The following is a 144,179-nucleotide window of genomic DNA, read 5'->3' as shown; positions in this document are numbered from 1 at the left end:
GACTGTATCATATATATGTAAAAATATGTATTTTACTTAAAGTACAGCTTAAAGTACAGATTTTGGTGTCAGAATTACTTGAGTTTGTGTCCTACGACTTACAAGACGGAGAAATGACTGAATATCTCTACAACTCGATAGAGAGATTTAGTCAGTCATCAAACAACTTCCCACAAAGAAAAGCTGAGCACTGGATGGTGCATTGTACGGAGTATTTAAAGAAAAATTAATACAGATGCTTCACAAATTTTTCCAAAGCATAAAAGTGAAGGGAACACTTCATAACTCATCCTATGAGGCTACTGTTACCTCGCCATCAAAATCAAAGGCATCGGAAGAAAAACACAGACTGATGTAAAAATTCTCAACAAAATACTCGCAAACCAAAGCCAGCAGCATGTAAAAAGGATTGCGACTGCACCCAAGTAAAATTTATCCCAGGAAAGTAAGACTCCATATGAAAATCAGTCAAGGTAAATACCATATTTATAAAACAAAAGAAAAAAACCCACACAATCATTTCAGCTGATGCAGAAAAAGCATTTGACAAAACCCAACACCTGTTCACCATAAAAACAATCAGAAAATTAGGAACAGAAAGCAAATTCCTCAGCATCATAAATAATACTTATGAAAAACCCACAACAGGGGCACCTGGGTGGTTCCGTCAGTTAAGCATCCAACTTCAGCTCAGGTCATGATCTCGCGGTCCGTGAGTTTGAGCCCCACTTCGGGCTCTCTGCTGACAGTTCAGAGCCTGGAGCCTGCTTCCAATTCTGTGTCTGCCCCTCCCCTGCTCATGCTCTGTCTCTCTCTGTCTCTCCATAATAAACAGACGTTAAAAAATGTTTTAAAGAAAACCCCACAGCTAACATTATATTTAATTGTGAACAAAAGTTCCTTTCTTCCTAAGACCAAGAGCAAGACAAGAATGTCCATTATTGCCAGTTCTAGTCACCATTTTAGTGGAGGTTCTAGACACAGTAGTTGGGTAAGAAAAAGAAATGAAAGACATCAATATTGGTAAGGAAGAAATAAACCATCTCTATTTGTGGATGATATGATATTCTCTATGGAATATCCTTAAGAATCCACATATAGGCGCACACACACACACACACACTAGCGTATAAGTAAGTTCAGCAAGGTTGCCAAATATGTCAATATACAAAAATCAATTGTATCGTTGTACACTAGCAATGACCATCTGAAAATGAAATTAAGAAAGCAATTCCATTTGCAATAGCATCAAAAATAATAAAATATGTAACAGAAGAATTGCACAACTTGTATGCTGAAAACTATAGCACACTGATGGAAGAAACGAAAGACCTCAATGAACGGAAAGACACCCTTTCCTGTCCATGGACTGGAAGACTTGATATTGTTAAGATGGTAATACTCCCAAAATCGAGCTGCGGATTCAATGCGATCCCTAAAAAAATTTCAACTGCCTTTTTTACAGAAATGGAAAAGTTTATCCTAAAATTCATAAAGAGTTGCAGGAGACCCAGAATAGCTAAAACAATCTTGAAAAAGAGAAAAGAAAATTGGAAGACTCACACTTTCTAATTTCAAAACTAACTACAAAGATACACCAGTCAGTAAAGTATAATGCTGGCATAAGGATAGACATTCAGATCAAGAGAATGGATTAAGAACCCAGAAATAAACCCATATATCAGTCAATTTCCCTTTTTTTTTTATTTAAAAAAATTTTTTTAACGTTTTATTTATTTTTGAGACAGGGAGAGACAGAGCATGAACAGGGGAGGGTCAGAGAGAGGGCGACACAGAATCGGAAACAGGCTCCAGGCTCTGAGCTCTCAGCACAGAGCCCGACGCGGGGCTCGAACTCACGGACCGTGAGATCATGACCTGAGCCGAAGTCGGCCGCCCAACTGATTGAGCCACCCAGGCGCCCCTATCAGTCAATTTTCAACAAGGATGTCAAGATTATTCAGTGGAAAAATAAATCTTTTCAATAAATGGTGCCAGGATATCTGGATATCCACAGGCAAAGAAATGAACTTGGACCCTATCCCACACCATATAGCGAAATTAAGTCAAAATACATCGACGATCTAAGTATTCTGAATATGAGAGCTTAAACTATAAAAATCCTTAGAAGAAAAACATAGGAGTAAATTTTCATGGCCTTCATGATTAAGCATCAGTTTCTTAAATATGACATTCGAGGGGCGCCTGGGTGGCGCAGTCGGTTAAGCGTCCGACTTCAGCCAGGTCACGATCTCGCGGTCCGGGAGTTCGAGCCCCGCGTCAGGCTCTGGGCTGATGGCTCAGAGCCTGGAGCCTGTTTCCGATTCTGTGTCTCCCCCTCTCTCTGCCCCTCCCCCATTCATGCTCTGTCTCTCTCTGTCCCAAAAATAAATAAACGTTGAAAAAAAATTAAATATATATATATATATGACATTCGAAACATTAGCAACTAAAAAGAAATAGATTAATCAGGCATCATCAAAATTATAAACCTTTGCAGGTCAAAGGTCACTATCAAGAAAGTGAAGAGACAACCCACAAAATGAAGAACATATTTGCAATCATATAAGGTCCTGGTATAAAGACTACATAAAGAATACTTACAACTCAATGATAGAAAGACAGATAACCAAAATTTTAAATAAACATTACAAATCAGATACATAAAGGTCAATAAGCACATGAAAAGATGTTCAACATTGTTAGTCATTAAGAAAACATAAATCAAAACCACAATGAAATACAGCTTCCTATCCACTAGAATAGCTATAATTTTTTTTAAAAAATCCAGAACCTGGGATGTTGCAATTATGAAGATCTTGGAACCCTCATACACTGCGGGTAGAAACGCAAAAAAAAAAAAAAAAAAAAAAAAAAAAAAAAAAAAAAATGGTGCAGAAACTGGAAACAGCTTCACAGTTGCTCAAAATATTAATCTGTTAATATCAATAATAGAGTTACCCTATTGTCCAGCGGGTCTAGTGTTGGTCTATACCCTAGAGAATTAAGAACATAGCTTCACTTAAAAAGCTTGTATATGAATGTTTGTAGCAGCATTATTTATTATAGCCCAACATAGAGGCTAGACCCAAATGTCCAACAAGTGATGAATGGATAAATGTGGTATATCCACACAATGGACTAACATTAGGCCATCAAAAGGAATGGAATATTGACACATACTATAACGTGGATAACCCTTGAAAACATTGTGTTAAGAAATAGAAGCCAGTCATAAAAGACCGCTTATCAGACGATTCCATTTATATGCAATGTTCAAAACAGGCAAATCCATAGAGACAGGAAGTGGATTATTGGTCCCCAGGGAATCACAACATGGCAGACAAGAAGAGACATGGACTGATCACCCCCGTCTTCAAATGCAGGCTTCCGGATTGCAACAGAACCACGCCGCAGAGAGGGAGAAGATTCTATTTTAAAACAAGATTAAAACTTGACTCTTACATGGGCTGCACCTTGAATTACCTAGTTAAAACTGTCTTTTATGACTGAAAATGATATTTTTATTGCCTAAAGGTACAAAAAAAGTTACGAGGGCTACTGGACTCCCCTTGTAGGGACAGAGAAAGAGCCATATACAATGTCTGAAATTACAGCAGAAGACAGAGGTAACGCTGTGTTCGAATTTCGTTTGTTTCGATATATGAGTTACGACTGGATAATGGAAGTTGCTGGGGGGGTGGGGGAAGATTAGAACTGCCACGTAAAGCTAAAGAGCAATATAATAGTATTTGATACAACAAAATTACATACCCCATGATCCGGCTTCATTGCTGTGTGTGTATCGCCAGAACCTCTCCATAAGGGGCGTGTAAGCCACAACTGGAGACTCCCCGAGAGGCTTCCAGCAATTCCTTTCTCCTTTCAGCAAGTGATCTGCCATGTTGTTTTTTACCCATTGCCATGTTAACTGCTCTCGGAAAGCTGAGAACAGGATCGGAGGCAAACGTTGAAACCTCTCTCCCTGGTGTGTCCCTGAAGGTCATCGGTGATGAGCCTGGATTAAGATTCAGAATCCATCTGGGGGCGCCTGGGTGGCCCAGTCCATGAAGCGTCTGACTTCAGCTCAGGTCACGATCTCGCGGTCCATGGGTTCAAGCCCTGAGTCAGGCTCTGTGCTGACAGCTCAGAGCCTGGAGCCTGCTTCCGATTCTGTGTCTCCCTCTCTCTCTGGCCCTCCCCCACTCGTGTTCTGTCTGTCTCTCTCTCAAAAATAAACAAACATTTTTAAAAAATTTTTTTTAACTTCAGAATCCTTCCCAATACCCCCCCTCCTCCAGGAAGTCATTAACAAAGGAACAACCTTGTAGTGCAAGATGACATCTTTTTTTTTTTTTTTGCAATTCCTGGTTTATAATTTTGTTAAGAAGACATACATATATTAAGAATGCAAGGCAGAATAATTATATGGACAATCTGAGAATACCGAGTAGCACTTCTTCCGGGAAGAAGGGCAAGTTTGGCCAAGGCCATAGCAAGAGAGGAAACGGTGTGGGAAAGGATAGCTCAGCCTTCGGTGGCTCTGAAGACAAAAGGCACCGAAAGCAGGAAGAGTTTAGAGCATAAACGAATGGGAACAGTAATTAAGTTGCATGCCAAGATTTGTAAGACGCCTATTAAAGTGGGAATGAATTGAGGTTCCGTGTTCCCTCAGTGGTAAACGCGATCCCTGCTCCGATTTGCCTTTATTTAAAAAAAAAAAAGTTTTTAATGTTTATTTATTACTGAGAGACACAGAGAGAGGGACAGAGCATGAGCAGGGGAGGAGCAGAGAGAGAAGGAGACACAGAAGCCAAAGCAGGCTCCAGACTCCGAGCCGTCAGCACAGAGCCCGGCGTGGGGCTCGAACTCATGGAGTGTGCGATCATGACCGTTCCACGTTTGAACCGTGAAGTAAATAATGGGTTCCCTTCCTTTGCAAACCTGCTGTATGCTCTTCTAATGTAAAGGGAAGACTCGTACCACGACTTTGTTATGAGATATTTTTATATTTTTTACGCCAAACATTGCCATTGCTTTTAAATGAACAGACGGCCGGCATACCGAATTTGCAGAGGGCTATCTTAACCAGGATAATACGTCATTGAGGTTCATCTATCAAATCATTTTCCTGTAAAGTTTCAGAAGGAAAGGGCGGGGGAGAGCTAACCTTGAACTCTCACCACGTAGAAGCGTTCTTACATTATTCACAGACTGTGTTTAAAATACAGTTGGGCTGGGGCCGCGGCTGCTGAGAAACAGCAGTGATTGCCTGCAATCAGATGTTCTAACGCGGTCGACATACAGATCGTGTCCTGGGCACAGCTTCTACCCCCTCTCGCTGGCTGTCCCCCCAGACGGCTGGTCTGCAGCAAACGTTTACAGCTCGAGTAGCAGGAGAGGGTTACAGCCCGTCATCGTCACTCGCAGCCACAAGGGGGCAGCGTTTACATGGACTGTAATAAAGATTCCAAGGGGGAAAAACCAGCCTTCCGTTTCATGTTTGAGCACAAGGAGCTTACTGCAATGTATTTGCCAAATAAAGATGCGCGCAACTGCAACGTAAAATACCGAGTTCCCCTGTTCCCTACAAATTGCTTTACGCTTATTGAAAAACCGTGGATTCCAAGACTATGAGAACTGCAGGGAGCATAGAGAGGTGGAGAGCCCCCCCGCCCCCCCATGTTTGATTGCCTGCATTCTCGGTGCTGGGCACAGTACTCACCAAATCGGGTGGCGGATCAGCGACCGTCCCCCCCCACACACCATTTCAGCCAGGTGTGCCTCTCCCCGAACCCCACAACATTTCAGACCGGGTGACTGAGACGAAGGAACTCCCTCAACAAATATTTATTAAGCATAATTTCTTCCTTTACAAGTGAGGAGATGGTATCCAAGGAGAGAAATGGAATATTCAAAGGAACAGAGCTCCTTGGGGGAGCAGGGTTCTTTACTCCCCTGGCTGATAACAGGTAGAGGTGACCATCACCTTTAGGGACAGAAGGACAGCTATGCAGAGCTCATTGGAAAAAAGAAGAAGAAGAAGAAGAAGAAGAAGAAGAAGAAGAAAGCAGCGTCAGTGAAGGGGCTCTTGGGTGGCTCAGTCCATTAAGCCTCCGACTTCAGCTCAGATCACGATCTCACAGTTCATAGGTTCGAGCCCGGCATCGGGCTCTGTGCTGACAGCTCAGAGCCTGGAGCCTGCTTCGCATTCTGTGCCTCCCTCTCTCTCTGTCCCTCCCCCATTCATGGTCTGTCCCTCAAGAATAAATATACATTAAGAAAAAATCAGTGAAAATAAGAGAGAGAGAGAGAGAGAGATTCAGATACTGTGGAATGTCTAATTTTCAGGAAATCAAGAACCAAAATAAGCCAAAATTCCTGAATACATTATTTTAGTGTAACCTCATTAAAGTTGTTGTCTAACTGAAATTTTCTCTCCAAAACAGTATTACCCTATCATTTCTCATTCTTATTACTTCTTCTTCACTCTATTCTACTTCTCTGACGTTTCTGATGTAGATGATGTTCTCACCCTCTCCTCTGTGGCTCTCAACCTCCTGTGGTTTTTATGTGACCCCTTTTTGGAACGCTGTACAATTTCTTCACCTCTATCTTCAGGGCTACTGATTTTTAATTGATTTAATTGATTCACAAATCAGTTAAAATTGATTTCTAATTTGCTGTCAAACTGACCTATTTGCTTTTGAATTTTAAAGATTACATTGTTGGGGCGCCTGGGTGGCGCAGTCGGTTAAGCGTCCGACTTCAGCCAGGTCACGATCTCGCGGTCCGTGAGTTTGAGCCCCGCGTCGGGCTCTGGGCTGATGGCTCGGAGCCTGGAGTCTGTTTCCGATTCTGTGTGTCCCTCTCTCTCTGCCCCTCGCCCGTTCATGCTCTGTCTCTCTCTGTCCCAAAAATAAATAAAAAAAACGTTGAAAAAAAAATTAAAAAAAAATAAAGATTACATTGTTAACTGCTGTAAATTCTTGTTTCATTTCTACTTATTTTTCAGAGTATCTAGTCTTTTCTTATGGTGTCAATTCCTTCATTTATATCTTGAACCGTTTTTATTGTTGTACATCTTTGTTTTTATTTTTATTCTTTTTTTACTTTTTTACATCTTTAACCATGTTAAATACGCTATATTTATGTTCTTCAGATCGCCGTCATCCTCCTTGAAGTTCTAATGATAAGGTTGTTGCCCCCCTTGTTATGTATTTTTAAAACGGAGATATGAAAATTACTAAGACTTTTTCTGCGAGGACTGAGTTCACTGAAAGTGGTTTCATCCCTGGTGGACCTGATATGATACGCGGAGCCTCTAAAAGAAGGTGGAACATCAGAGGGATGGTGCCCTGCTGGGCTCAGGGGAGGAAGCCAGCAGCCGTACTGGGGATTCTGCAGAAAGGGGCTGCCTCTGCGCTGAGCGTCCGTGGTAAAACCACAAGGGACCGAGTTCTGCCGACACCCGGATGACCTTGGAAGAGGACTGTGAGTTTCAGATAGGAACTGCGGTGCGGCTCATACCTTGACTGCAGCCTGGGGAGACCCTGGACAGAGGACCCAGTCAAGCCGGCCCTGGACTCCTGACCCAATGCGACTGGGCGATAATAAATAGTTGTGTTAAGCCACTAATTTTGTGGACATTTGTTATTCACAGGAGCAAACTCCCACAGTGCTCTGTAATCCGCACGGCGTCTGTAGGGCAACACTCTGCCCTCAATAATAATAAAAGCTCACAACATCTGTTCTGTATTGGTTTCTAACATCTGTTTACATAGTAGCGCCACAGAACTCCTGGGCTGCCCGGGAATGAGACGGCATAATCCCTTTTAATTCCAGAGTGTCAAAAATTACTATTTCGGTACAACAAGCGCTGATTTGATGCTGTGGTTGCATATGTGCAGATAGTCTTATATTGAAAAGGAAACTGGTGTGTTACCAACAGACTTAAGCCGTTTACATTATGTACGCAAGTCGTTTAATCCTCACAAAACCCTGTGAGATGGCCTTGTTGTACTCTTCCCACGGCTCAGATGAGGTCACCAAAGCTCAGAAAGTCTAAATAACTTGACCGGCCACGCAACTAGTAGGTAATAAGGCCAGTATTCCATTACTGGAATGCCTCGGAAGGAGTACCTTCTACGTTATTTGGTTTATTCTATTGATGGTATGCTACAAGAATGGAGACGCCAAACAAGAATCCTTAAAAGACTCTCGGTTTGAGTTGAAAGAACGTCTCAGGGTTCCAGAAGAGGCATTGTGTAGTGAGTTAGAGCGAAGCGTTAAAGTTCACCTGCCTTCCCCTGACTTCCCTGGCTAATGCCTGGACCGTGTTGCACTGGGACAAGACAGGATGGTGGGTCAGCTTAGAGGTAGTTTTTGTTGGCATATTAATGATGAACATCTTTCTTCCTCGGCAGATCTTCCGGAAGCCGAAACAGGCGGATTGTTTTCCGAGAGAACATTCAAGGGTTGTAAGGGTATGGTGATTCCTCTGCTGCATTTGGGTTGTCTTTTTATTCCCCCAAATGCCACACCAAACTATGGATTTCACACAGGAACACGTCCAGTGCAGTACAAGAGTACAAATCCAATCTTAAACCTGCCTTTGAGCGCCCCGCGATAGCATTACACTAACTAGCAGCCTCTGGCCTTATGCAATGGGCAGTGTGCATAGGAGTATATTAAACTCATCAATCAAGGGACAAGAAGGAAAGACATACCTTAAGGAATGTGTTCACGCCCAGCATTGCTGAGACTTTTGCTTCCTCCTTGTCATTTAGTCGATCCTGAATACTCATAGGAAGCATAAGACGGGTCCCCTTGCGAACTTCAGAATTTCAGGAAGCACTGTATCATTAAAATAATTTCAATGATAAGCCAGCAGATCAGTGAAATACCTGTGTATTTTAAATGGTAGTATCATACGGCAATTGCAAATTTTTTCATAATTATTTTCAAAACTGCAAACATTATCCTGTGCATCCCTCACAGCCTACTGTGGTGTCTCCACTTACATTACTCAAAGAGAAATCACAAGACGTGTTGGTTAAAAGAAAGTAAAGTCAGAGTAATTTTGTGCCTTGGGGTTTCATTTAGTTGTCCTAAGTTGGGGGGAGGGGGGGGTTGTATATATTTTGCCCTGAAATAAAATTTAATTGAAAGATTTGACTTCAGGGGTACTTAGGTGGCTCAGTCAGTTGGGCGTCTGACTTCGGCTCAGGTCATGATCTCACAGTTTGTGAGTTCAAGCCCCGCGTCGGGCTCTGTGCCGACAGCTCGGAGCCTGGAGCCTGCTTCGGATTCTGTGTCTCCCTCTCTCTCTGCTCCTCCCCTGCTCATGCTCTGTCTCTCTCTGTCTCAAAAATAAATAAAAACATTTTTAAAATTTTTTAAAAAAGAAAAATTTGACTTCAGTGTTTTGTTTTTTTTTTTTTATTCCTTTAGTTCTAGAAAACTCATGGAATCATCCAGAAGTTTTCTGGAGTCTTGTTGCACTTCCTCATCCAAATCTCCAATACCCCAACCAGGACTTGACCCCCATCAGAGTGGAACACAGGTGGTCTGGTGTTAGACATGTGGGAAATCTTCCTTTAGTTTCTAAACTCTGGGCATAAGTGTCAAACTCAAATAGCTTTCGTTTTATTTAGATATCTGTTCTCAGCAAAAGGAAAACGAAATCCTTAGTGAAAAAGATAACCTTTTTCTCTGATCAGGAGCAAATCCCAACGTGAATGAGTTTCCCAGCATTTTTTAAGAACAGATCTTCATGAAGAGGAGAGGCGAAAACAGTGGAAACCTAAGCGGGAAAAGCAGAAAGGAAAAAGAAAAGGCTGAAGTACAACACAAAGACCTGGATCTGTGAAGCGTGCTGTGTTGGAACTGGAAAGAAGGATGCCACAAAGATCAAAATACTGTGGTGGGGAGCGGAGAAAACGTATGACTAACAGATCAGGTCAAGGGCTCACGTTAGATCAAGAGACTTGCATTGTATCTAATGAGTAATAGCAAGCTGCAAAATAAAGTCCATGGATAGGGAAGATTTGTTTAGAGAGGTTTGTAGAGCGGCCTGGATGATCCAGGAGAGGAAGATGGGTTAGGACACCGCTCTGTGCGCTGCAGACACTAGATTAGATTAAACCATGTCTTTTGTCCTTTTCTTTTTATAATCTCAGCACGGGGCTTAAACCGAATTGGAAATGAAACGGATATTTGTTGAATGGGAGAACGAAAATGAAGAGACAAGGACTGGAGCGATAGCCACTGTAAAGAACAGCTCCATGAGGGGATTCCCTGCCCCAAGCAGCTACTTGGGGCTGGGGACTTACAGAGGACCTATTGCCTTCAACATGTGGCTCCCAAGATCACTGTCAACATCCATCCAGCAGAGGAGGGAAGATTAGGGATAGCAGTCCATGTAGGAAATCTTACAGGCTAGGACAGCATCACCCCCTAAGCCCCATTCTCTTATTAGATTTAGTCATATGTTACATTTAACACCTTCAAAAAATTCTGGGGACTCTAGTCTAGCTGAGGAGCCTGGAGGAAAAGGAAATGGTTTGATGAAAAGATTTTCCCTCTCTGTCGCAGTAGCTAAGGAAGCCAGTATATTTTCCCTATTGGAGATGCTAACGGGGGTTCTTTAGGCTGAAGTAAAGAGACTTCAGCAGAAACTCAAAGCCATGAGAAAAAATGAGGACCGCTGGTAACAGTAACTCCATGGGTAGAGATATAAGCCAGTATTATTGTACTTTTGGTTTGTAAATACTCTCATGTATCTATATGACTTAAAGGGAAAACACAATTGCATAAAACAGTAATAATAAATCTGTCAATGAGCATGCAATACGTAAAGATGTGGTCTGTGACAATGCCAATATAAAGGGGGACAGAAAGAGATGTACAGGAGCAGTTTGCATACAGTTGAAACTAACTCGATTATACGTTGATTCGCATACTACTGAAACTAAGTTGTTACAGGTTTGAGATGATAATTGCAATCCCCAAGGGAGTCACTGAGAATTTAAAAATATACAGAAAAGAAGAAACGAATGAAAACGGTGTACTATAAAAATTTAACTAAATACAAAATGGGTAGTATCGGGGGACCTGAGGAACCACAACAAAAGGGTTTAAGGCATGCAGAAAACAAAGAACTAAATAACAGAAGTAAATCCTTCGTTGCCAGTACTGTATTTCTATGTAGATTAAATAGTCCTTTTGAGAAGACAGAGATGGCCGAATGGATAAAAACAGGAAAAAAAAATAAACAACTTGACTCACGTCTATGCTATCTACCAGACTGTCACTTTGTCGGGGGACAAAGACACAAAGAGATTGAAAATAAAGAATAGACAAAGATATTCCATGTAAATAGTAAAATAAGAGAGCTGGAGTGGGTCTATTATTATCAGAAAAACTAGATCTCATATCAAAAATGTTACTAGAGTCAAAGGACACTGCATATCGATAAAGGGCACAATACATCAAGAAGATACAAAAATTAGAAACATATACATACCTAACAGCTTCAAGATATATAAAGCAAAAATCAACAGATTTGATGGGAGAAATAGTTTTGTGATACTACTTGGAGACTTCAATACCCCACTTTTAATAATATATAGAACCACCAGACAGAAGATGAATAATGAAACAGAATTTGAAAAGCACTATAGACGATTTGGACCCAAAAGACACATCAGAAAATTTCACCCAACAAGAGCAGAACACACATTTTCCTCAAGTGTACATGGAACATTCTCCAAGATAGACCATATGTTAGGCTACAAAACAAGTTTTAATAAATGTAGAAAATTGAAATCATACAAAGTTTCTTTTCTGACCGTGATGGAATAAAAGTAGATCAATAACAGAAGGGGAACTGAAAAACTCACAAATATGGGGAAACTTAAAAATATACTCTTGGGGCGCCTGGGTGGCACAGTCGGTTAAGCGTCCGCCTTCAACCAGGTCACGATCTCGCGGTCCGTGAGTTCGAGCCCCGCGTCAGGCTCTGGGCTGATGGCTCAGAGCCTGGAGCCTGTTTCCGATTCTGTGTCTCCTCTGCCCCTCCCCCGTTCATGCTCTGTCTCTCTCTGTCCCAAAAATAAATAAACGTTGAAAAAAAAAAATTAAAAAAAAAAAAAAACATACTCTTAAACAACATTAGGTCAGAGATGAAATCACAAGGAAAATTAGAAAACACTGTACCTTGAGATGATGGAAAACGAAACCTCAAATTACCAAACCTCCTCAAGAAGAAATGGAAAATCCAGGGTGCCTGGGTGGCTCAATTGGTTGAGTGTCCTACTTCAGCTGGGGTCACGATCTTGCAGTTCATGAGTTCAAGTCCCGCGTCAGACTCTGTGCTGACAGCTCAGAGCCTGGAGCCTGCTTCAGATTCTGTGTCTCCCCTCTCTGCCCCTCCCCCATTCATTCTCCCCCCCCTTCTCTCTCTCTCTCTCAAATAAATAAAACATTAAAAAAAATTTTTTTTAAAGGAAGAAGAAATAGAAAATCTGAGTAGACCTAAAATGGGTAAAGAGAATTAATCCATGAGCAAAAACTTCCTTAACAAAGAAAAGTCCAGGGCTGGATGACTCCACTAGTGAATTCTACCGAGTATTTTTTTTTTAAATTAACACCAATCCTTCTGAAGTTATTTCAAAAATAGAAGTATTAGCACATCCCAACTCATGTTATCAGTCCAGTACTAGCCTGATAGTGATGTCAGTCAAAGATACTGCAAGAAAACTACAGCCCCATATCCCTTACGGTGCAAAAATCCCCAACATAATATCAACAAACTTAATTCAACAGACTATTAAAATAATTAGACACCATGACCCAGCGAAATTTATCTCAGTGATGCAAAGGTCATTCAACATATGAAGTCAGTAAATTTAATACACTTCATTGATAAAATGAAAGAAAAACCCCACTTGATCGTTTCAGTTGATGCAGGAAGAGCATTTCACAAAACTCCACACTCTTCCATGACAACAAATAAATAAATAATAAACAAACAAACAAACTAGAAATTTAACTCCTCAATATGATAACGGTCATGTGAAAAACCCACAGCTAATGTTCTCAATGGCAAAACACCGAAGGCTTTTCCCCTGAGATCAAATATAAGCCCAGGATGCCTGCTTTCACCAAATCTACATAACACGGCACTGGAAGTTCTAGCCAGAGTAATTATAAAAGAAAGAGAAATAAAAGATATCCAAATTGGAGAAGAAGTCCATCTTATATGTAGAAAACTCTGAAGAATCCACACTCAAAAAAAAAAAACTGGTAGGCCTAACAAACGAATTCATCAACGTTGCAGAATATTAGGCCTACACTCAACTGATTTAGTTGTTTTTCTATGCACAGCAATCTGAAAATAAATTAAGAAAGTAGTTGCGCGTACAACAGCATGAAAACAAAATATTTAGAAATAAATTTAACCAAAGGGGGCACATCTTGTATACTGAAAACTATAAATCGTTGCTGAAAGAATTAAAGAAGACCTAAATAAATGAAAAGACATCCCCTGTTCATGAAATGGAAGGATTAATATTGTTAAGATGAGAATGTTACATAAATAATCTACAAATGCAATGCAAATCCTACCAAAATCTCAACAAACATTTTTGCAGATGTGGAGAAACACATAAAATTCATAATAGAGTTTGAAGAGACCCTGAAAAGTCAAAACAATATGTGAAGGACGAACATAGTTGGGGGACACACACTTCCTGCTTTCAAAACTTACTGCAATGCTACATTAATCAAAATAGTGTGGTGATGAAATAAGGATAGACCTATAGACCAACAGAACAGAATTGAGAATCCAGAAATAAATCTTTATAACTATGGCCAACCGGTTTTTGGCAACAACACCAAAATCTTACAGAAGAATACTTTTCAACCAATGGTGCAGAGACAACTGGATTTCCACATGTCAAAGAATAAAGTTGGACCCTTACTTTATACCTCTTACAAAAATTAACTCAATTTGGACAAGAACCTAGATTGGGGGGCAAAAAAAACTATAAAATTTTTAGCAGAGAATGGGCAAATCTTCATGAGCTTGGATTTGACACTAATTTCTTAAATGTGACATGATAAGCACAAGCAATGACAACAACAAAGATAAATTGGACTTCATTAAAATTAAAACATTGTCCATCGAAGGACATCATCAAGAGAGTGAAAAGACAATTCGCAGAATGGGAGAAAAGATTGGTAAACTGCACATCTGATAAGAGGTTAATGTCCAGAAAAGGAAAAAAAAAAAAAAGACTGGAATAGGCATTTCTCCAAAGAAGTTACACAAAGGACCGATAAACACGTTAAAGTCATTAGTCATTAGGGAAATGCAAAGCAACACCACAGTGGATATTAGCTCACACCTCCTAGGATGGCTATAAGCCAAAAAAGGGAAAATTGTGTTGGTGAGGATGTGGAAAATATGTAACACTTGCTGCTGTGGATATCGGTTTGGCAGTTCCTAAAACAATTAAACATAGAATTATTATATGACTCAGCAGTGTACTCGTAGATATATAACCAAAGAACTGCAAAAAGAGCTCATATTTGTTTGCAAATGTTCATAGCTGCATTATTCACAGTAGACAAAATATTCAAATAACACAGGTACCCATCAATAGATAGATGTAAAAACAAAATGTGGTATATATATTATATATATTTATATATATTATAATATATAATATATAACATACATTATATTATATAATATATTTTATAATATATAATATATAATATACATTATATTATATAATATATTTTATAATATATAATATACATTATATTATATAATATATTTTATAATATATAATATATAATATACATTATATTGTATATAACATTATATATAATATACATTATAATAGATATTATATTATATACAAATATATATAAACCATAAAATATTCAAGCCTAAGAAAGAATGAAGTTCTAATACATGCAACAACATGTAAGAATCTTGAAAACATTATGCTAATTGAAATAAGCCAGACACAAAAGGATAAATAGTGTATGATTCCCCTTAATTAGGCAAATTCATGAAAAAGAATGTAGATCAGAGGTTACCAGGGTCTGCAGAAAGGAGAGAATGGGGAATTAATGAGTACAGAATTTTTTTTATTTTGGGAGGGGGAGTTGATAAAAGTGTTCTGTAAATAGATTGTGGTGATCGTTATATAACATTATAAATGCACTTAATGCCACTTAATTATACACTTCAAATGGTTAAAATGGTAAAATTTATGTGTGTTCTGCTATAATGAAAAAAAATAAAGCTACACAAAACTCAAATCTGTATTTGCTATTATTAAATTCACCAGTCAAAATAACCGTGTAAGATTGTTGTAGCTGCTAACACCTACTCACTATGGTTCAGTGATAAACAGTTCACGGACCAGCACCATTTTGTGGACCACTTTAAGAAGCACTGATCTGGAGCAAGACATGTCACCTTAAGAAGCCTCAGTTTCCTCCTCTATAAACAGGGAATAATTGCATTGCCTACTTTCTCTGGTTTTGTGTGACGGAATTAGATAATACATGGAAATTACTCAGCCTGGCACACTAATTTTTGATTCCTACACATCGCATTCTACATTTGAAATCGTTGATATGTGTGTTTTATGAATTCTTAAAAATTTTTTAGCTCAAAACTTTATCCATTCTTTATTAATATTTGACTATCCTCTGCATTCTATTTCTAGTTAGTGTATGCTATACTGCAGGGCATTTAATTTTTATGTATTCGATCTCTGTGCGGACTGCCTATTTATTAAGAGCGGGGATTGTGGGGCGCCCGAGTGGCTCAATCGGTTAAGCATCCGACTTGGGCTCAGGTCATGATCTCGACGTTTGTGGGTTCCAGCCCCGCGTCAGGCTCTGTGCTGCCAGCTCGGAGCCGGGAACCTGCTTCGGATTCTGTGTCTCCCTCTCTCTCTGCCCCTCCTCCGTTCGTGGTCTGTCCGGCTCTCTCTCTCAAAAATAAAATAAACATTTAAAAAATGTTTAAAAATAAATAAACAGCAGGGATCGTGCTGTGTCAGGACGGTCACCTTCAAAAACGCTTCACAGTCTGTAACCCTACCTTCCCATTTGCACACTACCGCGCTGCAGACGATCTCTTCTACTGAAGAGACACAAAACAAGCTTGTGTGATCTAACTGTCACCTCGATTTGGGTTGGTTGTTGCATTCCTACAACACTTCAGTATTATTTAAATTGTGGCATTAAAGAGCGGTCATTTAGAAGGTGAGTCATCCATGCAAACATTCCTGGAGCATACTACAAGCAAGCGTCCTTTGTTCCCATTCCTCCATAGCAGAGAACGTTAAACGACCTACATTCAACTTCCCACCAGTGAAATGAAGCATGTCACAGCCCTCAGCATGACTCCTGGAGAATCCCACAGGCCACAGCAAAGCCAAACCCAGGCACATCGCTGTGTGGTTTGAAAGTTTTCTATTCATGGAGACTGAAGCATAAGACTAAATTCTATATAAGGGTAGGGGTGGGTGGGTGGGGGGGAACCAAAACACTAAACCAAAAAAAAATAAAAATAAAGAACCCCCAAATAAAAAACAAGGCCTCTTTTGATTTCATCTCTCCCCATTGACATTCCAACCTCGTGCCTCACAAAAAATAAACTAAAATAAGTATAACGACAATAATAACTCGTTCATGGACCCTGGAAAAGTCTGTTTCAGGGAATGACAGGGATGTACGTATGGCATGTAGACAGCATACGAATTACACGCTGAATGATTCGTGAAATTGATTACAGACATTATTTCGTTAATGAAAACCTAAATGAACTGTCCTTAAGGACAAATCAACAAACATCTTCCTTTAGTCCTCAGGTGGAAGAGAGATGAGGTAAGGTGCCACCTTCTAAATTTTTAAATGCTTGGGAATCAGAGAGAAGGCAAATTTCCTCTTTGACTGTTATACGTGCTACCTAAATGTAAATGGGAAAATAATTCAGTGGGTTTCCAAAAGTACCTTCATTAAGGTCAGGCTACAGAAGGAAAGTTTTAGCCCAAAGTGATCATTTCCAAAAATGGAATAGAAGTATCTATGTGTTCTGCATAGATGTGCATGCAGAGCACCCAGTGGCTGGGGGGGGGGGGGGGCAGATACTATGAACTGTCTCTCCCTTAACTATTACATCTTATCTACACCTCCCTGCACTCATAGACTTCTCAGTCATTCACTAGTAATAGCATTCGAGCTGAGTATACCGGTGGCCAAAGGGAAGTATCTGAGTCCCATGAATAAAACAACACAGAATATCATTATTCCACTCTTCTCTTTACCTTAAAGTGTACTCACTTTTATTCAAAGTAATATCATAGCCCCTTTATTTTGCTGATCCCTAAAACAGACATAAAAACAACAACAGCAACAACAAAAGCTACACTTTTTCATTTTCTCACTTTTTCCCCCAGTTCGCACAAATTTTAATATTTGATTATCACTGGCTTTCCTTACAACATGCTTTATCTTCCTAGGTACCAGGCGCAGGGACAATTAAATATAAAATAAAGGGGCGCCTGGGTGGCTCAGTCGGTTGAGCATCCGACTTTGGCTCAGGTCACGATCTTGCGATCAGTGAGTTCGAGCCCCGTGTCAGGCTCTGTGCTGACAGCAGCCTGGAGCCTGCTTCGCATTCTGTGCCTCCCTCTCTCTCTCTGTCCCTCCCCTGCTCATTCCCTCTCTCTCTCTCTCTCTCTCTCTCTCTGTCAAAAATAAATAAACATTAAAAAAATTAAATTAATAAATAAATATATATAAAATAAAAATATGCTGTAAAATATTCAATGACTAATATTGCCTCAGAATTCTGATTCTACAAATATTCTGGGCAAAGCTGGATGTAGGATCTGGAAAAGACACATTTCTAGTTTAAAAGATCAAGGAGGTCAACCAAATGTGTTATAGCTACATATAGTGCATAAAACTTTAAAGACTTCAGCTGTTTCAGGCTTTCCTTTTCTACTTTAGGAAGGGGGGGTGGGGAATCCTAGTCTTTGCCATTCGTTAATTTCAGACCAAAAACGTAATGAAGTTTTAGAAATACACAGGAGAAGCTGCATAAACAAGACTGACAAATAAAAATTAGGAACAAAAACAGAAAACAAAAACCTGCTGTGTTTCAGGACACATAACAATCACGTATTGAGACTTCGTCAGCATTTCATCTTCTCGCTTGCCTGAAGATTGAAAGAAAACTGTCCCTGCTGTATTCCTGCTCTATTTCTGCTCGCGAAGGGCCATGCACTGACCCTCCTCACCGACCAGCTGCACCAAGAAGCCGACTGAGATGTTACTCCCAACGTTGCCACTTGATGCCCCGTGTCTTCCAGCTCGTGCAACTTCTTTGTCCATATAGAAGTATTGTATTATTCATATAGATGCATTTTTAAATTTCCATAGCTTATGATGTTGTGACATCTTACATTTTGCTGCGGGGAAGAGACTGCCCTCCCAGAGCTAGCCAATTCCTAGAGAGAGCAAAGGGCCAGGCTAACAGCTTTACCTCTCACACGTACACTCACCAAGCCCAGTCCATTCGTCCATTTCCTTCATCTAATACACACCAAATCAATATATCCCCTGCCCTAGATCACCCCAGGGCCAGTTATCAGGCAACCAGAGACCACCCCTATAGCCCAAAGCATGCCACGATTATTCAAATAGCCAGTCCTAAACTGTTCACTCTGCCCTGCCTCGCCTTTCCTACAGAAACCCCCCAGAAAAGGCTCTGGCCTACGCTTTCTCCTCCCTCCTGCTTCTGGTCCCCACCAGAACTCAGAGCTTCCCCTGTGGCCCTGGGTGGTGTGGCATGCCCCCTTCTCCCAAGAAATGGAAGTAATAAATTCTTCTTTCAGCGTCATTGACCTCTCTGTAGCTTAACCCGGTCACTTCTATAAATGAAAATCCTGTGGGTACAAAGGAGACAAGTATCATAAGTGAAGCCTATGCAAACATATTATTCTTCTGGGCTCTCTTACTTCAGCATTTGCTGGGAGACAAGCCACACACTAAAATTAACTAGTAAAGGACAAATATATATGCAGATTTGTTAAGAAAAAAATGAGAGTCTGTTAGCTTTGCTTTGCACTTGGCCTTCGGAAAACACTTCATTAGCCATCAATTTTATTTCAAGGGCCTAGCCCTAAAAATTGCCTGATAAGATGGCTTTCAAAGTGAAAATCTATAGCTTCCCAGGGAAATCATTGCAATCGCCAGCTGTTTGGGATTATGCTGTGTCGGGTGGTTTCTGCATGCTTTCTGATTAGAGTGCAGTATAGACCTTGATGACCCATGATGTGAGAACCAGGGTTTAATGGAAAGCTGAGCTTTAAATCATTCACATTCTTTAAGCTTTTGTGTAAGACATAGCAGGCCCTCTGCTGGCGGCAACAATTGATTGTTCTGTCCTGTAGAACGCATCCTCACCCAACACAGATATTGTCTATGGCAGTGGTTCATAACCTTCACTGTGCAACAGAACCTTCTACGGGGGTTTCTAGAAATATCGATGTCCATACTCCTTTGCAAGATGTTTGGTTTTAGTGTTGAGGGCTCAAATATTGAGATATTCAAAAACACCATTGGGTGAGTTTACTGCTCCATCAGAATGGAGAATACTCATTTGTATTGTATCATCCTCCAGTCTCGAGGGCCTGCAAGAATATTATAAAATCTGAAACTCTAGCCCCAGTTAGCTAGATGGATTTCAAAGGAGCAGCGCTTCTATAAAAGAGCAGAAACTTTTATAAAAGAAAAAAAAAATCCCAAGAAAAAGCAGGGCGGTTTAGCAGCCGGAGCATTTGAGTAACATTTGGAAAAGTTGGCCCATAGTTAGATCTACCTGCTAACTGACTCTGAGTAAATCACAGCCATCATCCATCTGCCTAAATTCACTTGTTAGTCTAGTTTGGGGAGCTTCCAAATGATCACGGAGCTTCAAAGTAAATGAGATTGAGTATAAAAAAAAAGTGTAGATGGAATTGAATCAATTAAGGGAGAGTTAACTTTAGTTACTGGCCAAGTAGTTTGGTATTCCATTAAAATAGTGTGTTTAGACTCAGAGAAAACACACTGGGCAAATCCATTTGTGCTTATGGAAAAAAACAGAGATACTCCTGATACATAACTGCATCTTCCTTCATTTACAAGTCTTCAGATCTTTGTATGGGCTCCTTGATCCCACAGAGGGCTGTCAGCGAAGCTGTTTGGCGTGAACCATGGCGAAGGATGTTCTGACCATTCTAGCTTTTGTTTTAAATAGAATATAGTTGAAATGCTTTGGAATTCGTTTGTTTGTTTGTGTTTCTTGGTAAGAAAGAGGGTGACTTCATAGACGGTAAATGTGTTGTTTTCTTTCTGTTTCTAGACAGATTATTTGACTTCTTCAGTCCACTAGCATCACTTCTTTAGCCTCCGTGTTTTGGTTTGTTTGCTGGGAAAACTCCTCATCGAACAGCATCTGGAAATTGGACAAACTGATGATCTTTCTTTAGATGATTAGTGAAACTGCTAACTAAAACCCAACAGTGCAGTTGTGGAGTCGCAATGTTCATTATGTTTCATGCAAACCCTTGAGTAGGTATCCTATATCATTCTTCACTGTGTTCGAATGGCATTTTATGGTTCTGATATGAAGTTCCTGCGTTATCTAAGGGGAAAGAGCCAAATTCACGAGGTGAAGAGATTGAATCTTCATCAGCAATGAAACTTCCGTGTGGACTGCCTCTATATCTCTCCTCTCCATTAACAAAACAACCAGGAATGACAATAAATAAATGGATTGGGGGTAGTCTCCAGGGGATCTGTCTTTAAGTCAAATCATGACCCCTTTTCTGAACATCTTTAGAGAGAGTAATTTTCGTCTAACGCGAATGGTTTAAGTATAACCCAACTCAAGGTCAGAAATGTAGGTGAGCCGACACCTCAGATCTGTGCTCTCTTAGCTTATGTTATCTCTTCTACATATTTGCATATTCTGACTTGAAGCTGTTTGCTCAAGAAGGAGAAATTACTCAAACTACAACCACCCGTGACTTTTTTTTATTAAAAATTTTTTTTAACGTTTATTTACTTTTGAGAGAGAGAGTACGAGTCGGGGGAGGGAAGAGAGAGAGAGAGAGAGACAGAATCTGAAGCAGGCTCCAGGCTCCGAGCTGTCAGCACAGAGCCTGATGCGCGGCTTGAACCCACAAACCGCGAGATCGTGACCTGAGCCCAAGTTGGACGCTTTACCTCCTGAGCCACCCAGGCGCCCCCACCCATCATTTTTTAATCACACGTGTGACATGGAAGTTGTGGCTCAAAGTTTTTAGTTACAACTCCAAGAGGTTAGTTCTTGCTCTCCTTACATTTAGCTCTTATTACCAAGCTATTAGAGGATGAATGGGATTTTTTTTAAGACAGATGAGAGGGGCGCCTGGGTGGCGCAGTCGGTTAAGCGTCCGACTTCAGCCAGGTCACGATCTCGCGGTCCGTGAGTTCGAGCCCCGCGTCAGGCTCTGGGCTGATGGCTCGGAGCCTGGAGCCTGTTTCCGATTCTGTGTCTCCCTCTCTCTCTGCCCCTCCCCCGTTCATGCTCTGTCTCTCTCTGTCCCAAAAATAAATTAAAAAAAAAAAAAAGTTGAAAAAAAAAAAGACAGATGAGAGAAGTTTGTGTATAGAAATCTAAGACTCTTGGGAATTGTCTGGTCTGATTCCATCAATGCCTCTTAAATATTAATAATTTTGAGATTAATTTCTAAATAAAAATGTATCTTAAAACATCAAATTCTAAGTAGGGAAAAATAAGGAAGAAAACCAGTTAGCTGGTTATAAAAAATAGCTAATATTTATTGAGCACTTACTTTATACCTAGACCTGAGTTAGGAGCTTAAGAAAAATTATCTCACTTAATGAAAGCTACAAAGAGTGATTTTTTTTTTTTTTTTTGCTTTTTAATTGTTAAGATTAAAGTATTTAATCTTGCTTTCTTCTGCATTGACCTGTTATATACAGCACCTTAACTGGGTTGAAAATCAAAGTTTTCTTTTTCTGTTATGTTTTATTTCTTTATTTATTTTGAGAGAAAGCACACCCACAAGAGCGGGGGAGGGGCAGAAGGGGGGAGAGAGAGAGAGAGAGAGAGAGAGCACCCAGAGTGGAGTGCTTGACAGGGGTTTGGATCCCTGCACCCTGAGATCATGACTTGAGCCGAAATCAAGAGTCGGATGCTTCACCAACTGAGCCATCCAGATGCCCCCAAAATTTACTTTTTAAAGTCTTCATTATCTATGAGTTGTTATAAACTAGCGTCAATATGTTTCATCAATTCTCTTGCATTAACCTGCATCAATCTCAACGCTTCCCTAGGTGAGACACACATTGTTCAATTCTTTCATTTCTATTTGCTGGAGCAACTTTTAACTTCATCACATATTCCCTTTCTTGGTCCGTCTTTGCCTTTTATTCCTATGTATGTGTTATTCATATGACACTTTTTGTGATACACACGCACACACACACACACACACACACACACATACATATCTATATCTATCTCTATCTCTCTCTCTATATATATATATAGTTGACCTAGAGAAACACAGAAAGAACCAAATTTAGAACTCTTTGTGGAAGACCTATTCCTCCTGAGGGAAACTGGCCCTTTCCAATTTGATTAGTTCCTTCTTAGCTTACTTGTGAAAGCATCTTTTTCTAAAACTTTTAACCTTCCGTACAATGGAATACACAGACTAAGCTTTGAGTTAAAAAATTGAGCCATGAGCAAAATTTGTTATTAGGTGTCTGCTACATAGCTAGCTGGTTTGATCTGGAAGAAAATAATGGAAAATGTGTAGGGAAAAGATAATTCTAGACTATTCTGAACATAGAGGCAAGGAGGACTTAAACCTTCTGGTTCAGTTCAGCCATACGGTCATAAGTGAGTAGCAATTTAAACAAGAACGAGAGAGACTGCGTTTCCTTCCAGAAGGTTCTAGAGGGAGAGATAGGGAAGAGGCTAGAACAGAAGCCGTTGAGAAACGACAAGAACCATTGGGGGGGAAAAAAAACACATAATTTTTGCAAAACAATCTTTTTTCTTTCCAGGGTTTTGGCGCCTGTCTGACAATCTTCCGGTTTCATCCTACTATTGAAGTGCTTGTTCTCGCATGGACCCGCATTATAATTAGGCAAATGCAACGTACTCAGAAGCAAAAACCATCATTTCCTCTGTGTTCGCCAACAGCATCATTTGCAGAAAATGTCAACTTAGTTAAGTGACACGGATCGTGTTAATTGAGTTAGACAGAGGAAGGTTGACCGGCACAATTTTACCAAACAAACAGCGCAGCAATGTCAATTCGTCAAATATAACATTCATAACTAGGTTCCTAAAGTAAAGCACTTTATAATATTTGAAACAGAATACCACAATAGCAAAGAAATCCATGGTGGCTTGATTAAAAAAAAAATTTTTTTAAAGGCTTTTCATTCAAAGCGTGGGCCAGAGACCAGCCACAGCCACTCTGGTGTCACCTGAGAGCTTCTTAGCAATGCAGACCTCCTGGATTCAAATTTGCATTTTCACGGATGCCCAGATGTTTCTCACGCGTGCCAGAGGGAGGGGATTTAGAATTCTTCACCTACTGCATGGAGTGAAAGGCACGGAGGGATAAAGAACTCTGGGGCGCCTGGGTGGCGCAGTCGGTTAAGCGTCCGACTTCAGCCACGTCACGATCTCGCGGTCCGTGGGTTCGAGCCCCGCGTCGGGCTCTGGGCTGATGATGGCTCAGAGCCTGGAGCCTGTTTCCGATTCTGTGTCTCCCTCTCTCTCTGCCCCTCCCCCGTTCATGCTCTGTCTCTCTCTGTCCCAAAAATAAAAAAAATAAACTTTGAAAAAAAAATTAAAAAAAAAAAAAAAGAACTCCTCTCTGACACCCCTTCTCCTTTCACATTGTTGATCTCTTGGCGGCGCCCGGGGGGCTCAGTCGGGTAAGCTTCTGACTTCAGGTCAGGTCACGATCTCACGGTTTGTGAGTTCGAGTCCCGCATCCGGCTCCCTGATGTCGGCTCAGAGCCCGCTTCGGCTCTGCTGCGCTCCCCCTCTGCCCCTCCCCCACTGCCCCCTTTTCTCTCTCTCTCTCTCTCTCTCTCTCTCTCTCTCTCTCTCTCTTTCAAATGAATAAACACTTCAAAAAATTGTTGATCATCTACCTATGAGATATCGTCCCTCAGCAGCTTGAAGACCCCCCCCCAAAACTTAACTACTAATAGTCTAGTGTTGGCCAGAAGCATTCCCAGCAACATAAAGTCAATTAACACATATCTTGTATGTGTATTATATACTGTATTCTTATCATAAAGTAAGCTAGAGAAAAGAAAATGTTATTAGGAATAGCATAAGGAAAATGCATTGACTGCACTGTACCGTATTTATCAGGAAAAAAAAAAAAAAAACCACGTATATAAATGCACTCGTGCAATTCAAATCTGTGTTGTTCCAGGGTCAACTGTAGTTGTTTCTGTCTTTTTCCCTTCGGCTTCTTTAATATTTTTTGAAAACGTTTATTCATTTTGGGGCGCCTGGCTGGCTCAGTCGGTTAAGTGGCCGACTCTTGGTTTCCGCTCCGGTCATGATCTCACCGTTGGTGAGTTCGAACCCCACATGGGGCTCCACGCTGACAGTGCAGAGCCTACTTGGGATTCTCTCTCTCTCCCTCTCTCTCTCTCTCTCTCTCTCTGTTTCTCCACTTCTTGCACACTCCATCTGTCTCTCTGTCTTTACAAAGAAATAAAATTAAAATCAAGTTTAAAAAAATGCTTTTTGAGAGAAAGATAGACAGTGAGCAGGGGAGGGGCAGAGAGAGAGGGAGACAGAATCCATGTGATCAGTGAAGAGTGGTCAGTGAAGAGTCCGACACAGGACTTGAACTCATGAACTGTGAGGTCACGACCTGAGCCAAAACCAAGGGTTGAACCCTTATCCAACGGAGCCACCCGGGCGCCCCTATTTTTTTTTTAATCATACTGTAGTTTCACCATATTCTGAATATGTACATTTTCAAATCATAAGACTGCTTGTGTTTCTTGAATCTAAGGATTTTTCCCAGTAATTTTTGAAAATTATTTATTTGTCATTCTATCTTCAAATGTATTATTCTCCTCAATCGTTTTGAATCTGTTCTCCCATATCTTTATTTACACGCATATTCTTCCTTTATGTTTCCAACTTTTCTGTCTCATTTTTATCCTAATAAATCCCGGGCTCTATTTTGGGTAATTTTATCAACTGCATAGCCTAATTAATATTAATAAGTCTATTTAAAAAATTTTTTTAATGTTTATTTCTGAGACAGAGAGAGACAGAGCGTGAGGCGGGGAGGGACAGAGAGAGAGGGAGACACAGAATCGGAAGCAGGCTCCAGGCTCTTGTCTGTCTTGGGGGTTTGGAGAGAGAGGTTGGAGGAGTAAATGCCTGATGTGGCTGGTTACCGATTCCGGGACTTTGCACTGCCCTGGTATTACTCTGTGCACAACAGCCTTGTGCTTCATCGATAATTCTGTCCGGAAGGGCCGAAGCAATGATTGCTCCAGGACAACTCAGGAAGAGGCCAGAGTATTGTTTAAAGCTTTCTTCCAATTTTTCCTCTCACGCTGCCCCTGGCAAGCCTATGCCCAGGATATAGCTGCTGTTCTACACACGAATCCTAACTGACCTGAGCCTTTTTCTTTTCTTTAATTCCGCAAATACTCTTCCCTTCTCTTCCTCCCTCCCTCCCTTCCTTCCTTCCTCCCTTCCTTCCTTTTTCTTTTTCTTTCTTTCTTTCTTTCTTTCTTTCTTTCTTTCTTTCCTTCTTCTCTTCAGTTTTGACTTTGGAGGAAAGAGCCAGCAGCCCATGTTTATTTGAGATCTTGATAGAAATCAAGAAATCTATAATCTAGTTTATTGCTTTTCATTTCTGGCACCTGGGTATTTCCCTTGACATCCCCCCACACACACACACCTTGCAGATATACATTAAAAGTTATTGCATGTTATTCAACATTGTACAGGCTTTAAGACATGAGGGTTTGGGAATTGGCATAGTCTTAGAAATTACTGGAACCAAAAGTCACTTTAATCTTTTCAAATCTTTGATATACATCTTTACGTATTTGATTTGGCTACTCTTCCTTAATGCTTTGCCAGGTTTTACATGAGATAATTTGAAAGTCAACATTGCTTGGGTAATATATACGTTTTGCAATAAAGCCTTTGAGAATTGACATAAACAGGAATGTGGCGAAGTAAAGAACCTTTGTCCCAACACGCTGAGGGCATAAACGGTTGTCTTTTTTGGTTTTGTTTTGTTTTGTTTTTTGTTTTTAAGAGGCAGTGATATAATTATGATTAAGAGTGTGAGCTTCAAAGTCAGGATTTCAAGTTGGATCACATGCAGCCTCAGCCGTTTATTAACTACATACACTTGAGTTAGGTTCTTAATTTCCCTAGGCTTTGCTTTGTGCAGCTGTAAAAGTGGTTAATAATTGTACCCACCGCATGCACTGATGTGAGGCTTACATTCCGTAATAGGCATTCAGCACAGGGCTGATATATAGTAAGTATCTAATTAAAAACCATCACTATTTTTGCTATCTTTATTAAGTTTTTCTGGCCTAGATATATTGGAAAAGGTAAATCGAGGGGGTGGACAACTACTTTTTCTTTTCCCTATAAAACCTCATCTACTTTCTTGCGCTGCATTACCGGACTGTTATTAAAATGCAAACTCTCAGTTTCCTCTTTGAGCCTAATAGGTCTTCATTATTATTTATTTGAAGCTTCTACAATATGTAGTAACTTACATGAGCCGGAAGGACTGGAGAGCTATTTAAATAGACTGCATTTAGTTCGTCTAATAATGATTTGGAATTAAAATACCTATCTTCCTGGTCTAGCGATTCCCCCTAGATATCTCACAGGTTTTATCTCGGAATTGAAAGAAACAACGTACGTGAATTGTGACCGAAATTGTGAAAGAATGTAAAAATATTAGTTACTGCTAGTCTAACATCTACGTTAAATAACATTATAAACTATATAGAATTATGTCTCTGCTATTTATGTACATACACATATATATTTTATGCTTAAAGCAACACATATTTCCTGACAATTGTAAAAGGCAGAAATCTAAAATCGGTTTCCCGGGGCTAAAAATCTAAATATACGTTTAAATATACTTTAGATTTAAGACAGAGATTCATGTATTGCTGAACGAGGATGAGTGCGAACAATTAACCTTGTTTAGTGATTGGTCGGTTTTTTGTTAATGTTTTTGCATTTTGTCTTTAGAGATTTGTCAAACATCACGTGACAAATCCGTAAGTCATTTATTTCGATTTCTAAGAAGGTTTAGAGATTTTCACTCTGGGCATAGAACAGAAACTAGGTTCACATTCCTGCCTTACACAACAAAAAATCTGGATAAAATGTATGAAAACAATACTTTTCAGGCATTGACCAATGGGGAGCTCAGGACAGTGGCCCCAAAAGAAAGGAAACAAACAAAGTAAATCCTACATTCCTCTATGTTTTCTGCCTGTGGATCCTGGCACTGGGGGGTTGTGAAGCAGGAACAGGGTCAGGCCAGGGTGAGGCAAATGATTGCATCAACGACTGGGCACAAACTCAAGGAGGCACTAAGTGACAGCAATTTGCAGAGTCCCAAAGTAAAGGGGACAGTGCGGAAACCGGTTCCAAGTATCTGCATGGTCTCTTTTGATGACTAAGTTTCTCATGTGTAGTGTGAGTGTCCAAGGAAGTGAGAAAGGAAACGTTAATGATGTACAGGGTGCTGAGATCCCTGGGTTCCAACCAGCCAGTATAAAGCAAGCTCACTGACCAGCTAGAACACGCAGACATGACCAGAGACATGTCAGTACAGTAAAACCTCGGATTGAGAGTAACTTGTTCTATGGGGGTTCCACAAGAGGAGCAAACACTTGGAGTCAATTTGTACTTGATAACCGAGCCACGTCTTGCAATACAAGTCTCGTAGGAGACGCCCAACGTCACATGATCACAACTGAGACAATGGTTCTTGAAATTCTCTTTGATATGCAAGTGCTGTGGATTCCAAGCATGTTTCAGGAATGAGTTAGGCTGGGAAACCATAGCTTTACTGTGCTTAGTTTTAAAGACCATTCCAAGCTGAGCCAACAAAGTTGCAGAATGAGTTTCAAAGGGATCAGCCTCATCTGCAACCAAATTAACTCCCCGTCAGAGCAAAACGTCGGTCTTTGAAGGAAGGTAGCAAGACTAGACATGCAACAACCTAATATTAATAGTAATAATATGCATCCTATTAAAACCACTAGTCATGTGAAGAAACAGGAAGATGTAATGTGTAAGGAGGAGAAAATTCAGCGATGGAATTGGACCAAGAATGACAGCGATGATGGAATCACTGAAAAAGGTGTTTAAAAAACTATTCAAAATATACTGAGATCCTTAGAGGGAAACATTGAAATAATGAAGAAAGAAAGATAACTTTCACTAAATTTAAAATAACTGAAATCAAACAGGCAATGTTTTTTGACTACACCAGATTCAAATTATCATTATGGACTTAATGGAGTAATATGTACTCATCCTTACAAGCCAAACGATACAGAAATGTACACGAAAATGAATGGCCCCAACCATCCCACGTGTATGCCCAACCCTCTCTCCCTGATCGTCAGCACCAAACCTTGAGAAAAACAACGTAAAGTACTCGCTACGTATTCTGCCGCACCCCCTCTTCGTTCACTTAAACACATCCAAACATCCATTTATATTAAAAAGGGTTTTTTACCCTTTGCTTCCCCAAATGGGATCATATTCCCTATAACGTAGAATACCGACATATGGATATAATACACACATATTCTGTATAACTTGTTTTTCACTGAGCAACATATTTTGAACATGTGTTTAAATGAACACCAAGCAATCCAAGTTATAATTTGTAAACGCGCTATAGTTTTCCAGAGACTGGATAGGTCCCAATTTATTCAAGCGGCCCGGTGTTGACAGACATTTAGATATTTTTTTTTAATGCTTATTTTATTTTTGAGTGGGAGAGAACGAACAGAGCAGGGGCAGAGAGAGAGGGGGAGGCAGAGGGTCCAAAGTAGGCTCTGTGCTGTCCGTGCGGAGTCTGACGCAGGACTCCAACCCATGAACCGCCAGACGGTGACCTGAGCCGAAATTAAGTCAGTTGCTTAAACAACGGAGCCACCCAGGCGCCCTAGATTTTGTTTTAATTTGTGCTATTACGAAGGATGCCCAAATAGTGCCAAGTTCGTAGCACACGCTCAACAAGTTTCTGGGTTTTTTTTTTTTTTAATTTTTTTTAATGTTTATTTATTTTTAAGAGAGACAGAGTGTGAGTGGGGGACGGGCAGAGAGAGAGGGAATGTGAAGCAGCCTCCAGGCTCTGAGCTGTCAGCACAGAGCCTGACGCAGGGCTTGAACTCGGGACCTACGAGAGTGTGACCTGAGCCGAAGTCGGAGGCTTAACCAACTGAGCCACCTAGGTGCCCCTGGTTTTTTTTGTTGTTGTTGTTTTTCAGTTTGTTTTGAGGAGTGGGGCAGAAAGAGAGGGAGAGATAGAATCCCAAGTAGGTTCCGCACTGCCAGTGCAGAGCCTGACACAGGGCTCGAACTCACCAACTGCGAGATCATGACATGAGCCAAAATCAAGAGTTGGAGGCTTAACCACCTGAGCCATCCAGGAGCCCCTCAGTAAGTATTTGTAAATCAAGGAGTAAATGCTGGTATAAACATCCTTGCACTTAATTCATAAGAAAACAAGCACTTAGGGGCGCTTGGGCAGCTCAGTCGGTTAAGTATCTGACTTCGGCTCAGGTCATGATCTCACAGTTCATGAGTTAAAGAGCCCGAGTGGGGCTCTGTGCTGACAGCTCGGAGCCTGGAGCCTGCTTCGGATTCTGTGACTCCCTCTCTCTGTCCCTCCCCCGCTCACACTCGGTCTCTCTCTCTCTCTCTCTCTCTCAAAAATAAATAAAACACTAAAAAAAAAAAAAAAAAAAAAGAGTACCTAAAACACTGTATCTTTTCCACTCCATTCTACCAGAGTTTCACTTAACCAAGTCATAAGTATTTCCGTGAAAATAGTGATTTTATTTCAGTTTTTAAAAACAGCACCAAATTATATGTGGAATGTCAACGCTTAGAGAGAAGAAAAGGCATGAGCTGGCTGAATCAGAGAACTCCACCTTCCGCAGCAACTCCAGAGATATCTCTACGTACTTCTATAGAAGAGAATTTGAAGCACGGTACTCTGTGACTCAGTTGACCCACATTCCTCTTACCCTCGGCACTTCCCTCCCCCAAACACAACCAAACGTTGTACTTGGCGTTTTTCCAAAATGACTTCTATGGAATAACAAGGTGAAGTGTTCTACTTTTTTTCCTGAATTCTCACTCAGATGTAAATATTTACGTGGTATTTCTGGGGTGCCCACATTCTATCCTCCCATGTTAGAAATTAGTAGCAACACTGCATAAGAACGCAGACATTGTGAGTCTCATATGGAACAAACTTGTCAGTCTAAAAGCGCACACAATCTAAAAATATATGTGTCTCTATTTGTACATATTTAACATAGCTTTGCAGTAACTTGTGTTCAATCTGATGAGTATGAAAACATCTCCTTAACCCAGTTGTTAGAGATGAATCCCCTTTACTTGCTCAGTTCCAAGCCTCTGGCAGGTTCCATGAAATTAGATAGAACCTGCACATTTTGCATCTCTAAAGTGTGCTTATCATTAGCTATCATACAAACTCCAACTACCAAAACGACTGTGGCTCCAAAAAGCAAAAACAAAACCAAAAAACGTATTTACCTGGCCCTTTTTCTCACTCAGCAGGGTACATAAAACAAGAATTCTCATGGGAAACCCATACAAGGAATCATTTGTTAATAGTTATAGTTAGATAGGTGTATTCCCCGAGAAGATATTTGGGAAGTTTCTTTCCATTTCTGTCACAAAATCTAAGCTTCAGGAGTAAGAATATCTATAACCATTACATGAATTTTGACTTTAGATGGAAATTTAGATTCTAACAATGTGGAAGATTATAATTGCATTCTAAAGATCTATCACTAGGGGGCGCCTGGGTGGCTCAGTAAGTTAAGCCTTTGGCTCTTGATTTTGACTCAGGTCATGATCTCCTGGTTGGTGAGTTCGAGCCCCGGGTTGGGCTCTGCACCGACAGCACGGAGCCTGCTTGGGATTCGCTGTCTCCTTCTCTCTCTCTGCTCCTCCCTTGTTTGTGCTTTCTCTCTCAAAAGAAATAAATAAACTTAAAAAAAAATCCGTAACTGAAATAAGGTGATATGTTGTTGTGGCTGTTTTCCCTACCATTTCCTTACTAACAGAATCAAATGTTATAAACTATTTCTTTGCTAATGCCCTAGAAAAGTAAGGATGACAGATAATTGATGTTTCTTTGACGAAAGTAACGCCAAGTATTTCAAGGAGAGCAAAACGCGACGTGTAAACTATCACACTTCCTGTCAAAGCTGTATTGTCCTAAGCTGTGATCCCTCAGAGCAGGGACTATGTCTTGCTCATTTTTATATCCTCAGCCACTGACACAGACCTACTGTGTGTAAGTGTTCAATAACCATTTGGTCAAATCCATTTACTTTATTGAAAGGATGACTTTCTCTTCTGACCTGTGTTCATATTAACGGACAAGGTGCAACTTCACAATTAAATCATGGTCGATACTTTAAACGTATTAGACACATTTACAAAGTTGCAGTATACAATAATTATAGCTTTATTACTTGGTAACAATGGTAACAGTCACATCATTGTCCTTTCCTGTCACTGAGTCATCTTTTCATGCTATCATCAATGCCTCGGTCATTATAGAATGTTGGTGCCCCAGGACTCTATGCAATATGTCTGACAACAGATGTGTTTGCTCTAGAGGAGAGTCCGCACATTTTGTCCGTGGGAGTGGAAAGTTGATGGAGATAGTAATTTGTGGACTGGTGAACTCTCCTTCCTGCTATAAAAGAATTTGAAAGAATCAAGTGAGTTGGCTTTGAGTCTATCCTAGGATAGAATTAGGAACTTTTGCTTTTGAAATGACTTGAGCTGTCCAAGGGGTTGTCAGGATCTCAGAAACTTTGCGGCTGAAGGAATGACTGCGGCCTGCAAGAGGTCAAGGGCCTGAGTTAGTGAGGGGCTGCAATAAAGACCCCCTATTCCTATGCTAAGCACCGTGGTTAGGGTCACATGCCTTTCAAAGGACCACAGGGCTTAGTGAAAAAGCATCTAGGGAAGTTCAGAAGCTGTTCCTATTTACTAGATGCTATAGAGTCATATGACCTGAGATGCTGTGGAGCCCAGGATGAGAGCAATAAGACATTCCTTAGATCGTTATGATCATGGTGGAGTTCCAGAGTTGGATTTGCTATGAGCTCTTTTTTTTTTTAATTCTTTAATTTTTTTTTTTTTTTCTGAGAGACACAGCATGAGCAGGGGAGAGGGGGCAGAGACAGAGGGAGACACAGAATCCGAAGCAGGCTCCAGGCTCTGAGCTGTCAGCACAGAGCCCGACGCGGGGCTCGAACTCACGAACCTGCAAGATCACCACCTGAGCTGAAATTGGAGGCTTAACCGACTGAGACACCCAGGCGCCCCACGGCACGAGCTTTTAAAACAAAGCAATGTAATCTCTGCATTTACACCCAGATATGAGTATTCCCTGATTTCTTTTCAGTATGGCTTTATCAGGAAAAACCTTTAAAAAAATATGCTAGAAATATCTGGTAATCAAACATATAATGATGCCCTTCTCGCAGTGGTCCTGAGACACTGCGACATAGTTAGTTCTTCAGTGGCTAGGCAAATTGAATAAAAGACATACAATCCCTGTTCCCCTCGAAGTTTATGAGCAGAATCTTTGTGTGCACACTGTCAATCATGTAGACACGCCGAATACAACAGTCGCCATGACGCCACCACAGCTCTGGTCCTATTATATCACTAAATTTAATTACTGGTTAAAGATAAAAGATCTCATGGGGCACCTGGGGGGCCCAGTCAGTTAGGCATCTGACTGTTGATTTCGGCTCAGGTCATGATCTCGCGGTTCATGAGTTCGAGCCCCAGGACAGAGTGTGGAGCCTGTTTGGGATTCTCTGTCTCCCTCTCTCTCTCTTCCCCTCTCCTGCTCACATGCTCCCTCTGTCTCTCTCTCTCCCTCTCTCTCTTGCTCTCTCTCTCTCCCTCAAAATAAATACACTTTAAAATAAAAGATCTCATGTAAGGCAGGGTTTTTGTACTCTTAGAAGCCATTCTCTTCTCCCCCACAATGTTAAAAAGAGATTCCACTATTTTCATTCCTTCCTTCCTTCCTTCCTTCCTTCCTTCCTTCCTTCCTTCATTCTTTCAACAAATATCGAGCACTGATTACTATGTGTAAGCACTATTTTCTGTGATGGGGATATAGCAATAAAAATGACTGTCCTTAGAGAACTTCCATTCTAGTACACAAGTACCTATAATATGTATATAACAAATAAACATTTAATATAATGTCAGAGATAAGTGATATGAAAAAACATATAGCAGAGTAAGGAAATAGAAATTGATGTGGGAACAACAGCGAGGGGTGCTATTTAAAGTTTGCTTATTATTTATTTATTTGTTTGTTTGTTTTTGAGAGAGAGAGAGAGAGTACAAGCAGGGGAAGGGCAGAGAGAGGGGAGAGAGAACGAATCCCAAGCAGGCTCTGGACTGACAGTAGACAGGGCTCGAACTCATGAACCACAAGACAGTGACCTGAGCCGAAATCCGGTGCTTAATTGACTGAGCCACCCTGGCACCCCAGGAGATGCTATTTAAGATAGGATGAGCATTGAAAGCTTCTCGACACAGCACCTGAGTACAAATGTGAACTCGGTGGGGGCGCAAGGCGCGAGAGGATCTGCCCAAAGAGCATTATCCCCAGCAGAGTGAACAGCACCTGGAAAACCTTTCGGAACAAAATAAGCATGACTCATGTGAGCAATGCTTAGGAGACATGGGGTCTGGAATGCACTAGGTAAAAAGAAGCATATAGGAGGTAAGTGCAGAGTCAGGGAGGGCCCCAATCACGCCGGTCTTACGGGTCAAAGCGTAATTTTGGATTTAATTGAGTGAAGTAAGGAGTCACGTGGACACCATATTATAGGTAAATAAGAATGGAAGTAGGGAGACTAGCTATTTACACCATATATTTTTATATATATATTATATATTATATATTTATAATTATTATAATATATATAATATATATAATAATATAAATATAAATTATATAATATATTATATACTATATAATATATAATATATTATATACTATATATTATATAATATATATTTTATATCTATTATATAATATATATTTTATATATATTTTATATATATTTTATATATATTTTATATATATATATTTTATATATATTTTATATATATATTTTATATATATTATATATATATATATATATATATATATATATAATGTTGGAATATATTTAGAAAACCAAGATGGCAGAACTTGCTAGTGGGTTACAGGTGGAAGATGATGGTAAGGGAAGAATCAAGAATAAGTACTAAGTTTCTGGCGTGTACAACTGGATGAATAGAGATGACATTGACTGAAGACCCAGGAAGAAGCTGGTTATGGGGGACAAAAGAGTTCTACTTTGGAAGAGTTGCCTATTAGAGGGTATGTCAAGTAGGCAGATAGGTAGACACGTGAAAGCTGGTGGGGAGGTCAGGGAATTTAAACCCATGAGCTCGGAGGACGACACCCAGGGCCTGAGTGGAGAACTTAAAAAATGAACGCAACCGAAAGCAGGACAGTAGGCTGCGTCCCTGTCGAGAGGGCAAAAGAAGCCACGAGTGGGGGGGAAGAATACAAGACAAATGCAGTGCCCTGGAAGAAGTTGTTTCGAGGGGAAGGGGTTGTTCGGCCGTCTCAACAGCTGCTTGTCGAGAAAACCCAGGTTTGTGAGATTCGTCACAGTAAGTACTAATACTTAACACTGGTTTTGCTGAAGTTGTGGGTTCAAAGACGGATTGGAATAAGTTGAGGAGAAAATAAGGTGGTGGGGTCAACTCTTTCAAAGTGTTTTACTACAGACATGGACTGGTAAAAACTGCGATTCTTAGAGGGATATTAAGAGCCCCGGATGGGTTGTGTTTGTTTTACTTTATTAAGAAGAAAGCAATTACAGCATATTGGCATATTGACAAGATGACTCCAACAGAGAATAGAATTACTGACTGTACAGGAGAGAGATGACCTTGAAAAATGAGAAAAGATGGTATCCTCTGGGTAAGTTTGGGGACCGGCAGCAAAAGAGAGTCTATTGACCGCATCAGGAATGCAGGCGGTCCTGTGTTCAGGTCCCAGTGGGATAGCAGCTTGGATGACAAGGACGCGTGGACGTCCTCTTCAGAATCCTTCTCGTTTGTAACCGAAACAAGGACGAAGGCCACAGACAGGGAATGATGGTAGGGAAGGGGGCTTCTAGAAGTCTGAGGAAAGAGGAAGTTAGGAAATAGTTGTCTCATACAGCGAGAAAGTAAGTTGACTTCAGAAATGCCTTATTCTCTATCTCTGCAGCCTCTCTCAAAACCCCAAAATAATAAGAAACACTAGTGAGATCATTGCATTTTTCGCTTTATTCGGAAAGTGTCGTGGCGGCCCGACCAACAACTTTTCTCCAGCTCTTCTTCCTCTGGAGTCCTGAGCTTGCCTCCCGCTATGGAGGCTGAAGTTGTAGAAACTTCCCGATTTCCTTTTCAGGTGAGGGTTTGCCTGTGACCCTGTTCTGGCCAAGGAGACCTGGGGAGAAATGCATTTTGGGGGTAGGGTGATAGGATCATTCTTTGAAATGTTTTTCTTCCTTGATGAGAGTGAGATGCCCACAAAAGAAACCCTGCTGATGGCTTCTAGGCTTTGAGTTGGGATGAGTTGGGGGAGTGGGGGGGTGTCTGTGGTGCCGTGATGCCCACCTTATACAGTGCTGAGTGGAATCTCAGACAGGCGCCCTCGGGCCAACCTCGCACTCTGCCTTGCTAACCTGCTGAAAACCCGGCCCTGGGATTTTGGTTGCTTTCGTTTTGTTAATGAACCTCTATTGTTAAAGTCACTTTTAATTCAGTGTTCTTTCTCGTGAAAGCAAAGTATCCCAACTGACACAAACTTGGACTTGGATGCAGTCAGGAACCCATGTCCCAACCGAGGACACTCAGAACATACAATAGGCCGGTCTCACAATTATATTCATTCTTTGAAGATGAGTAAAGAGAGTAAATCAAATGGGTTAAACACTTTGAATTCTTCCGCATTATATGACTACAAGGTCTAATTTACCCTGTTAGGGGAATTGTTAGGATTCTATCTTTAAATGTCACAGTATATCATACGAAGTCTAACATAAACATAGTAAATTAACTCAGCTTTCGAATATATACAACCTATAGCTGAAAAACAATGATTTGAACAGAGGAGAGATATATGTCTAACAGACCCCAGTCTAAACTACCTTAAGTTATAACAGATTTAATACGGAAATTATTATTGCTGTTGAAATGATTATTACCAGCAATGGCCAGGCTAAGAAGATCTAAAATTAGAGAAATATAGTGATGGAGACCTAGTCGAATGAATATAGTGACAGTGTTGAGTGCCATTAAAGAAAAATTGTATTTTTCTATAATCCTTTCCGGTTCTTCTGCTGTGAGCGGATGGCCATTGTCAGAATACAGGGATCTTTGTGGATTTACGGGAGGTCGGTATTTGTCCGTGCCTATAAGCCTCTCATTGTAGATTTGTAAAAATAAATAAATAAATAAATAAATAAATAAATAAATAAATAAAATAAATAAAATGGTATGGACTGTGGGAAGGGGGATTAGGAAACTTTGTACAAAGGAAACTTGAACTGGTATAAGACAGGTTTTCTAGCACAATGACGACCATCTCAGCCTTCCTGAGTTTCTGATGATGAGCTGAACGTTTTACTTCCGAACATAGTGTGATCTTCGGGATGCCTTTTACAATCTGAAAAAAAAAAAATGCCTTGTTTCTTACATTTAAAGATAAACAGCTTTTAAAAAGAAGCACTTCCTGCGTTGAAAGTGTTATAAAGCCCCTTTCGATCTCAAAAGGAATTGCCAGAAGAGGTTGAGAAGAAAACAGTGCCCTTTATGGTAATCCGCTTTCGTGTCATGAGTTCGATCCCGTCAGCAATTGAGTACTTGATAGCTCTATTTGTTGGAAATGTGGCAGAGAGAATTCATGTAAATTCTGTTTGTGTAAATTGTTGTTTCTCCTGCTATCAGCTTATTACCTGATATTTTGTGTACTTGATCTTTACATAGTATCCCATTGATGTCAAAAATTACATAAACTGAATGAGAAAGGAACACCTCTAAGTGTTTTCTAAGAAACGGACTTAGCCTAAAAACACCTGCCCAGAACAATCAACAGCAACTTCTGTACAATCAGCATTAACGTTAACAGTCGTACCTGGTTCAGACTGTTCTTTTTCTGCATTTGTATTTCCCAGATTAAATCACAGAGAACTTGATTGGTTGAGACAGTTGAGGAATGCCTCTCAAAAGGATTTTTTCCTAACACGGCTTGGGATATACATTTGTTTGTGTGGGCTAATTAGGAGAACCGTGAAAGTTTTAAAGGTTACATTGTGAACATTCAAAACTAGAACAGCCTGTAGTTCTGTACCTCATTTCCTGAAGCAGCAACACTTTATAGGGATACAAGGAAAGGTACACAATTAAACATGTTCCTTCTGCATTGATGATGCAAGACCACAGACAACCTGACCACATAAACATTTAGGTGGATAAATGTCTAACATAAAACTACAGACGTGGCCATACATGTCAAATTACTTGGAATCTTTATCTTTTAACCCATTTCATTTCTTAGAATTATCATATTTGGAAAACACATTTGGTAAAACCTTGCACTGTGAGTACTTGTTCTATGAGTACGCCACGAGATAAGCAAAGCCTTCTAATAAATTTTAACTTGATAAACCAACGATGTCTTGCAATACGAGTAGTATGTGACACTGAATGCCACATGATCACGACTCAGCCAATGGTTCTTCTCTTCCTCTTTCCCTGTGGGGTTGTGGGTGATCGGCTCCCACGCTCGAATGCCCAGTCTCAGGCCAAGGCGTTTGGCAGAAATCAGTGAGTTTTCAGTATGTTGGAAGGTGCCCACAACTGACACGAGGGTATTTTTTGTCACTTGAAAGCACCTGTGGACAGTCCTTTGCCTTTCCAGACAAGAGTGAGCTCGGGAATGCTTTGCGTCATTCTAGGTCAGGCTGCCTGCCGATATAGACCCTTTCCTCTGCTGCCTTATTGCCACTTACATTAAATACAGGATATGACAAGAGTTTATTAAGACTGTACTGCAGTCAACATCCGTGCGAGCATATACAATGGCCCCCGTGCAGAAAAAAGGTTCCGTTGAGCCAATAGATAGCAGTGACTCTGTGATAGTGAAGGTCGTCCTACACGATGACCCTCCTCTCTCTTGTTTCCCTCACACCAGCCACGAAGGCTTTCAAGGGTGAGCGCAGGTTAATTTGGGTTTTTTTTTTTATACTTTGTGTTTTCTTTATTATTCTATATTACATTACACTATTGTAATCATCTTTATATGAATATTTTTGGGTTGTGGAGAAAATCATCTGAGTTTCCATTATTTTTTTATGGGGAAATTCACTTTGATATCCAAGGACTTTGGATTACACGCATGTTTCTGGAACGAAGTATGCTCACAAAGCAAGGATTTACTCTATTTAACAATAAGTGAAGTAAATGACATTTGTGTGTGTTTCCTAAATTTTTTCCAATAAATATGTATTGCTTTTATAAATACAAAGCTATATTTTACAGTGGAGGTTTGCCATATGAATATTTTACATAGTACCCCTTTCTCCCATTGTTTGGAACAACCTATGTCACTAATTGAAGTGAGACATAACTTCTAATACTGCGAATGGAAAAGAGACCAACAAAGTGAAAATGAGGTCTAAGAACAACACAGGACAAAGCTGCTGATGATCTTGTGATATTTGTATTTCTTAAGCTATTAAATCAGCCCTGGAAGTTTCTGAGCTTACGTTTGTGTGGGCAGAGGTAAACCAGAAAGCTGAGTTGCGTTATTTCCTTGGAAGGTTCCTGGACAAAGTTCCTTCTCGATATTTGTCAGCTACTGTTTTCACCACACTTTCTTTAAATTTTTAAATCGACTTTATTGATTTATTACACTCACTTCAAATGTATAAATACAAAAACAACGATATGACATACCCCCGTGTAACCACAGCCAGACTCAAGATTTAGGATATGTTACCCCCCAAATTTTCCCATGATCCTTTGCATTCAACTTCCCTCCCTAACTACTGCCCCCCGGCATCTCCTGATGGACTTTCTATATTTAGACTTTCATTTTGCCTGTTCTAAAATAATATGTAAATAGAATCCTACAACACACGCTTTTTGAGTCTGATTTCTTTTGTTCAACTAATTTTTTGAAATTTATCTCCATTGTTGCATGTAACTGACAGTTCATTATATTTTATTGCTGCGTAGTAATCTATGGTGCAGCTGTCCAGCAGTTTCTGCTATGAATTCACATCCGATATACCTATCAGTTGTTTCCACTTTGAAGCTATTATGAATAACATTCCTACACAATTTTTGTGTGGGCATACTTTGATGTCATTTGTGTAAATATGAACATCTAAGAGACCATTTGTTCAGTGGTATGGTGAGATATGTTTAATTTCATAAGAAATGACCGTATAGTTTTCCAAAGTAATCGTAACACGTACATTCCCTCTGATAAAGGACTGCCCAGTTGTGCCACATTCCTGCTAAGACGTAACATTTTGGTTTTAATTGTAGCAATTATGATTGGTGACATGCTGGTATTTCACCGTGTTTTAATTTCCATCCAAAATATTAATATATTCCTCCCTTTTAGTCTGCTCAAATGGTGAATTGTGTTGGTTATTTTCAAATGGTAAGCCAACTTTATATCCTGGAGATAAACTCTATTGATGATTTATTCTCTTTTGTTTACATATTCTTGGATTCCATTTGTTAGCATCTTGTTAAAGATTTTTACATCCTTAGACTGCAGTGTCTTTGTCTAGTTTTGCAATTAAGACAAATCGGGTCTCAAAGAATGAGTGGAGAGGCGGTCAAAACTCCTGTCGTACGTGAAACAGTTTGTGCAGGATTAGTACCATTCACAAACGAAACCTGGGTTGTTCTTTGAATATTTTCAACTAAGAAATCAAAATTGTCCTAGATATAAGATTATTCAGATTTTCTAATTTTCCTTTTCTGAATTTTGGTCAATAGGTGTATTGGAATTCCTTCCTTTCATCTAAGCTATCGAATTTAGCGGCACATAATTGCTCATAACACCGTACTATGCTTTTAATGTTTGCAAGTTTGCAGTGATTAGATGTCTGATATTGCTACTTTCTGTCTCCTTTCTTGCTTGCTTTATTAGTCTAACCAGAAATGTATCAGTTTCATTGAGCTTTTAAAATAACCAGCTTTTTGTTTCATTAGTGTTCTCTCTTGTTTGCCCGTTTTCTATTACGATTGATTTTAGACATTATTATTTCTTGGCTTCTCCTTTAGGGGATTTAAATTGTTCTTCTTTTTCTTTCTACCTTATGTCATTGATTTGAGATCCTTTGTCTTTTTTTTTTTAAGTTTATTTATTCATTTTGAAGAGAGAGAGAGAGAGAACACAAGCAGGGGAGGGGCAGAGAGAAGGAGAGACAGAATCCCAAGCAGGCTCCGAGCCATTAGCATAGAGCCGGTGCAGGGCTCAAAATCACAAGTTGTGAGATCATGACCTGAGCTGAGATCAAAAGTCAGAGGCTCAACCGACTGCACCACCCAGGAGCTGCTTTTTTTTTCTTTTCTAATATAATCACTTAAAGCTATTAATTTTCTGCCTTAGTTGCATCAAATAAATGTTGACCTGTTGTTTTTTTTTACCATTCAGTTCAAAATATTTTCTATTTTTATGTCTCCAATATTTCTGTTCCTTTCTTGCTTTCTTCTCCTGCCATCCCGTTTCATGTGTGCTACAGCTTTTGTAGCTGTCCCACAGTCCTTGGGTGTTCTGTTCTGCTTCCCACCCCCCCCCCCCCACGTTTATTTATGTTTGAGAGAGAGAGAGAGAGAGAGCGAGAGCGAGCATAAGAACAAGTCAGGGAGGGGCAGAGAGAGAGGGAGACAGAGAATCTGAAGAGGGCTCTGGGCTGACAGCAGTGAGCCCGATGCAGGGTTCAAACCCGTGAACCATGAGATCATGGCCAGAGCCAAAGTTGGACACTTAACCGACTGAGCCTCGCGGGCACTCCTGTCTGTTTACTTGTTTAAGTCTTTGTTTTCTTTGCATTTTAGTCTTCAGGGATTCTATTGATACATCCATCAGCTCGGAGATTCTTTCCTCAGCTGTGTTCAGTCTACAAATGGGCCCGTCAAAGACATTCATCATTTCTATTATAGTGTCTTTATCTTGTGTATTTCTTTTTGGTTCTCTCTTAGGATTTCCATCTCTCTGCTTATATTGCCTATGTGTTCTTACATGCTGTCTACTGTATCCATTAGATCCCTTAGCATATTAATCATACTTGTTTTAAATTCCCGGTGTGATAATTCCAACATCTCTGCTATGTCTCGTTCCAATGCTTGCTCTGTCTTTTCAAATTGTGTTTTTGGCCTTTTGGTAAATACACCGATTTTTTTTTTCCCTTGACAGCCAGATGTGATGTGCTGAATAAAAGGTACTTCTATAAATAATTCTTTAGTAATTTGGTGGTAGGGTGTGGAGTTGGAGAAGCGATTTATAGTCCTGTGATTAGGTTTCAATATTTAGGGCATGTACGTCTCTGGACTGTGAAGTTCACAAATGTTTCTCAGTTCACCTACACACACACACACCCTGCCCTAACTGGAACAGGGTGGCTACAGCAGGCTGGAGTTGGGTATTTCCATTCTCCAGAACAGAAAGCACTCCCCAATCTTTCCATGCTCACCGTGATCCTGGATTCATGGCCCCATTCAGCTAGCTCTATGGGGCATTCTCCAACCCATGTATGTTGTTCTACATTACAACAATCCATACTTGCAACTTAACCCTTTTCGGCTATTTATACAAAATACACTCATACAGGTCCGTATGTGGTCATTAGAATGCGTTGATCGTTTGGCAAAAACACGGGAGATAGATTATACTGAGCCAAACCAGATAACATCAAGTTTCACGTTAGTCATTCTTCTTTTGAGGAGCTCTTCAGCGTCCCTATCACTGAGATAGTGGTATTTAGTGTCAAGATATTTCACTGGCTCTTCTCTCGTCCTTGCCCTCTGATCTCTCTCTTTTATCCCTTTCCTACATTTCTCCTGGCCCTCCCAGTTTCCCCCCCAGAGACACCAAATTCTTACCTTCTGTTAGGTGCAGTAATTCACCTCTCAAGCCCTCCCAAACACTACACAGGGCCACCTAATCAAGCTTAGCAAGTCTGGAAAAACTAGCCGATCTCCATTGAAGAAAAGCAAGTCCTCCTTGTAAAGCACTTGGGAATATTCTTTTTTCCTCTCCATTACATCTTAATTAACCTCTCCACGGTATTTAATATTTTCACTGCTTCCTCCCTGAGATGTTTTCCTTGCACGTAACTCTCCCTCCTTATTTCCAGCCTCTTTCCTTATCTAGTTTCCCATTTCATAAGCTCTTATTGTTGGGTACATTTTTAACAAGTTGTTTCTAACCCGGTTCCATACTCTAGAGCAGCTTTGCCCAATAGAAATATAATGCCAGCCACACATAGAATTTTACATTTTCTAGTAGCCAAGTATAAAAGGTAAAAATAGGCAGATGACATTAGTTTTAGTAATACATATTATTTAATCCACTATATCCGAAGTATTATCATTCATCGTCTAGTCAAAATGAAAGTTATTCGTGACTATATTTTAGGTTTTTTGAAGAAAATCCTCAAAATTTAGTGTGTATTTGTAAAGAAAAAAAAACACTCCTCCTAAGTGTCTACTCTCAATACTCTGCTGCAAAACTATTCCACTTCTGACACCAAATGTGTGAGTTTCCCACACGTCAAACAATTCTGCGGCATCAGCTGGGTGCCCTATAATTTAACTCCATTTTGACACTATCCACCTAGAGATAGCATCCGATTCCATAGGTTAAGGGCTCAGTCCCACAGGACCGCCCCTCCCCACTTCAGACCCCAATCCTGAGTCCAGTTTGTCACCTGTGCTTCTGACCAATTAGCTGTAAATCAGAGGTTCCCACAATCCCCTCCTTGGATTTGATTAATTTGTTAGAGCAGCTCACAGAATTCAGGAAGACATTTAGTTGCTAGATTACCAGGTTATCGTAAAGGGCTTTCACTGAGGGATGCTCAGATGGAAGAGATTCATAGAACAAGGTGTGTGGGAAGGGCTGTGGAGTTGTTCTCTAGGTGTGCACTTCCCCAGCACCTCCGTGTATTTATCAACCTGGAAGGCCTCTGAAATCTATCCTTTTGAGTTTTTTTTGGAGTCTTCATTTTGTTGACATGACTGATTACATACATCAGTGGTTTCTGGTGACCAGCCAACTTCTAGCCCCTCTCCCAGACTTCAGTAGGACTGAAAACTCCAACCCTCTAATCATGGTTGGTTTCCCTGACGACCAGCTCCCATCCTCAGGGGCTTTCCAGAAGCCACCTCATTAGCATAAATTCAGGTGTGGTGGAAAGGAGCTTCTCATGAATAACAACTTCACCTTTTCCCTTCTAGAATTTTTTCAGGACCTAGAAAAAAAGATTCCCCTATAGCTCTCGTCACTTAGAAAATTACAAAGGTTTTGGGAGCCACGTGTCAGGAAAGCTAGACTTATTATAAGTCTAGCTTATAATAAAAGCTAGACTTTTAGTATAAGTCAATATCACAGTCTTTTATATAACACCTCTCAACTCACATGCTACATTTCATCAAAACATTTTATCTGTCTTTAAATTTCATAAAATTTGCAGTGAAGAACGTAGATGTAGAACCTCAAAATGTGCCAAACATACTTGAGTTTTCCAATAAAATTAAATGGGTGCCAAAATCATTGTTGTTTCCTATTTCCATCCACGTTGGCAAAACTGGTTCATCATATTTACAGAATGGATTTGACTTTGAAACAGAAGCATAACAACTGCCCCAGTTTAGTAAATTCCCCCAGTAATGACAGAAAATTCTAAAGAGACTTGCATAAGCTTTAAAAGTAGCTCTACATCTACCAATATCAACAAAGCAGTCTTCAAACTCTTCCTGTAGCCCTTGTAGTCAATTTAGAGAACTCTGTCAATTATAATTAAAATCATCTGCATGTTACGTTGTCTTAAAAATTCTGTTAAAGCATTAGTTTGGTTTGTATTATAGAAAGTTTCCATTTCAACATAAATTCTCCTAGCTACATAAGCTTCCCCTTCCTTAGGGCTTCAAATTTAGCTCATTCATATATAGTGGGATATCGGAAAATGTAAAGCACACTGAAATATTTGGCTATTTAGCAAGCATTTCCTTTGTGGTTACTATACCCTTGAAATATGGCTCATGCAACTGAGGAAAGGAATTTTTAATGTTAGTTAATTTAAATTTTAATTTATATCTTAAAACTGCAGCTGTGTTAAATACTTGTCCATTAAACACAACTTTATTGTCTTGATAAAACTATGTTTGGCAACATGTAAGACATCACTATTCTAGTACAGTCTGCACATTGGGCGTAGTGTCCATTTCTGGCCACTGTCGAAGGATTATTGCAGTTTGAATGATTTTTTTCCGTGAGCTGATATAATACTGTGATGTGTTTATTTGAATATTTTATGCACGGAGCGTACGTTATGGTATACCTATGTAAATCAAGATTTGTAATTAAATTGAAGTAATTACTATTTGCAGTGTAGAGAATTAAATCTTCTTCTAGTTTGTTTATTTATCTCCTAACCCACTTGACCATGAGCTCTTTGGGCTGCAGAGAGCTCGATATTTTTCTGCTCTACACTTCTAGTGCCTAGCAGTACCCACGGTACAGGATAAGTGCTCAATTAACATTTGGTGATTGCATAGAATCAGGACCCTTCCCTGTACCTTTTTCCTCCTACACCCTCCTCTGGCCTACCATGCAGCATTGCAGCATGCTGTAGATGCCTAGATGTGTTCTTGATGCAATGTATCTAGAGGAGGAGGCGAACTTTAATAATAAGGCAATGTTTGAAAGAGATCCTCCATACTTCATGTTCTCAGTATGGGTCTCAAACCTTGAGACTTCAACTATTCAGAATGCTACCCTTTAAAAGATCAGAAAGGTTGGTATTAACTCCAAGCTTTATACCTTTTGCTGAGAAGATCTGTGCTTACGCCCTAAAATCAACACGAGGCACGCTTTACTTGTCACGATTAGAGGCAGTGAGAGGTCAGACAGACCCGGTGTTCGACCCCATCTCCTCTACATCATAGCGTTGCAATCGCAGGTAACCTACTTCTTCTCTCCAAACCTTAATTTACTCACCAGTAAAATGTCAAGGATATTCGTTGTCATCTCCCGAGGTCATTGTGGAGAGCAAGAAGCATGCAAAACACTTAGCACAATGCCTGTCTGGTAAGGCCTCAATAAACCTTAGCAAGTTTTATTATGAATATTTTGAGGAATAAGCAAAGTGTATCTGCTGGGCTACTTGATTGCTAGCAACTGATTGTAAGATCCCGATTAACTTAAGAAAGAAAAACAGGGTCAGAGGAGAAGGGGGTGGGCTAACTGGAAGATTATAAAACAGCAGAGAACAGGAAAAAAAAAGACGAAACGAAGAAAAAAATAGGAAACAGGGCAGCTCTGAGAACTGACATTTCATAAATAAAATGCAATCTCTTCAAGGTGCCGTGATTAGAATGGTTCAGCAGTAACGATTATTCTGTCCCGTGCCACTAGGTCAGATATTCAAATTCTAAGTCTTAGAATAGAATTCGACTTAGAATTCTATTCTAAAATAGAGAATCTGATTAGCTTCACATGGGATTTGTGCCAACCTCTCGACATGTGGGATGGGGGTAACAAGCCTCTTGAATGACAGGTCCTCCCAGTTTATTTTCAGGGGAATGTGGCTTATCTGTCGGAGTGAAATTGGAGTGCTGCTCTCAAAAGGAGGAGTGAGGAATGCTTTGCAAGTAAAAACAGTAGGTGTCCCCTATGCATACTTTTATGTTAAACTGTACATTACACGGTATTTGTATAAGATATGGATAAGTTTGTGTTATTGTCTGTTTCCTTCTTGTGAAACAGAAGTCAAACAGGTGGAGAAGCTGCCTGTCAAGGGTGTGGTCCTAGGAAAAGGATTCTTAGAATAGTCGAGCTGGGAGGCATGGTGCACCCAGAGCAATCTACAACATTCGAGCCTGTAGGGAAATCTGAATTATGGTGGAGAGAGAGTCAAGGTCCTAGATGGGAAGGACCTTCCCTAGATGGGAAGACCTGGCCATTGAATTCTAACGAACAACATGAAACAGGAAAATGAGCAAAAATTAGAGACTGTGAAAATAAAAAGCAAGATGAATTTGGTTTGAAAAAGTTAAAGCGTCCAGTTAGGAATTAAGTCCATGACTAGGAACAAGGTGAAACGTTTCCTGTTTTTTCTGTGCCCAGAGTATTCCCGGCGGTCAAGATAAGATGCTTCAAGGGATCATGTGAAAAGATTCTACGGGCTAGAGAGATATTATCTTCTGTGGCTCCAAAGAGAAGAACTGGGCCAACTCTTAACCAGACAAAACTGCTGAGTTGTTTCTGTCCTTGTCTTGATCAGATTCTCTGTATCTTTCATCGTGAATTTCTCCATTATCTTTGAACTGCTTTTTTTCCAAATGCAGTCAGTAGACCTGTGATGATCTGTGACAACATTTTTACTGATTTAATTTTTTTTACATTTATTTATTTTTGATAGACAGAGACAGGGCACAAGTGGGGGAAGAGCAGAGAGGCAGGGAGGCACAGAATCCGAAGCAGCTCCAGGTTCCAAGCTGTCAGCACAGAGCCCGACGCGGGCCTCCAATTCACAAACCACAAGATCGTGACCTGAGCCGAAGTCGGACGCTTAACCGACTGAGCCACCCAGGCGCCCCCATTTTTACCGATTTTAGTCAAATAAAAAAAAATAGAGAGAAAAAGAAAAATTAAAATACTGCAATAAGGTTTTCACAAAACTAAGTTTCTTCAACTTAAAGGACTCTTTTATTCTAAAATTATAACCTTCTCACACATTTTGACATTAAAATATCCTTTCTTTTATGAAATAATGGTGAAAATAAATTGCAGTTTTTAAAACTATTTTTCTTGGCACAATAAATACTAGCAACTCTATATTGGTTTCCCCTTTTTTCTTTTTTTTTTTCATGTTGGTGTATGAAATACAAAATCTGAGAAATATAGTTCTTAGGGTTTCTAGGTCTGCCTCCATTCACTGCCCACATAGTTCTGCATGGGGAAAGGTTGCTTCTGGCGGTCCCCATCAGTGGTGAGGAGAAGGGGTGGCCCTAAGTTCAAGTCCTGCTTCTCTACTTTCTCCCCTCTGACCTGGGGCAAGTTATTCGGTTTTATCCATAAGATAGCAATAATAATTGGACCAATTCCATAATGTTTTTGGTGGAGTGCTCAGTAGATGGCAGTTCTAATCATGATCTATTTATGCTACTAATTTCAAGTAATTTTTTTGCCTTTCAATTTACAATTACTCAGAGTTTAGGCTTTAAGGACCGGGGACTTTCAACTAAATTGTTTTTTTAAGTTTATTTATTTATTTTGAGAGAGAGGCAACAAACAAGCAGGGGAGGGGCGGGGGGGGGTGGGGAGGGGAGAGGGAATCCCAAGCAGGTTCTACACAGTCAGCACACAGGCCAACTCAGGCTCAGACTCACAAACTGCAAGATCATGACCTGACCCGGAACCAAGAGTCAGACGTTCAATGCACTGAGCCACCCAGGTGCCCCTCAACTTAATTTTTACGTCTCAAAATACTGTCCAAATCATGAGGGGCTAGAATTTCAAAAGCTGTGCTCCTTCAGTGTTGTATGAAGTCTGCAAGGCGCTGGTTCCTCAAGAATAGGGTCTCTGTATTTGACAAGGGTCTGGCTTTCCCCAGGCTGTCCTGGGTCATACCCTTGCGGGCTCTTTGGCAGGAGGTGGCCTTTAGCAGGAAGTATGACATGAACGACGTTTCCTTCCTCTTCACTGGGGCATCAGTTACAAGTCCTTTGATTCTTGTGGTGTTAAATCAGCTCACATATCATCCATGGTTATAGCAATTCTCTCCCATTAAGACTCAGCTAACAAGCTATTCCTATTTCACCTTATTATGATCCTTCTGCTTGTTGGCAGAAATCAACCAAGATTGGGAAGAAGAGGAGGCAAGCCTGAGGGGTCACTTAATTGAGAAAAGGCTCCTCCTTGAAGTGCTCCCAGCATACCCATGGGGATGGCAGGAAGAATCTATAATCGGTTTGAGGTTAACCTTTGTATAACAGGTGAAGTTTAGGTCGGGGTTAACTTTTTAAATTAAAAAAAGGTTTTTGTTGAGTGTTGTGTGTAAGTGATGAATCACTGAATTCAGCTCTGGAAACTAATATTGTACCGCATGTTAACTAATTAGAATTTAAATTTAAAAATTAGCTTTGTATTTATTTTTAGATACGCATGTATAATTCTCTCACACAGCTTGCTGAAAAGACTATTCTTTTTTTAAGTTTATTTATTTTGAGAGAGAGAGAGAGAGCGCGCACACATGTGAGTGTGCATGCGGGGGAGGGACAGGGAGAGAGGGAGAGACAGAATCCCATGCAGGCTCGGTGCTCAGCATGGAGCCTGACATGGGGCTCAAACCCAGGAGATCATGACCTGAGCCAAAATCAAAAGCTGGGTGCTTAACAGACAGAGTCCCCCGGGCGCCCTGAAAAGATTATTCTTCCACTGAATTGTTTTCCCATTATTTTAAGCAAACAAAACAAAACCGAAGAATTAGTTGATGATACTTGCATGTGACTATTTCTGGATTCCCTGTTCTGTTCCGTGGATCTATGTCTGTATCCCTTCGCCAATACCTTATGACCATATTGTTCCGATCACTGCCAAGTGTTGAAATCGAAATCATTCTTTCCACTTCTTTTTTTCAAAGTTCTTTCAGCTATTCTAGTTCCTTTGCCTTTCTGTGTATGTATATTTTGGAATAATACCAACTATATCAACAGCAAAAAAGGGATATTTAAAAAAATCCTTGTTGGTATATTTTTATAGGAATTGTAACGTGTATACCAGTTTGGGGAGAATTCATATGTTTTGCTATGTTGAGTCTTCTAATCCATAAACAGAGAATATCTTTCCGTTTATTTAGATCTTTGATTTCTCCTACCAGCATTCTGTAGCTGTCAGCGTACAAGTCCTATACGTGTTTTGTTAATTTCTACCCAAGCTTTTCATTTCCTTTGAGTAATTTTAAATGGTGTTGTAGTACTTCAGTTTCCGTGTGTTTATTGCTATGATATAAAAATTTAGTGACCTTTTATATGTTGACCTTGTAGTCTGTGACCTTACCTAATTGAGCCTTGTAGAATCCTTGCGATCGTCTACATAGACTATCATCTCTTCCGCAGATAGCTACAGCTTTATTTCTTCCTTTCTGACCTATAGGCCTTTTTTTTTTTTCTTGTCTTATTATGCTTGCTCAAATTTCTATTGTAATGTTGCATAGCAGTGGTGAGATCAAACATGCTTGTCTTATTTCCAATCCCAGATGGAAGGCATTCGGTCTTTCACCATTAAGGATGACGTCAGCTGTAAGCTTTTTTTTTTTTTTTTCAATGTTTATTTATTTTTGGGACAGAGAGAGACAGAGCATGAACGGGGGAGGGGCAGAGAGAGAGGGAGACACAGAATCGGAAACAGGCTCCAGGCTCCGAGCCATCAGCCCAGAGCCCGACGCGGGGCTCGAACTCCCGGACCGCGAGATCGTGACCTGGCTGAAGTCGGACGCTTAACCGACTGCGCCACCCAGGCGCCCCTGTAAGCTTTTTATAAACACTCTTTTATCAAGTCGGGAAAGTTCCCCTCTATTCATGTTTTTCTGAGAGTTGTAATCAGTAATTGATGTTGAATTTTGTCAAATGCTTTTTCTACTTCAATTGAGAGGGTTATATGATCTTTCTTCTTTAGCCTGATAATAAGGTGGGTAATATTGATTGCTTTTCAAAACTGAAATCTTGCATCCATGTAATAAACTCCATTAGGTCAGGAGGTCATATTGCTGAATTTTGTTTGTTAATTATTTGCTTAGAATTTTTGCGTGTGTATTCATGAGTGATACAGATTTGTAATTTTTTCTCGCTTTATATTGTCTCTGTCTGGTTCTTCTGTTTTCTGGAAGAGATTGTATAAGATTCGTATAAGGTTGTCAAATATTTGGAGGAATTCTCCAGAAAACCATATGGCACTGGAGAATTATTTTTTGGGAGATTTTTAATTATAACTTCAACTTCTTTAATAGTTACAGGAATAACCAAATAATGTTTCATATTAGGTAAGTTATAGATTATATTTTTCAAGGAATTGGTCCCATTTCATCTGGGTTGGCAAATTTATGGGTGTAGAATTGCTTGGACTATTATCCCCTTATGTATCTTCATTTTGGTGAGGTTTGTAGCGATACCTCCTTTTTCATTCATAATTCCTCTGAGATGGATTAGTGGTTTCTTTCTCACTTTCTTTGGCCAGTTCTGTTAGAACTTTGTCAATTTCATTGAACTTTACCAAGAACAAATTTTGTTTCTTCACTGTTTTTCTCTTTTCAGTTGCATTGATTTTTACTCTTATATTTATCATTTCCTTCCTTCAGCTTTGTGTTTATTGTGTTCTAGTTTCTAGAACATTAGACTTAAATTTAAATCTATAAATTTAAAATTTAACTTTATAAATTCCGTTCAATGTCTGTGTGCATGTTTGTTTGTTTTCTCTGCATATATTATCTTTGACCCACTCTCTTTGACTCCGAGTGTTTGGAGATTTTTCTGTAATGTTTCTATTATTAATTTCTAGTTTGATTTCAATATTGACAGAAAATATACCCTGTATGACTTCAATGCTTTCAGATTTGTCAAGGTTTGTATAATGGCCCAGGATATAAACTATCTTGGTATGTGGTCCCTGCCCTATTGAAAAGAATGTGTATTCTCCTGTTGTTAGGTGGAACATTGTATAAATGTCTATTGTTTGTTGATGGTATTGCTATGTTCTTCTATATCCTTGATTTTCTGGGCATTGTGTTATCACCTATTAAGAGAGGGATGCCGAGCTCTCCGGCTATAATTGTGGATTTTCTGTTTCTCCTTTCGGTTCTATGAGATTTTCGTTCACATGGTTTGCAGGTCTGGCTTTAGTTGTGCACATTACAATCGCTGTATCTTTCTGGGGGACTGATCGTTTTATTATGTCATGTCCCTTTCTGTCCTGGGTATTGCTTGGCAGTCATTTTATCTGACACGAATATGACTACTCCTGCTTTCTTTCGATTAAATTTTTGCACAGTGTATCATTTTTCATCCTTCCAATTCAACTCACGTGTATCATTATACTCGAACTGAGTATCTTGTAGACAGCGTATAGCTAGGTCATATTTTGATCCCTTCAGCCAACCCCTGTTTTTTTAATTGGTGTATTCAGACTATTTGCCGTTATTAATTATGGATATGTTAAAGCTTAATTCTGCCATTTTATTCTTTGTTTCGCTTGTGCTGTCTGATTTTTGTTTGCCTGTTTTCTTTCTCCTGCTTTCTTTGGCATGATTGGACATATTTTAGAATTCCATTCAGATTTATCTATAGTGTTTTCAAGTGTATCTCTTTGTGTGGCATTCTTAGGGGTTGCTCTGGGTATGCATTAAACACATATAACTTATTCAAGTCTAGTAATATAGGAATTTTACCCATTTAAGTGAACTATTGAAAGCTTACTTCCTTTTCTAACCCACTACCCTCCCCCATTTACAACTGCCTTGCTTTCTACTACAGCCATTGAGAACCATATTCATGGTTATAGGTTTTGCTTCAGCTAATCAAACATAAGAGCACTCACAAGAAGCAGGATCTATTTGTATTTATCCATATTTTTATATTTTTGGCTTCTCTCCCTTCTTAATATTCCAAGAGTCCTTTTTTAAAACCATTTGTTTGTTTGTTTGTTTGTTTGTTTGTTTGTTTGGAGAGCTTTGTTTAGCCAGTCTGTGTCAAATCTGTGTTGGCATTTGTTGATTGACTTGTCCCATTTGGATTGACATCATCCTGGTCCTTCGTATAACAAGTGATTTTTTTTTTTCTTGAAACGTGGTCATTTTGAATATTATAAGGCTATGGATCTCATTTAGATTTTGTATTCCATGAGACTTCCTCTGATACCACTCTACTTCATTAAAGCCAACCACAGGTGAAAGTCCAGTTTCCCAGTTGGGCCTCCATTATGGTGGTGGCTGGGGTAGGGGGAGAATCCTGGTTAACGCTGAGCTGAGAGAGAGAGTTCAGTCTCCCCAGGTGGCCTCCTACTAATTTCCCCTTGCTGAAGGGAGGAGGGGCAGTCCCACTGACACCGTGTGGGGTGAAGGGTAGTCTTCTTGGCCTTATTACTACAATGGGGGTGGAAGACCAGGTTCCCTGGAGAGGGGGGCTCACTGAGACCACAGTGGGTGGGTTCCTTGTCACCTGGCTCCTTCTATGACAGGACCCTGATGGAGGAGGGGCCTCTGTGCCCTGTCCCAGCCAGGGTGGGCGTTTATACCCCACACTCAGTCTTTGTGGGGGGTGAGGCGAAGGGAGTTGGCTTAAGGAGTCTTGCTATTTTCTAAACGTTTTCTGTTTTGCTAAGCAACTCCTTTCCTTCTCCTTTGGCTCGAGAAAGCAGGCTCGTCTAGAGGCTTTTATTGTCTACCTGTTGGCCATGCCAGGTTTCATCTTCCGTTCTCAATCTGGGATGTATAACTGCACAAAACAAACACAGGCACTCACCTCTGTGTGGTTCCTTAGTCCTGAGGACCCTACCTGATCTGCCTCCTGCTCTCCACGTTTCAGGACCTGAGCACGCCTGTTTTATATCTAATGTCCTGGGTGTTGGCTGAATTAGAAGGAGAGCAGGGAAAAATTCATTTACTCCACTTTTCTGGAAGCAGAAGTTTTACCATTTTTTTTTCTTCTTCCCATTCTGTTCTTTTGACCATTCAATACTACCTAATAAAAACACGTATTTTGGTTCATCTGTTATGCCTAATAAACGCCTAACTTATGACATGTAGACTTCTACTTCTTATACCTTTCACCTACTCATTTCTCCATATTCACTGTACAGATTAAGGTAAATAAGTAAGTAAATAAATAAACAGGTAGGTAGATAGATAGATAGATAGATAGATGCACTGCAGTATGAAATGAAAATCACCTTTAAAAGTATAAATTACAGGGTCACCTGGGTGGTTCCGTCGGTTAAGCATCCGACTTCGGCTCAGGTCATGATCTCGCAGTTGACGAGTTCGAGCCCCGCATCGGGCTCCACTCTGACGACTCGGAGCCTGGAGCCTGCTTTGGATTCGCTATCTCCCTCTCCCTCTGCACCTACCTCGATCATTTTCTGTCTCTCTCTCTCTCTCTCTGACTCAAAAATAAACATCCAGTAGGTAAAGAAATAAATACTACCAAGTGGCTTGTGATTTTCCTATGAGTTTTCCCCTGATACCAGGAAGAGCTGGATGCCAGATAAAATCCTGTGGTAGGTGTAAAGAAAAGTAGCAAAAATGGCAAGGATTTTTCCCTCGTTGCTTCTTTGGGACACGCGGACACTTATTTGCTGCGATAGCAATCATGGAAGTGGGAGCTGAGACTCAGAGACTGCCACAACTTCATAGCAATTTTACGTTTTAAGGCACGTAAGCAGGCAGTATTATTTAACTTTTACTTACCTAATTTAAGGTGGAAGCATGGTAAGCTTTGACCACTTAGGATTTTAAAAGCCCAGTTCTGAAAAACCAGCTGATAGCCAGGCGCTTCACAAACTGCCTGCACGAGAGGTACAATAATTTCACCCCCTCGTTGTTTGCGTTCCTTTATTTCATCGCGACAGCTTTAACTTCTGTATTGTCAATGTGGACAGAATGCTCCAACAGTAAGAATAACTACGTCGGGACTTACCCTGGTGACCAAGAGCAAACGCAAGCTGGTCCGTGAGGCCTGGAAAGCCCTGGAAAGAGCTGCGGGGAAGGTGGAGGAGATAAACATGTGTCTGGCACGTTTCACACGCTTGCTTTTCTTGTGTAATGACAAGAGGGTGGTCCACATCACCATCCTTGTATTTTTATTGCATTGGCCTAATTTTATTTCTATCTCCCATCATTATAAGGCCCTACGGTTGTCCAAGGTACCCATAATGCCACAGCGTGCCAGCCCGGCACAGTGCTTCTATTCACACGTACACCCCAAGGAGGAAGCCTCGGGTTGCTGGAAACGTTCCAAGGAAAATTTCAACGTAAGAAGCCTGGGCTTGGAAGGCTCGAGATTTTGGGTTTCAAGCAATGAATTGTGAAGGCTGGTGAGCGCAGGAAGGCTTGAAGGGTGGGGCTGGTGTTCAGATCTGGATGTCATCATCTAAGTAGCCCTCAGGTACGTTTCCCGCCTCAGTTACTTGGAATGATTACATTTGACATGTGACAGGCTAAGTCTCTACCGGCCTAGTGATGGGTTCAGTTTCAAACAGCAAAAGGAACTTTGAGAGAAGATGATAGGTGATAAAGTCATTATTTTTGTGTGCAGTGTTTCTGCTGCTCTGATACTCGGTTTTCTGGCTTACAGCCCAAATCCCATTTCAATAAAGCCCCTCTGAGAGTTTTTCTCCAGCAGGGGGCAGTGTCAAGATGGGAGGGGAGAGTCCCCTGAGGGGTGGGCAGGGTAGACCTGGAAAGGAAAGCTGGGCTGAGCATTTGAATGAAAGCTGGGGGTCCAAGATGGTGGACAGGACCACACTAAACTGTCAACAGGTACACAGAGCAGAGGGAGAGGATTTCTTCCGGTCCTAAAGGTCACTGCCAGCCTTGGTCCGGAGACCAGCCATTAGCCGGTCTTGAAGGGTCAGAATTAGCAGCAAAGGACCGAAACCTGGAGAAACAGAATAGGCAGAAAAGACCCGAATGAAACCTGAGGCCGAGAACCCACAGAGATGACTCAGGAAGCACACAGGATGCTAAGTAAAAGGACAACCTGGAAAATAAACCATATCTAGCTCAGAAGTCTACACGGGTCTCTTATAAAGACAATAACCAAATTTGAACACATTGAGCCTGGGGCTGGTGGGTAAAGAGAAGTGTAATCCCCTGGCTGGAGTGAAGGGACAAGTTCTGGTGGGCGCAGCACTTATTGACTTGTTCGTTCAGGTAAAACACAGAGCTTATGATGGGCCAGAAAATATTCTAGATGCTGAGGATACAGCAGTGAATGAAAACAGATGATTGCCCTGTGAGGAATTTATATTTTATTGAGAGAGATAATAAACAAGTGACAAATAATGCAGAGTGTAATTTCAAATAGTGATAAGTGTTAACAACAACAACAACAACAACAACAAAAAACTGTATAAGAACCAGAGGGCAGAGATAATAGTAAAGAGGCTACTTTATTTTTTTTAATTTTTTTTTCAACGTTTTTATTTATTTTTGGGACAGAGAGAGACAGAGCATGAACGGGGGAGGGGCAGAGAGAGAGGGAGACACAGAATCGGAAACAGGCTCCAGGCTCTGAGCCATCAGCCCAGAGCCCGACGCAGGGCTTGAACTCACGGACCGCGAGATCCTGACCTGGCTGAAGTCGGACGCTTAACCGACTGCGCCACCCAGGCGCCCCTAAAGAGGCTACTTTAAATACATTGATCACAGAGGCGGCTGGGTGGCTCATTGGTTAAGTGTTTGATTCTTAATTTCAACTCAGGTCATGATCGCACGGTTTGTGGGTTCAAGCCCCGCATCAGGCTCTGTGCTGACAGCATGAAGCCTGCTTGGGATTCTCTCTCTCCTTCGCCCTCTGCCCCTCCCCCACTCTCACTTGTGCATGCTCTCTCTCTCTCTCAAAATAAATAAACAGAAATTTAAAAAATAAATACATTTATTATATTTGAGGAACAACTTCTCTGGGAAGAAGAAATTTGAGGAGGGGCCCCATTAAAGCCAGAGAAATTGCCGTGTGATGATCCATTGGAAGAGTGCCCCAGGGAGAACAGGAAGTGCAAAGATCCTGTGGCAGTACTGAGTTTGGCACGCTTGAGGAATTGCAAGGTCAGCGTGCCAAAAGCAGAGTAAGCAAATAGACGAAATTGTTTTGAAGTCCCAGAATCTTTCCGTGTAACGTTATGGGGGAAATGGATTTATATGCTTTCCTGGATGTAAAAGATAACCAGCAAAATAAAACAAAAATAAAATCGTTTCCATGCCAGGGTAGGAAATTCAGAACGTACAGACCCACAGGGAAGCTGGGCCGTAAGTACTTAACAAACATAGTTAGATCTGGGTAAGCAGTTGTGTTCAGTTTTCCTTCAGGGATGTTTTAGTCATGGGAACATTCGGGATCTGATGCTTTTTGGCCGCTCATTTTTGTAAACTTAGGTGTCATCAAACCCGGCTACCTGCCAGAAAAACATTTCAAGGTCCAGTATCTTTCTTCTGCTTTCTTATCAAAATAATGGCCATTTACCAAGTGGCACTAAAGTGATAGGGCGCTACTCTCGAGAAAACGCGGAGTAGATGTACGAGTAGGTGTGAGGAACGGCGTTTGTGGGTGCACATAAACGAACTTGCCTTCCTCGTTCCTAAATTAGTGTCTAGTTGTGTGGGCTTCTTCATGTTATTTCATCTGTTAATTCCTTAGTTTCCAGATCTGTAAAATGAGGATAAAAATACCCACCTCCTAATGTTATGAGGACTGAGATGGCACAGGAAAAATGCCTGGACCCCAACATAGAGTAAGGGCTTCATCGATGGTAGTTTTGCAATAATTACAGATTCATAAAAAGTTGCAGTAAGAGCCTGAAAACCTGGTTTCCTTCAGCGACTTCATCTTCCATAATTTGATAGGGAATGGACATCGGTACGACATATGTGTGTAGATCTGTGGATTTTATCACGTGTGGGGATTCATACAATCAGCACCACGATCAAGATACAGAACGATCCCATCACGTCCAAGGGCTCCCACACGCTAGTCAGGAAGTCACACACCCTCTCACCCCAGCCCTTACCCTCTCTGTCCTCTGTCAACCACTAGCAATCTGTTTTCCATCTCTGTAATTTTTTCATTACACAAACGCTTTATGCAAATGGAGTAACACAGTATGTGATCTTCTGAAATTGTTTTTGTTTTTTTTCATTCTGCACAATGCCCTTGAGATCTATCCAAGCCATGGCGTGTATCAGTATGTTTTGGCGTATTTTTCTGAATACATCATGCAAATCTCACCATGGCAAGCGTAGTTACTATCTATCACCATACTTTATTACAATATTATTGACTACATTCCCTAGTCTGTACTTTTCATCTCCATGACTTAATTATTTATAACTGCAAGTTTGTACCTCTTCAGCCCCTTCACATATTTTGCCCATCTCCCCACTGCTCCCCTCTGGCAACCACCAGTTTGTTTCTGTATTTGAGTCTGTCTGTTTTGTTTCCTTGTTCGCTCATTTGTTTTGATCCTTAGATTCCACATCAAAATGCAATCACGTAGTATTTGTCTTTCTCTGTCTGACGTCTTTCACTTAGTATAACGTGCTCTAGGTCCATCAGTGTTTTTGCAAATGGCAAGATCTCATTCTTTTTTTGTGGCTGAGTACTATATACTCACATCTTCTTTATCTAGTCATCTGTCACTGGACACAAGGGTTGCTCCCATATCCTGGCTATTATAAATAATGCTGCAATGAACATAAAGATGCATCATTTTGAATTCGTGTTTTTATTTTCTTTGGATAGGTACCCAGTAGTGGAATTACTGAATTATATGGTATTTCTATTTTTAATTTTTTGAGGGACCTCCATACTGTTTTCCACAGTGGTTGTGTCAACTTACATTCCCACCAATCGTGCATGAGGGTTTCCTTTTCTCCACATCCTCATCAACACCTGTTATTTATTTTTTTTTAATTATTCTAGTCATTCTGACAGGTGTGAACCGAGATCTCATTTTGGTTTTGACTTGCATTTCCCTGATGATTAGTGATATTGAACAACTTTGCATATGTCTGTTGGCCATCTGTATGTCTTTGGGAAAATGTCTATTCAGATCCTCTGTCCATTTTTAATTAGATTATTGGGGGGGTTGATGTTGAGCTGTATAAGTTTTGTACTTATAATTGTTTAATAAAAATATTTTGTATATTAACTCCTTGTTGGATTTATCATTTGCAAATATCATCTCCCATTCAGTAGGTTGTCTCTTCATTTTGTCGATGATTTCCTTCTCTATGCAAAATCTTTTTCTTTTTTTTTTTTTTTTTTCATTTTAGATAAAGAGAGCACAAGCAGAGAAGAGGGGCAGAGGGAGAGAGAGAGAGAATCTTGAACAGGTTCCATGCTCAGCACAGAGTCTGACATGGCGCTTAATCCCATAACCCTGGGATCATGACCTGAGCCAAAATCAAGAATTGGATGATCAACTAACTGAGCCACCCCTCTGCACAATCTTTTTATTTTGGTGTAGTCCCAATAGTTTATTTTTGTTTTTGTTCTCCTTGCCTAAAGGGACATACCCATAAATATGTTACTAAGCCTGACTTCCAAGGGATCACTATCTATGTTTCCTTTCTGGAGTTTTATGATTTCAGGTCTTGCATTTAGGTCTTGAATCCAATAGTTTGTTTTCTTTAATTCCTGAGTAGCATTCTCTGGTATGAAACTACCATTTTTTTTTAAACCATTCATCTATGGAGGGATATTTCCGTTGTTTCCTGTTTGGAGCTATCACAAGTAAAGCTACTTATGAACAATCCTATGCAGGTGTTTACCTGCATATAAATGTTTATTTTTCCGAGAAAAATTCCCAGGCGTGTGATTGCTGGGTTTTGTGAACTTTCATAACAATCTCCTTGCTGTTATAATCAGGAGCCGCAAATGTGCAATTGTTACAATACAGGAGGTTGTCAATAAACTCCATCAAAGACAAAGAGAAGTTGAATGAAAGCTTTGGGCGATACAGCAAAACAACATTCATCAGGATAATTAGTGATAGCTGCTCTAACAAACAACCCCACAATCAGTAGCTCGAAACAGTAACAGTTCCTTTCTTAATCAATATCCATTGTTGATCACGTCGCCCTACTGAGCGGCTTCCTCTCTCTTTTGTGACTCCTCGTATTGAGGGGCTTCAGCATCTCTCCCATCTTAGCTTTGGGCTGGGTGGACAAAAGAGGGAAGAAGAGGATATGAAAGATAGCTTGGGATGTTTTAAGAGTCAGACATGCATACTGCATACATTGCTTCTGTCTGCATTCCATTGGCCGAAACCAGTCACATAGCCTCTACTTAACTGCAAGGGTTGGGGGGGGGGGGGATTCTGTCTTCCAAGAAGAAGTAATGGAATATCCATCTTACTAGGCTTTGTGTCAATAGCGAACAGCATCTGTGAACAGATGGAAAAACGGAACAGTTTGTTTTTGCCATCAAAGCCTTGCAGGTTGAACTAAGCCCGGCTTGAGGAAAACTCAATAGCAATCCCGGAATCGTTTCCTGTGAAGACAACTGACAGAGTTAGAGAAAAGGTAATGACACTTGTCTCGGTACCAACAGGGGTGTATGGGTAGCTATAGTCACTAAAGCAGCTGGTGCGTATGCTGCGTGTATTAAACTCTCCGGACTAGAGGCCAGTAATCTTTGGGAGGTACAGGAATGGAGACGGGATGCGGAAAGTAGAGGTGGGAATGTGCCAACACCAATGTCACCAGCCTCACTTGCTGGCTCTCAAGAGCTATTCTCGTTCTACGTGTTGCAGCCAGGCTGAAGGCAGGTTAAGCTAGGATCAGCAAACCACAGCCCAAAGTTCACGCCCAGCCCTCCGCCTGTTTTTGTATGGCCTGTGTGCGAAGGGTGAGTTTTATGTTTAAATGGTTGACAAAAGTGAAAGGAAAGAACCATGTTTTGTGACACGGGAAAATATATGAAATTTATGTTCATCACCCATACGGAGAGTTTTGTCAGAACATAACCACACTCATTTGTTTCTGAACTGTCTATGGCCACTTTCACTCTACGATGACAGAATTAAGTGGTTACGACAAAGGCTGTATGCCCAAAGACAATGCCTGAATTATTTACTATCTGGCCTCCGTTTGCCAACCCCAAGGATAAGCCATCTGGGCCGAATGGTTTTCAACGGTTTCGAAAATATCGTTAAGTTCATGGAAGGCTATTCCCCTTTCAAAGCCAACTTTATTTAATGACTTTTTCACATTGAAAACGTAGCATTGAAATTTTTTTTAGAGGCCCCCTTTTAATTTGACCCTGGAGTCCCCAGTCCAGAGACAGAACTGCAACACATCTAGCTTTGAAGAGTCCTAAAATATTACATAACTGTAGCATAATCACATTATATGACTGAAAACCTTTAAATACCATGAAAAAGATTTTCCCCAGGCGTCAAGTGTACATGTTTTTAACTGTATTTAGAAATCTTTAGCTTTTTCAAACTTACTTATTCCCCACTGAGCAGCCAAGTTCAAAAGAGTGTCAGCCAAAAAAAAAAAACAATTTAAAAAAAAATGTTCCCATACTGTCCATGTGGTGAAATACTTCATCTCCTAAAATAACCTGCAAAGTCGCAGCATTAACATCATCATTGAGAGGAATGAACAAACAGCGCTTGGGTTCTTTTCATATCCAAGGAAAAGCACGTGAGTCTTCTCCTCCAGCACCTTAGGGAAACTACCACATTTCATGCCGTTTTAACAACTGGCAAGATTTTTGCTCTCCACATCTGATTTTGCCTAAATTTTCAATGGGTAGCTGGTAAGAGCACTGGCTTGGAGCTCAGACTGTCCGGGGCCCAAACTCCCCTCTGGTCCTTAAGTTGCATGACTTTGAGTCAACCACACGAAGGGACTCATGCTACACCCACCTTACGGGGTATTGTGACAGGTAAATGGGGCCCAGCATAAAAAAATACATAGCTCAGTGCCTGGTATGCGCAAAATGGTCAATAACATTGTCCATGTGTAACGATTGTTGTCTCACTGGGGAGCGTGCAGAGCAACGAGAGCCTTCTGCTTTGTGGCTGGGGCAGACAAAATGGCTGCATGGTTATAACATGTAGAAATAGCGTCAGAGACAAGCAACGGTCATTGTCAACAAAACCGTCTGTCAGTGGATTAAGCAAATTCCAACAGAAAGAACCTCTTCCGTTTACGGAGGCAGTGGGTAAATATGGACAGAGATATTATAGGTATTAAGTCCACACAAACAATTACTTTGCATTAAGCTCTCTTCAACTCCTAGGACATCTTAGAATGTATCCAGTGCAACCATCTGGCTCCTTAAGTCGTTCCGCCCCTTCCCGTGGTAAGGAAAGCACCATTCGTTGAGACAACCAATTTCAATTTGAGGCTATCCCATTGACCGAACTGAAAAAAAAGATCTCTTTGGTGCTCACATTCTTTGGATCAGGCTCCATACTCAGGAGCCAAATCTGATACCTCTCACCTTTGACAGATCTTGGAATATCCAATGAGATCGTCTATACGGCTCTTACACTGACTTCCCCAGTCCCTTCCACTGTTCCCTGCACTACAGGATTGGTGAGGCCTTCGCCATGCTGGCCACATATCCTACTGTGCTTCAAGTACAACATAGTCCCTTTCTTTGCAAAACAGCTCACCTGCCTGGGACCCTGCCCTCTGGCAAATGTATAACCACATAAATTCGCCAGAATAGAGTATTCTAAATATATTCTGCAGTTCAGTCCTACATTTGAGATGACATTTCAAAGCAAAAGTGTTTGACCTCTTCCCTGGGTTCTGTTCTACAGGTCAGAATCACATACCGACAGTTCTTTTCTTTTTTTTTTTTTTTTATGTTTATTTTTGAGAGAGAGAGAGAGAGCAGGGGAAGGGCAGAGAGAGAGGGAGACACAGAATCCGAAGCAGGCTCCAAGCTGTCAGCACAGAGCCCAATGCTGGGCCTGAACCCATGAACCGTCAGATCATGACCTGAGCCGAAGTCCGAGGCTTAACTGACTGAGTCACCTGGGCTCCCCACGTACCGACGATTCTGAAAGGCAGCATAAGAAACTGGAACTGCAGAGTGCAGTGCCCAGAGAATTTAAACCTGAATGCCCTGCTGACTTAGTTCGCCATATACTAGTGGGAATCTAAGCAATACAGAACCCAGCAATTAAATGAATGTGCTTTTCTACATTCATGTCAAACTTATGTCAAGGGTGGCTTAAGAGTCTGAGTTTTTATTTCACTTGCAAGCTAGCAAGTGAGCCTACCACAGTATTGTGGATGCGGCCGGATGACATGAGATGCCTGGACCAGAGACAAAGGAGCCTATTACTCAAGGCACAGCAAGCTGTCCGGGCTTCATGCTCCTGTGGTTTTCACTTGCCTCTCGTGTGCCCCACAAGGACAAAACAGACTGGCACTTGTGAATGCTGAGGACGCCACAGGTGTGCACCACAGCTGAGAAACCCTGAGCTTAAAGATCCCCCAATTTTTATAGGGCTATAAGCAAGTTTACTCAGCTTTTATCCTGGAGGGAGGCATTATCTTTATTATGCTCGTCAGCAAATAAGCTCCCTGTCTCCACAAAGCTTACAATCTACTAAGTGGGACACTTACTCATGGATATCCACTTGATGGGGAGGGGGGAGTTGCTTTTTTTTTTTAATGTTTTTTTTACATTTATTTCTTTTTGAGAGATAGAGAGAGACAGAGCGCAAGTGGGGGGAGGGGCAAGGAGAGGAGGAGACACAGAATCCGAAGCAGGCTCCAGGCTCCGCGAGCTGTCAGCACAGAGTCCGACACAGGGCTCTGACTCACAAACCATGAGATCGTGACCTGAGCCAAAGTCAGACCCTTAACCGACCAGGTGCCCCATGGGGGGAGTTGCTTTTATAAGGAGACCAGCTCAGAAGCAATCGCAATAATGCAAGCAAAGAGTGATGCCATCCGGAACCAATCAAGGGCAGAAGAAATGGAAGGGAGGGTGCAGAAGAGATATGGTAGAAATATAATTAAGATGAGTGACTTACTGGAGGTTGGAGGTGAAGGAGAAAGGACTATCTGTGATGAGCCCGTGTCTGGGCTGGGGGCCTGTGTGCCTGTTATGTCAGTGGTCATAGGTAAGTGAAAGCAGGAAAGAAGGAGAAGAGCAGACTTTGGCAAAAGGGGACTGATTCCATTTTGGACATGTCAAGATTTGAGGTAACTATGGGATGTCCAGACCGGGACGCCAAGACCCAGAATACGGATGGAGCTGCCACCAGAGATGTAGACGACTTGGCTCAAGGTGAGTAACAGAGCCTGAGAAGAACACAGATCCCAATCAAGCTCAGAAACACACTTCAAGGACACGCAGAATAGAAGAGGGCATCCAAGGGGGGAGAGGTCCAGCAAGCCCTCGGGGGTCGGGAACGCCCGTGGACCAGGCTTTGAGTGAGCACAGACACTGGGCAACCTGAGTGTGGTCGGCCCGGCCAGTGAGTCTTGGGCAATGGGAGGAGCCTTCATGGCCGGAACGAGCATCATGCTGTCATTCTTTGTCATTCTGGGTCCTGGTAACCAGAGGGGTCTTTGCTTCCTCGGTGCTCAGAGGGTAGAGGTGTACAAGTGTGAAGGTAGGAGCCAGGAGATTGTCAGGTTTGGAGGTATGTCTAAAAGAGTGTGTCCCATAAGACAGGGACGAGGAGGAGAGCTAGAAGTGCAGAGGTCTGAGGGCGCACCAGCAGAGGTGGCGTCAATTCCTCTTGTAAAATACATATCTGTCTCTAACGCGCACGCTTTGAGGGGAGTATAGGGTGAGACCCATGGCTACAGATGAGAAAGCCAACCTCTGGTCACGCTATGATGACCTTGTCTGGGGGCCTTGGATCACATCCCGGATCCTATCATTGTCCTGGTCACCAGCCAGGCATCCTCACGACTGTCAATGGGCTGCACATCCCTACAGGGAAGGAGACTTACCCTGGAGGGGCTGGAATCCCTGCGTTGTCACCTGAGAGGGGGCTGTCCAGTTTGGGGGCGTCTCACATCGTGCCCGAGTAGACATTTCAGGCAGCCTCAACCAACGGAGCTCCTAAAACGCGTAAGTCGAGATTAGTGTTTAATCGGTCCTCCAAGATGTTGAAACTCTTAAGAGCTGAGAGTCTTTTGGGAGGAGTGGAGAGCAGACCTTGGCAGCCTTGCTCAAGCTGGTGAAGGGCCTCCACCTTGGAAGTCTCAAAGATGGGCGGCTACCAGCAAGGACTTCAGAGCCCTCGTCGAGGCCACATCAGGCTCCAGAAAGAGTTCGGGAGTCAGGGCTGTGCACTAGAAAGGAAGAACTTCAAATAAGTCTGAAGACTATGACAGTAAAATATAAGGTTATATAAAACATGCATTTTTTGAGAGGCAACAGAAATTAATAGAACACTTTAGGTCTGATGTGAGGGACGCCACCCATTTCAGAGCCGTACACCTCTCTTTTTGGCAGAAAGCCGACTGAACAATTATCCACGTGAACAGTGAACAGTTTATCCATGAAGGAGTCACAGTTACCCCAGGGTGATGTGGGGCATCCAAGACCCGCCATTTTTTTCTTCAGGAAGGAAAAAAAAAAATCCTCCCCAGCCCATTGCGTCTTCCTTTCCCTCATCCTGCAAAACACTTGCTCGCGTGACCATGCTCAGTTCAGGGTCCCCCATTTCACCCCACTGCCCGGGTAAAACTGGCCACACTCTCCTTTGTGTGCTCAGGTACCCTCTCACTGAGATCGGTGCACCTTTTTATTTGCAGGTAGTATTTCTTCTAGTAAACTCCAGCTCTTAAAGGACAAGCACCTTGTTTCACTGTCAGATTCCTCAGCCCCTGCTCCAATCCTTGCTGTAAAATTGGTCCTTGACAAATGTTGGATGGCTGACCTGCTGGTCAAGAGGTTCACATGGCTCCCTTCCCACCCAGATTCCCAGAAGAACCAAATACGAGGCAAGCACCGAGACTAATGTTGTAAGAACTATTCTGGATTTCCAGGACCGGTTGGGAGAAGGAATGTGAGGAAGGAAACGAGAATTCCAGGTCTGTGAGCAGAGGAGGCAGAGAACACACAAGACTGTGCCGGAAGCCATTTCCCCCCCAGTGGCCCCCAGTCACTGAAGACTGGAGCCCACAGAGCAGGGGAGGCTGGAAGAAGCAACTGTTTCCAGTTAGAAGAGAACGTGGGAAGGAGGAGGAACCAGCCCACAACTTCCTTGTTGTCATTTCACTTTCCCCATCACAGATAAGCCCCTATAAGAAAGCCCTTGAGGTTGAAAAGGTAAGTGACATAAGTGAGCCAGAAGGCCTAGTGGCCCACAAATGTCTCTCTTACCCTGCCTCAAATCCCACCCATCAGAAAGTGGGGAGAACTTAGGGACACCCGGGTGGCTCAATTGGTTAAGCATCAGGCTCTTGATCTCAGCTCAGGTTTTTATCTCAGGGTCATGAGTTTAAGCCTTGGGCTCCATGCTAGGCATGAAGCCTGCAAGAAGGAAGGAAGGAAAGAAGAAAGGAAGAAAGGAAGAAAGGAAGAAAGAAAGAAAGAAAGAAAGAAAGAAGAAAGAAAGAAAAAGAAAGAAGAAAGAAAGAAGGAAAGAAACAAAGAAGAAGGAAAGAAACAAAGAAAGAAAGAAGGAAAGAAAGAAGGAAAGAAAGAAGGAAAGAAAGAAAGAAGAAAGAAAGGAAAGAAAGGAAGAAGGAAAGAAAGAAAGAAGAAAGGAAAGAAAGGAAGAAGGAAAGAAGAAAGAAAGAAGTAAAGAAAGAAAGAAGAAAGGAAGAAAGAAAGAAAAAAGGAAGAAAGAAGAGAGAAAGAAGGAAAGAAAGAAAGAAAGAAAGAAAGAAAGAAAGAAAGAAAATGAAAGAAAGAAGAGAGAAAGAAGGAAAGAAAGAAGGAAAGAAAGAAAGAAAGAAAGGGAAAGAAAGAAGAAAGAAGGAAAGAAAGAAAGAAGGAAAGAAAGAAAGAAAGAAAGAAAGAAAGAAAGAAAGAAAGAAAATGAAAGAAAGAAAGAAAGAAAGTTGAGACAATTTAGAAATGTCAAGTGCAAATACCCTGGTGTCCTCAGGTGAGTGGAATGGACCCGTGTTCTCTGTCCAGGACGTGTTCTCTGTCTCTAGCCTGGTGGCAGGGGTGCCAGCAAAGACACCACCAGGAGCTTGAGTGCCTACATTGCCACTCCCCTCCCAGTGTGCTGGCCTCCCTGCACCCAGTTAGACATGACCCTCCAGATGCTGTAAAGGTGGCCCGGTACCAACCCCATTCCTGTGGGCATTCTGTGAACTCTAGATGTATCCCTCAGATTACCGTGGGGGTTGCTGAGCCCCATGGCCAGCAGGAGGCCGCCATATCCCCCTCGTACCGGTCTGCTACGGCTTTAGTCCTGCCCCTCCTGGACTGGTGGGCACGTCCCGCTAGCACCTTTCGCGTGTCCTCGCCTCCTACACCTCAGCAATCCCTCCTCCCTGAGGCCCTTACCCGGGTGTGCTCTCAACAGAGTGCCCCTGCCCAACCACACTGCGGCCAGGGCCCTGGGTGTCACTGCCGGGACTTTATCATCCCAGCTTTCTGGTGACTGCCGGAGGGGTGGGTGGAGGGGAGAAAATGAGGCTAGTAGCAGATGGAAGCCTATAGATACATTCTTCTCCGTTCCTTCCCCCACCCCCCACCCCCATCGTGGACTAATTAAAAAGGTAGTAGTCTCAGCATCCCTAACCATCAGATACCCATGCAACCTTGTAACCCACTCAGGGATGCACCAGATTGGGATAGATTTGCTCTCTCGCCTTCTGGGCCTCACCCTGTGTTTGCTCTCATCCCAGCTTCCCCAGATCTCCCTCCCAGGAACGTGCGAGCTGGGAGATTGCAGGCTAAGCCTGAAGTGGGGAGCCTGGGAGGAGAAGGGTCTATTAGTCACAGAGAGTGGAGAAAAGGAAGGACAGATTCTAATGCTCCAAAAAATAGAATGGCTCGGGCTCACCTGGACCCTTCTCATTCTCCAGAAGCCAGATGAGAGGACTTACGCGCCTTCAGGAAACCTCAGAGACATCTGGGCTCAGGCCCCTGCATGCAGGAACAGGGATCCCCATGCCCACCTGCTCTCTGCCTCCCGGAGAGACTGAGGGTGACATGGGAGAGCCCCCCACTCCCGCCCACGGGAGGGGACCATGGATGTGAGGAGCACGGCTTCTCAGAAAGCCGAGCACAGAGCTTGACCCCTCTGCCAGACCCTCCTTGAAAATTCCTTCTCTTTGTGTGTCCACAACCCCGGCCAGAGCTGGATGACAAGGCAGCACGGAGAACAAAGCAGGCTCCGTGTGGCTCAGGGACCGAGTCACCGATGCCAAGGAGCCAGGCCGACCTACAGCTTCATCCAGGCCTACTAGGTCAAGACCTCGGGCGCACAATCTAACATTTCCATCTTTAGCTGACTTGTCTACCGAGTGGGAAGGCTGAAGCCCCGGGGAAAGTGTAAAAGCCTTTGAAACGGGCCTAGGAGATCCCTGAGTTGTCTGTCGGTGCTGGGCATTGCTCCATAGACGGTCACGAGTTATCGGATTCCAGAGGCGTGTGTCCCCGTGACGGTGCCCGGACAGGCTGTTTTACAATTCGGTAGAGACGGAAGCTAACTTACAGGAAATTGATAAGGTGCCTGCAGATCTATGTACCGGTCTGACGCTGGGCGATACAAATCCGTTCCGGCTGGTGGAAAAGATAAGACTCTGCAAGTTCAATCTGAATTGGCACTCGTGTTTACCTTTTAGCAGTTCCCTTCTTGATTAACGATTTACACAAAATCTTTGATGGGCGTTCATTTTACCAAAGGCCACGATGTTACCTTTTTGAAAAGTGTCCGTCATAGTCCTATCGAGTGACTTAAAAGGGCTGGAGGCGGAGGCAACGAAGCCGTGTGTATGGAGCGTCAGACACGGAGTATGTAAAATACAGGATAGGAAGGTTTAACGTGGAGTAAAAAAAAATACCACAGAGGGGAAACGAAAGGACGGAATTAGAACTGAGCTAGGTCAGAGGTGTTACTGCATGGCGTCTTCTAACACCGAGGACAACCCTGTATCGTAGTCATTATTAAGCTGGTATTAGGACGGGGAGCCCCAACCTCTGGGTCCTTGGGCACTTGACCCAGGCCAAGATGATGGGAGGTAGAGCAGAGGAGACCCAGGTCTGTCTGACTCCACAGGCCCATGTTTTCTTCATCAAAACCACTTAACGCGGGCCAAGAATCCACGCCACGTAAGTGTGGCGGGGAGGGCACATGTGTAAATGAGGGCAGATGCCTGCAAACGGGGAGGGAGAAGGTTGGCTCCGAGCCCCGGCACCCAGCGGGGCACCAGGAGGAAGGCGGGGTGACTAGAGAAGGAAGGTGGCAAGGTGGCGAGGTGGCAATCCTGAGGACTCCCAGCCTTGAGCAGACACGGGCTCCATTTCCCTAGCCTCCTTCCTGCTCCTCTGGCCTATGGAGTGCTAAGTTAAAAGAAATTCAAGTTCACATTCACTTCACGCTTGTATTCAAGCAGGGACATTGACATTTTCAAAGACCAAAATCTCACTCTTCCAGGTCATGGGCAGTCAGTGACGAGACAGAACTGAGCACCCCTGACTCCTAGGATCATACAGCTTCCCCCCAGTATTCCCTCTGAAGGTTTGTAAAGGTCGTTACTCATCAGAATGGCAAATTTGCTGAGTGTGGTTTATACTATCGTTGATCAAGCTAGTGGCCAAGGGTGTTAATTTTTAAAGATTGTGTAAATTCTGTATAAAAATAAAGATAAGGATGCAAATCTAGTAGTAGGGAAAAGTCAAGACTGACGCCATATTAAGAAATGGTGAATGCGTGATTATTTACATCGACGAAGCAAGTGAAGGCCATTAAGGAAGGAAGGAAGGAAGAGAGGGAGGGAGGGAGGGAGGAAGGGAGGGAGAGAGGGAGAGAGGAAGAAAGAGAGAGAAAGAAAGAAAGAGAGAAAGAAAGAAGGAAAAGGAAAAGAAAAGAAGGAAGGAGAGAGAGAAAGAAAGAAAGAAAGAAAGAGTGAAAGGAAGAAAGAGAGGCCTGTATGAGCTCTGTTTTGTTGTGTGTCCATGTGCTTAGAGAGAGTGCCTGTGGGCTCTCATAGGTAGCTACACACATTCACAATATCTCAACAAAACCAATGTCTACCTCAGACTCAGTGGCCTCGTGAGTGATTTCTCGTGTTCCTCCAGCTCATCTTTCACAAGTGGCCTATGGTCCCTAATCTGGGGTGCTCATCCAGTTTATCACTGCGATAGTTTAACTATTTCTCTCTCCCCTTCACTTTCTACCGCACCCTCCCCCAACCAGTGATTTTGACACGTGTGGGATTCGTCCTGGAGAAGCGACAACGTCCTTGGTATGTAAACGAGGACTGAATGTCAAGCTTTAAAAATGGAAGTGTGTCTTCTAAAATGGTGAAAGCAGGGCCATTTCCAATAGACCGTTTTTCTCCTCCTGACCTTTTAGTTCTGTGACCTACCAGAGGTCATTGCCTTTATAGCCCTCTGAAGAAAAAGTAGCTGCATTTTTACCCAGACGCACACCCTGGAGCCAGGGCGGGGGACGGGCAGCTAATCTAACCTCTTCAGCAAAGACTGCTCCGAATAGCTTTTGAACGACTGTGAAGACAAGTTAACAGTCGATGATGCTTCCGTATGATGAAGTGCTAAATAAAGTACCTGACTTCTTAGAATTACAGTCTTCACGCTTTCCTAGTGGAAATAGAGCATATGAAATGCCAAACTGGGGAACAATAACGAATTCTTTGTAACCATATGGATATCGCTTCCCAATTGCTTAAAAATGATACATTGGTTTTTATACATATATAAGAAAAAAATTCATCCTACTTGGTATTAGTAATCAGATTTCATGACAAAGTTCATTGTCACTCAGTCACTTAGCATTTGGTCCCGACCTGGCGAAGTGATCACTTCATTTAAAAAAGAAAATACGCAGGGTGCCTGGGTGGCTCAGTCGGTTAAGCATCCGACCTCGGCTCAGGTCATGATCTCGTGGTCTGTGAGTTCGAGCCCCACGTCGGGCTCTGTGCTGACAGCTCAGAGCCTGGAGCCTGCTTCGGATTCTGTGTCTTCCTCCGTCTCTGCCTCTCCCCTGCTCATGCTCTGTCCCTCTCTTTCAGAAATAAATAAAAACATAAAAAGAAATTTTTTTTAAATAATTTAAAAATATGCTATTAAAGAAAAAACTTATTCGGGCAGCGTGGTTATTTTTCTAGTGTGTATTCTTTTTTGTTTACTGTTTATTCTTTTTTAAAAAAGATTGTTTTTAATGTTTATTATTTAGTTTTCTGAAAATGAGGACTGGGTCAGTCTCAACTCTGGGTCATGAATACCCTACCCAAGACTCAAAACATTTGGTGAGTAGCAGATGATCGTTGGCTACTTTTAAGGAAATATCAATGTCTTTGAAGATTACAGCAATTCCTTACAAATTCTGACAGCATATTCCAGAATGCTATGATTTTGAAGGTGTCACTTTATGGCGAGGGCCACCCTGGATGTCATTACACACCTCTTTCTGTGAAGGTCTGGGTGTGGGTTGTGTTCAGTGGTGCTCAAGCATTGCTTCTGGGTTTTCCTGAGCACGTAACTTGCTTAGACTATCTTCATGTACTGGCAACGGGAAAAGAGCACCTCACTTCTCCTTTTCCCACCAGCCACAACTCGACCAATTGACCATTTTACTAACTGTGCCAAGAGAACTTGTAAATTACCCTTGAGTTTAGCAGATGGTCACTGATGGGGGAAAAAAAAAACCTAAGTATTTCAAATAAAGTTGGCTTAGCTGCCACACTGGTGTCTCATTCAAGCTTCATTGCAATTTTCCCCTCTATTTCTCTCTGTTCAGGAATTCCCAGTTTTGTTTTAACCAGGCAGAGAACGGCAACAAAGAGTACCACAGTGTAGAAATTTGAAGGTTTTGGTCTTTATCCTAGGGGAGGAATGATGAACAGATTCACTTGTTGCCTCTACAAGACTAGCTATTTCACTACTGTGAGATCAACCACAACTCACACGACGTTAACCCAGCGACTGTAGACAGTGAAATGGAGACATGATAAATGCCAATGGGGCAACGTTGGTCAGGGAGCTCTATCTAAGAATAAAGGGCTATGCTAGACCAAAACGTCCTCTCAAAGAAATCAACTTGTGCTTCCGGGTCTATTCATTCTGTCTCGCTTTCTTCAAAGTTCAGGTTAAAATGTCAGACAAAAAAAAAAAATGTTTGTGATTAACAAAGGATAGGATATATCAAGAAGGTATTTTTGAATTATATTCTTCCAAGAATTAAGATACAACAGCTATAACTCACACGACGTTAACCCAGCTACTGTACATATATCATGTCAATGGGACAATGATATATGCCAATGGGACAATGCTGGTCAGGGAGCTCTATCTAAGAATAAAGGGCTATGCTAGACCAAAATGTCCTCTCAAAGAAATCAGCTTGTGCTTCCGGGTCTATTCATTCTGTCTCGCTTTCTTCGAAGTTCAGGTTAAAACGTCAGACAAAAAAAAAAAAAAATGTTTGTGATTAACAAAAGATAGGATATATCAAGAAGGTATTTTTGAATTATATTCTTCCAAGAATTAAAATACAACAGCTATAATGTATTCTTCGTTAAAATGCAGTAAATTAAGAAACAGCATTAAAACGTTCTGCATGTTTTAGGCATTTCGCATCACATGAAACCTGTGTCTGAGCCCTGGCTTTGCTGTGCGCCAGCTTTATGACCTTGGATAGTTAACTGAAGGCTCGGATTCCTCAGATGTAAAAGAGGAAGAAGAAGAAGAAATGCTTTTTCATAGTTTTGTTGCACAGTATGATACCTAGCAAAAATAGCACTCTATAAGAGTTCATTGTGATTATTAGTATATCTATTTAATGTTTGGCGATCATTATTTTAAAAAGATTGACTCAGCACCTTGCTGCGTGGCAAAGACTCTTGGAGGTGCTAAAGACACAGCAACGAATGAGTCGACAATAACTAAGAGTTACCAAGGTTTAGCCACATGCCGGGCTCTATGGGCAAGGACCCATTTCAAGCTCACAACTCATTAGCATGAGCGTCACTGCTTTTCAGATGAAGACACCGAGAAAAAGTTACATAGCAGAAAGAAGTGGGTCCAAGATTTGAAACCTAGGTTCTCCAGCTCGAGACCATAACCTTTATGCGGGTTCTAGTGCACGAGACACAAAATAACCAAGCGAACAAGTGAACCAATTCAGAGACTGAGTATGGCCAGGAGGAAAATGAACCTCAGCATAAGAGATCAGAGTGTGAGAAGAGCCTGGGGGAGGAGAGGCCAAGGCCTCCAGGACAAGGTGATGTCAGAGCACAGGTCTGACTGGGGGCCATGAGAAACAAAGCCAGGCTAAGGTCGGCAGGAAAAGCATTCCAGCGGGAGGGAACAGCATGAACAGATAAATACCCTGCAGCAAGCTTGAGCTTCAGATGAAAATGGATTTTCTATATGGATTTTCTCCAGGACCCCATGCCTACCCCGTTCACTGCCTCTTTCCCTGTCATCCCACCATGTTGTTTTATCTTCTTCACGGTCCCCTTCTCTCTTTCTCTCACTGCCTTCTCTTGCTAATTTCCTACATCACTACCCCTGAAGATGAGCCCAAGGAGAGAGGATCAGGGAAAGCAAACGGGAGGCAAAGTCAAGAAAACGTGAAGGAAAGACTTAAGACGTGACATGCTGCTACACGGTGCTGCCTGCTGTCATATAATGGGTTTGAATTTGTGAAGCTGGGATTTATCAGGAACGCTATCCCTTCCTCCCCTGCCTAATAACAAGCTCAAAGATAAGCTTTGCGTTCAGTGAGAGTAGTTTCCATTAGCCCAGGGGTTCGGGGGTAGGTCGTCCTTTCAATCCTATGACTTCATTACTCGAGTCTTATATGGGATCTGTACTTCTTTTACATGTTACAGCTCCATACTTTGGGGTGTAGATATAACAGCAAATGCATTTAAATGAACAGATAAGAGCACTGTGGTTATTGTTGGCAAAGTGGCCACCATGATTTTTCTCTGTGGATAGGTCCGTGGGTAGGGCCTCCCACACTGACTCTAGGGAGCTTTCCATTTCTTTTAATCCCGAGAACCCCCTTTCTCCCATGAGAACAAGCCTGAGGAACAAGCCTCCTGGTGGAGGGAAAGGTTCCAGCCTTCCAGATTTTGCACCATTTCAGGTGAGGTCCCAGATCCATAAGTGAGGCCAGCCTGGATTCTCCAGCAGCAGCCCAGATGGACCAGACAGAAAGCGGGTCCAGCCAGGATGTAGAACATGGGAAACGGTAAGTGTTTTGTTTCATGCTGCTAAGTTTCGGCATGGCTTATTACACAGCAAAAGCTAATTGATAAAAGCAATAGCATTTTCTGCCGGTGAAATGCTTGAAAGTAAATATGCCAACATTTCTAAATTATGTCATGAGTCAACTGCTTAGCTTCTCACTAATGTCACCAGTTTATAATTTTTAGGAATGAACTTTCTTGTGAATACAGAAGGGATGTTTATTACGTGTCCAGAGGGCAGAAATTGATATAATTAAGATGAGCTAGAAGTATGAAAAGCCCAACTGATGACACATTCAACAAGTTGAAATTTATTAATATATTAAATGTGAAGTCTTCTATCATAGTCTATAATGTGTGGAGTACACACATAGCATGGCTTCTTACGCCTTGTCGAAAGCATTTGAGGATGCGTAGGGCAAATTCTGTCCTTTGGTGCAGAGGAGATGAGGGAAAAACCCAAGGAAATATGAAGGTCACCGGAGGACATCATTGGATATTATATTAGCTAATGTTGGCCAAGTGTTCTGGTAAGTAGATCCCAAATTATGGCATTATTAACACATAAACAGACTCTTCATCGCTTACAAATCAGTGCCGGGAAGGTGAGCAGAGTGGCCCTCTTCCACAGAGCTCTGCCATTTTCAGTGGGTGGCTTCCGATATCCCTGGCTCCCCAAATCCAACTCAATCCATTTCAGCTGCCCAGGAGGAGAAGGACCATGAAGGATGCTGTTTGGGAGATATTTGTGTAGCTTCCAAATGGGAAACATCACTCCCTCTCTCTTACTCCACGGGTTAGAACCATTACAAGACCATCCAACATTAAGGAAGGCTGGGAACTGTATGCGTTAGGGAGAAAGGAACAGGGGAATATGGCAGGGGCTCGACCTTTGTCACCCCAGGGGCTCATAAGCACGCACACCTGCCCTCCCTTCCTTCTCATCCTAATCTTCTGATGGACCCACTCCCTTCCCTGACCCCACCTCTAACCTTGGGTGACCCACTACCATTAATGTGCACAAGGTTATATCACTCATGAATTGCAGACGGAAACAAAACAAAACTGTTCAGATTCATTCACGTAGAGAGCTTTATTCAGTACAAACCGATACCGGAAATGACTGACAGCGAGCAGTAAAGTTCACTGACAGCAATAGTGTCCAGCACGACCGAAATGCAAGACTTGGTCTTCATTATCTCAAACGTGAAGTATTTCATTCAGTTTCCGTCACACTTGGAAAAGGATCAGTTGGGTCCCAGAACCAAACCATAGGAAGAGAAGCTAAAATTAGTTAGTTATTCACACCCCAAGAAGGGTCCGTGGAGGGGCTTTCATTGTGCACGCATATTCTTTTTTAAGATAAGCTTTTTAAACAACAACATCACCAGAGCGGGGAGGGGGATGTTATCCATAGTCGCACCATCCAGAGACAAGCCCTGGTAACATAACTTTTATATAGATCCTTCCAGGCTATTTTCCACGCACAATCTTTTAAGATAGTCTTACGTTTTATCTAAATCTCTCATTTTTGCACGGTTTTGCCATTTATGAGAGCAAGCATTTGCTCTCTGTTTTTAAAGTCTTCATAAACACCATTTCCTAAAAACACACACTGTCTCACTGTGAAGACATTTCACGGCCATTCACTTGCTGATCAAGATTTAGATTGCTTCTAAATCTTGACTGTTATAAATATCATTGGGATGCATGTTTGTGTGCACAAGCCTTTTACCAATTCATTTCATCAAAGTAATGTCTACTTGCATAAAATCTCTTCGCACGTATGCTAAATGGTTTTTCCATATTTTTCTCCCACTGGTAAATGGTGAAGAATTCATGTTTTATCAACCCTTGTCTAGTGTTTGGTATTACGTAAAAATATTTTCTGTTGGAGAAAACTTATTTTTTAAATCTGCATTTCTTTGATTATTAGTGAGATTAAACAGTTTTCCAAGTTTATTAATCACTTATATTTCCACATGTATGAATTCCTTTTTTTTACCTAATTTGGCCGACTAATTATTCTTCGTGTTTTCCTTATTGACTTGTATATCATTACGTTGATCTTTCAGCATATCTGTCAAGTTGACTTTTTTAGTTTCTTTGACTCTGTTATTCTTCATCATTTTATCTACCAAAGGTTTAAACCTTAACGTATTCAAAATTTTTAGACTCTTCTATTTTTCTCCAGGGTGACTTAAGAAATTTCTTTCCAATTTAGAGGGTGAATAAATACATATACATTGATATTTTCTTCTACCTCTTTAGCGTTGCTTTTCCTTTTTATATTTAATTCCTTAATGAAACTGTAACAGTACCTTGGAAGTCCCAGATTGTCCAAAGCTTCATTTCAGGCTTGACACTGATTTCTCAAATAGCTATCCTCAAATATTTAAATGGATGCTTTGTGTGCAGAATGTGGATTGGAGAATTAAATTGGCTTTGCACGGCTCCAAGAGACAGAACTAGACCGATGGGTGAAAGCTATAGATTTTGGTTTTGTAAAAGATCATACATTCTAAATGGTGATGTACCATTTATCTGAAAACTGATGTGGCTTGTTCTCCAAACATCCAAGTGGATGCCAAGCGTAAAATACTGGCAACACCATTTAGGTGTGACAGGATGAACATCAACCATAGGTAAAACCACCTGAAATGAAATGGACCTTTCCTTGAGGTTAAAGGAGCAATGACGATATGCATCAGCCCACAGCAGTCTTAATGTAGCCTATTGTCCTGGTATGATTATTTATAATGCCTTTTTTTTTAACCTGTTAATACTCTTCCAATTTAGATAGCCCTGATTAAATAGTACTCTCTCCATGGAGGTATTCAGCTAAAGTGGGGTGCCTAATTTGGAGGGTGGGAAATAAGGAATTCTGACCTTTTATTAAAGAACTGTACTTATAGTTTCCCAGGTCCTATTGTCAGGTTCTTATGGCCCGTGGTGCCTCCAGCTGTGCCCACGTCCCTGAAGCTGTTCACGTATCAGTAGCTAGAATTCTGGCCCTTTTACAACGGCTTTCTAAACTCAGTTACATCCCATTGTATCTCCTATTATGAATGATCAATGTTACTGGTTTCCCTAACCTCTTTTATTCTACGTAGAGAGGTTTAACAGGCATCAAGACTGATTATAAATGTGCTTGTTAATGTTTTCAATCCAATTCAAGCACGGAGTGAGGGTTTATTATATCTCTACAACAAATCTCATTATTAATTGATTGTTTCTTCGACCCAACATTCTTAATTTCCCTGTTAGCTTTTAATTAAAAGTCCATCTGAACCACAACCATAGCTTCATTAATATAATATTTCAAAAGCTCTATACTACTTGATAAATGCGTCGTACGTCACTCTAGATGGCATCATTGTCCCATAACATGATGTTCTTTTATTACTTAGTACTTAAAAATTCAGGGTAAAGGGTGCCCGGGTGGCTCAGTTGGTTAAGCATCCAGCTCTTGATTTTGGCTCAGGACAAGGTCTCACAGTTCCCGAGATTGAACCTCGAGTTGGGCTCTGCGCTGATAGATTCTCTCTCTCCCTCTCTCTCTCTGCCCCCCTCCTGCTTGTGCTCTTTCTCTCAAAATAAGTAAATAAACATTTTTAAAGAAACAATTCAGGGGGGAAGATTCATGGAGCCCATTCATCATTCGTATTTAATCGTATCTTTACAGTTTCGGAAGAGTGTGCGTGGTTCGTAAAGTGGGATGATGAGCTCTCAGGAAGGGTTATTTGGGCCATTGTCAGGCCACACGGTGATTATAAGGCAATGGCCCTTGACCAAGACCAAGATACCAAGATGGCATAATGATAAATTATTTTATGTCAAGAAAATGATAAAATTAACTCTTACCTGCCCCCACCCACCCCCCTTTTTTTTTTTTTGAAAGAGAGAGAGAGCTAGCATGAGCAGGGAAGGGGCAGAGTAAAAGGGAGAGTAATTTATGGGCTCATGCGCAGCTCAGAGCCCGATGGGGGGCTCGATGTCTCAACTGAGAGATCATAATCTGCGCCAAAACCAAGAGTCAGATGCTTAACCGACTGAGCCGCCCAGGCACCCGAACTATCACTTGCCTCCTGAAAGAAACTTTTCTCATTTGTGCTAGAAGAGTTTTTTGTTCACTCAAATGTAAGCCAGGATTTAAATTCTTCAAGGATAAGAACATTTAGTTCAAACTACATGTTTGAAGACAGTTCTCCTATACTATATTTTGGTGTCTATGAGAAAAGTAAGGCTTAATATATTTAGTGCAGTTACAAATCACAGGGTCATTAAGGATCATTTAGTTGACTCAGTGTGTAATCCCTTCTATAATATTACCACCAGGTAACCATCTGGCTTCTGCTGGGATGCCTTGAATAGGGGTCTCCAATGTCTCCAAGCTATTGCACTGTTCAAGTTAGTTGCTGGAAGCTCACTTCTTCTGGAACAAAAACTTATCTTTATATAACTTCCTCCCCACTGATCTTAATTACACTATAATCTAATAATATACACTACACATGATAGTAATACATATATATAATGTTCTTTAGTTGTGTAATTTCCTTCTCCCCTGACAGCTACGATGTCTGCCTTTAAATCTTCATCCAGTCTGATGCCCAGACACAATTAAATAACTCAACCGTTCACAGTGAGAGATGCTCTGGAGACGCCCTATGAAATCGGTTATGTTCTGAAATAATGATTCTCATCTGGGGACCTGGGGTTTGGCCCGAGCGGAGAAAAGGATTTTTCCCCCCAAGGGTCCCCCCCCTTGAGATTCTACGATGCTTCCTGAGGGAAAAATGTCCTTTGTCCAGCCTGGGAATGACCGCTAAGTGAGTCTCCACAGCTGATGGGTTTTTTGTGGCAAAAGATTTACTTAAAATGTACGCTGAAACTTGTTAATAGACTCATCTGATAAGATATCCAGATTTGAACCCAGAGCTCCAGACGTGGTTTGATCACTACAAAACACAATTAAGCTATCATGTCTCATATGATTCTGTTCCTACCTGTAGTAATACAGCTCTCCCCAGTGTTTCCTCAGGCTTTACAAACCTGCAAATATTTCCGGTTTCTCATTAATAACAAACATGCACGTGTTACTGACTTTTGATCTCTACCTTCTCATTCTACTACTTACTGCCTCTCCCACCTCTCAAATACACGCCGTGTATTTCTAGAAGGCTTACACACACACACACACACACACACACACACCTCCAGTCCAGTGTAGCGCTGGCTCTTTTAAAGTGCATTTCATCATTTAATTCCCACAAGAATTCTTATGTGGGCAGTAGTCTCACTTTACAAAGCAAACATTTTAACTTAGGGAGGTTAATTCCTTTGCCATGTTTCCATGCCTCTCAAACGGTGCGTTACTGTGTAATTATGTAGATAAACACGAGGTGCTGTTGTGCAACAGGATAATAGGCAATACAATTATTTAGCACAAGGGCTTTAAATGATTTTGGCTTAAATCCCTAGCCCCATAGAAGACCGTTTCGAATCACTGGGATTTTATTACCTATAGTCCCACAGAACTGCAGAGCCTCTGTGTCTCACTCTGTGAGTTCAAGGCTGCAGTCATAATCCTCACAACTTTTCTTGGGGTTAAGGCCACTCATTAAAGCAGACTGAAGCTGTGCATTCAAGGCCAGTGAAGTCTAGAGTGGAAGTTAAAGTCCACGGATGCGGAGAAGGCTTCGACTGCGGGAGCACGCGAGTTCCTTCACCTCCTTCCCACCTGCCTCTGACGTGCCCTCAAACTCCATCACCCGCATCTCACACCCCACTGAGCCCAGCCGCTAACCCACTTGGCCCCTAGCTCCTGTCTTTTGCACCAACTAGTTTGTTGCTGCTGCAGGTGACATGTGATGGCCACGGACATTTAGTGCCCAAGCATCCATAATGAAAAGCAGGTCCAATCCTAATGCTAATGACAGGGGAAGCGCTCCAGTAGTTAAATCACAGTGTGCTCCTCCCAAGCACGTTTAAAACCTCCCCCTCATACCCAAGCAGCTTATGACCAAGAATTCTGAAAAGTCAAAAAAAAAAAAAAGACCTAATTTTAGGAAATTAAAGTCACATACGGAATATGGACCAGTTTAATGACCGCCCCCCCCACCCCCGTCGGCAACTAAGAAACCAGGCTGGTCGTGAAGCAGACCAGGAACATCCTGAGTCCTTGTCCTTGAACTTCCATCTAAAAGCGTTTCTTTGACGGAAGCTGCTACTTCATGAAGAGATTCCTTCAGCCAGATGGGTTAATTTCACCTATTGGCCCAAATTTCTGAACATAGATCCAAAACATTTCTTTCCCATTTCCAGCAAACCTATTTCTCTCCCTTTATTAATGCTTTATTTAATGCAATTAAAAGAGTCTTATCCAGATACATTTTATAACAGCACTGACTTAAACTGTACTCTGCCTTCATTAAAAATAACCATCATCGTACAACAAGCAACAACAGAATAAAACCACCAAAGCAGCCCCAGGTGGGCTCACAGAGCAGAGCAAAAGATTCGAACATGAAACATACTTTGGCATAGTAGAAAAAAGCCCTCTATTGGCAATCAGGGAATTAATAGCTGAGAGACGCCGTGGGGATCATTTGAAAACTGGCAGACAGGTGAAAAGTGCTACTTGAAATACTGTCATTGAATTTAAGCCCCTCACTTAGAAATACACTTGGTGTACGCATTTGGTCAATCGACAACTATCTGTAGAGTGTCAATCAGGTGTCACTGACAGAAGTGCCAGGTATTCATTTTGATTTAGGTTACTGAACCGTCTTTCTAATCCAGCCTCTTTTTGACAAAGACGAAAATAACTTTCTGCCGCACAATTAAAAACTTCACGATAAGCTCCAATAACAGGTCATCTAAAGCATATTTACTTGCTTCTAGATTTCATGCTGCTGTGGAAATCCAATTAGGTATTACTCATCATTGAAACTTGGCATTGCTTCCCACTCAGGTCCTCCGGTTCCCGGGAAAACAGGTCAGAGGTTTATTTTCATTGTTTTCATTTGGGAGATTCCCGTGTCCCTTGCTTTCTGGTCAGATTGAAAGGACAGACAGAAGGAACTGAGAGAAAAATGTTAAGAATCTAAGACATCGGTCTCTTGTGCGACTGAGCTCAATTTATTTTAAGGAAAGCAAAGCAGAGGAGTACGAAAATAGATCAGTCTAACGTGTTCATTTGAAACGTTTGGCTTTGGAAGGGCAGTTAGGGAAGGGTCAGGAATCAAGGGACAGTTAAGGGCATGGCTCTGCTAAGAAGGGGGTGGGGGTGCGGGGCTATTGCTCCCCAGTGGGGGTGGGGGTGGCGGGGAGGTAGGTTTGCAGTCTCAGCCGTAACCTCTAGTAGTGTAGATGGTGAGGTGAACACTTTTCCCCACACCCATCTTCCTACTGGCTGGAGACTAGCCACCCTCGGGGCTAAAAGTAGAAAAGGAGCCTGTTAATAATTCCGGGCTGGGAAGGGTGGGTGCTCTTTTAGTGCGGTAAAAATTAAAATAGCTGTGTTCCACCTTTCTTAACGGGGGACTACAAACAGATTTCCCTTGAAAATAAAAAACAAGCCAAGGATTCCCACTATCTCCACTCTTTTCTAATCATGTTGAAGGTACTTATCAACATAATTAGTCAATATGAAGTAGGTGTAGGCATAGGTAATGGAAAAGAAGAGACACAACTCTCTGTATTTGCAGAAAATGTAATTATTAAGTATACGTAAAGCCTAAGAAATCATGGGAAAAAAACTACAAAAATAAGAGAATTCAATGAGCATAGAAAAATACTAGTCTTTATTAATACATAAGATAATTTTCTAACAAAATGGAAGCAGAGACCTCATTTACAGTAGTAAAAATAATTGTAGTAATAATAACAGAATACCTAGGCATAACTTAACAGGACGTGTCTAATACCTATATGACGGAATTCTAAAAGAATACTGAAAGACAAAAAAATAGACACGGGCAAATGAAATGATGCGTACCATACCTTGTTTGAGATAGAAAAGCTCGATGTTAAAAGTACGTCAATTCTTTCTATGTTAATTTATAAAGTTAATGCACTCACTACAAAAATATCCTTATATTTGTATAAAATATCCTTTATATTTTATACCCATATAAGGCAGGGTAAGTGGATTATAACAAGCAAAAAAAGCCAAAAAAAAAGAAATCTTGAAAAGCAGAGAAATGAGAGGTGGTCAGGAAGTTAGCCATGTCTAGAAATTACTCCATAGCATTAAAGACACTATCCAAAAATATGACGATATCACGATATCCAAAAATATTACATTAAAGCATGTGAAAAGAATATGGTTACAGCTCTGTAGTATTAGAAGGTGAACAGATAGATAGATAGATTAATAATAAATCCAGAAATGGATTCAGTGGCACATGGGAATTTAGCATATGACAAATGGAGAAAAGATGGGCTTTTTAATAAATGTTGGAGCAACTGAATAGGCATGTTTAAAAAATAAAATTGAATCCACTGCACCGCAGATCAAGATAAATTAAAATATACCAGATATTTAAATGTTAAAATACATACAGACTGTACAGATACCAAGAGAAAACATGATCAATTGCTTTATAAACTGGTAGAGTATAAAACTTTTGTAACCATGACCCCAAACTCTATACTAACAAATGAAAAGATCGATAAATACGATCACATGAAAATAAAAATTTGTGTATTGCAAAAATCCATCATAGGCAAAGTAAAAATGAAAACAAATGAAAAACTGGGCGAAATATCCACAACTTAAATTATGGGCAAAGGCTAAATATCCCAAATAAGTAAAGAGCTCCTAAAAGTTGACAAGAAAGTGATCAACAACCTGGTAGGGAAGAAAATGAGTAAATGTTACAAACAGAGAGTTTATGGAGAAAAAACGCAAACAACTTTAAGCACATACAAAGCTTTTCAATATCCCTCCAAACATAAAATGAAAGTGAAAATTTTATTTGCAAAATCAGACGTCACGTGGATACAATTTTTCACTTATCCAAGTGGCCAGACAAAAGTTTGCCCACAGGCTCTGTTGTCAAAATTTGGGGGAAACGGACTCTTATGGCCTTTGGTGGTTAGAATGCAAGATGGCTCGATGCAATCGAGAAGAATTCAGCAGTCTCCTGCCAAACTGTGCATGCACTGACCCTCTGACCCAACAATTCCAATTTTAGAAATCTGCCTTAAAGGTACTTGGACAAAGGAGAAGCGCCGAGAAGGCGGAGTAGTGGGAGGACCCTAGGCTTGCCTTGTCCCTGGAACACAGCTAGGTAAACACCAAATCATTCCGAACACCCAAGAAGTCGATCTAAGGCCGACGGAGCAAGCTGCACAACTAGAGGGAGAGAAGGGGCCACATCATGGCAGGTAAGAGGTGCAGGGATGTGATTTGGGGGAGAAACCGGTCACAGGTGCTGCAGAGAGGAGGAGGGAGACCAGGTCACAGAGGGAGGGAGAGAGAGAGAGAGGTTGGAGCACACAGGGGATCATACAAGGAAAACACTTCCCAAAGCCATTGACTGGGAAAACGAGAGGGGCAGATGATCGTGAGTTTTACAGCCAGCTCAGAGACTGAAGTTTCGGAGCAGCGCTCCTGTGGAGAAGGAGCTAGAAGCAGACAGCGTGATCTGAGGATCCCCTGGGACGCACCGGGACAGCAGGTTCCCCCTTCTTGGAGTGCATCTGGGAGAGGTGGCATTGCCTCTTCGGGGGCAAAAGAGTGAGCAGGCGCCACTACAGTCCCCTGCCCCTCGGCGTAGGCAGAGAGACACCTGCTGAGGACGGCCAGCCTCGTCGTCGTCACTGGCTCTTTGCTGTGCTTTACTCCGAACTCCACACCCCTGCGCTTTGGTGTGGCTGCACTTCTGGGACAAACTTGCCCCGCTCCCGCTGCCGCAAGACCTTCCCCCAGAGAACCAGTGTGGGTCTGCGCCACGCCAGACCCTTAAAAGTTTGAAGTTTTAAAACTCAGCCAGCCTGCCTAGGCCAGAACACAGGTGCACAGCACCGCTGGAGGGGGGAGGGGGGAGGGTGGCGGGGGGGAGGGACGCGGTGGGGGGGGCAGGAGGGGGACTGGGCAGATGGCCTCCACCCGGACAAGGTGAGGGAAGGGATCTGACAGATCTGTCTGGGACACGCTAAGGGAGATCGTTTGCTTTTCTGGGAGGGCTTTCCAGACAGCAGCAGGTGCGAACGCCCCTCTCTGGGGCTAAGGGAGGGGGCTGGTGCTATGTCTTTCCCCTGCCCCTCAGCAGAAACTGCAAGCATCACAACACCAACAGCGGGGACCTACACGGCTCACGCCAAGCCCTTCCCTCCTGCACTCTGCAGGTGCTGCTTTTGGGGACAAGTGTGCGTGAGAAGCAGCATAGCGGGCCCATCTCCCAGATCGGCACAACAGTCCCCCCACCCGCCCCCAACCCCACACACCATGCCCACCGACCACAGAGTGCTGCAAAGCTTCAGCGTTAGTGGAAATAGCAGCAGGTCTCTTTTAACAAGCGGACCAGAGCACCTACAGTTAAAACTTATCACACTGTGGCCAAGCTCCAAACACCCACTGCTGTAGATAAGAAGAAACTCTTCAGAGGAATGACCCGAGGGAAAGAGCGGCCAAAACACAGCGGCAGAGTGAACGCAGGACACATTGGGGACACTTCCTGAAGCACTAGGCCCTGGACGGTATATGACCTCTTCTTTATAAAGCCATTACTCTCAGGAGCAGGGAACGTAACGGGCTCTCCGAACACAGAGAAGACGACGGAGATGGAGACAAAGCACCAATATGAAGGAGTTCATCCCAAAAGAAAGAATAAGAAAAGGTCGCAGCCAGGGATCTAATCAAAAGAGATATAAGTAACGTGGGGGGGGGGGGGTCCAGAACTTATGTTGTTTTTTATTTTTTACTTTTCTAAGAGACAGAGAGAGATCATGAGTCAGGGAGAGGGGTAGAAGGAGAGAGAGAGAGAGACAGAGAGAGAGAGAGAGAGAGAGAGAGAGAATCTTAAGCACACTCCACGCTCAGTATGGAGCCCAACTTGGGGCTCGATCCCACCACCCTGGGATCAAGACCTCGGTCAAAAATCGAGAGTCAGACGTTCAACTGACTGAGCCACCCAGGCGCCCCTGATCCGCAACTTAAAGCAACAGTCATAAGGATACTAGCTGGGCTTGAGTAACGCAAGGGTGTCCCTCACTGCAGAGGTAAAAGACCTAAAAATTAGGCCTAAATGGAAAATGCTACAACCGAGATACAAGACTGAGTGGATGTAATGACCACAAGGACGGAAGAAGCAGAAATCTGAAGAAGTGCTATAAAAGATAAAATCATGGAAAATAATGAAGCAGAAATGAAGAGAGAAAGAAAATATTAGATCATAAGTGTAGGCTTACGAACTCAGTGACTCCGTAAAACGTGATAACATTCCTATCATAGGAGTCCCAGAGGAAGAAAAGAAGAGGAAAAAGAGAGGGGCGCCTGGGTGGCGCAGTCGGTTGAGCGTCCGACTTCAGCCAGGTCACGATCTCGCGGTCCGTGAGTTCGAGCCCCGCGTCGGGCTCTGGGCTGATGGCTCGGAGCCTGGAGCCTGTTTCCGATTCTGTGTCTCCCTCTCTCTCTGCCCCTCCCCCGTTCATGCTCTGTCTCTCTCTGTCCCAAAAATAAATAAATGTTGAAAAAAAAAATTTAAAAAAAGAAGAGGAAAAAGGGAGCAGAAGGTTTATATGAAGAAATTATAGCTGAAAACTTCTCTACTCTGGGGAAGAAAACATCCATCAAAATCCAGGAGGCAAAGAGAGCTACCATCAAAATCAACAAAAGCAAACACCAAGACATATCATAGTAAAATTTGCAAACTACAGAGATAAGGAGACAGTAAGGGAAGAGGAATCCCTAACCTACAAAGGAAAACAAATAAAATTAGCAGATCTCTCCACAGAAACTTGGCAGGCCAGAAGGGAGTGGCATGCTACATTCAGTGTGCTGAATGGGGAAAATGTGCAGCCAAGAACATTATCCAGCAAGGCTGGTCATTCAGAATAGAGGGAGAAATAAAGAGTTTCCCAGACAAACAAAAACTAAAGGAGTTCATGACCACTAAACAGCCCTGCAAGAACTATTAAAAGGGACTTTTTGAGTGTAAAAAAGGACCAAAAGCAACAAAAACTAGAAAGGAATAGAGAAAATCTCTAGAAACAATGACAAAACAAGTAACAAAATGACACTAAATTCATAATTATTAATAATTACTCTGAATCTAAATGGACTAAATGATCCAATCGAAAAGCATAGGGTATCAGAATGGATAAAAAAATAAACAACAAAAAAACAAGACCCACCTATATAATATACTGCCTACAAGAGACTCATTTTAGACCTAAAAACACCCGCAGATTGAAAGGAAGGGCATAGAGAACCATCTATCCTGATAATGGACATCAAAAGAAAGCTGAAGCAGCCATACTTATAAAGACAAAGTAGATTTTAAACCAGACTGTAACAAGAGATGATGAAGGGCACTATATCATCATAAAGGGGTCTATCCAACAAGAAGATCTAATAATTATAAATATTTATGTGCCCAACATGAAAGCACCCAAATACATAAAACAATTAATAACAAACAGAAAGGAACTCATGAATATGTTAATAGTAGGGGACTCGAACACCCCACTTAGATCAATGGACAGATCATCTAAGCAGAAAATCGACAAAGAAACAATGTCTTTGAATGACACATTGGACCAGATGGATGTAATAGGTATATTCAGAATATTTCATCCTAAAGCTGTAGAATATACATTCTTTTCAAGTGCACATGGGACATTCTCCATTCTCCATGTGAAAAGATCACATGTGAGGTCACAAATCAGACTTTGACAAGTACAGAAAGACTGAGATCATATCATGCATATTTTCCCACCACAACGCTATGAAACTTGAAGTCAACCATAAGAAAAAATGTGGAAAGACATGGAGGTTAAAGAACATCCTACTAAAGAATGAATGGGTCATCCAGGAAATTAAAGAAGAAATTAAAAATGACATGGAAATAACACTAGAACAGATCCATGAAACCAGGAGCTGGTTCTTTGAATGAATTAATAAAATTGATAACCCCCTAGCCAGACTTATCAAAAAGAAAAGAGAAAGGACCCAAATAAATAAAATCATGAATGAAAGAGGAGAGAAGACAGCCAACACCACAGGAATACAAATAATTATAAGAGAATATTATGAAAAATTAGTTACCAGTAAATTGGGCAATCTGGAAGAAATGGATAAATTCCTAAGAACATATAAACCACCAAAACTGAAACAGGAAGAAATACAAAACTTGAACAAGTCAATAACCAGCCAAAAAATGGAATCAAAAATCTCCCAACAAACAAAAGTTCAGGGCCAGATGGCTCCCCAGGGGAATTTACCAAACACTTAAAGGAGAGATAATACCTATACTTCTCAAGCTGTACCAAAAAAATAGAAATGGAAAGAAAACTTCCAAACTCATTCCACAAAACCAGCATTACCTTCATTCCAAAAAACACCCAAAAACCTCATTAAAACAGAGAATCACAGGCCAATATCCCTGATGAGCATGGATGCAAGATTTCTCAACAAAATTCTAGCAAATTGAATCCAACAGTACATTAAAAGAATATTTCAGCATGGTCAAGTGGGATTTATACCTGGGTTGCAGGGCTGGTTCAGTATTCACAAATCAACCAGTGTGATTATACCCCACGTTAATGAAAGAAAGGATAGGAACCATACGATCCTCTCAATAGATGCAGAAAATGCATTTGACAAAGTACAGCATCCTTTCTTGATAAGAACCCCCAAGAAAGTAGGGAGAGAGGGAACATACCTCAGCATCATAAAGGCCATATACAAAAGACTCAGAGCTAGTATCATCCTCAATGGGGAAAAACTGAGAGCCTTCCTCTACGGTTAGGAGCAAGACAGGAATGTCCAGTCTCACCATTGTTATTTAACATAATACAGGAAATCCTAGTCTCAGCCATCAGACAATAAAAAGAAATAAATGGCATCCAAATCAGCAAGGAAAAAGCCAAACTTTCACTATTTGCAGATGACATGATACTCTCTGTAGAAAACCTGAAAGACTCCACCAAAAAATTGCTAGAACTGATACGTGAATTAAGTAGATATACAGGATATAAAATCACTATACAGAAATCTTGCATGTCTACACATCCATAATGAAGCCGCAGAAAGAGAAATTAAGGAATCGATCCCATGTACAAGTGCACCAAAAGCCATAAGATACCCTTGAATAAGCCTAACCAAAAGGGTCAAAGATCTGTACTCTGAAAACTATAGAACACTAATGAAAGAAATTGAAGGTGACACAAAGAAATGGAAAAACATTCCATGCTCATGAATCAGAAGAACACATCTTGTTAAAATGTCGATACTACCCAAAGCAATCTGCACATTTAATGCACTCCCTATCAAAATACCACCCGCATTTTTCACAGAGCTAGAACAAACAATCCTAAAATGTGTCTGGAATCGCAAAAGACCTCAAACAACCAAAGCGATCTGGAAAAAGAAAAAGCTGGAGGCATCACGATTCTGGACTCCAAGTTATATTACAAAGCTGTGGTTATCCAGATAGTATCACAAAGACAGGCACATAGATCAATGGAACAGAATAGAAAACCCAGAAAGGGACCAACAACTGTATGGTCAACTAATCTTTGACAAAGCAGGAAAGAATATCTAGCGGTAAAAAAGACAGTCTCTTCAACACACTGTTTGGGAAAACCAGACAGCAACGTGCAGAAAGTTAAACTAGACCACTTTCCTACACCACGTGTAAAAGTAAATTCAAAATGGGTAAAAGACCTAAATGTGAGGCGGGAAACCATCAAAATCCTAGAGGAGAACATAGGTGGCAACCTCTTTGATCTTGGTGGCAGCAACTTCTTACTAGTCATGTCTCCGGAGGCAAGGGAAACAAAAGCAAACATGAACCATTGGGACTTCATCAAGATAGAAAGCTTCTGCATGGCAAAGGAACTGATCAACATAACCAAAAGGCTACCTTCAGAATAGCAGATGTTTGCAAATGACATATCTGATAAAGGATGAGTATCCAAAATCTATAAAGAACTTGTCAACCTCCACACCCAAGAAACAAATAATCCAGTTAAGAAATGGGACAGAAGACATGAATATACATTTTTTTCCAAAGAAGACATCCAGATGGCTAACAGACAAATGAAGAGATACTCAACACCACTCATCACTGGGGAAATACAAATCAAAGCCCTGATGAGATACCACTTCACACCTGACAGAATGGCTAAAATTAACAACACAGGAAACAATAAATGTTGGCAAGGATGTGGAGAAAGGGGAACCCTCTTACACTGTTGGTGGGGATGCAAACTGGTGCAGCCACTCAGGAGAACAGTATGGAGGTTCCTCAAAAAGTTAAAAATAGACCTGTCCTAGGATCCAGCAATTGCACTGTTAGTATTTACCCAAAAGGTACAAAAATACTGATTCAAAGGGACACATGCACCCCAGCATTATCAACGACAGCCAAATTATGGAAAGAGCCCAAATGTCCGTTCACTGATGAATGGATCAACAAGTGATGAATGGTATACAATAGAATATTATTCAGCCATTAAAAAGATGAAATCTTGCCATTTGCAATGATGTGTCTTAACAATAGAGAACAGGGGCGCCTGGGTGGCGCAGTTGGTTAAGCGTCCGACTTCAGCCAGGTCACGATCTCACGGTCCGTGAGTTCGAGCCCCGTGTCGGGCTCTGGGCTGATGGCTCAGAGCCTGGAGCCTGTTTCTGATTCTGTGTCTCCCTCTCTCTCTGCCCCTCCCCCGTTCATGCTCTGTCTCTCTCTGTCCCAAAAATAAATAAACATTGAAAAAAAAATTTTTTTTTAATAAAAAAAAAATAGAGAACAAACTGAGGGGTGCTGGAGGGGAGATGGGTTGGGGGATGGGCTAGATGGGTGGTGGGCATGAAGGAGGGCACCTGTTGTGATGAGCACTGAGTGTTGTAGGTAAGTGATGAATCGCTAAATTCTATTCCTGAAACGAATACTGCAGTATATGTTAACTAAATGGCATTTAATAAACTCTTGCCACAAACGAAAGATACTTGTACCAAAATATGAGAAGATACAGGTACTACATTTTTTGTGGTTATGGTTAGAAGACTATTTGTAAAATACCGGGAACAATCCCAATATCCATCCTGAGAGAACTGCGCAAAGACATGGTATGTTAACCCAATAGAGCGCCGTCGAATAGTCACAGGATGAAGTATTCATCAAGGGTACGAGGAAGACTCCTATGGACTAGTCTCCAACATGCACTGCTGAATGGAAAGGCAAGTTGCACTGCAGTGTGGAGGGTGTGTTTCTTTATATCTAAGAAATGGAATACATTCTGAACTGGGCTTTCTTTTATATTTTTTAAGTTTATTCATTTATTTTAAAATTTTTTTTAATGTTTATTATTTATTTTTGAGAGAGAGAGACAGAGCGAGAGCAGGGGAGGGGGCAGAGAGAGAGGGAGACACAGAATCGGAAGCAGGCTCCAGGCTCCGAGCTGTCAGCACGGAGCCGGACGCGGGCCTCGAACTCACGAACCGCAGGATCATGACCTGAGCCAAAGTCGGAAGCTTAACCGACTGAGCCACCCAGGTGCCCCGAGTTTATTTATTTATTTTGAGAGAGGGATAGAGAGCAGAGAAGGGGCAGAGAGAGACGAGAGATGGAGAGAGAGAATCCCAGGAATCCTGCCATGTCAGCGGAGAGTCTCAGGCTGGATCTCAGGACTGTGAGATCATGACCCGCGCTAAAATCAAGAGTTGGATGCTTACCCAACTGAGCCACCCAGGAGCCCGTCTGGCTTGTGTTTTTGAAAAATCAATTTTTAAAAGCTAATAAAAATTGTTCCTCGTTTGGAAGGATAGAAAGGAGTTATTGAATCAAAGGTGCAACTTAGGCTTCCTACGCCGTCCCTCGTTTGGTGTTTTTGACTTTGGAACAATGTAAATGTAAATTAAAAACTTAAATCGAAATGGGGGGGGGGGAATCCCTAAAAATTGAAAACAAAAATAAATGATCTTAATTGTATATCAAATTAGCGGCTTAAGGACACAGGGAAAAATTACATAATGTGACTTTAAAACACAGTGTTTGACTAATACAGTTGTAGTGGGACATATTCTAAGAACAACAACGAAAATAAAACTGCAAAGAAATCCTAAACTGTGTTCATTATTCCCACTGTTAGTAGTAAGAAAGCATCCAGGCTCCTTTCTTTCCGCCAGGCTTAAGGTGTTGGCTTTTATTTTGGCCTGGAACCTCTCTTCTTCAGTGTCCTTGGCTGGACCTGGGATATATGGCCACACTCTGGCTTTAAGGACGCTGAAGACAATAAAGAGCAATATTCTCACAATTATTTCAACGAACCATTACATGGGGCTAGGCATTCATCTGTTCTTTCCCACACACAAAAAAATGAGGGTCTCTTAGCAAGGAAGAAGGAGAGAATGCACTGGAGAGAAGTAATTTAAAGCACTGGCCACAGAGGGTAAGAGTAAGGGGAAGACCTCAGATGAATGCTTTCTGAAGGCATGGAGGAGGCCATTTTGGGGGGCACCACAAGGGGAAAACAAATTTGTAGAGCATTCATGGGCCAGTTGACCAAACGACAGATTTGACTCCTAATCTCTTTTTTTTTAATGTATATTTAATTTTGAGAAAGCGGGGGGAGAGGCAGGGAGAGAGAGAGAGAGAGAGAGAGAGAGAGAGAGAATCCCAAGGAGTCTCTGAGCTATCAGTACAGAGCCCCACACGGGGCCAGGAACTGTGAGATCATGACCTGAGCAGAAATCAAGATTCTGATGCTTAACTGACTAAGCCACCCAGGCGCCCCAAATCGCTACCACTCTTATGAGTTGGATTATTTTTCTCTTAAGCATTCTCTGAAGCTTCTTGAGTGTCCTCTACATGTGTATATGTGTGCGTGCGTGCATATGTGTGTGTCCAACTGACAAGAGAGGTTAAGTATCTTGACTAAGAGCATACAGCTAGTAAGTGGAAGAGTCTGGAATCGCACTCACACAGCGATGGAGACAGGCTCTTAATTACTCCTCTAGAGACTGGTTTTACTGGATCCAAGATAAGGGCCATAATACCTGGGATTCATTTTGTAACAGCAGCTAACATCTAACAGCCAAGTGCTGTGCTAAGTGCTTTATATAGATGATCTCTCTTAATCCTAGAGAAAACTCAACTATTACCTCGTGATTCCAGACGGGAACATTGAGATTCCGATAGCCTGAATAATTTGTCCAACTTCTTAGCTTCACTAAGCAACAGAGCTGGATGGAACGTATGCCTAAATTCTCCCCCCCCCCCCCCCCCCCCCGTCTCCTCTTACCTGCCTTGGGAAATTGTCTCTTCTTGGAAAGAAGTTTTTTTTTTTTTTAAAAGCCTGATTTCTGAGACATCCTTTTCAGATATTAAATTTACATTGGGTGATTGTAGGGTTGTTTGTTTTTTTGTTTTTTTCTTTTGGCCTCATTAAGCGCACAAAGAGTTTAATAAAATATTTTAAAATATAAATTCCTTTTAGTAGGTAACATGCAGGTTAAAGGAAACCTTCTTAAAGAAATATGAATGAATATTGAGGGTTAAGAATTCTGAATCCCAGGATTGGTAGTCTAGATCACGATGCGCTTAAGCAAAAAGTCAAGAAGTTGTATTTCAAGGAAAACAACCTATTGTTGGCACAAGTGAGAAGGTATACTAGCTGCAGGACAGGGGCCAAGACGGAGGCCAAGAAGTCTACAGGGCATGTTAGGATCTGAGAGTCTGAAGTGGGAGACCATAGAACTTTCCAAGGTCAGCTGTCGTAGTAGCCAAGAAGATACATGGGAGTAGCTTCCCCTACTGAAAACAAGAAGACTTTTCTGCAAAAAGCAACTTTGGTCGCCTGGCTTGACAGTCACATGCTATCCCACAATGTGTTTTCTTTTTTTAAAGCACTGTCTGGACTTAAACCAGCTTCACTTTTGGCAGTAGTGAGTCTAAAGAAATACAGCTGATCCTTAAATAATACATGTTGAAACTTGCACGGGTTATACCCAGATTTTTGTACAGTGTAGTACAGTTCAGGAAATGTGTCTTCTCTTCCTTCTGATTCTCTTAATAACATTTTCTTTCCTTTAGCTTACTTTATTGTAAGAATACAGTATATACTACATATGATACATAAAATATGTGTTGATCAATTGTTTCTGTTCTTGGCAAAGTAACTGGTCAGCAGTAGGCTATTAGTTAAGTTTGGGGGGGAGTCAAAAGGTATACTCAGGTTTTTGACTCTACAAGATGTTGGTGCCCCTGACCTGCTCATTGTTCAAAGGTCAATTGTAATTCTCTGGCTTCAGGAGATCCTGATCTCGGGGCTCCGTTTCATTAGCATCATCTTCTGAGGACGTCCTGTTCACACAAAGCTACCGACAGCTACTAACTAATGTTACCAGAAGCGAATGTTCCAGAGCAAACATGTCATCAAGATAATGTCCCCATATTAAGAATAAACACATTTTATAAATAGGTAAAGCCACCTGAAAGTTTTTAAAAGTTTATTTATGAGAAATGCATAAATATCCCAGTAAGCATGAAGGGAAGCCTCACTAACATCCAGTCAGGAGGCTGGAAGGTGGAGCCCTACCACTCAATGTCAGTTACAGGAAGAACTGTCAATTGCAGACCCCAACAGAAGAATGATCAACAAGAAAGAATCTTCAATTACAGGTCCCAACAGAAAAAGATACACATTGCATCTTTTATAAGAAATCAACTACCCCTGCAATTCAGTCAATGAGCAACAGTCATCACCCTGAACTCTTGCTTTTTTCCAATGGACTTTTATTCAAAACAACCCCTCCCAACTTCCTCCTTCTTCTCTATAAACGAACATTCTTCTTTGTTGGTTGGACTTGCCCGTGGTTTTGCTGTAGCTTCCATGTCTTGAATTGTAATTCTCTGCTCGTCCTGAATAAACCCGTTTTTCTGAATAATTGGCTGTTTTATTTACTTTTTATTTTTTTAATGTTTATTTAATTTTGAGAGAGAGAGAGAGAGAGAGCATGAGCAGGGGAGGGGCAGAGAGAGAGGGAGACACAGAATCCGAAGCAGGCTCCGGGCTCTGAGCTGTCAGCACAGAGCCTGATTCAGGGCTCGAACTTGTGAACCGTGAGATCGTGACCTGAGCCGAAGTCGGATTCTTAACCTACTGAGCCACCCAGGTGCCCTTGGCTGTTTTACTTTTGAAGTTAACAAGTAAAAAGTGCACGTTTCTCAGCCATGAGGAAGACAAAACCATTCTCCACATAGATTATGTGCTCATCAGGTGTCTTATGTTAGGCATGATTATCCTCCCATCGTTTCAATTTTGTGTTTATTAATCTTATGGTTAATATTGCAGGCTCCAGAAAAAAAAGAAAAAGGCCCTGAACCTTATGCATTATTTAAGAATTCAAAGGTTTTCTTAATCTTTCTTTATTTATTTTTAAGTTTATTTATTTATTTTGAGAGAGAGACAGAGAAAGTCAGCAGAGGAGGGGTAGAGAGAGAGGGTGAGAGAAAATCCCAAGAAGCTTCCACACGGTCAGCACAGAGCCTGATGCGGGGCTCAAACCCACAAACTGTGAGATCACGACTTGAGCCGACACCAAGAGTCGGTCGGATGTCTAAGCCACTAAGCCCCCCACCCAGACCTGGCACCCTCACCTGGCCTTTTTCTTGCTTTACCACTTCATCTCACAGCCCTGGGATGTCATGTCTCTTTCATGGAGTTCTGGTTTTGGAGATCGACACTTAGTAAGCCTCTCACAATATCTTCCAGTATTGAGGTGAATGAAATATTTAGATTCCTCAAAGTGTTAGATGGAAAAAAAGTTAGATGGAAAAGGCACGAAGCCCTGGTCCTTTCCGCTGCCACAGTAAAGACTTCCAGGACAGGGCAAGGAAAGTACAGCTGAGCAACGTGTTATTAAAAGGACACTCCAAGGGAGGAGCAGGCCAAGTGAGGAGAGACAAAGGCCCTAGAAACTCTAGGGTGTGGGCTTCTATCAGTTTCGCTTTTCCCCTGGCTTCTAGGGTTGCAACATTTGAGTGACAGCCCTGGATTATATAATAATTAGCCAACAGTCCATGTCCTTTCCCAAGATGTATTTAAAATACCTGCATGGGGTAGGAAATCGCAACATTTTGTCTATTCTAGGGACATAGGTCAGGTCTGCATGAGCACAAGCATATCAAACTTAACTCTCCCTGGGCCGGATGTTGTGCCCACAGACCCGCTGCCAGATGGGTGCAACGGGTGGTCCCCGGGCGGTCCTGGGTTGGGGCTGTCCATCCTCCTGTCGCTCACACCCAGCTTCCTGCCTAACGAAAGCGGCTGTACGTCGAAAAATTGCAAAACCAGGTGCACAAAGTCGTAACTGACTTTGGTAAAGGTTACAGTTAGATCCTGCCCGTCTTCAGTTACGACCCCGTTAAATAAGCAGCTTGCTGGGAAGTACAGGTCACCCCCACCCCCACCGTCCGAACCTAGAGCATTCCCACGAAACCTTTTGTAAGCCAAAATAGCCATAAAGGGAAGAAGCAGTTGTCATTAACTTCCATGGAAAATTCTTTGAGTGCTCCCAGACGCAAAACAATAAGCCCTCTTAGGCTTTTCTGATACCTTAGGACACATCTTGCTAACAGATGAACAAAAGAAATCGACATAAAGCGCCGATGCTCATAGACACAGTCCAGAGCTCTGGCGGCTGGGCTCTGAGATGCCGCGTGTGGTTCCTGGGGAAGGAGCTTGGCTGAGCCAGTCTCCCTGCTCGGGTGCACGCTGCCTCCACAAAGGCCCAACAGGTGCCAAACGATGCCAAAGACTCATCTCGCTTTTCACCTTTTTTTTTTTCTTTTTTTTTTTTTCCATAAAAACAAAAGCCCTCTTTGGATTTCCTTGGTTAGCGAAAACAGGTAATGATGTCGTAAATCTTTGGAAAAGGGGGGGCACACCCACCACGAGACTCAACCCATTAGCTGGACCCACAGGCGTGAGGCAAGCTCTCTCCTTCTTACCCATGTCGATTTCCCATTCTCTCTCTCCCCCAGTTTTGCTTGTCTTTCCATTGTCCCTGCGATCTGTATAAATGTAAGGAAAACGTGGTGCGCGTGTAAGCCGACATGTTTGAAATACACCCCCCGCAACCGTCTCCCTTGGTATGTGGGCAACCAAGAAAATGCAGGTCGAAGGAAGCAACGTCTTGCATTGGGGTCAAGCTTTCTTACCCCCAGAGCTTTCAGGCTGGCCTCAGACCCAGACAGCTACAGGGAGGAGGGAGAGGCTCACGTGGCCTTCATTCTCTGACCACTCTCCCGATGAACCGCGAAAAACAAGCCGTGGCCCACAGAAGACTTCATATGGTGATGTCCTGATCTGGTACTCCCGCCCTCTGGACGGCACGGAAGCCCGAATTCTGGCTTTTTCTCTCCTGGGGCGCTTTTGTGAGTTCTCCGAAGCCTTCTCTCCCCACTCTCCCGCTGGACACCAAGTTCATTTCCCTGGGTATTCCCTGCTGTGGGTGACGTGCTCTCCAGCCCGCCTTGGAAGCTGCGTCTGCCCGAGGCCTCCCCGTCACAGTCACCTTGGTGTGGCCAGCGGGGCGGTCCTCACAGCCAGGATCACCTCAAGGGAGCCCTGGCCTGGCTACTTTCTGGGCAGCTACTTTGTCTAGGACAGAAAACCCAAGTCTTTGTCTTGCCAGACTCTCGGAGCCCAGGCCGCTCCATGTAGGAAAATCTCTTAACCTTAAAACCTGGGGCACGTGGATTGTTTTTTTTTCCTCTAAACACTTCCCTCCAAACCCCTGTCATTCTGAGCCAGAGATGGGAGGTGGTCAAGATGAGCACCGCATTCAGCAACTAGCTTTAAATGGATCCTCACCCATCTTTCTCCTCCTATCATGCTCCTGGTCTACGGTGATGGTGAAAGGGAGGCATTGACCCGGATCCCGACAGTAGTTCTGGAAAGACGAGCTGGCCTGTCTTGAGGACATATATAGTCTCTTCGTTGCTCTCGGTGTTTGAATTTCGGTGAAAACTGCAAGACAGTGAAAAAACTTACTTCTAGCATCCTGTTGCATAGGTTTGAGGCAATTGGGCACCTCCCTCCCTTCCCCCCCACGCCCCCCGCCCCCGGCACAGGGCACCATGGAATCAATCAGCAACCCTATCTGTCCAGGTCTGTGCCAGGCAGCGAGGAAGTTATAAAGAAAAACTGGATTATAAGCCTTTGAGAACTAATCATCCCAATAAATAGAACTAATGGCGTTCATTCAAAACACAGCACATCGAGTCAATAGCAGTCCTGTGCCAGCTGGCACAGCTCCGTTAGGCTAGCCAGACCAGGCACGTGAAAAACTGGGGTGGGGAACATGCCTCCGAAGCCACAGAGCCTTAGTAAGGGAGGGGGCACAAGCAGGGGGAGCAGGGGCTAGCCTTAGCCTGTCCTTCCCTGCAGGATAACCTGGAACGTGCAAATACAGGATGCCGCCCGACCTCAGCCACTCCAGGGGGGCCAAAGGGTCACAGAATTCCTCATCCTCCGGGAAGGGCCTTCCTCAGCCAGAGACAGCCTAGGAAAGCCAATGTGCACCCAGCATCTGAGGAAAGCAGATGGAAGAGAAAAGCATAGCCTTCGCAGTGTGTGGGAAGCGCAAGTCAAGAATGGGAATTTGAGGGAAACGATCATTTGGTTGCCGGACTGTGTTTCTTCAAGCACAAGACACGAGATCACGTTAGTAGAGTACTGGGAATATCGTGCAGAAATAGTGGGGAAGACAGGGCAGGGCTAAGCTGAACAGGAAAGGTTAGGAGCACAAAAGAAATTCAGAGCCTGAGCCGTTGACAGGATGCTGGGGCGGGAAGACGGCCGACTGCACAGGGCTCGCTCGGAGCAGGGCTGAGATCTGGCAAGGCCAAGAAGGGCAGGAGGATGCACACCAGAGGGGAAAACAGCTTCCAAAACAGACAGAAACACCCGTAGTTATAAAGCACACACCGTCGTTAAGGGGAAGCAAAGGATTTGCTTTCCCTCTGCATCTTTGTTCCCTCTGCAGTCCCTGCCTCAAGAGCCCCATCCTGGACCTCGCAAGCTTTGGCCGAAATCTGCCCTACAGTTAGGATGCAAGCAGAGCACCCTTCCAGATTCTTTAGTGTGCATTTGTCTCCTCCTTCTACTTGGCTGGAGCCTTGCTGTGATTGATGGAGACACGTGACTTCACTTGTAAGCGTTGCCCTAGTTTTTCTTATCCAGGTCAGTCTTTGAAGGACCTTAGGTCACAAATCCAGCCAGACAGGGAACTTTATTCACCCTCAGGATTTACATGCGTTGGCTGCATGCGCCTGGGAAAGAAATATCCGTGCGCCCCCTCCCTGGCCATCTGCATTCTGGTTTGTGTAGCAGAAGGGCTGATTTTTCTCTCTCGTTATTTCATAGTTGTTTCTACCTGCACAAGTCAGTGGGGACAACAAGCTTGGCGATCATGCTAGACAGGAACTAAAGATGTTTCTTATCCTCTTAAGACATTATCAAGACAATTTTGTTGGAACAGGCAGTTACAGTACGACTGTGGCAATCTCCACCCCCCGCCCTATTTGGGGGTGTAATCTCCACCCCCCGCCCTATTTGGTCTCCAAGCAGTTACATTAATATCACATACAGGATCCGGTTTTTTGACTTGATTTGTTTGTCCTTCCTCCCTTCTAAAACCTCAGTTAAAAAATTTTTTTGTAATGCTTATTTTTGGGGAAGACAGAGTGCAAGTGGGGGAGGGGCAGAGAGTGAGGGAGACACAGAATCTGAAGCGGGCTCCAGGCTCTGAGCTGTCAGCACAGACCCCCAACACTGGGCTCGAACCCAGGAACCCTGAGATCATGACCTGAGCCGAAGTCAGATGCTTAACCGACTGAGCGCCCAGGCGCCCCTAAAAAAATCAGTTGTTTGAGGTATTATGTATATTTGATAAAATTTGCCAAGTTCAAGTATTCAACCTGCTGAATTTTGACAAATGTATAGAGTCAGGGAACCACTCCCACAGTAATAGTATGGAACACTTCTATCACCTTAGAGGTTCCCGCAGGGGTTTCTTGCAGCCAACCCCCTCCTCCGAGCCCTGTCCCTGGCATACTTGGTCCCTTTCTTAAATATGAAGAGGGATGCGAGCGGCCTAAAAAGTTCATGGTCACATAAATATCACCTGAGGCCTTTGTTCTTAATCTCCAGTAAATGCAATTTGCTGGTCATTTCCTAACTGTCATGCTGAAGAATCAAGAATCGTTAAAATCTATCTTTTGCCACTTATTTGGAGCTGAACTCACGGTCTTTGTTGACTTGCTCCGTGGACAGCGTAGAGAAAGTTTGCTCCGTGTTTCCAAAGAGAAGGCACTGTAATTGACATCTGTCTGGGGCTTCAAAGAGAGCAGTCTGAGCTTAAAGACAAAGAGATGCACCGTTGAAATTCAGTGCAGACAACTCTATCTCCTACCTCTCCTCCTATTATCTTTTGGTTAGACTTTAGTAAGATTTTGTGTCTGGGAAGTTGTCATCCTTATTCCATTACCCTCCGGGAATAAGAAGAGATGGGAAGTAATGAACAAAGCTAAGCAAGGAATGTGGGGAAGGGGCAATGGTGGTGCAAATGCAGTGGAGTGGAACAAAATGCATCAGAAGTCATTTTTGGGGCATGCATCAAGTGTTTTGGGTTCTGGGATACCAACCCCGAATAAGCAGTGGGGTCTTGCCCACCAGGAGCTCGCAGTTCAGCAGGGGAGGCAGCCATGTCATCAGGCAGTGATGAGATGATTGGATCATGCGATGACAGAGGCCGTGCTGTTGGTTACTGGAACGCGTACAAAGAGCCTGGCGTCCATTCTTACATCAGGAAAGCCTCCTGGAGACTGTGATATGCAGGCTTGGAAAGCATGAAGAGCTATAAAACCTGAGAATTTGTTTCTTGGGATTGTTCATGGTACTAAGCGATTCATAAAATAGAAATTGGGGACTTCTTAAAATGAAGTGGTATCACGCAGAAGCATGGAAGAAGTGAGAAACATTAAAAATGCAATCCAAATCAGGTTATATGCAAATCTAGGTGATTCAATGAATTCATAGAGAGAAAGGGAGGGAGCGAGGAAAAGGGAGAGAGAGAAACAGAGAGAGAAGAGAGAGAGAACATGCTACGCCACGGAGCACGCACTGTGGCAGAGCCTGAAAATGTGGGCTCTGCATTTGGGGGGCTAAGGGTCTTGCTGCCTTCCCAAGAAGGATTGTGTTGCCCACATATGGGCATTGTGTGGAAATCAGGCAGAATGGGAAATGGAAAACCGGGGTTCTGATCTGGCTTAGCTCTGGGGTAACTCAACTTACCTACCAGATCAAGGGATGGAGCAAAATTGTCTATTGTTTTAACCTCTAGAGGTTTCTAATTTGATGTTTACCTGGCAGGTATTTGTAACTTTGTAGTGAGGCATAAGGATGGTAAGATGTTACTTGAGGCAGTAATACACAGGCGATGATGGCTCTATCTGCCCATGGCTCTCTGCAGAGGAGAGCAACATCAGGCTATTCTTCAAGTGGCTATGGCTTTTGCCACGTGTATGGATGTTCGACGAGAGTAACCCTGCTTACCCTGGCTGAAATGACTAGACCAGAGCCGAAGACACCCAGGAGGATATAGTGAGAAGTACGGCATGCCAAGTAACTACCAGTAGGGGTGACCCAGTCAGAGCTTTCCTTGCTGATGTAAACAGGATGCACAGAAAAAACGTGGGTCACTGGAACCGCTGTTGTATTCTACATGACTATGAGTCCATCTTGAAGCACATCATGATCTGCTATTATAGTTTTAGAAGCACTGAGACACAGAATGAATCTAAATTTCTGAGTATATTGCTGGTGTTTCCCATTACTACAGATCTTCTTACATAAACCCATCTAGAGCAATCGGATTTGCTAACTATGGAAGTCCCAAGGACAAGCAGGAAGCTCTCTCTGTCTAAGGGAGGCTCCTGGGTGAAGACAGATGAGTAAGAGATTTCGTTCTGCTAAAAGACTAGGTGTTTCTGGAAGGTACTTTGTAGCATCATATAGTATTAGTAAGCAGATGCTGCAGAAAAAAAGACATTCTCTATTTGCTTTGAGACTAAGATGAAGAAATAAATTGGCAAAATTGGCCTTATGGTTAAATTGATAATGTGGGAATATTGGCTGAGATTTCACCTGACTTGCAGCTAACCAGTTAGCCTGCCAGTTTCATGGATGCTGGCAGAAGACACGAGACTCCTGGCTCAGAGACAAAGCAATTGTGGCATTCAGACTCAGCATTTGCGCTTGTTTCTCAAGCCTCACTTCCAACAGAGTGGCACTCAGAGGGTCCAGAGGAGCGTAACTTTGAGCTTAGGGACCTTGAGACTTTTATAATTGGCTGCAAGGCTGCCTGCCCTTATCTTTATTTTAATGTGTAGGAAACAAAGTTGTCCTTTTCTCTGGAGGAAGATAATTCTCTGTCTTTCAAGGCTGTTTGCTGTACAAACATCCTTGAAAGGATAGCGTTCTTGAAAATGGAGTCAGTGCCTCTGCTGGAAAGGCAAGCAGAAACAGAGACTTAGAGATAACTGGCTCCAAACAGTCACCCTTTAGTAGAATCATGAAATCAATGTAGAGGGTTTACACACATAAAAGAATGTTTCATGTAGTAGGGTAAGCATTGTTTAGGGAAACTTTTCCTTTGTTATATCTACGTGTAAAAACATTTTTTCCCCTTTTTTCATTGGCAATAACTTTGAGACACATTGGCTATGATATTATTAAATACATTGAGTTCTTACATTCCGGGTGACATCACTTGGCTTGCATTATACCCAAAACAGTGCAATAGCAACATGTATTATGTTGGGGTTTTTCTAATATAAATCATAAATACAATGCCATAGGCTCCATATTATAATCATGATTGATTCACACATTCAAATGCTATTTTGGAAACTAGAAAATTTTAGATACTATATTATGAGGGTTTTTTGGACTGATTAAGAAGGTAAATTTTACCTCAGGTTTCGGGTAGATAGTGGGCAAAATGTGCTTTATGAGTTTGGACCACTTACAGAACAAAACACAGTGTGGGGAAATTTACATTACTAACTGAATTGATGCTTTGCCAAGCATTGGATTTAATAAAGAGCACACACATAAGTTAACAAATATGTGACATCTTAACAGCTCCAAAGCAAATATGTATTTCATCTGACTTGTATGCCTATGAAACAAATGTTCTGGACAGAGAAAATGAATGTTGGGTCCTTCATGTATTTGTTAAATTCAAGATTTTTAAAAACACTTTACACAAAGGACAAAATTGCATTAAAACTAGTTCTTAAAAGTCCAGTTTCCACCTGAGTAGATATTTATGATATCTCTGCTTGGATATACAGAGATCTGAGTTCACATATGCAAAAGGTCGGAGGATAGAAAGATCTGCAAAACACCTACCTGCCTTCATGTTGGCTATATGGATTAGAGTAATTACAATATCAAAGAGTAGAAATTATACTCAGTTTTCTATACCTACCACACTGTTTCTGTTTAAAATAAGTATTCACTGTTATTATTGCTAAGGTCAGAGTCATAGTAGAAGGTTTTAGTGCTAACATATTATTTTATATTAATTGCTAACACATTACTTTATATTAATTGAAAAACTTACCCACTTAAATTGAGTATTTCAAAACCTTGGGAAAATCGATTTTAAGAATGAATGTAGATCATGTTTGAGAAATACATAAAATCTTGACATGTGAAAGCCATTGTCCCAAGAACTGTATGATCTGCTAAAGAGAGAACTTTAGCAGCAGAACCAAGTACCATTTCACCAGATCTATTAAAAAAAATAGAATTATTGTTTTTATAGGCTCACTTAAACGAGGAATATAAAAATAATATTTTTCTTGGAATATTGTAAACACGAAGAGGTGCTATGAGTTCATTGTTTTTTCTTGCTTTCTCAGAAAAGTAGTAACACCACTTTTCCACGGGGTTCAACTAGCTGGAATGTTTGATTAGTTTAACTGTCTGCCTGAAATGCTCTTTCAGGAGAAAAACAATACAAGAAAACTAACTGGCAGAGATTTCACCACACACACACACACACACACACACACACACGCACACACACGCACACACACACAATTTCTCCAAGATAAATTTTGGGGTTAGGAGTCATTCAGGCAAATCAAAACATGCCATCATTTAAGATGTTAATAACGTTCTATAGGGGCGCCTGGGTGGCGCAGTCAGTTAAGCGTCCGACTTCAGCCAGGTCACGATCTCGCGGTCCGTGAGTTCGAGCCCCACGTCAGGCTCTGGGCGGATGGCTCGGAGCCTGGAGCCTGTTTCTGATTCTGTGTCTCCCTCTCTCTCTGCCCCTCCCCCGTTCATGCTCTGTCTCTCTCTGTCCCAAAAATAAATAAACGTTGAAAAAAAAATAAAAATAAAAATAAAAAAAATAACGTTCTATAAATGGGTGTGATTTATTTCATACATAATGGATAGCATAAGGAAAGGTCATATTTGCAGGAAGGCAGTAGCATTCAGACTTCTAGGAGAGGTCCTTTGTCTGATGTAATCAAGACAGGAGTGGGTTGTAGACGCAAATCTATAAATATATAATAACTTGTCTCTCTTTTAATGTACGGTGAGTTTTCTTTGAGCACATTCATTAGCTGCACTTTCAACCACATGAGTAATGCATAATCTAAGACGACCAGCTTGCTTTCTTTAAAGCCAAGCAATCCGATTTCAGCACCTGTTTGAGCTTTGATGATTCTTTTTCGTCACAGTCGGGGACAGTTTTTGCCCCAACAACCGAAATTGGTGGTAATTTTTGTTTTTCGTGACTCATCTGGATCCCAGTCATTCAGCTTTCAGCTTTATATATATATACTCATATTTGATTGTTTTACATGATATTTTACTTGTGTTTGTAATAATAACCATGATGACAAAATGGGGTTGAAATAAAACTAACACTAAAGAGTATAGAAAGTTCTAGTAGTGGGAGTGAAAGTGGGCAGTCCCCCAAAAGGTGGCATTTATTAGGTGTAAACATGCTGGTGGTGGAAAGCAGGATCTGCCAAGCCAGTTAAGTGGAAAGTGGTTAAAGAAGTTTCTCCTGTGTGTCAATTCTTGTTGCTACTAGTATTTTTACAGAATAAGGCACTCATCATCTTCAACACCTAGAAAAAAAGGTTATTTTTGAAAGTCCAGTTTGCCTCAGTTCACAAACCTATTATTTTTTTAATTGATTGATTAATTTTATTTTAGAGAGTCAGAGCATGCAGGCGGGGAGAGGGGCGGAGGGAGATAGAGAATTCCAAGTAGGCTCCACCCTCGGCAAAGAGCCCAATGGGGCGGGGGGAGAGGGGCAGCGCTCCATCCCACCACCAACCCACCCTGGGACGGGACCATGACCTGAGCAGAAATCAAGAGTTGGATGCTCAGCCAATGAGTCACCCAGGCACCCCCACAAACCTATTATTTTCCATTTACTTTTATGTAATATTCATTGGTATGTATTTATTCTTTAGAGCCTCCAACATGTTACTGAAAAAGCAAGTTTCTTGCAATCAAATTCCTATGAAGGTTCTAAGACAACATCACTGTCCCACATGTAATTAAGTTTCATCTTCATCACAAAGTTTCTCTTAATGATTACATGTTATATATATATATATATATTTTTTTTATTTTTATTTTCAATGTTTATTTATTTTTGGGACAGAGAGAGACAGAGCATGAACGGGGGAGGGGCAGAGAGAGAGGGAGACACAGAATGGGAAACAGGCTCCAGGCTCTGAGCCATCAGCCCAGAGCCTGACGCGGGGCTCGAACTCACGGACCGCGAGATCGTGACCTGGCTGAAGTCGGACACTTAACCGACTGCGCCACCCAGGCGCCCCTACATGTTATATTTTATGAATATCTATTACGTATTACCTATCGTGTCACCTGGGTACTAGAACCCTTCTTGGAACCATGACGTTTAAACTCACTCATTGTTTTCAGGGCAACTTCTCCTTCAATTCTTTAATCTCTTCCCCGAAGTATAGACGCTCCAGAGCTTTAAGGATCCCTCTGGGTGTCTCATTAGTGCTTTGTATAGTGCCACAGTGAATGGGGTCCGCTAGTCCTTTCCAAGACCCTTGGAAAATATTCTTCAATTTATTTTTACAAACCTCGTCTATACTTTCCCCTGATGCTTTCAATATTTTCATAGCTACTCCCCAACTCCTATCTTTCGTTGATTTCAGAGTGTGGTTTGAGGTGGTTCAGTTGAACTTAAGCCTTTCTACTTCAACCCTGATCTTTATATTTACCTCTGGATTTGGTAGCCATAACTGCCCTGTGCCCTTCACTTTCAGCTTTCTTTTCAAAGCAGCTTTGCTTAATTGTGAATTTGTTCCCAAAAGCTGAGGAGAACAGTGCCAGATTCTTAAGATCTGGTGCTGTAAACACTTCAGAGACTGGTCCTTCCTTGATTTGTATTTGTACTTGATTTCGTGCTGTGATTATTTTTGAGCTAGTTACAGATTGCTGGCAGGGAAACCGCGCAATCAATAGTCTTTGTTTATTGCATCTATATAACCATATGCAAATTCTACAGATGTCCTGAACTCTGAGGAAGTGGTGAAGGTCAGCCTGTCTCTGCTGACTTGCCCAACAAAGGATGTTCAGAATCCATTCTGTGTACTTGCAGTATTTAAGGTCATTAGTGATTAAAGCCCATTTACAACCAATGACTTTTTGGCTATGAACTGTGAAACAGGCTGCATTTTAAGTTGATTTTATATAAATATCCTAACACTTGAGAACGATACTGCACATCTTAATGCTCACTAGCGACATGGAAAATAAACTTACTCATGCTTATAATAATATTACAATTTAGTAAGTACAGTATTCAGTATTCCTGCTAACGTATCGAAGGCAAATTATTTCAGGTAAAGGCTTCTGGAAGCCTTTGGAGGGCCTATATTGGCTCGAAGATTACATATTCCGGATTGACTGCCCATCCTGTGACCACCTTTATATCAAGTAGGCTTTCTCAGTTCCTCTTCCATCTCAACCTCTGGGAGGAAGGTGTGTGTCAAGTGAAAGAGCGTTTTCTTTCGTGATGAAAGCCCAGAACCAAGGCATATTTTTCAGCTGCGTAGAGGGTGGTTTATTCTGGCAGATGGAGGAACAGGGAAAAATCTATATAAACCTACGGATGCAAACGCATAAGCAAGCGTTTGGATCACCACAGAGAGACCAACAGAATAAAGAGCCAAGTAAAATTCCCCAGTACGGGAGAGGTCACTGCCGACCGACCTCTCCCGACGCGGAGACGCGATTTAAAGATACAGGCTCCGTCTACACAAGCGCTGGAGGAAACACACACACACACACACACACACACACACACACACGCACAAAACGAGAAAACAGACAGATCTGTCTGAAAATGGTTTGTCATTGCCTCCGTTTGTCAATAATCTGAGAGCGATGGGAAGTCTAGCCTATAAAACAAGCGGTAGACTTTATGTCAACCATGCGTCGTCGTTCAAAGAGAGATTTAGTTTCAATTTGCACAAGGCACTCGGCACCTTCCCTGCGTGGAAAAGAGCTCCGTCACACCCGAGAGCGACTTGAAAACCCAGCCACCGCTCCAGCCCCGCGCCACGCGGTGGGGCGTCCCACGGCTCCCGGAGCCCCGCAGCCCGCCGCCCCGCCCCCAGGATCAGCCCGCCCCGAGGGCGGGGAGGACGTGGCCCCGCCCCCGCCCCGCCCCCCCGCGTAACCCGGATACACACCCACGCTCGCCTTTCACCTCCCAGCCGTTGGCTAACGTGGAAGCGCGTCCCGCTGGCCGGCTGAGGAGCCCGGACCGCGTTGCCCTGGGCAGTTGGGCGCGCGGCCCGGCGACGGAGGGCCTCTCGGCGCGGCTCGGCCTTTCCCGGGAGGGAGCGATGGGGCGCGCGGGCGCCGGCGAGCGGACGCCGGTGTAAGACGCGCGGCGCCCGGCCCCGGAGCGAGGCGGCGGCGGCGGCGGCGGCGTCGGGCGCGGGGAGGCCTGTGAGGGCCGCCGCCCCGAGCCCCGGCCTCCCGCGCCATGGCCCCCATGGGCATCCGCCTGTCCCCGTTGGGGGTGGCCGTGTTCTGCCTGCTAGGGCTCGGCGTGCTCTACCACCTCTACTCGGGCTTTCTGGCCGGCCGCTTCAGCCTCTTCGGCCTGGGCGGCGAGCCGGGCGGCGGCGCGGCCGCAGGGCCCGCGGCCGCGGCCGACGGGGGCACCGTGGACCTGCGCGAGATGCTGGCCGTGTCGGTGCTGGCGGCGGTTCGCGGCGGCGATGAAGTGAGGCGAGTCCGCGAGAGCAACGTCCTCCACGAGAAGTCCAAGGGGAAGACGCGCGAGGGGGCCGAGGACAAGATGACCAGCGGGGACGTGCTGTCCAACCGCAAGATGTTCTACTTGCTCAAGACCGCCTTCCCTAACGTGCAGGTGGGTGGGTGCCACGATCGCCGGGCGCCCTGGCGGGGGGGAGAGGGGCGGGCCGGCGACAGCGCCCGCTCGGGGTCGCCTTGCGGGGAGACCTGCTCGGAGGGAGCCCCAGCGCCTTGACCCCTCTGACAGCTCCAGGTCGTGGGGCCCTGGCTCCCATTTTTGCAGACGTGGAGCTCGAGACGCGGAAGTCTAGGTGCTCAAGGTCGTACAAACAGTTGACACAAGAGTTGGGTGAGGTTGCAGGTCATCTGAGTCAGGGCCCTGGCCCTTCTGGCCCCTCCCCAGAAACGGGGACGCGCTTCGTGCCTGCGATCGGAAGCTCGGGGTGCCGGGCCGGCCTTGAGAGGCTGGGAAAGTTAACTTCGGCCCCTGCTGCGGGCCCTTCTGCAAAATGAAGGGGTTGGACTAGAACCCCCGTGGCCCTCCAGCCTTTCTTGATGTACTTGCCGGAAGGATAGTTTCTGTGGAACACGCGTTTTCTGCCGGACCCGCCAGGAGCTAATTGGGGACCGAGGACGGTAGAAGTCTTGTTGCGGAACTGTTAGTTCGCAGGGCAACGTGGGAGGTATGCTTCTGGCTTACTTGAGCCGCAGAGTGATCAGGACCCTCTTCAAGGCGTGTATTTGGGGAGCTCTTCAAAGAAGGCTTCGAAAGTCTATTTCCCAGCCACTTCGTTTCAGCTGCGCCCCCCTCCCCGCCCCCGTATTTTCTACAGAGAGTAAGAATTGGAAAACCTTGGCCTTTTATTTGGGTGCGTTTCTGGGGAAGGAATTGACATCTTCGTAGGTAAATCCAGAATTGGGGATTTGTTATTCATACTTTAGGAATTCATCATTTTAGTGGAGCTGCTGTCGAATGAATAACCCTTTTAAAAATGTATAATAATTCCAGAGGAAGAGCTTAACTTAGTGTAGCAGTGCTTTGGAAGCGTTATGTGCTAACTCGTTTTGGCTACGGGGAAGAAAAATTGTTTCCAGTGGAATTTTATTAATTAGATAAACAGTGAAATCGAAACCCCAGCTTCTTTGGAAAGTATCTGACCTTTTACTGTTGTTCTTGGAAGAGTTAAGCGAGTATTGTCATTGTAGAATTACCTGTTTTGTGTAATCCTCCCTCCAGTCTGTCGTATTACTGCTTGGGTTCTCTTTTTTCCTCTTTCCATCTGTCATTTTTTTCTTACTGCCTTTTTTTTTTTTCTTTCCTTTAAAAAAAATTTTTTTTTCAGGGGGAAGGAACATTGGCTTCATGTCATGAGCCGCTGGCTACCAGATGTTATTGACACAAGAATTCTCAAACAAGACACAGAACGTTTATTCTTCTTTTGTCCTACCCTGCTTTATCATCACAAACAATACTTATCTTGGGTTTGTACAGATATGTGTACCTTGCGTATGTAGGATCCGCCGGTAGGATATTTTTTCTCCAAGACACACGGTATCCTCTTAAGAGTTTGTCGAATAAACAGAGGAGTTTCACAGAAGTTGATGCAGAATAGTTACATCAGTAGAAATGGTGACCCTGTCTTGAATTTATTTTAGGCACCCAGATAATGGCACGCAGGACTTCTTTGGATCCTGACAGCAACTTTAGGAAGTAAATTTTATCGATGCCCAATTTGCAGACAGGAATGCGGGGCTCGCAACACTCCATGGTTTATAGGAACTATCGAATGCTTCATTTTTAGCTAGATCTTTCGGAGGCTGTTTAAAACTTATAGCGTAATTCCCTAGGGAAAACCTAAACTTGTAGAAGATTAGAAGCCATGGTAACAAAATATATCAAACAGAGTTGAAATTCGTTTTTTTGAAGATGAAGACGACGACATTCTTAAATACCAAAAACACGTACCTGCGTGCCATATGTGTTCACGTGTGAACCAAACCTTCTGCTTTGGGGAACTTCCATAGGTTTCTGCATTTGTTTTCTCACTTCTTAGCAAACGCGAAGGGAATGGCTGCCAAGTGGTAACGCTGCATTTTATTGAACACAAAAGCCAGGCTTTCAGAAGTGCAGAGGTTGAGGGCTCTGCCTCCACGTAAAATAGCTTTTTGTTTTCTTGTGACTGAATATTCACACGTTCACCTCTAGTGTTGGGCTTTTGCTGGTGTCGAGGAGGTCACATTTATTTCTACAATGTCCAAGTAGAACGTTGGACATGTCCTACTTGTCCTCTTGCCAAGTGGTGTCCTCTTGAACAGCCTTCGATCACTGCGTTAAGACTAGAGGCCAAATGTTACAGCCATCTGTGTAGACACTCAGCCCTGGATTCCTTCTTTCCCTCTCATCGTCCCCCAGCACCCGGAAGGTAGTCCTAGACGTCTCGTTGGTTTTGAAGCCTCACCTGGATTTTGGGGGGTAACGATTTTAAGTCCAGTCCCACTCCGTTTACTTCCTTGTGGAAAATTAGCATTGATCAGCCACAGATGCTTTCTTCTTTTATCCTGATGCCCTGTGCAAATAGAGAGAGGTCTCTTACTTTTTACCACCCTTTTCCTGTCTGGAGTCCGAGGCTTGAGGTTTCCTATCTCACGTTTATTCCTCATACAAGGATATACCACGTGTCACTCTAGAATACGCATGTGGGGGTAGTTTTGCCCTCAGGGGACATTTGGCACAGTCTGGAGATTTTTGGTTATCACAGCTGGAGGTGGAATGCTACTTGGCCTCTAGTAGGTAGACCGTAAGCATCCCACAATGCATAGGACAGCTCTCCGTAACAGAGAATGACGTAGCCTAATTTTTCAGTTGGGGCCAGGGTTGAGAAACCCTGCTCTAGAGAAGCGAGTGTTATCCTAAGAAAACTCCAGTTTGGGCTGGGAGCCCCGGATTTCCTTTGGTGTGCAGCCTTTCTTCTGTCAGGGATCTTGGGAGAGTCCCCAGGCAACCTTTCTTCTCTTCTTAAACGCATGGGCTGTGCTTGATTTTATTATGTGAAAATACTAGTAGCTGCAGCTATTTGTGCGGCACTTTGATTATATTCTTCTGGATGGTGACGAAAAGGAAGGCTGGAGATAGTTTTCTGGAGTGGATTTGCAGCTACAGAACAGACACACTTAGGTTTATAGTTTCAATTTACTATACAGGGAACTCTGTATTTGAAAGGCTCCTGTCCTCAACTTTCCTTGTTCAAAGTGTTTTTTGTTTTTTGTTTTTTTAACGTTTTATTTATTTTTGAGAGAGAGAGAGCATGAGCTGGGGAGGGGCAGAGAGAGAGGGGGACAGAGGACTCAAAGCAGGCTCTGCACTGATCGCAGCGAGCCTGACGCGAGGCTTGAACTCGTGAACCATGACATCATGACCTGAGCCGGAGTCGGACGCTCGACTGACTTAAGCCAGCCAGGCACCCCAACTTGTTCAGTTTTTGACGATGATTCATTTTATTTGAAGATCGGGCATGCTACTCCAATCTGATAGGAGTCTTGGGCCTGTGCTTCCTTGACCTTTAAGATGGGAGTTAAACTCTTCTCTCAACAGCAGTACTCACTGGAAAAGTTTGAGAAGCTTAATACAGCGCTAAGAACACTTGACTTGACATCTTGTCCAGTCACCTGCCTGTGTAATCCTGGCCAGTCATTTCACATCTCTGAGCTGCAGTTCCCCTTCTGTAAAATCTAGATAACTAGTAAATTTGATAATTAGTGCAGACATAAGCACTGCAGACAAAAAAATACAAGTTGAAAGGAGCTGGCCCAATAGAGGTAGTAGGATAGTAAATTCCAGTACCCTGATGAGTCTGAATCTGATGCACTTGGGGAAATCACTGTGGAAGAAATTAGGAAGGTAATCACATGGCGAGTTCACTCAAAGAGGGTTGGAGCTAATCTTTAGTTTAATCCTAAAGTACTAAAGAGGTCCAGATTTACCTGACTTTTCTTGAAGCCTGCAACATGCCATACTTTGTTTGGGCTGTGGCCATTTGGAGGTGGGTGAGACCAGTTAGAAGTATGTTAAAACAGGCTGTGCAAGAGATGAGGACCAGAACTCAGCTAAAAGGAAAGTTATACTCAGCTTGATTTTCTGGCTAACGTTTAGTTAGTCCTCAGTAAGTGACAAGCACTGAATTAAGCTTTGTATTACCGCCGTTAATTTACTCTTGACGACGACATAGGAAGTTAAGTACTATTGCCCCCATTCTGCAGATAAAGAAATTGAGGCTTGGAGAGGATAACTAATTTACCAAGTGTTACACAATTAGAAGATAATTTTAGCCTCTCAGAGATTGACTTAGTGATCGGAGAATCATCTCAGGTCCATTTAATGCTGTAGATAAGGCAATATAGGAGGTATAACCACAGTGTATTCTTAACTAACCTATAGTGCTTTGAGTGATTAGTAGAGCTCAGGGGAGACACTTGGAGAATCGTTTGGAGGGGGTAAACCAGCTAGGAGGTTTTCTCTAGTGAGAGATGATACATTTTAAATTGCTGTGGTCACAGAAAAGAGCGAATTGGAAAGATACGGGATAATTTCTAAGGATGTTCCGAAAACGACCCCTTTGTATCTGATTTTCACAATTGGTTTTGAAGAGTGGGCGATGACAAGTCAAAGGGGGCAGATTATGAGTGCCATCTTTGACGTGTGAAGTTAGAGTTGCCTTTGATATGGCTGAGGGGACATGTTAAGGAGGTAGTCGAATATATCGGTCTGAAGCTCTGGAGACACATCGGAATTGGAAATAGGAATTTGTAGTCATCAGTGTTGTGATATTAATTGAAAGCTGTTGTGGACAGGATTGCTTATGGAAAGACTATATTGTGAAAGGGGAAGATCAAGGGCCTACAGCCAAAGATAACGCAGATTGAAAATAATCATTTAACAAGAATAATAGCATCCAGCTTTTATTCAATGCTTACTCAGTGTTAAGCACTATACTAAGTTTGTTTGTTTTACCTATTCTGTTTCATTGATTCACCCAAAGAACCCTGTAGGGAGATGTGTTTATCATTCACTTTTAGCAGCTCAGAAAGCTTAGGGGACCAACCTGGATAAAGTCACATGCCCAAGAAATTGAGGAGCTGGCAGTGATAGAACACATACTCTTAATAGTGGTTCTGTGTGGTGAATGGTCACTGGTGAACTTTGTGAGAACTTGCTCGGTGGCTGGATGGAAAGGAAGCAAAACTGAAAAAGATGGGAGGTAAAAAAAAAAATGGAGATAGTAAAGACAAGGCTTTCAAGAAATTGGACTCCTAAGGAGCTTGGCTGGGGTCTTCTATGGGACTAAGAGAAGTTTCTATGGATTTTTTTCTGGTATTGTTTTTAAGGTGTGAGACAGACGATAGAGCGTGTTTAATTATTTATGGATATATATCTGAAAGATGGTATTGATAGTAAAAAACTTCTGAAAAGGTTGAAGAAGACAGGTAGAGCCATGTTTCTCCATCTAGAAAATAGTTATTGAATGCCTACTATGTGACAGGCACAGTGTGAGGCACTATATGTAAAAACATTTTAGGATATAATGATTCATGGAAAAATGTAGTGAATGGTGTCTTCTTAGGACATTAACCAAAATCCTCTGCAGCCCCAAAGTAACTGAGCTTTCATATGAATAGCTTTAATTGTGTTTTGGAGTCTTGATTTCCTATTCTACAATTCCTGTTGAGGACTGAGACAGAGAGGCAGTAGCAATGATGGAGGGAGAGTAGATTGAATGGAAAGGGTTTGGGGGAAGAAATGTAAGTATATTGGCAAAGAATAATGTTGTCAACTCAGAAGTATTTATTTAACACCTACTGTACCAGGGACTGGTTTAGGCTCCAGTAATGAAGGAAATTGTGTCCTTGAACTCATACAACTTATGTTCCGGTAGGTTGAGCTCTATAGTACACCTGTGATCAAATAAATTGATCTCAGATACTGATAAGGGTTTTGAAGAAGAAAAAATAAGACCATGTCAGAAGAGTGAGTGGGGCTTCTGCTTTGGCCATGATGGTCAGGGCAGACCACTGAGAGGCACTGTCATTTGAACTGAGATCTGAAGGATAAGAAACAGACAATCCTGCAGAGATTTGAGAAAAGTGTGCATGAACAGAAGAGAAAAAATTAAGGAAACACAACGTTGCCAAAGGAACATAATTTTCTAGTACAAAGTACAAAGGCCCTGAGGCCAACGGACCAGAAAAAGACAAGTCTGGAGTGTAGTGTAAATAAGGATGCAAACAGAGAAAGGTTACTGGGGCCAGATCATCCGCACCTTTGTAGATGATGGTAAGGAGTCTGGATTTGACCTCTGTGCAGTGAGAAACCACAGGTGTTCAGCAGGGAGTGACGAGAATCTGCTATAGGAAGATGGCGGGTTGCTGGGTTGCAAGGGGAAGCTCCATTAACGGCAGTGATTTTGTCCATCTTGTTCATTCTTCTGTTCCAGTACTCATAGCGGTTTGCAATACGTGGCCATTAGTAGCTGTTGAACGAATGAATGAATCCGTGAATGCACTGTAGGAGGCAAGAGCAATTGAAGGCTATTTTAGAAATCCAAGTGGGGGGGCCTGGGTGGCTCAGTCGGTTGGCCGTCCGACTTCGACTCAGGTCATGATCTCGCGGTTTGTGAGTTCAAGCCCCGTGTCGGGTTCTGTGCTGACAGCTCAGAACCTGGAGCCTGCTTTGGATTCTGTGTCTCCTCCGCTCTGTGCCCCTCCCATGCTCATGCTCTGACTCTGTCTCTCAATAATCAATAAATGTTAAAAAAAAAAAAAAAAAAAAAAAGGAAATCCAAGTGAGAGATAGATGGCGGCCTAAACTAAGATTTGCTTGGTATACATAGTTTCGTGTATTTAGAACTGGGGGTAGAATTTCCAGGACTTAATGGCTGATGAAATGTGGAAAAGAATTGAGAGAAACTTAACCGTTTCTAAGGCCGTTGACAATGTCGTACGGTGGGTTTATTCCGTTTGTGGGTGTGTAATGGTGGCAGCAGGTTACAAATAGCAGTTGTGCAGAAGCAGGTGGGGACACCGGACTGATGTTCTTGTTCTCTTGCTCCGTTTGTTTCTTCCTAACCTGACTCTCAGGGAAGATGTTTTTAGGAGCAGTCCCATACTTTGTTAGGCCATACTCATTTGAAAGGATGTGGAGAAGCTGGCTTGAACTCTAGGCAGAAATCTTCATCCTAAGGCACGGTGGTTGCTACCCACACTCGGCACTGCCATTTTTGTAAGCTGTGGTGGTCAAGACCCAGAAACTACTTTGTGTTTTCTGGGAGGCACATTTGTTGCTTGTTTTAAGTTTATTCCATGGCGTTTGCTTAGTGTTACTCTTACATTCCCTTATATGACACAGCCTAAATTGTGTTCTCATTAAGTATGTGGGCCCTAAAGCTATAATACTTTAAAGTGATACCTGCAAGATGGTAGAATAGGAGTTCTCTACGGTCATTCCCTCACAGAACATTGATTTTGGTAGTCATCCACAGATAAGGGTTCCTTTGTGGGCATCTGGGAGTCCAGCAGAGATGTTCCAGCACACCATTGGGGCAAAAAAAAAAAAAAAAAAAAGAAGAGATACATTGATGAGAGTGAGAGAAATGTTTTCACTTCACTTTCACCACACCGTCTCTCAAGACAGCACAGCTCGGTGCCAAGAGAGACCCCCTGAAGCCTGCAATTTCACCCACAGGAATGTGTGAGTGAGTGTCTGGCTTTGCCAGCCATGCAGGACACTGCCCACGAAACCACTTCTGTCTCTTGTCACCTACGTCCCTGAAGTGATCTGCAAGACTGAGGGGTTGGGAGAGGCTGTGGGAACACATAAACCACGGCTCATCTAAAGGGATGCTCTTTGTAGACACCCATCAGGAAGGCTGCCCACGAGTCGCTGGGGAGTCCTCACCATTAGGGCCCCTCAGCTGGCTCGCAGGCACCCCCAACACTCTCCATGTCTTGCCCAAACCCAGTCCGCTCGCCCACCTTGGCGTGATTTTAGCATGTGCTCCCGTAGACAGCGAGACTGAGCCTTTGTAAATGGCCAGCAAACAAGTGCGGAAAGCCAGCAGAATTGCGGAATTGGGAAAAGGCTCACAAACTTGAGCATCTCAGAGTACCACCCTAGAGAAGACAAATGGGAGGCTCCTAGTCCCTGGGTTGGTTTTGTGGGATTGAGATAAAGCTTATAATCTTAAGAATTTACCCTCCAAGAGGGAACAAGAAGTGTGGAGAATGCATATCTGTAGAAAATGTTAGAGAAAGCCTTAGAATCCCACATCAGGCTCAAGGTGAAGATAACTCTCACAAAGTCATTCAGTAAAGACTGGAGGAGGTGACTACTTCTTTAAATGTGAAGGCAGCAATGCAGGGCTTCAAGGAATACAAAATGAATGAATGAATGAATGAATGAATGAATGAAGCACAACATTACCACAGGAATATAATTTTCTAGTAACTGACCCTCCAGAAACAGAGATCTACAAATTGCCTGTCAACAAATTCAAAAAATTGTTTTAAGGAAGCTCAGTGAGTTTAAGAGACACAGACAACTCAAAGAAATCAGGAAAGCAATACTTGAATAAAAGGGGAGACACAACAGAGACAGAAGTTAAAAAGAGTGGAGAAACTTGTGTGCATTATGGGGGACCATCAAGTGTAACTTTTCATACTTTGGGAATCTCGTAAGAGAGACAGAGAAAAGAGCAGAAAGTTTATTTAAATGATAGTGGCTGAAAATTTCCCAAATAAGAGAATGTGACATCCAGGTACATGAAGTTCATAAGTCCAAAAATTCAACTCAAAGAGGACTTTATTGAGACACATTATAATAAAACTGTCAGAAATCAAAGACCGAATTTGAAAGCAGCAAGAGAAAAGAAACTCACCTGATACAAGGGAACCCCTCATCAGACTATCAGCAAATACTTCATCAGAAACCCTGTAGGCCAGGAGAGAGTGGGATGATATGTTTGTTCAGAGTGCTGAAAGAAACTGTTAAAACAAAACAAAACTGCCAATCAAGAATACTTTACCTAGCAGCACTCTCCTTCAGAAATGAAGACTAGATCAGGATTTTCCCAGACGAATAAAACCAGAGGGAGTTGACCACCAGACCTGCCTTATAAGAAATGTTAAAGGGAGTTCTTCAAGCTGAAATGAAAGGATCTAAGTAGTAACATGAAAACAAAGTATAAAATTCACTGGTAAGTATAGAATTAAATTCAGAGTATTCTAACGTAATAGTGGCATACAAGACACTTTAATATAAAAGTTAAAAGAGTGTTTTTTAAAACTATAGAGCTACAAAAATTTGTTAATGGATACACAGTATAGAAAGATGTAACTTACAGCATCAAAAATAAAATGTTGTGGAGGCAAAGAGGGAAGAGTTTATATGGGATCAAAGTTAAGTTATTATTGACTTAAAATAGACTGTTATAACTATAAGATACGTAAGTTTCATGATCACCACAAAGTAAAAACCTCTGATAGACAAAAGATACAGAGAAGGGAATCAAAGCATACCACCGTGGAGTATCATCAAATCACAAAGGAAGATAGCAACAGAGTAAGAAAAAGAACAAAGAAGCTACAAAAAGCCAGAAAGCAATTAACAAGGTGGCATTGGCAAGTCCACATTTGCTAATAATTATTTGAAATGTAGGTGAACTAAATTCTCCAATCAAAAAACAGTTAAGTGAATGGATTTAAAAAAAAAATAAAAAGACCCACCTGTATGCTGCCTACAAGAGACACACTTCAGCTTTAAAGACACGCATAGGATCAGAGTGAAGGAATGGAAAAAGATACCGCGTGCAAATGGAAACCCAAAGAGGACAGGGTAGCTATAATGGCATCAGACAATATAGACTTTAAGTAAAAAAACTAACAAGGGGCAAAGAAGATATTATATAATGAGATAAAAGGGTCAGTTCATCAAGAGGATATGACAGCTGTAAATACATAGGCACCCAACATCACAGCACTAAATACATTGAGCAAATATTATAAACCTGAGGACGGAAACAGACAGCAAAGCCACAGTAGTAGTAGAGACTCCCAGTACCGCACTTTTACCAATGGATAGATATCTAGACAGATTATCAATACGGAAATGATGGACTTACACTACACTTCAACTAAGAACTGGTTGAATCTTCTCTGAAAAGAGAAGATTAACAAACCTTTGGCTAGTCAAAGATAAAAAGATTCGAATCTTCTATAAATTCAGAAATGAAAGCGTACAACCGCTACGTTACATACTGATTGCTACAATATACAAATGATCAAAAGAGATCACTACAATTACAGGTAAACAAATTGGGTAACTTAGAAGAAATGGATAAATTCCTAGAAACAGACAACCTAGCAAGACTGAATCATGAAGAAAACAGAATAGCTGGACAGACCTGTAAGGAGATTGAATCCTTAATCAAATTTCCCAATAAAGAAAATCCCAGGACTAGATGTGTTCACTGGTGAATTCTACCAAACAAAAATTAATACCAATCCTTCTCAAAGTCTTTCCCAAAATTGAAAATGGAACACTTCCAAACTCACTTTATGAAGCCAGCATTACCCTGATACCAAAGCTATGCAGGGACACTATAAGAAGAAAAAATTACAGGCCATTATTCCTCATGAACATACATCCAAAAATCCTCAACAAAATACTAAAAAACTGAACTCAACAGCATATTAAAAAGATCAGACACCATGATCAAGTGGGATTTATCCCAGGAATGAAGGATAGTTTCAGTATATGCAAATCAATCAATGTGATAGACCACAACAGAATGAAAGACAAAAATTGTGTGATTATCTCAAAATAAAAATATAAAAAGCATTTGACAGAATTCAACACTTTTTCATTATAAAAACTCTCAACCAAGTAGGTATAGAAGGAATATACCTCAACATAATAAAGGCCATATGTGACCAGCCTGCAGCTAACATGATACTCAATCATGAAAATCTAACAACTTTCTTTTAACATCAGAAAGGCAAGGATGCCCATGCTTAGCACTCCCATTCAACATTGTACTGGAAGCCCTAGCCAGAGCAATTAGGTAAGTAAAAGACATAAAATGCATCCAAAGTAAAATTGTTTGCAGATAGCATGATATTACGAAAGAAAACTCTAATATATTGTTAGCAAAATATTGTTCAACTAATATTAATACTTCATTAAAGTTGCAGGATACAAAGTCAGCAAAAATCATTATTTTTCTTTTAAATGTGTTATTTATTTTTGAGAGACCACATGAGCAGGGGAGGGGCAGGAGGGGGGGCACGGAGGATTCGAAGCTGGCTCTGAGCTGATAGCAGCGAGCCCAACGTGGGGCTCGAACTCATGAACCATGAGATCATGGCCAGAGCCGAAGTCTGACGCTCAGTGGACTAAGCCACCCAGGCGCCCCTGTATTATTTCTATATATTAGCAACAATGAACTATTTGAAAGAGGAATTAAGACCATTCCATTTACAATAGCATCAAAAACAATAAAGTACCTAGGAGTAAGTTTAACCAAGGAGGTGAAAGACCTGTATACCAAAAACCGATGAAACTAATTGAAGACACAAATAAACAGAAAGGTATTGCATGTCTTGGATTGGAAGAATTAGTATTGTTAAACTGCCCATACTGCTCAACACAATGTATACATTTAATGTAGCCCCTGTCAAAATCCCAATGGCATTTTTCAAAGAAATGGGATAAAATAATCCAAAATTCACGTGGAACCACAAATGACTCAAGTAGCTAAAGCAATTTTAAGCAAGAAGGACAAACCTGGAAGCATCCCATTTCCTGATTTCAAATTCAAAGCGATCGTAATCAAAACAGTGTGGTAGTGGCATAAAACGTACATGTAAACCAAAGGAATAGAATAGAGAAATAAATCCCCACATGTACATTTAACTCATCTTTGGCAAAGCATCAAGAGCATACCACTGGGAAAAGATAGCTTCCTCAATAAAGGTGCTGGGAAAGCTGGCTGTCTATATGCAGAAGAATAAAAGTGGATCCCTGTCTTATACCACTCACTCATCAGAAACTAACTCAAAATGCATACAAGATTTCAGTGTAACACCTGAGATATAAAGCTCTTTGATACTGGTCTGAGCAAGGATTTTTTAGAAAAGACACTAAAAGTACAGAAATCAAAAGCAAAAATAAACAAGGAAAATGACATCAAGTTTAAAAGCTGTGCACAGCAAAGGAAACAACTAAAGGAAAAGGCAACCTATGGAATGGCAGAAAATATTTGTAAACCATGTATTTTGATAAGGGTCTAAAGTCCAAAATCTATAAGGAACGCATTTAACTCAATAGCAAAAGAATAAGTGTGATCCAGTTTAAAAATGGACAAAGGACCTGAATACATATTTCCCCAAGAAGACCTACAAGTAACTGTCAGTTATATGAAAAGTTGTTCAACATCAGTAATCATCAGGGAAGTACACATGAAAACCACAATTGAAATGTTACCTCACCTGTTAGGGTGCCTATTATCAAATAGACAAGAGGTAAATGTTAGCAAGCATGTGGAGAAAATTCTGAGAGCCCTTTTATACCATTGGTGGGAATGTAAATTGGTATAGCCATTATGGAAATACTATGGAGGTTCCTCAAGAAATTAAAAATAGAACTACCATATGATCTAGCAATCCCACTTCTGGATATATATCTAAATGAAATTAATATCTTGAGATATTTGTACTCCTGTGTTTGTTGTGGCAATAGTTACAATAGCCAAAATACAGAAATGATGGATAAGTACTGATGGATGGATCAGTATACACACACACACACACACACACACACACACACACACACACAATGGACTGTTATTCTGCCATTAAAAAAACACTCCAAAAAAATGTTGAGCTCCTAGAAACGGTGAGTGGAATGGTGATTGCCAGAGTCTAGGGAATGAGGGAAGAGAGGAGGTGTCGGTCTAAGGGTGTAAACTGGTGGTTATGACTAAGATGAGTAAGTTCTGAGGTTCAAATATATAGGAAGATGACTGTGGTTAATGATACTGTATTTTAGTAGATCTTAACTAGATCTTAGGCATTCTCACCACAAAACAACTGATAGATGCAGTAGTTAACTTGATTGTGGTAGTCGTTTTACCACCTATCAAGCCATCACACTTGATATGTATGTGTAGCTCTCTCAGTGAAGCTGCAGGGAAAAGCCAAATATGTCACCAGTGCCACAGTCGTAATTATTCCGGCATTAAGGTAAGTCTTGATAACTGGTAAGGAAAGTCAGCCCACCATGATAATTTCCCTCCCCCGCCCCTGTCACCAAAATGCCTTGTTCTTTTTCCAAGAAGCGGTTTAAAAAAAAGAAGAAAGAAAAAAAAATTATAGGGATTTCGATTGGAGTTGCATTAAATCTATAGTTTACTGGTGGGAGAATTGACATCTTTGTCGTTTGTCAGTAATTAATATTTTTTGCATACAGTTTAATTTTCTCTGTACTGTTTTTGCACATCTTGGGTAGATTTATTTCCAAATAATTTACTTCTTTTGTTAGTTGAAATGGCTTCCATTTTTATGTTAAATCTGTTTTTTTTTTAGTATCTGTCGCTGGTAAAAAATGCGAGTGATTGTTAAATACCCATCTTGTACCTAGAGACTTGGCTGTGAAAGTTCTGTTACCCTATAGTTTATCTACAAGTTCTTTTGGATTTTCTCAGTAGCAAGTCATGAATTGCATGTTATGACTTCTTCCTTTCTATCCCTTTGCCTCTCTACGCTCGCCACCCTCCCTTAGCGTTCTGCAACGGCTAGGACGCCGTGCACGCTGTTCGCAGAGGTTATGATGGAGGGCAGCTTGATTCGGTGAGGTGCCGGCGGAGTCCTTCACCGTCAGGTTTCCATCGCCACCCTTACCTCCGGCTCCTTCCTCCGGGCTCACTCTGCTCTGGCCGCACTTGCCTCCTTGCTCTGAATATACCAGCACGCTCCCACCTCCCGCCTTTGCATTTGTTACTCCGTGGGCTGGAAGGATGTAACTTCGGATGCCTGGCGAGGCTCACGTCCTTTAAATCTTCACTCTGACACCGCCTTTGCCTTAGCTACCCTGTCTTCGAAAACAAACAACTTTAGTGCAGCGTGATTTTACGTATCAGTATCATTTGCCCGTTGCAGATATCCAGTTCACTAGTTTTTACTAGATTTGCCGAGCTGTACAACCATTGTCATTAATCAGTGTTACGTTTTCATCACCCTACTAATATGCCTGTGCCCAATTACTACTCATCTGTGTTCCCACCCCTACCCCAGGCAACCACGGATCTACTGTCTCCATAGATTTGCATGTTACAGACATTTCACTTTAAATGGAATCCAGTATGTGGTCTCTTGTTTCTTATTTCACGTAACATAATGTTTTGGGGGTTCACCCTTGCTATAGTATGAATTGTGTCTCATTTCTTTTCATGGCTGAATAGCATCCCACTGTATGGATGTACCGCATTTTGTTTATCCATTCATCAGTTGATGGACACTTGGTAGTTTGTAATTTTAGGCTAGTATGAAAAATCCCGGCCACCCTATCTTAAGCAGTAACCCTTCTGCTCTCCTACAACATGCTTCCGGTGCTTCTCTGCTATATTTTAGATCTCCTTGTTATCACTATTCAGCATATCACCTGTTTCACTCATTTGTGCATCGTTTAACTCCTTCCCTAGAATCGAAGGGGCACAGGGGCAGAGATTTTTGTCTCAAGTTGATCACCGTTGTACATCGGTTCTGGGAACTGCCTGGCATGTAGTAGGCAATCAGTAAAATTTGCTGAATCACCAAAGGGATAAGTGAATGGATGAATTGGATGTTTACACTATATTAAAAATATTTTTTTTTATTTAAGTGGCTCTATCTTTCTGGAATATTACAGTTTTTAACTTTCTCTGCGACAATTTGGGATAGTTCAGGCACTTTCCAGAGATTGCTGGTATTTGTAGGGTTTTTATCGTGTGTGACTGTTTACTTATGTAGTTGTCAGCGTTATCATCACTCTGACACTGTGGTATGGGGTCTGGGCGTGCCATCACGTGCCGCACAAACACAGTGATCTGCTGTGGAAAGGGAGCTTGTCAGAAAGCACAGTACCCAAAAGCCTGCCTCGCTTCAGTCTTAATCCCTACTGGAAATTCACATTTTGGAGACATTTTTCTTGCGTGTGGATGTTATGATTTGATAGAGGAAGTCTTCTGATAAGGTAGTACCTGAATAAGTTGACAGTCTGTTATTAACCCAATTCTTAAAATGCAGTCAGTTCTTCAGGTTGCCTCATTTAGGTGTGTCGTTATTTACAAAAGTAAATATAAATGTAACATATTAATTTTAATTTTTTAAGCATTTGTTTATTTTTGAGAGAGAAAGAGAGACAGAGCGTGAGCAGGGGAAGGGCAGAGAGAGAGGGAGACACAGAATCCAAAGCAGGCTGCAGGCTCTGAGCTGTGGGCACAGAGCCCGATGCAGAGCTTGAACTCACCAACCTCGAGATAATGGCCTGAGCCAAAGTCGGACGTTTAACCAACGGAGCCATCCAGGCGGCCCTGTAATACGTTAATTTAAATCATTGTTTTACAAAGCAGGGTATGTTTTAAGTATTCATTAAGAAGCTTACTGTTGAAAGCAGTGGTTCTCTACTCCCCTATACCTTTACGTTTTTATATAAGTCAGATTTATTTTATGTTTTAATTTTGTGTTCTAGTAAATAAAAACAGAAAATTTGACTTTAGCATTTTATCCTGTGACTTACCTTTGGTATAGTGAAGAGAAGGCTCTTTTTTGTCTGTCTGGGTTACTCATTTCAGCCTTGTTTATATTTTATAATATGCTAGCTTATTATCTGTTTTCATTATCTCCAGTTTTCTTTTTTCTATTGATCAAAGCTATATTTTAGATGATTACTTTTCTAGGACATTGTGACTCTTAGCATTCATGAATTATCTGTTCTAAAGCATATTTCTTTCAAGTCCATTGTCACTTTTCTCCTCCTTATAGTTACCGCGTTCAGTTCAGTGTTCCATAATATTGCCGATCTGTTTTCACACTTTAGATCTGTTGTTTTTTATGAATATCATTAAGCTTTAAATAGCTTGTTTCTTTGATGATTAATCTCTCTATATTTCTCTATATTTGGATTCTCTGAGGCAATAAACTAAACTTGAATATTAAGTTAAATAAATAGTACTTGAAGGCAGGATGTTGCTGGAATTTTTTATATTTTTCCGTTTTGTAACGAAATGCTTCAAAATAAACATACGGATTTACCGACTTCCAGTGGATGCGATTCGGTCTGAAAAGTTTCTCTCATGTTTTCTGAGGGGGTATTTCTTCTTTTTAAATGTTTTAACTGTCATCTATTTTTGGTGCAGATAAATACTGAGGAACATGTAGATGCAGCTGATCAGGAGGTTATCATATGGGACCGTAAGATTCCTGAGGACATCCTGAAGGAAATCGCCACCCCCAAGGAGGTACCAGCAGAAAGCGTTACTGTCTGGATCGATCCACTGGATGCTACACAGGAATATACAGGTGACTTCACATGAAAATTCGCTTCAGACTTCAGATTGTCATTGTATATTGGAGAATCAGAACAAAGATGGGTGGTATATACATGGTGGGTAAATACTTTACCAATTTGGCACAAGCCTTTCCAATTGGGTTTTAAGACAGAGAGCTGGATTCATGCAGTGTGGTGTGAAACCTTTGGATGGACCCAGGTATTCTCAACCTTTTTCTCCCCCCAAAACCACTATATTATGGCATACTCCCGTTGGTGGTCGTGATTCACTCTATCACTCACTGATCCTTCAGTGAAAGGACATTTTTATCAGTCGCAGCAACAAAATGGTTCCTGTTGGACACCTGTTTCTTGAGGTGTTTGTTTACATACTGAGTTATTATATATTGAGGTGTACATTATTCAGGTATTTATTTATGTAGCCAGAATATAATATTTACTCGTGATTTGAGGAATTGAGGGTTTATTGCATATACATTTATCTTTAGAATTTAGAATTCAGGTATTTATTTATGTAGCCAGAATATAATATTTACTCGTGATTTGAGGAATTGAGGGTTTATTGCATATACATTTATCTTTAGAATTCAGCGTAGTAAGTCGTAGGCATCCAGGGGTAAGTAAGTAGCAACATGGAGAATTACTGCCCCCACCGCATTTTCATTTTTGTTGGTTTGTATTGTTACCTAGGCCTAGCTCAGATTTCATTTCTGTGGATCCTCTCTCTTGCCTTGTTTCTTACACTGAGATATCCAATGCTTGCTTTTTCTCTGCTCTGTTGGTGTATATAGTAAAGGTAATTGCTTATCTATGTGCCCTCCTTCTAGATGATAAGTTCTTTGAATGTGGGGCCTTCTACTTTTTCATCTTTGTGTTCTAGTCCTTGAGCACTGACCTTGATTGACCCATAATAGACACCCAGTAGGTAACTATTTGGAGAACAGGAGGAAGACACTAGGTGTCTAATAGCAACTGAAATTAGAAAATATTTTGCGGAAGTAGGTAGTAGAAATACAGAATATTGAGGGATTTTTTAATAAAAATGTTTCCTAAGCTGAGATTGGCCTGATTATATAATAGTGATAATAAATGTGAGCGCCTCTCTTGTGCAGGAACTATTCTAAGTATTTAACTTGATTTTCAAATTTAAAACTAAAGTTTAAAATTACTTACTTTAATAATAACGTATGTTATTGGGTTTTTTTGTTTTCTGTGTTTTTTTTTTTCTCCTAGAGGATCTTCGAAAGTATGTCACTACTATGGTGTGTGTGGCTGTGAATGGTAAACCTGTGCTAGGAGTAATACATAAGCCATTTTCTGAATACACAGGTAAGAGTTACACTAGACCTCTCAAGAGTTAACGTTACTAAATCATGTGTCTATAGTACTTACTGTCTTACCAGAATCGCAGCTGTAGCTCAGTAATTACCGAGGTCAGTCCCACCATACCTCACCCTTTCATTGGATACAGTGGGGATTTGGTGTTGGTAACGATAACACGTAATGAGGCAGAGCTTTCTAAACTCTCTTTAGAGGACAGAAACCGTGAATGACCATGAGAGATGGAGAGTGTTGAGGAATCCAGTTGGGCACACGCTGTGTTCCTGTCTGTTTCTCTTGTGCTGTGGCTGGGGCTAAGGTCCAGGGCTCATATACATTGGATTCCACGTGGGTTCTGAGATCTATCATCCAGTGGCCTTAGCCAAATCTGTTGTCATGTCAGGAAACTGTGGTGGTTAAGGGCAATGGCAACCTGGCAACCTCAGCATCAAAAATGGATGGTGTCATGGGGACAGTCTTACTAATCAGGCTAATCCTCGTGTAGCCCTGGACACCATTCAGAGCTCCATTGGACCCTTGGCTCTCCCACTGTCTTGATGTGGTCATGTCTGTTAGCTTTGTGCAGAAGGCAGATCAGATCTGTGATGGTCACATTGGGAGTTGAGAGTGTGGAGGACCGTGCCAAAGAGCTTTCCGTGCAGCTTGGGATGACCTCGCCCAAGGCCTTGCAAGTGCCAGTGGACTGTGGCACATAATGGACACAGCCATTATGCTGTGGTTCGCTAGAGAGACTAGCCACGGTCTTAGGAATAGCAGTGATAGCGTGGACTGTAGTTACAAGTGCAGAAAGACACCATGAGTTGTCATGATGTACAAGTTGAGGGTGACAGTTAGTGGTGTCAGCGGTATCCTTGACAGTCTGAAGGGACTCCTCATACTTTGAATCGGTAGTTCCCATCAAGAGTCCTTTTGGCTCCACTCTGATGAGGTTCCTGATGGTGACAGTATCCATTTTGCCAGCGCCAGCATTGACCAAGTGTAGTGGGTCGAATAAGGCCCCTTTCCAATTCATTTTCACTCCTGTGTGTGTTTTTTGTGGTTGCCATAAAAACAAAAACACAAAAAACCCACAAACTGTCTTTGAACAACAGATATATAGTCCAACACAGTTTTTGGAGGCTTGGAAGTTTAAAATCAGTGTTTTGGCAGAGAAATGCTCTTTCTGAAACCTGTAAGGGAGAATTCTTCCATGTTTTTCTCTTAGTTTCTACTAGTTTGACAACAGTCCATGGTGTTCCTTGGCTTCTGAACACATCACTGCAGTCTCTGCCTTCATCTTTTCACGGTATTCTGCCTGTGTATCCGTGGCTCTGTGTGGCTTCTCTTCTTACAAAGACACCATGTTGGATTAAGAGTCCACCTCCCCGGTCATGACCTCATCTTAGCTGATTACATCCACAGTAACCCCATTTCCAATAAGGTCAGATTCTGCTATGCTGGGGGTTAGGGCTTGAACATACCTTTTGGGGAACATAAACCCATGACATCAGAATTTTAGAATCTACCTTATTTGGAAGTCAGGTCTTTACGGGTGTAATTAAGGTACCGGGATGAGGTCCTCCTGGATTAGGGTAGGTCCTTAAATCAGTGAGAGTGTCCTTATAAGAAACTGAGGTTACAGAGACACACGGGATAAGAGGATGGGATGGCGAAGGCACAGAGATGGTGGAAGCTAGGAGAGAGGCATGAAATGAATCCTCCCGTAGAGTTTCCAGAAGGATTCAACCCTACCAGTATCTTGATTTTGACCATTGAGCCCTTCGGCCTGTGAGAAAATACGTTTCTTTCCTCGTAAGCCGCCCTGTTTGTGGTGATGTGTGGCGACAGCCCATACGGCACTGGCGCTTACTCTGGCCTTCTCCGCTGCATGTCGGTGGTGTGGCTGCCACTGCCTGAAGAAGCTGGCTCTCTCTTGGGGCGCCTGGGTGGCTCCGTCGGTTGAGCGGCCGGCTTCGGCTCAGGTCACGATCTCACGGTCTGTGAGTTCGAGCCCCGCGTCGGGCTCTGTGCCGACAGCTCAGAGCCTGGAGCCTGTTTCCGATTCTGTGTCTCCCTCTCTCTCTGACCCTCCCCCGTTCATGCTCTGTCTCTCTCTGTCCCAAAAATAAAATAAAACATTGAAAAAAAAAATTAAAAAAAAAAAAAAAGAAGCTGGCTCTCTCTTGGGGCGCCTGGGTGGCTCCGTCGGTTGAGCGGCCGGCTTCGGCTCAGGTCACGATCTCACGGTCCGTGGGTTCGAGCCCCGCGTCGGGCTCTGTGCCGACAGCTCAGAGCCTGGAGCCTGTTTCCGATTCTGTGTCTCCCTCTCTCTCTGACCCTCCCCCGTTCATGCTCTGTCTGTTCTTGTTTCAACAATAAATAAACGTTAAAAAAAAAAATTAAAAAAAAAGCTGGCTCTCAAGTGGACAGAAACGGAGACAAGGTTAATTTTTGATGACTCTTAATATTTATTTGCTTTGCAGAATAACCTTGCGTCCCAAATTCCAGCTGCTCTGAGATAGGCTGAACATATACTTGAGTGCTGGCTCTGCGTTTCAAGACCACATCTGCTTTGTGGTGTTTGACTTTTTATCTTCTTTTCATAATTCAGATAGTTTTTACAGTTGACAGTTTGATGAGCTACAAAAGATTGAGGCCATTACTGCCGACAGGGTGCCTTAAAATAAATTATATAACTGCCTTATGGTTTGTGGATTGCTTTCACATACTTCCTTTAATCCTTACCGAGTAAGTTAGGATACGGGTTGGGCCGCTAATTTAGGCTTCTGTAACAAAATGCACCAAAATGCCAGAGGTTCAACAAAGTAGTCGATTTCTCCCCTCTCTGACAGCGTGCATGCAGGCGGACGGGCATGCAGGCCGCTCTCGTTTGCTGTTTTTGCTGTGCTCGGTTTTGCTGCCCGCTTCTGCATGACTGAGGATGGCCCCCTGCTTCTTTCACATTCCACCAGTGCAGAGGATCCAGAAGGGAGACGTGGAGGACACTGTCCACTCAGGGTTTGACCTATAAGTTGCACACATCGCTTCAGCTCACGTCCCACTGACCAAAATGTGGCTGAAACCAGCTGCAGGGGAGGCTAAGAAATGTAGTCTTTATTTTTGGTGGGCATCCAAGCATCCAGTTCAGGGATTCTGTCACTTCGGGGAAAGTAGGGCGAGTGGATATTGGAGCATAACTCAACTTAGCAGTATTGCTACGTTTAGTGTAACTCATGAGGGAAGGATACACTTACTACTGATAACTCCCACTTACGGATGAGAAAATGGAACTCAGATATGTTCCTTGATATGTTCCTCAAGGCGGAGCAGTCAACCTGACAAATATTACGCAAATCAGTACATCACGCCGTTTTCACAACTCCACGATTCCTAACATTTGGATAGTGTTTAACCATTTGAAATACACCCAAGTTCTCTCATTTGAAGCTTGTGATAACTCTGTGACAAAGCAAAGTGTTGTTATTGCCATTTTTTATAGATGAGAAAAGACGCTGAGCAGCTCTTATGAAAGCCACATAGTTCAAAGTGTTACAGCAAAAGCTAACTACTCCTTATTAATATCTGATATTTGTTTAGTATTTTCAAAGTTTATGAAATGTATTGACCTTCATTCCAAATTCAAAATACCCCTGGAAAGCGTATAAAAGATGAATTACGGTGACTTCCAATTTAAAAAAGAGAAAACAAACATATAAAGGCGATGTACAAGGCTTAAGTCTTTGAAGTCCTGTCTCAGTTTTTTTCTTTTACTTTTTTTTTTTTTTAATTGAAGTATAGTAGACTCCTCCTTTGACAGTGTTCCTCATTGCCTGTCTGTATCAGTTAGGGTTGCATTTAGCTGCATACAAAATAAATCTGATTACAGTAGGTAAACAAGTAAAGGTTTTATTTTCCTCACGTAGTGAGATGGCCAAAGGGCAGGGTGCTTCAGTGGCTTTATGATCCTCTTAGGCACCAGACTTCTTGCTTCTTTTCTTAGAAGGTGGCTCTTTGTTTGTAGCCTCACGGAGATGGGTGCTTCTAGTTACAATGGCTCTGTTCCAGGCTGGGAGAAAGAGGAAAGAAGACGGACGAAAGATCTCTTCCCAAATAGTCTGTGTTAGGAAAGAGTAGCCTGAAGCCCCCTGCTTCTTCATCTCGTTGGCCAGAGGTCACATGGCACCCTTAGCTGCAGACAGCCTGCTGCTCCAAAGAGAGTAAGAATCGTAATACAGGAAACGCAGAGAAAGTTGACACAGGATAGGCAAATAGATTCACATTCTTGGAGCCCTGATTTCCACATCTGTTCATTCTAGGGGTAGGGGAGAATAAGAATAATAAAATGCCCATGAAAAAAAAATATTCTGTAAGAACATGTATCCTCTCCCCCTATAGTCTTACCTCCTTTAAAATAAAAAAGCCAGAAGTTTCTAACTTAGGAACAAGTTGTGTTCCAAAAATGTTCCTGTAAGTTATGATAAACTGCCCTGTTCTTCTGTGAGGCAGCCGACTTGCCCTGTATGCTGGAACACACGGTGCTTGCTAGTGAGCGGACATTCCAGAAGAATCGATATGTCCTTAATTAGGTGCGGGTTGACCTGCTATTCCTGGATTGAAGCTTTGTTTGGCTTGTGTCCTCTTTTTGGACTGTTATTTTCAGATCCAGCCTGTGTATTGATGTTGGCAGAGTACCAACTGTCAAGTATTAAATGTTTACCAGAATTTAGCTACACTTGACTCTAATGGGAGCTAGATAGTATTGTTATTGGCAGTAGTCAGAGCCAAACTGATCCAAATCCTTATCATACTTAGCTAGAAGTAATTCATTGCCTTTGAAATTCTTAGAAGCAACAGATACTTGCATAGTATTTTAACAGAGTAACGTATAAATGTGTAAGTGTAGTGTATCCACGCAGGGGAAATTTGTAGCTGTTAGGAAGAAGTTACAATGTCTGAGGTCTGTGTTAGCAAAGTACCAACCACTTTTTATCTCCCACTGGGCTTGCTTCCTTTCTTTCTTTCTTTCTTTCTTTCTTTCTTTCTTTCTTTCTTTCTTTCTTTCTTTTTTCTTTTCTCTTTTATTTTTTACCATATCTTACAGATAGAATGAGTCCATTCTTTTAGCTGCTATTTTACCTTTTCATGAGTACCTCTTCACCAACAATCATTTATTTAAGAACCTACTGAATTTTTAAAGTGCTTGAAATAATTTGTCTGTGTAAGTGTTATAAGAGAATGTATAGAGATTATGTAACATGAAGTATACTTTTAAAATATTAAATTAGTAATTCTTACCTAAATTGTTCTGATACTCTTCAACAAGAGATACTGTCTTTATTCTCTTAGACAATACTGACCTCTAGAGATGTAGCACTGTAAATTCACTTCTTAGTAGAACCATGGTTTTTGATCATTTCTAAAAAGAATTTAGAGAATTTTTTTGTTTTTTCTTCTTTCTTGTTTTTTAACTTTTATGAATAATTTCAAACAAACATAAATTGTACTGAATTTCCACATGCTCTTTCCTCTGGATTTAACAGTTGAACATTTTTATGTTTGCTTCCTTTTTTTTTTTTCATGTGCTTTAAAGAAAATTACAAGGATCATGACAGTTTATCCCTATATACTTCACTGTGCATCTCTAAAAAGGACATGTTTCTACATAACAGTTCTGTTAATATAACATTAAAATTGATCCAATACTCCTGTTTTCCCTGGTTGTTTCTTTTCTTTTCTTTTCTTTTCTTTTCTTTTCTTTTCTTTTCTTTTCTTTTCTTTTCTTTTCTTTTATTTCATCTCCTTTCATTTCATTTCATTTCATTTTATTTATTTTGAGAGAGAGAGAGTAAGAGTGTGTGCATGAGTAAGGGAGGTGGAGAGAGAGAGAGAGAGAGAGAGAGAATCCCAAACAAGGTCCACACTGTCAGCACGGAGCCCTCTTCGGGGCTCGAACTCACCAGACTGTGAGATCATGACCTGGGCTGAAAACAAGAGTCGGATGCTTAACCAACTGAGCCACCAAGGCACCCCTTCCCTCAATTGTTACTAAAGTGGATTTCACAACTGGTTACTTCAAACCAAGATCCAGTCTTATGACATGCATTTTTTTTGTTGCTCTGTTAAGTTCTCTTAATCTAGAACAACCTCTAGTCCTGTTCTTCCCTGTGACATTACTTGTTGAGATCAAGTTACTTGTTACATAATGTCCTGCTCTTTGGATTTCTCTGATTATTTGCTCGGGGTGTCCTTTAACTTGTTTATTTTTCATATTCTTTTTCTTCTAAAGTGCAAATTAGATCCGAAGCCTTGACTGGCTTAAGGTTAGCATTTTTGTCAATACGTTGTAGATACTCATCATGTACTTCCTGCTGCATCATTTTACATGACGTATCCTATCTCGTCTCATTACTAGTGATGCTAAGATGTTTAAAGTGGTCATGACTAGATCTGCTATAAATTATTTTTATTCTCTGGCTACAAGCAGGTAGTCTGGAGAAATACTTTGGCACCGTTTGAGATCAGGATTCCATTAAGCCTTTCACAAAATAGTTTTAAGATCTATTAAAGCTGTGGGCCACCTGGGTGGCTCAGTTGGTTAAATGTCCAGCTTCGGCTCAGGTCATGATGTCACAGCTCATGAGTTCGAGCCCCATGTCAGGCTCTGTGCTGACAGCTCAGAGCCTGCTTCAGATTCTCTCTCTCTCTCTCTCTCTCTCTCTGCCCCTCCCCTGCTCACACCTCTGTCTGTCTCTCTCAAATATAAATAAACATTTTTTAAAAAAAGACCTGTTAAAGATGTAAAATGGAATTTTCTAATTCTGTGTGTTTTTTCAAAAAAACTGTTTTCAAAACTAAAATTTGTGTGTAGAGCAATTTCATCAACTGGAATTGTTGATCCTGAAATGTAGTTCCTACTAGAAAGACAAAATACATAGTTAACTTTTTTTTCTTTACCAATTTCTGAGTAAGGACTTTGGGTAAAAACGACCTCCAGCGGAAACAGATGTTATTTTTTCCAGGAAGAGCAGGATTTTTCCTTTATTTTTTTAATATCCTTGACATCTCATGGATTTTTATGTATTCAGTGTGATTCAACCTACAGTTATTATTTTTAAGTTAAATTTGTTCTTTTTGTTGCCTACTCTTTATTAAAATACCTTTGTATACAACTTTTTTGTTTAAATGCCATTCATTATGTAGTCCTTAGGTATCGTCCGTTGGGTCTCCCCTATGAGCAACAAAGAAATGAGCTTCCTTTAGCCTCCTTGACCACCATCCCATTTTAGTCAGTCGTAGCTTTTTCGACCTGTGTCTTTCTGCTCTTCAGCTCTTTAGATTTACATGGTATCCTTTGACTCTAACCAATCAACTGTGATTGGTTTACACACTTTGATTCTTACACACAAATCATTTACATGCTTTGATTCTTCCGAAACCTTATTCCTGTCTTTGGTTTCCTCTTAAATCCCCAGTTAAATTTATTCAGTGCTGACCAACAGTGCTTTTGCTGAGTGTTCTTCAGTCCTCCTTCAGTTGGCTAAAGCTCACCCTCTGATGGATTACTTCAGAAGAGCTAGCACATAGCTGTCCTTCCTATTATCTGAGTTCTTAACGTGTTAAAAGCTCTTCCTGTAGCCTTGATACATGAAAGACTCAGCTACTTTCAAACTCTTTGGTTTAGCCCTCTATCTTTGGGTGGTCTAGCAAATTTCCATAAACTTGAGGGCTTACAACAACAGAAATTTATTTTCTCGCAGTTTTGGGGCCAGAAGTCTGATACCAAGTTGTTAGCAGTGCCGTGCTCCCTCTTGAAGACTTTCCTTGCCTCTTCCAGCTTCTGGTGGTGTGAGACATCCCTTGGTGCCCTGGTTTGTAGACCCATCACTCCATGCCACCTCCTTCCCATTCTCTCGGTCTGTGTTTTGTGTGTCCTGTTTTTGTAAGGACACCAGTCATTGAATTTAGGGCCTACTCTAATCCAGTGTGACCTTGACTTGAATTACACCTGCAAAGACCCTGTATCCAAATGAGGTCACATTCCAAAGGTTCCTAGCAGGCATGAATTTTAGTAGGACACTGTCTTACCCCCGCTGCACTCTTTTCTCTTGGTTACTGGTAGAAAATATTGAACTGATTAATATCTGTGCAGGTGCACGTTGAATCCCGTTGGCAGCGAAGCCGATAATCCGATTTTCTTTCCTTTGTAAGGAGCTCGGTATTTTTGCCTGGAGTGCCAAGGAACTTTATCTTGAAAGTCTAATAATAGAAGTCTGATAGATGTCAGATACAGAGTTGGCTTTCTGGGCAGATGTCTACAGAGTGTGTCTCTCCGTGTGGACATTTCGGGCCTCTTTTCTTTCAGGCATGATCTTTTGGACCGTAATTTTACAACGGGTTCTATCTCATGGCTCCTGGTTCCCTTTTTCAGAGACCTGCTAATATGTATATATTGACTCTTCTTCCGCTGACGTCTGTGTGTCGCCTTCTCTCTGGTCCCTTTAATCAGTTTTCTCGTTTTCGCTTATCCTTTGCCGTCCTCCTTGCCTGCTCTGATTTTGGGCCACGCTGTTGCCCTTCCGTATATCCCACCATCTAGGGCTAAGTCTTCAGCCATCTTGTGTTTCTGTTGTTGTTGTTGTTGTTGTTTTCAATTTCTTCCCCGCGTTACGCGAGGGCCCATTTCATTTCACTATGTTCCTACTTCTCTACCTGTCCTCAGTTGTTGTTTCTTTGTTCCATGGTGTTCTTTTGGGTTTTTTTTCTTGTTTCTTTCTTCTCTTTCTTTCTTTCTTTCTTTCTTTCTTTCTTTCTTTCTTTCTTTCTTTCTTCTCTAGAATATTGTGTTACCGTTTTATTCTGCGTGATCTATGAGCATTTTCAAGTAGCCCGGAACGTTTCGACCTTCATTCATTGTGTTTTCTTCTGGTTTCAGCGGACCTTTCAGTAGTCCGCGTTTCTCATTCCCGTTTGGGCCGCCGCATGGCCGTTGCGGAGTTGTGGGAAGGTGCTTGGGTGGTTCTCAGCCCAGGAGCTTTCTTCTCGTTAAGGTGAGGAAGACATTATCTTTGTTAGCAGGCATCTTGTTTTGTTTCCACCCTTCTGCTTTCTTATTTCAGGAGGGCCCTTATCTCCAACTCCTCCTTTTCTTTAGTTCTGTTTGCAGTCTCCCGTCTTTGTCTCTCGTGGAGACACTCATGGAGACACTTCCCGATAGGTGTTGTGTGCCGTCAGGACTTCACTTGGGCTCTGTGTCTTCTCCTGGCCTCCTCTTGCCGCCGCTCTCTTGCCACATTTCAGGCCCGCTTTCAGGAGTTCTCATCTCAGCTGGGACCTTTTCCCTCTGGGGAGAAATCCCGGCCACTGTTCTCTGACTTCTCCCACCACCGAGAGTCCTCCAACCCCTTGGCATGTCCGGAGCTCCTGCCGCAGTCCCCACCCTGGGATCAGCCGCGGCACTCATTCTGCTGACCTTCAGTGTTCACTTCTCTTCTTTCTCCGAAGTTTGCGTTTGTGACCAGTCTCCATCTTCTACTGATTCCTTAGCTGTTGATGAAGGGTGTTCGTATTTGTCCTCCTTGTTGCTGTGTGTGGTTTTTAGAGAGAAGTGTGACAGGAGTCCAAGAGCCTGCCATCATCTTCGGAGAACTCAGAAACCCCGACTCCCCTCACTTTTTTGATGTTTTCCTGCAGCCGGGAGTAAGTGGTAATGCAGCTGCTGTCGTCCGGACAGCATGTAGCCATGGCGGACTGTTTTTCCCCGTGGTGAGTGACTGCTAGAGCACCAAGCTAATGGGGATGATTCTGAGTAAGTCCGTTCTCTTGTATAGCTTAGTAGTCACTGAGGAAAACTTGCAAGCCGAGAAAAACATTTCAAGCCATCTCGAGGGTCTCCTCACTTTCTTATAAGTTCCTGTTCTATTTCGAAATCTAGAGCATTTTTTTACGCTCTCTGACAAAGCAGATACGTAACCCTGACTCCCCCCTTGAGCTGCCTTATGTTTATAAAGCTCCCTTAGGAGATGGGTCTGATATGCAAATAATTGAAACTACGAACGTATCAGAAATAGAGGTAGTATAGGAGCAAAACCTGTTTTAAGTTGTTAATTATCCAGGGTGACTAGTTTTGCTGCTTATGTCCTAGGTGGTCACAGGTGGGGTTCCCCAGGAGCCAGACTTCTGATGTGGAGATGAGCAGCAGGATGTTTCCTGAAGAGTTATTTGTGTAGGGGAGGGGAAGACGCTGGCCGAGCTACAGGGAGATTGGGGTGCAATCCCAGTGAGCACTCAGCAGCTCACAAGGAGCTCTGGAACCTGGGCGTCGTTAAGTCTTTAGTAGCCACTGTCTCTGGTTGGGCAGGATTACGCAGCCTTTTTTAACTTGGTCTTCATATTTGCCTATTAGTGTAAAAAAAATACTAAATACTACTCTGGTTCTCAGAAAAAAAATATTTCCGTTTTGGAAAAAAAATACAAGCAATTCTGTGTAAAAGGATATTTTTCCAGTCAACACTTTACATTGAGTTTTAGTTTCAAAAAGCTTCAGTGCTGTTAATGGGTATTATATTTGCTTTTCAGCTTGGGCCATGGTAGATGGTGGGTCCAACGTGAAAGCCCGCACTTCCTACAACGAGAGGACCCCGAGGATCGTTGTGTCACGCTCCCATTCGGGAATGGTCAAGCAGGTTGCTCTTCAGACTTTTGGAAACCAGACCACCATTATCCCAGCTGGTGGTGCCGGTATGTTCCTACCCCCCTCGTGGCGCCGGTGCCCCGCGTCCCCAGCACGATCAGGGCTTCTGTCAGGAGGAAGGTTCGCTTGCCCTGTGCTCAGGAAGAAAAGGGAGGATAGAGCGTGTGCTCTCCCGACAGGCCTGGTCTCCTACTTGGTAATGTCTGGGGTGGGATCTCAGTCACACATGCCTTCGTATGAGCCACGGTGTCAACGGTAGCGGCACGTCTCAGCCCGGTGACTCCCGCTCCTCGAACACTGAGGCGGCATCTTCACGTCAGCGGCATAAGTCATCGCGCTGGGAGCTTCGCTGCAGGAGTGTCAGCGAGGAGAGGGGAGATCCAGCACATTCCGATACTTCGTGTGTCAGAACGATGCCAGGTGTCATCATGAGGGTCCCCAGAGTGGCTGATCCGCGGGTCACTTTCGACACCTCTGAACTCTTCAGCCTTCGTGTCCGGGGCGAGCCCGAGTCTAGTGGCCGCCCAGCTCGTCGCACGTTGTCTGCCGTTTTATCGCCTGCGTTACTGATCCGGGGTCGGCTTACTCTCTCTGAAAGGCCAGCTGTAAATGTTTAAGGCTTTACGAGCCACATATGGACCCTCTTGGATGTCTGGGTTTCTGGCACCCTTTAAAAATACAAAAAACCATTCGTGGCCTTAGGGTTCTACCAAACCGGCACGTGGCCTGGATGTGGCTCACAGGCCGTTTGCCTCCCCTTGTTTTGAGTGCCGTCGAATAGGACAGAAGTGTTTTAACTCCAATGAGTAACGCGTTGTGGTCAGAAACGTGTGTTTGAAGACCTTTTCACCACAGTAATAAAGGAAAAAGTAATGCTGATTAACTTTTAAGCCCAGTAATTTTAATTTAGTGATTACATATAGGTACCTTACTTAATATGACTTCATTGTTTTCTTATAAGCTCTCTGTTAGGCTGGTTACGAAAGGTAAGGTTCAGAATACCTGGTGGGAATGGGATAAACCAGATTCTGGACCTGGTTTCATCTGTGTGTTTTATTATATTATTTTTTTAAAAACTTTGCCTCATTACAATAAGGGCTTCAGATTGTAGTGCTTGGTCTTTCAAATCCAGCGCTCGTGGGTATTTAGATGGATTTAGCTTCAGTGTAGTATTCCGTAGGAAATGAGACATAGTGTATGTATCATTCCATAGAAAACAACCACAAAGTAGATTTAAATTTAAAAAATTATAGACGTGTGTTTGGTTACACTTAAGAATAGCTTCGTAAGTTATTTTGCAGTATATTTTCCGCTCATTTGGGTTTAATGTCTGGCTGTTATTTGAAAAAATAAAAATAAAAAGAACAAAACTATTTTGAGATAATTTTAGACTTAGCCCTTGCAAACACAGTCAAGAGAACTCCTTCACGTCCTGTGCCGTTACTTTTAACAATGTACTCTTAAACAGGAAGCTACTCTCTTTAAATCTTGGGAATAGTAACTTACATTCTGTGTTCATCTTTTAGGTTATAAAGTCTTAGCACTCTTGGATGTACCCGATAAGAGTCAAGAAAAAGCTGATCTGTATATCCATGTGACATACATCAAAAAATGGGATATATGTGCTGGCAACGCCATCTTAAAAGCCCTTGGGGGGCATATGACTACCCTGAGTGGTGAAGAAATCAGTTACACTGGGTCCGACGGCATTGAAGGAGGGCTCCTTGCCAGCATCAGAATGAACCACCAAGCCCTGGTCAGAAAACTGCCAGATCTAGAGAAGACAGGACATAAATAAGCAAAGCTGATTACAGGTCACAGCTCTTCCCAAGTTGAACGGTCCGCCGAAACGCCGGGGGCTTCAAAGCATCGGTGCAGACTATGCATGGTTAAGGCCATCCTGAACTTTCCGAAGTATTTATGAAGCATCAGAGACTTATTTTCCCTGTAATAGGATGGAAGATCAGGGAAAATGGGTTGCTTCGTGTCTCAAGTATTGTCTTTATTTTTGAGACGATTTTCGTACAGTTGTCATACACAAGGCGCATATATATATATATATGTATATATATATTTGTGAATTAAAATCTACAGCTGAGTACATTGTTCTGAGTCACCATTTTCACACAACATCACGAACCTTCACTGTTTGTTCGTACTTTCATATAGAATTGGGCTGAAGAAAGGATTGATTTTGTGTAGATTTAATAATTACTTTACAATTGTATCTCATTGAAAATAAAGTTATTGGGGGTTTTTACCCCTAATGCAGATAGAAAGCACAAGCAGCCACACATTCGTTAATATGCAACAAATGCTCTATTTATCTGTTGCTGAATATTTCTTAAGGATTAAAATAGAAAAAGCTGAAATTGTTTTTATTCTTTGAAATTTTAATAACAGGTTCACCAGCTAGTCGAGAATATAGCTGTTTGATGGTTGAGTTGTAATTGTAGTTTCCGTGTGTGTGTTTTGTTTTGTTCTGTTTTCTTTTGATACAGAACAGTGTATTTGTACCCCTGGGTTCAACGTTTCTGCCATCTTCCTATTGATTTTCGTTTGCTCTGTGGACAGTGCATGGTTCCATCCTTTCCCTCCTGACCAACATTTAGTTTTAACTCATAAGGTCTGGATTAAGGTTTCAGGGTTAGCACTAGGATTTTGGTACATTTTCTCATTAGGGATAAATGATGCACTATAAGAATATAAATGGTTCTATTAATTGACTTATTTGACAATTACATGGCTTAAGCTAGCTTTCGTTATTTTAAAAAACTTTGTTTTAGTACTTTTTAAACAATTTGCCAGGTTTGAATGTAGAGATTCTCTCCTTATCAAGAATGATTTCTGGTTGCTTTTACCGTTAATAAATGCACCTAACCTAACTAAACTCTCAAGGTAGTAACTTTTAAGATACTTTGAAGTTTCCATTCGGATTAAAATAATGATGGTTAATGTTACTTTTTGATTAATTTTTTAAAATTCGGTGTGTGGAATCTGGTTGGAAGAAAGGCGGTTGAGTCTTCACTGAGTCACTATAATTAGCCCCTTACTCTGTGAACTGTCTTTCCTGGGGATGCCGGATTTCTCTCAGTGTGAGATCTGGAAACTTTATGTAAACAAATACCGTTATTTTATGTGACTTCATATTTTATAACATTCTGATAAAGGGGGAGGGATGGCTTATTTTGTTTTCTTTAAAATAGCTTTCCATTTATTTTCCTATCTTGGAGGTAAAATTGACCAAAGAATGGACATCCTCATCTTGTGGGATGTGCATACAACTTTAGGTCTGCGTTTTACACGGTCTCCAAAGCCCTTTACTTCCTCATTAGGGACTTGAATCCGGTAGGATGCACGTGTTTCTCCTCAATATCCAGCAGCTGGTCACCAGTCTGGGAGTGGAGTGGGCCTCAATAGGTAGGATTTTGTTCGATGAAAATTCATGCAACGTTTTGGTAGTCGGGACACTTGGTATTTAAACAGGACTTAGGGATTCAGAACAGAAAATCGGAGAGCTCACCTTCCCACTTGGCAATGAAATGAGAACACTTTTTCTCAGGAGGGATGGCAGAGGCTTGTATTATTTCCAGAGTCCGTGGTAGAAGCAGTTAATTCTAAGGTGTCAAATATGGGGAAACAGGACCGGCATACTAGGAACCGGCGTCTGATTGGGAGTTGTTGGTTGTTTTTGTTTTTTTGTTTTTTTCAGCAATAGACGGAAACTTTCTAACTTCATGGAAATGAAACTAGTTCATATTAGCAAGCATGACTGCTTTGGTTTTATTTTTAATTTCATTAATCTGCATGTAGATAATGACTTGCGAAGGGCTTGCGTGCAAAAATTAAGATATTGGCTGGCAGTTAAATGCATTATTTGTATAATTTATTGGGTAGAGGCTAATTACTAATGGTTTTTAGGTGCTTTCATAGAGAGTTCGTTTTCAAATTTTGCTTTTGTTTCCAAAAGTCAGTCTACATTACAGAACTAATAGAAGTACAAAGAACAGTGTTTATATTTATTTATGTGAGACATTGTGCCAGAACATACCAGTGAAACACCATGAATAAGTAAGGCATGTAATATCTCCCAGAATTACAGAAATAAAATCACTTCTAAAATGTAGCACAATAATTAGAGTTTAACTTTTAGTGACCCTGAACCTCCCTGACTCCTGGCCTTCTCTTTCCTTTATCTTTACCCTCATTGAGAGCACAGTGTTCCCTTAAAATTTGAGTTTTACCCATCACATTTAGTAAAAACGGACGCCAGTAACCTCAGAACTTATCGGCCGTCCCCTTCCTCTGCCCTTGGTCTTTACCTTGTTCTCGATGCCCTCAGCCCCTTAATGTTCTTCGCTCTCTGCCCCTCTTTCTTGACCAGCACTCTTCCCCAACGCTCAACCCCTGAATTCTCTCATAGACCTACTTTTCTCCAGGTTGGCTGCTGAGATCTCCCGGTAGAACGGAGAGCTAGGTCAGTTCCCAAACAGGGAGACGAAGCCTTGTCAGAGTTCCGGTTGACTGTTACTTTTCAGAGACGTCTCAAAAAGTAAGGGAAGATCACCTTCAAAACCACAAAGACCCGCCCTGTCAAGGCTAATCCGGTGCTTCTGTCTATACGGAGCACTTCTTCAGATCCGTTCTTCACAGAAGGAAAATGCAGTCAATACGAGAAGTAGGTGTATAGGCCTGCTTAAGAAAACTTGCGTTTCCTGTTCGTTTTCACACTTCTGTCCCTATTTCAGCGGAGATTACCGAGAGCCTACGAGACGGATCATTTCTGTCCGGTATTCAGTTGCCGGGCAAAATTCTTTCCCCCAATTTTAGTGGTTTTTCTTGATTTTAAATCCGCATTCAAGTGAATTATTTATGGCTGTATGATGAAGCTGAGAAGTGCTTTGGTTGATGTGGTTGAAGCAACAATTGTGCAAATTCCGTTTGCGGGGTGTGCCCTTGGAATATTGTGCAAATTGGGTCAGAAGAAGTGGGGGAGGGCGGCGGCTAAGAAGAGAGTCCGGAAGAAGAACAAGCGTCCAGGGGAGGGGAGGGGAGGGAGGCCGCAAACATCTGCCCCCAGAGATGGGGAGCTCTGCCCTGGTCTCAGATGCTCAGAAACTGGATCTTACTCGGGCTTGGAAGGTGAGAACTCTCTCTGATAGCCCAGCATCAGTAGAGAGCTGGGGTGCCACTACGCCCTGTTCCCCAGAAAAGAAAACATCCAGCTTGCCTCTCCTTGGTAACACCTTGAAAATGGCCTTCTGGAGACAATCTTTGGCAGGTTAAAAATAGAAACCGCTTGGATCATTCTAGCTGCAGCTGTTTGCGTTGGCTAGGTGTTGACTGGTCCTGGATAGAAACGGCGATTTTGCGTTTTTGATCCGGGTTGAATTTAAGATGCATTATTTTCAGTATATGCCTACAAAACGTCTGTCTTGTAACTGTTGTGTAAAATAAACCTATTCTACGGTTTCATTTTTATCCTAAAAAAAAGTTGTGCCTTAACAATAGGGCATTGTATGTTAATAAGGGAAAACAAAATCTTTTTTTAATAGATGGGGAAAATAGGAACTTTTTGCCATTAAAATTTAAGTTCTTTTAACATTTTTAATATTAGAGTTGGGGAAAATTCATTAAAGTTAAATACAATTGATATAAAATTATTTTTGCATAATCTAGCATTTACAACTGAAGTGCGTTTTTATAAGAACTGGCATCTTGATGTATATAGGTCTGAAATGATACTTCATCCTTTGGTTTTTTTCATTTGAATCGATACAAGACCAGGGTAAGGTACGTTTTGGTTTTTATTTGACTTTTAAATCATTTCAGTGTGCTATTGTATCTGTTCTGCTAGTCCTCTGAGTTGCTTTGGTTTCTAAAAATTAGCTATTTGTTCGTGGTACCATATCAATAATTTATTGATGCTAAAAAAAAAAAATACTGTGTGTCACGTGACTTAAACCAGAACAGTTCCTGGATTGAAGTGGGGAGGATGGGGGGGGGGGGCTTCCGATTAGCAGTTACTAAGAGGACAAGAATTGAACTTTGTACTTCAAAAGAAGGTTTTGGCTTTATGAAGTGCTGTTTATGTGAGTTGTTTATTTTCATTTTATCAAAACCTGGCAGGTGTTAGCATTCCAATTTACTGTTGGTTTCTTTTTAAAAAAAATTTTTAAAGTTGGATGGTGAATTAATTCTGTGGGAAAATGAGGTTTATAAGTAGTTTGTTGTTGTTGTTGTTTTTTTTTTTTTGAGATAATACAAGCCAAACTTTTAGAAGTTAAAGCTGATGAAGAATATTAAAACGTTACATACTGTGTTTGTACATGTTCCCTAAAGTATTATAATTAAGGTAATTTGTGTAAATCACAAAAGCAGAAACTGTGATGTTTGATTAGTAGTATGTTGCGTTAGAATTCCTCTTGGAGTATGTTCTATGCGTAGTAAGTTATTCAGGAGGGACGTGCTCATCCTGTATTTTTTTAAATAGGAAATACAGCATGCCAAAGTCCTTATTAGGTCGGTTTACCTACGGGGACTTCCATCTCTGTCCCCAGATTCTCTCTCGTCATCATTTATGCTGAATTGAGGAGGTAACGTTTGAGGACTTTAATATCACGTGTAAAATATGGACTTCTACTTTTGTGTAACATGACGTCTTCCATTGGCAGGAACCAAAGCTAGTCGTAGAGTCTAACAAGAGACACCCTGTTCTGCCATGATGAACTGCGGTGCTCCTGATGGATTTTCCCCCCCATTTGATGATGTTACTTAAGCTACTAGAGGTGTATATACACGGGGTTGAGTTTACACTAAACTATAAAATGGTGTTTCCTGTTCATGTCCCTGTCTCTTCAAACTTTGCTTTCTTAATTGACTTGACTCCTGTGGATCTCTTCCTTGTAATAGGCTAACGTCGATGAGAAGGATTAAACTAAACACGCCCCTTCCCTTCGAATACCCCTTCCCTTTTGACACATTTAAACCTAAAGGGGAGCTAGTTCATTTGCTGTTGCCGAGACCTGCCTAGACCCCAGAGTTTTCTTTACTTGGCATGCTGTATCCTGCCTCACCCACACCACCAAATTTCAGGGGGGTCCCGATTTTAATCTCTACTGAGAGGCAAACTCTCCTCCCTCCATGGCTTTAGAGCAGTTATTTTGTACCTCACCTGTAGCACTCATGGTTCTATGTGCTGTTGTAAACTTCTTAAGGACAGGGATTATGTCTTGGTGATTTTTGTATTTCCACCTCAGCCCCAGCAGCTAGCCCAGTGTCTTGAACAAATTAGGTGCTTAATGTATGTTGAACTGAACTGAATAAAGGGTTACTACTAGCATAAGCATTTCTCATGCCTCAGTTGTGTAAGCTGATTGTTTTGTTAACTGCAAATATTTATGATTATCACCCCACGCACTAAATTAGTTTTAAAAGTTTTGCTTTCTTTCCTTCAGATGCTACCCCATGGACGTTTATCTCTAGAAAATGTGATTGCTTCCAACGAAATGACTATCCCAAACTCTCTGCCCCTGGACATACGTTGCCAAACTGAAATTTGAATTTTCTGAATAAATTGGTGATGTCTGGAAGAGATGGTGTGCTGCACCTGCTTTTTTCCTCTCTTTCTGTTTTTAAACTAGGGTAACACACATCCACAGATTTGCCGTTCTAACCATCTGTAAGTGCACAATTCAGTGTCATTAAATACATTCACAACATTGTACAGCCTCCACCACCGTGCTTTTGAAGAAGCCGTTCATCATCCCAAGCAGAAACTACCCATTGAGCCACTCCCCATGTCCCCTTCCCCTCAGCCCCTGGAGCCGTCTATCCTGCTTTCTCTATGAGTGCATCTGCTTTTGAACGCTTAATTTTCCGGGATTCTCGGTCTTCTCACACCGGGTACAGAAAAGGCGTCTGTATGAAAAGGGGCATACAAGGCAAACATAGCCATAACGGAAGTGTAACTTGCATTCTCCGATGTGTTTAATTAAGGTGGAGGGAGGATAGAAAAAGAGCAAAAGAAGCAAAGACAACGAAATTGTGGGAAGGCAGTGATAGAAATCACACGATGAGAAAGATCTCCAAGGCTTTTGTACTCCTCAAGTC

The 144,179-nt window shown here is 41.9% G+C and overlaps 2 protein-coding genes across 12 annotated transcripts; one reads left to right on the top strand and one right to left on the bottom strand.

The window, feature by feature from the left end:
* Positions 1-59,560: 59,560 nt before the first annotated feature.
* LOC111558578 lies at positions 59,561-107,015 on the bottom strand. Of its 5 annotated transcripts, none has more exons than XM_045050289.1 (7): positions 99,762-102,737; positions 99,363-99,473; positions 96,928-97,083; positions 96,063-96,125; positions 64,682-64,818; positions 64,474-64,585; positions 59,561-59,691 (listed from the first exon to the last, which is right to left on the bottom strand). In XM_045050289.1, the coding sequence occupies exons 1-5, from the start codon at positions 99,853-99,855 to the stop codon at positions 64,781-64,783; spliced, it is 462 nt and encodes a 153-aa protein (XP_044906224.1). In that variant the 5' UTR covers positions 99,856-102,737; the 3' UTR covers positions 59,561-59,691; positions 64,474-64,585; positions 64,682-64,780. The 5 variants fall into 5 exon arrangements, 3 of the variants coding, with proteins under 3 accessions (XP_044906224.1, XP_044906222.1, XP_044906223.1); XR_006592813.1 differs by lacking the exon at positions 99,762-102,737 and adding exons at positions 102,746-102,916; positions 106,890-107,015 and having other exon boundaries at positions 96,063-97,083; XR_006592812.1 differs by lacking the exon at positions 96,063-96,125.
* BPNT2 (3'(2'), 5'-bisphosphate nucleotidase 2) lies at positions 106,940-143,659 on the top strand. Of its 7 annotated transcripts, XR_006592810.1 has the most exons (7): positions 106,940-107,578; positions 123,906-124,068; positions 125,291-125,386; positions 135,953-136,114; positions 137,594-141,209; positions 141,799-141,860; positions 143,525-143,659. XR_006592810.1 is itself a non-coding variant. In XM_006943232.4 (5 exons), the coding sequence occupies exons 1-5, from the start codon at positions 107,189-107,191 to the stop codon at positions 137,863-137,865; spliced, it is 1,083 nt and encodes a 360-aa protein (XP_006943294.2). In that variant the 5' UTR covers positions 106,940-107,188; the 3' UTR covers positions 137,866-143,659. The 7 variants fall into 7 exon arrangements, 2 of the variants coding, with proteins under 2 accessions (XP_006943294.2, XP_023104449.1); XR_006592811.1 differs by lacking the exon at positions 141,799-141,860; XR_006592808.1 differs by having other exon boundaries at positions 141,799-143,659.
* The last annotated feature ends 520 nt before the right edge of the window (positions 143,660-144,179 follow it).

This window comes from Felis catus, chromosome F2 (genome assembly GCF_018350175.1).
Source record: "Felis catus isolate Fca126 chromosome F2, F.catus_Fca126_mat1.0, whole genome shotgun sequence".
Classification (NCBI taxonomy): domain Eukaryota; kingdom Metazoa; phylum Chordata; class Mammalia; order Carnivora; family Felidae; genus Felis; species Felis catus.
Note: the sequence above shows the minus strand (reverse complement) of the source record. Positions and strands in the feature narration are given on the sequence as shown.

Excerpts from the sequence above, each read along its gene's own strand:
- LOC111558578 (XM_045050287.1), bottom strand. The coding sequence starts at position 99,855 with ATGATCCAATCATCTCATCACTGCCTGATGACATGGCTGCCTCCCCTG. Across the intron at positions 99,474-99,761 it reads GACCCCACTGCTTATTCGGG|CTCAGACTGCTCTCTTTGAA; the intron begins GTTGGTATCCCA and ends TTTGTCTTTAAG. Across the intron at positions 97,084-99,362 it reads GGAGCAAGTCAACAAAGACC|TTTTCACCGAAATTCAAACA; the intron begins GTGAGTTCAGCT and ends ACTGTCTTGCAG.
- BPNT2 (XM_006943232.4), top strand. The coding sequence starts at position 107,189 with ATGGCCCCCATGGGCATCCGCCTGTCCCCGTTGGGGGTGGCCGTGTTC. Across the intron at positions 124,069-125,290 it reads TGCTACACAGGAATATACAG|AGGATCTTCGAAAGTATGTC; the intron begins GTGACTTCACAT and ends TTTTTCTCCTAG. Across the intron at positions 125,387-135,952 it reads GCCATTTTCTGAATACACAG|CTTGGGCCATGGTAGATGGT; the intron begins GTAAGAGTTACA and ends TTTGCTTTTCAG.